General features: G+C 32.0%; 1 protein-coding gene across 1 annotated transcript; it reads right to left on the bottom strand.

The window, feature by feature from the left end:
* Window positions 1-74,125: 74,125 nt before the first annotated feature.
* On the bottom strand, window positions 74,126-109,500 carry LOC127702228 (GTP-binding protein RAD-like). Its single transcript, XM_052206337.1, has 4 exons — window positions 108,625-109,500; window positions 85,829-85,911; window positions 80,573-80,756; window positions 74,126-75,728 (listed from the first exon to the last, which is right to left on the bottom strand). The coding sequence occupies exons 1-4, from the start codon at window positions 109,208-109,210 to the stop codon at window positions 75,484-75,486; spliced, it is 1,098 nt and encodes a 365-aa protein (XP_052062297.1). The 5' UTR covers window positions 109,211-109,500; the 3' UTR covers window positions 74,126-75,483.
* Window positions 109,501-144,179: the final 34,679 nt, after the last annotated feature.

Genomic DNA, 144,179 nt, shown 5'->3' with positions numbered 1-144,179 from the left:
AAAGAGACAAAAACCATGACACCCCCTCCCCCCAAAAAACAACAAAAAACAACAAAAACAAAAAAACAAAAAAACAAAAAACAAAAAAACAAAAAGAAACAGTCTACAAAACATTAAATATAAAACTAAAGCAACACGAACATCCACATTCACTGACTTTGCTCTCGCTCTTCGGTGCTCATGAAGGGTTAGCAGATCCTGATCCATATGTGACGCTCATCGTGTTGCTCATGTTAATTACAACTTTGGTCGGTTATGTTACAATTAGTTATAAAACTGCCAAAATAACCTTTAACTTATTTTGATATCTAGAAATATCTGCTCCTCCAGCAAAATACAATAGCTATAGATTGTAACAACCCGAGACACTAATATAATCCCAAGAGCTTTGGTCAATGGATTAAATTATTTGAAGATTTATACGGTGCGTGATAATCAAAAATCCATATCCTTTCATGTGACATGACATAATAATGATTATGGGAATGATAAAGAATTTGCAACCGTTACTACGAAATCCCAGAAGGATCATGCGAGGTCCAATATTCGAAATTCGAGATTCAATATCTGAAGTTCGAAATTCGAAATTCGGAAATTCGAGATTCGATATTCGAAATTCTATATCCAGCGTCACCAATCAAAAGAATGCTTCTAACTTGTGAATTATTTTAGACCAATGAGATATGTTTTTACATAAATGATATTGAAATAAGCGTTACTAATATCAATGACATTATGTTATACAGATTAAAGATTTGATTAAGCCTTTTCAGCTGATATCGATATCTTCACGGATGGTTGATACAGTATAATTGCAACCTTTGTTTTTAAATGTAATGTTGAATTGTCCTCTTGGTGTTCCTTTTCTAGATGTTATAGTGAACATGTACATCGCTGGTTGAATACTTATTGACCATACATAGTGTATGGTTTACGTTATGAAAGCATAACTGGAGAAATGTTATAAAAGAGAGACGAACGATACCAAATGGATATTCAAACTCATAAGTAGAAAACTAACTGACAATGCCATGGCAACAAAAATATCAGAAAAACGAAGAAAGGACAAACAACAGTGCACAAAGACAACATAGAAAACTAAAGAATGAGCATCACAAACCCTATTATTCACCAAGGGTAATATCAGGGTCTCCGGGGAGGGGGTGGGGTAAGCAGATCCTGCTCCACATGTGGCACCCGTCGTGTTGCTCATGTAACATAAAACCCGTTGATAAGTATAATTTGGTAGGTCACATTCGAGGAAAAGGGTACGGAATTGTAGTTACGACAATTAGAACATATCCGTCGTGATCTGTGAAACAGATATCCCACCACGGTCAACTAAATCGTGATTGCGTCCGTATAAGCTATCATGTTAAATTCTTACCCAATAGTCCGTTGGTCAAAACTACAACTGGGTTTTATAAAAGACAAAACAGTTTTCGTTTTATACAAAAAAAAGTAATCCATAAGTACTGACATTTCTAACAGTATATAAATATCAGGAAATACATTTCGTAAAATGTACAAGTAGTTCTCACAGAAGTGCAGTTGTACGTTTTGAAATTGGTAATACTATTATTGTGATTACGAACTCTTTGTTAGAAATTTTTGTTCTTCAAATTCTGTCAACATAGAATTTCAAATTGCTTTTGTCACAAGTGTCAAAATGTAAAAGCTAATTAATAATACAATCCATTGGACATACGCTAATGAAAAGTTTATCAAATTGAAAGAGTTCAAACACTGGTAAATGCTACGATAATTGTATTGAAGATGACACTTCGAGGTTGACACATATGTTTGTTAGGTAAATCTTGTATCTTCTACTTTTGAAAGTTCTATCTGAGATGAGTCTGTTGTTTTACATAGAAATAACTTGGTGTTGTCTACAATTGACCTTGTTTATAAAAACACGGAACGCACAAAGGTGAATTAGAAGTATTGAAAATGTACATGGTTTATGTGATGTATTATTTTTTATACAATAGAAAACAAAGGATATGGGGTCTCCATCCCTGATTAAAAATCAGTTCATGCACAGCAAAAAGCTCACAAAAAGCTTTAATTGCTGTTCTTAATCTCAAAGTCACAGTGAGGTCTTTAACACGGAGCAAAACAAACTCTTATCTCCCTGCAATTTTAAGACGGCTCCTAGCACTGGTTTGAGCGGAATACGAATAAATTGTATAAATAGAGTATGTACTAAGGGTGCCCATGGTAAAAAAGTTTGTTCAAATGCCTACACTTGAGGGATAGGTTTACTGTGCAGGATAAATCATTTCACAGTCACGTCCGGTCGGATGGGGACGTTAATTGCGATGCTTCTGGTAGTGTTGAAGAACCTTTGCCTCAATTATTTAAGGGTCTGTCAGTGGTCTTATACAATGCAACGTTTCTACCTCTCTTGTTTAGTGGCAGTCCAAATTGTCCACTCTTCATATGCATAAAGTATTTGTCATTATGCGTTACGCATTGTTCACATGAAAGTGGAGATAAAAAAGTGAACTACTGAAAGTTTTTAATTTCTGCCCATAGCCAAAATATCCTTTTTTAAAGTGGTTGTCTCAACTTCAAACCGTTCCGCGATCGACTTTTTTTTTACCGAAACTACTACTGTAGTAGCAATCGAATGGATGGTTTATTTGTTCTCTTAGTGTATAGTTTTTATTTGATTTTTACATCAGTTAATATTGGATTTGAACCAGCTTTAAGTAATTACTCTCAGATAGGCTCTTTGAGGTAAGATATTGTTTTCGTGTGCTTTGTGTCGATCTAATGTGTAATGCCTTTTTCAACTGATTTTTATAGTCTATTCTTATGTTTTGCTAGCTATCACACCACTGTCTTAGGCTGGGGGGGGGGGGGGGGGGGGGGGGGGGGAGGGGGATGCCCGAAAACATTTTTTAACCCCACCTCATTCTGTATGTGCCGGTCCCAAATCAGAATCCTTTAATTTTGTAGCTGTCTTTTTTTGCTGTTTATCATATTTGTTTGTTTGTTTTTTTCTGTTTGTTTTTTTTTTTGCTTTTGTTTTTGTTTTGTTTTTGTTTTGTTTTTGTTTGTTTTTTTTTTTTTTTTTTTTACATAACATGCAAAAAGTAGGCCGTTGGTTTTCTCTTTCGAATTGTTGTACATTTTGTTTTGTGGGAGCATTCTCTATCTTCCTATGCTGTATGAGTTATATGCTCATTGTTGAAGGCCGTAAATGACCTAAATGTGCCAAAATGTACATCGCTTGATCTCTGGTTAGAGGTTATCTTATTGGCAATTATACCACATCTTCTTATTTCTATAGGACATATTTGCAAATGGAGTGAGGTAAACAACAATTGATCTATCTTTGCTAAACATCAGTGGCAAATATTCTATGCAAAAAGAACAATTAAAACAAAGGATCATTTAAAAAGGATCTGCGAATGCGGGATAATGAGGACAAAAGGTGAAATAATTTGGACTACTATTTGAAAAAGAGAGCAAGAAGGATACCCAAGATACAGATATTATGGGACATTCAAAAATTATAAGTCGAGAAAAATAATAAAACATCACCATGGCCAATAGGAACAATTACAAAAAGGATTAACAACAATCTTCAAAACACTAAACAAAAAACTAGGGACTAAGCAACACAAACCCCACAAAAATGGAGATGATCTCAGGTGCTCAGGAAACGTAAGCATATCCTGTTCCACTATTGACTCCCTTCGTGTTGCTCATGGCAAGTAACACTAGTAACTCGAATTTAGCTTGAACGGACAAAAACGCATTAACGGCATTTAAAAAAGATTAATGAAAATTGAATAAAGATTGACAAAAATAAAAAATTATTTTTAATGCATTTCAATCCATATCAAATCATTTTAATACCAGTCAAATAGTTTCCCTTGCGGTCATTCAAGTTAATTTGAGATGTGGTTAAACTGCGTCAAACTAATTAGCCACGCCCCCGTTAAACGGAATCAAACTGATGTTAAGTCCTTTTAAACTTTAAAGTGTCCGCCTTTTTGTAAGGTAAATCACTCAAGCAGAACAGCATCCTCGTGTATCTATCATTAATCCGCTCCGACCGTTATCGATTTAAGATATTTTACTGGTGGTTAGTTTTATATATGTTTTCCAATATTTATGTTATACGTAATGTTTTATATGTATATTGGAATGTATAATGTTATACAAGTGGTGAGACTTTAATAAAAATATTGAATCTGAATATATAAACATGCTTCACAATTAAGATAAACGAATGAACAATAGATATATAACTAAATTTATAAATATTGATGCACGATTTAAAAAGTACAAAGTGTTAATCTGTTAAAAAAAAAATAGCTCTTTATATCAAATTATTCGTTTTCAATATTACTTACTAATATGAAAACTCGTGGCATGTAAGTAAGGTATGGTCTTTTAAATATATCTGCGAAAAAATAAAAACCGGAAAGATAATAAGAAGGTCGTAATTGTGCTCATTACAAACCTAGAAGTGAAAGATGTTTTTTTAATCAATAGACAATAAGTTTTAATAGATGCATATTATATTTTCGGTAAGAAAAAAACATTAACATTCATACCGACATTTAAAATAGCTTGTAATTAAAAACATTTGTTTTGATAAATAATAAAATTGATCTAGATGAGCTTGACATTTATTGAATTCATTTAGTAAACAGTTTCGTCTTGCTAAAACTTGTAATTAAAGTTACAGCTCAATGAACTTTTAAACCTGTGTAACATTGTAATACTGGTCACTGGTTAAAATGTGTGTTATTTGTGTAAAAGCAGCAAACGACAAATGAAATTTGAAGTGGGTTTACGAAGGGATTATCGTTATGTCCGCATGTAAAATAATTCTTGCAAGAAATGAACATTTGACGAACTGGACTGGCTATTAAGCCCTCGCACGGTCGGCCCTGGCCCAAAAGGAATATTAAAAAAAAAAACCTTATTTTTATATTTGCGGCATTCAAAAACGTTTTTAAGACCAAAAGGTAACTTAAACATTGTAAAGCACGTCGGATAAAATGTTTCTGTCATATAATTGTGTAAGGTATATTTTAGCGGTAATGCATATTTCAGCGGTAATTACTAGATAAAAAAAAATAATTGGCTATTCTAACTTCCCAAGTTTAATCTAGGTGCTCTCGTAGGCCACGTTTAATATTCAAATAAATTTCATTGGTCGGGATTTCATAATGTGTTATATGAAATTATCTTGAAAATAATTGCGGGAAAGGGCTGTTAAAGTGCGAGAAGAAAACCCTATCTCTTTTTGCGGAAACGTGAACGAAGGAACGTGCTACAAATAAAGACCTGCGATTGTTTGTCAACAACTCAAATTTACAAAATAGTAAAATATAACTAATGATCAATGTCAAAATTATTGGAAGTTTTGTGATCATGACATCACCTATGTTATGTAGTATAAATACTCGAATTTGTCAATTATACCACATCTTCTTATTTGTATATTAATCATGTCAAAATACGAAAATGGAAATGTAGTGAAGTATTGTGTCCATGCATGACGATATCAAAGTCGCGTACATATACGAAGAGAAGATGTGATAAAGACGTAAAAGAGACAGCAACTCAACCACACAACATACCAGAATGTGTACAGTTAGCTCTTGTGTGCATCCTTTCCTTAGGATTTGACTTTAAAAGATATTACTACTTTTGCCTGAACATACCAGAATTGTACTATTTTCTCGGAAAAGTAAGGTATTTATTTCCGGAAGCGTAGACTTTAATTGTGGAAACGTATTCTTTTTCCCGGGAAAGTAATGCCAAATTTTATATGAGCAGTGTATTTGTTTCAATGTCAGTATATAAAGCATTAACTAGTGTTAAAGTCTATGGATGTATTAGTTACAGTTGCATACTAATTGAGAGATCGTCCTTTTTGATGTTCTTCGTGTGGAAATTATTCTTCCTTCAGCATGCATCTTTACTTTGTTCCTCTAATGAGATCCTCATTTACCCTTACATTATAATAGTTTGTGGACCCGTATGTATTTAGGGAATGGCACTCTCCGTGTATCGTACGTAAAAAAAACAACTTTCGTATATTTTACGTTTCAGAATCCTACATGTATGTTGAATTTTACTCAGAACTTAGAAATTTGATATCAGCGCGGGTTATGCTTAAAGTTAACCTTTTATTCTATATGTCAGATAACCTACTTGTTTTTATGTAGGATTGCTGTCTGATTGACGAATAGCCGTAATTTTATCTCTATATTTTTTTTTTTTTTTTTTTTAGGGATGCATCCAATTGCACCTTTTCATTTGAAATATATTTCCGTGACGTAACCTCAAAAAATTAGTCACTTCAATAAAAAAAAATGTAAGCGAAAATGAAACCTCTTCTCGCATGTTGCACTTTGTGTAATTGTTCTCTTCGACAAAATTAAATATAAAGAAGCCACACTTTGGTTCCTAAATGGATATTTTTTAAAACCCGGGGCCTAAAGCTAGGTAAAGCCTATCTCTTGATAAAGTTTCTTAAATTCGGCAAATTTTAGAGACCGACCGTGCGAGGGCTCAGTCTGTATAGCCATTCAAGGTCGTTAAAACTTTGATCATCCTTGTAGAGATTTTTTGAAAATACGATGGTTGATGTCTTTTTCGAAACTAAAACATGATCAAATATAATTGGTGGCCTTCTGTTTTCATGTTGTCTCTTTTACATATCCCCCATTTCCATTCTTAATTTTAGATAAAGTAAAAAATTATGATAAACAAATGTATTCTTGTTGTCAGATCAAAATACATTTAACAAGCCAGTGCGATATTATTCCATTCGTTTCTATTACGTAAAGTATATACCACGATATCTCAGTAGCATGGGTTCGAATCCCGGCGAGGGAAGAACAAAAAATTTGCGAAAGCAAATTTACAGATCTAACATTGTTGGGTTGATGTTTAGACGAGTTGTATATATATATATAAGTCCTGTGTCCAAGTGAGAAATAACTACATGTGGTTTGTATATCAGGGGAGAATTGACAACGGGTGGTATGTATACTAAAATGTTTATCGTCTTCCATTATACATGACGTTGTGGATGAAAATTATTGACAAAAGAATAAAGAAAACAGAAAATAACCAGACAAATACATAGAAAAGAAAATGATGAGGTTCTAGAATACATGGAATAAAGAATGATCGGCAAAAGGTATAACAAATAGAAAAAATTGCCTAAAATGATAGAATACAGAAATAATGAATCCCGATTCAGACCCTCACAATCTGACGATGACATTTAGCTTTAGGGCAATTATGGGCAAACGACCAACAACACAGTGTTTTTTTTTTATGAAAGTTCACATACAAGCTAATTTTCACAAAATCAACTTGAATATGTAATAAAAACTATATCTATATCTTCATGTGTTGAATTTTAAAGATAAACGGGTTTGAAGTTTTCGACATTTACTAAAAATTTCGGTTTCTTGAACATTTCTGTCTCCTTAAATTTTGTTTCAAAAGATAAACATATGCGGATTTCGGTAAAGAGATAAGGAATATCTTCGTTACAAAATTGGGCTCTACATTTGTGTAACAATCCTTATCAAAAATCCTTTTTGTTAAAGAAAGAAATTGATTTTAGAAGAAAAAAAACCCGGCATTTTTGTTGTTTATTTATCTAGTGTAGTTGAAAAAAGTCGGTTATTTCTTCATAAAAGTTGGAACGAATAATCTTCATCAGAGACATATAATAATTGTATGGGTGTATAACGTTTCCGCATTTTTAGCAAAAATCCAGTTCACGTTTCCACATTTTCGTGCATTATTTTTCCGAAATAAATAGATATCACTTTTCAGCATTTTTACCTGTATTTCACCTGTAAAAATGGTAATAATGATATATCGGTATAACACTTTATTATCAAATATGGTCATCTCCTCCCGACACAGATACCAAAAGAACCACAACTGGGCCGGAATCGTTTCTCCCAGTTCTATCCATGTCACACAATTATATTTATTTTTATGGACGTTTTGCAGAAGATCCAAACAACAAGTTACATCAAAATTCGGTCTTTATCAGCAATAGCATCAGTTCGTAAAAATGATCGCGAACGTGCTGAATTCGTATCCGAACAGTTTGTCAAGTATGGTAGAGAATAGAATACGCGGTTAGACTTTATAAAGTCAGTTGGCTACAAGTTTACCGCTTTAAACTGTGCTACATGTACTGTATAATAGTATACTGACGCTTAAAATATATATAAACTTTTAGTGCTGAACATATTCATTGACTTTTAATTGATATATGATCATGTGTGATTTTTATCATTTTAAGTTGATACATTTGTAGTTTCATTTTAGTCATAAAGACTTATCCTGCTCGAAGTCCTACTTCCACCCAGTTGGTGAGTAAAGGGGGTGGGGGGGTGGGGGGGGGGGATACATTAAAAATTTAAATGCGGAAACGTAAATAACCTTTAATAAAATCAATGTAAAAACAATGCGGAAAAGAGTACTATAAAAATGCGGAAACGTAAGAATTTTAATGCGGAAACGTAAGAATTTTAATGCGGAAACGTAGTGCCAAAATGCGGAAACGTAAAACGCCGAATTGTATTATATGTCTCTGTCTTCATACAGTATCATGCCAAACGCCATTTTTAAAAAAAGGGGGTCCATGTTCTCGTTTTTAAGCTAATGGTTAAATCTCGAAAAGATGCATTTTTTCCCGATATTTCAGTTTGACGTCGCGAAAATATCATTTTACGGTAGCAAATAATCAATTAATGTGTCGATAAAAAGAACGAATTCTACAATATATAAAATTCTATCAAAAATCTTTTCCTGGGTCAATATTATAAAGTTCATCCGAAAAAGTGATAAAACTGATAATAACATACTAATTCAATTTCATGCAATTAGGTTTTAATGCTAAAAGTTTTAGAAGAAAGAGTTAAATGTCTTCTTTAAAATATTTAGATTAATTCTGCGAAAACATCAGAGAGAGATAAAACAAAAATGCATGCAACCAATTGAATAAAATGGAGAATGGAAATAGAAAATGTGTCCGACAACAATCCGACCAGAGAGCAGAAAAGGTATATAAGGCACAAAATTTGCACCATAATTGAGTTACCTTGTTTTGTAACCCCCATTGACATAATGGTTACATTGGTTACAATGGTTACACTCATACAAACTATCATAAATCATATTTAGCGAGCGAGTAATACTTCGACCTGTTTTTAAATCAGATTGGTTTTGAATGTTTCTCTCGTATATTCAATATGTATATACATGTATATATTCTAAATTGAGACTATCTATTATTATTATAGTTCCATAACATTCTTTCAAGGCGTATAAACCAATGATCGACAAGTGCGTACATTTTGTGAAATCATGTATAATGTCAAGGATTTGTATACAAATCCTTGATAATGTGTATGTTTCAAATGTCCATATCTATTGACAACGAGTATATACCCTTGGAAAATATGTAAATAGATTTTTATTTTATCAGATCTTTTTGGGGAAATTAACAAGATTTTCATAAATATCATTATTAACACCAGAAACGTTATTTATAAACAAGCGTATAAGTAATGACTATAGTATATCACTATCGGACACGCAAGACAAAGATGTATATTACACCTGATATTTTCAAAATGGAAAGTTACAAGTTATCGGCCGTGTACACTGATCAATACCCTCAGAGGTCAAGTGATGCACCAACTTGCTTGATGTAATTGTGTAATAAGAGTTTTAAAGTCCGACAGGAAATCGCTTGAATACCTGGACGTGTCACCTCACAATACATCTGGGAACAATTTCTTCAGCCATGCTGGTGATCAGATGAGGGAAGATCCGAATTTATTTAAAGAAGTTTACAAAACCGTTTTACATAGAGAAATTATGAACAAACTAGACTTTCGAAAACATTTCTACACGGAACACTTCTTTATGACTTTGAACTTTGACTTGTTAACTGATTTCCATTAATATGACTTTTTTCAAAAACTTAATAAAAAATTAGTTTCAAAACGATTCCTTATTTAAAATTTAAAAAATATGTTTTTATTTTAATGTGGCACACGCTCTTCTTGTGTAATGTCTAATCACCTTGTTAATTCATCCAATAAACCTTTAAGAAATAATTTCAAACTAAAAAAAATAATTCTTGTGTTTTCGTAATTAGAAGAGATAAAGAGGTATTGATCTTAAAGTCATATGAAACCTCAAATTAAAAAATATGCATATGTTTTTTATAACAAAATGGATAGTTGTCATTATTAAACTTATGTACAAGTGTTATACAAGTGCTCAATATCCATGCTTCTTTGTTGATTGATTTGTTTGACAAACAACATCAGATAATATAATATCTTGTGGAAAAACGACGTTTATTTTTTATTCATAACACTATCCCATCATGGGCTTGGCCCAGTTAAAGGAACTTAGTGCACAAAGGCGGCCTAGGTGGTGTTTAGAAGCTCTCGTTAATTCAGTCTCCTGATATAAAGGCTCCAAGGCTGCACATTCGTAGGAATACCGCAAAGGACCTCCTTCGTACACTAAGAAGAAAAATGTGCACTAAGGACCTGATGGAATGATACAACTTTCACAAAGGACATGGCATATAGAAATAGACTTTGTAAAAATACATTATTTTAAATTTTATGATCATATCTTTTGTGAGGGGGGGAGGGGGGGGGGGGGTCAGAGGGGTCCTGATCCCGAAATCCAGGGCTTAAAAACATAAAATCCCGAAGTCCCGAATTTAAAAAAAGTTAAATCCCGACATCCCGAAATTCGAAAAACCTTGACCGTTTAGAATCCACTTTGTATACTGATTAAACATGTAAAATTGAAGATGAGAAACATATTATATTAGACTGTCCTTTATATGCAGATTTACGTGAAAGTTTATTTTATGAAGTTAAAAGAAGTAATGGTGATTTTAATATTTTATATGATGATAAGTTTATACATCTTTTTAAAAGTACTGTTTTTGGTGTGGTTGACAAGACCTGCTGTAATATTCTAAGTAGAAGAAATTGTTTTTTTTATATGCTTGATTGATAGTGATGTTTTTGCAGACCTGAAATATTTTATAAACATGATAAATGCAGTTATATGGTGCTTTTTGTATTTGTGTCTGTTATATTTTTTACTTCTATGTAATATCGTATTTTCTACTCTTATTTTTAGCTCATCTTGCGTCCGTCGTCGTTAGCTTTTACAAAAAATCTTCTCCTCTGAAATCACTGGGCCAAATTTTAGTTATAGAACGGTAATTTTGTTCAACAGAAATACTTTAAATGGGTACACATACTAGATTTACTATGGATAAGATTTTAAGAGTTTTATTTAGGAGCAAGAATATATGGTTTACATTATTTTTTAAATGCATCAGTGTTATATTAATAACATAATTGAATTTTATAATTATACAAAATACACATATGGTGGAGAATGACAATAAAAAAACAATGACATCCGTAATAAAGGTAACTTTCATAGAAGACAATTTAATATGATTATTCTCTTTTTGAAAATAATATTAACCTCTTGAAGTCTTTCTATATCACTTCTATAATCGGGTTTTGAAGAATATGTTTTACTCTCAAATGCCTTTCAAGGTATAATGATAGTATGTAAACTATAGAGTTGTAAATGTGGAAATGAAATCTCAGAAGCATTTTTTTTTCTCAATTTCTATCTCAAAACAGGTTTCTTAAAAAAAAAAAACAAGTTTACTAAAGCAATTCCCTTCAAAACAAAATAAAACAAAAGCAAAGTAAACATAAAATTCAGTTTTTAATTTTTCTTTCATCAGCTTGAAATTATAAGATCCTAAACCGTTAGGTTTATTCAACAACTATCATTAATTAATCAATTAGTAACGATCAAAAGACGATTGTTATTTGGATATGGCTGATTGAACTTAATGATTGGGAATTTGCAATAAGCCGTTGGTCACGTGCCGAGTGGCACGCGCTGATTAAAAAGTCATTTTACTTCAAAATTACAATATCTATTGATACCAAACTTTATATTTATGAGTTATATACTTATATCCATGTTCTTTGTGATCTTAAAACATCGTTTTTGTGTCCTTAGTGCACTAAGAAGTCCTTTGCGGTATTTCTACACACCGTTTCATTTTGAAGATACTATATAATATGTTTTCGCATTGTTTGCACATTGAACACAAACAAATCTAAAAAAAATAAGGAAATGTGGTATAATCTCTCGTCAAGAAACCAAATAACACAGAAATTAACAACTAAGCGTATTTTTGCCTTCTACTATACATCTGACGGTGACTTTTAGCTTTAGGGCAATTTAGTGACCAGAGAGAAGATATATAACCTTCTGTAGAAAAATCATTTGAAAGGTAAATATTATTAGGGTCATCCGGAAAGCTGATAAAAATTCATTAGATACACAATGTATTTCTTTTTAATTTATGCAATTCAATTTTGATACTACAAGTTTTTAAATCAGTAATATCTTACGATTCAAATTAGCGTTAGGCAAACTATAAGCAATGTGTCAGTATTTCAATTAGTTATAAGTCCTAATGAGTGACATTGGCCGATCTGAGCTGTGATACTTCTTATTTAGTTTGATTTTTAGATGATCTGTTATAATACTTAAAGTGTTTTTGACATTTGAAATAATAATAATTCGAACTTAACTATTCATTTTCTTACTAGCGTCAACAACTGGTAATTGCCAAATTTGTTGGTAATTCGTATACTAGTAAAATTAGAAGATACGGGGATGTCGTGTGACTCGTGTCTGTGGATTGGATATTAGGAAGTGATAATGAAATGATATCCTCCTGGGCCTATACCATGTTTAATACACGTGATTTGCGTTATCGTTATATCCGAGACAGTCCATGCAAAAAGGTACAAAAAGTCTCGTTGAACTTTACAGATTACGATATTAAAGTTCGATAAAATATTTTCAAATAAACAGCTGCGCCATGAGCGCATGATACGCCTGTCGTCTTGTGTGTGAATTGTTATTCAATAATCATAAATAGTTTCTGACATACGGCCTGACATGCGAAAACCCCCTTTTTTTACAAAAAAACTCAATATCTCTAAAATAAAATTTTGAATCAAAATCAAAAAGTATACAGATCTTTAGATAAATATAACTAAGAAGTGTGTAAAATTTTAAGCAATAATCATAAATCGTTTTTGAGATACGGCGCGACATGTGAAAACCCCCCTTTAAAAAAAAAAATCAATATCTCAAAAATAAACTTTTGAATCAAAACCAAAAAGTATACAGATCTTTAGATTAATATAACTAAGAAGTGTGTTAAATTTTAAGCAATAATCATAAATCGTTTTTGAGATACGGCGCGACATGTGAAAAACCCCTCCCCTTTTTTTACAAAATACTCAATAACTCAAAAATAAAATTTTGAATCATCACCAAAAAGTATACAGATCTTAATATTAATATAACTAAGAAGTGTGTAAAGTTTTAAGCAATAATCATAAACTGTTTTGAGATACGGCGCGACATGTGGAAAAACCCCTCCCCCTTTTTTAACAAAATACTCAATATCTCTAAAATAAAATTTTGAATCATCACCAAAAAGTATACAGATCTTAAGATTAACATAACTAAGAAGTGTGTAAAGTTTTATGCAATAATCATAAATTGTTTTTGAGATACGGCGCGACATGTGAAAAAAAACACACACACCTGTTTTAGTTACTAAGTCCCGTAACTCAAAAAGTTTTAATCTTATTTTCACCAAAAAGTATACAGATTGTTTGACCATCATAAGAAACAACTATGTTAAGTTTATAAAATTTGGATAAGTCGTTCTGATGTTACGGTGCGACATGTTTACGCCGGACAGACGGACGGACGGACGGACGGACGAACGGACACCGGACATTTGTAAACCATAATACGTCCCGTCAAAAATTGACGGGCGTATAAAAACTATTTCTATCAATGTCAACATTAATAAAATTGTGAATTTATGTAGTAATCGTAGATCAGCAGAATATAACGACTGAATTATTCGGGTTACACCACCTCCATATTCTGTTATCTATTTTTTTTTTGCCTCGCTTCTTTTAAACTTAGTTTCCCCATTTTCTCAAATCTGTAAACCCCATTCATTTACTTATAAATGCTGGTCCCATTTATAGCCTCATACATGTAAATGATAATTGAAACAACTTGAAACAAAAAACACACAAATATTAGTGTATGCATGGGCTTTTAGAGAAATATTAGTCCCTGAATCTGTTAAAATGTAGATCTTAATAAGAATATAATAGCAGTTTATCTATGATTTTACATTTATTCTTCATAAAATGTCAATTCATTCTTTTCTGGATTTAAGGGGGGGAGGGGGGGGGAGGGGGGGTGAAGAGAAGGATGGGCGGATTTTTTTTGTTTTTTTTTTTGACAAATTGTTTATTTCCTTTGAATATAAGGGACGAAAAAATACTTCATTTCGTTAAAAAAATCCTGTTTCATTGTATCAAAAATAAATAGATTAATTTGTTGCTGAATAATTTCACAAAAAAAGACAATTCGAAAAAAATATGAATATGTTTAACCTCGCCGCATTTTTGCGCCTGTCACAATTCAGGAGCCTCTGGCCTTTGTTAGTCTTGTATACTTTTAATTTTAGTTTTTTTTTTATATATTTCGGAGTTGAGTATGACGTCCATTATCCCCATATTCATTCCCAATTTCATTTACAAGAAAATTAAATGTGAGTACTATATTTTGGTATGAAGACATGTTCCATATATTAATACAGCATCAACATTCTTAAAACTAATGTTTAGGCACTTGCTGATTTTCTTTGATTTTGCCGAAAATCGGTGACCCGTAAGACACGTGTCAAAGAACATATCTGATAATACTATTATCTTGAAAAAATGAAAAAATAATTATTTTGCATGAGAAAATAACCCTTTAGATATGTTTGCCATAAAAATACATTGGGACTTATTATTGTTTTTTTTAATTCAACATCTATAGTTGAAAATCTTAGGTGTACATCGGTTAATTGAATGATAGAATATAGAAATTGTTTTAGTTTTTTTTTTGATAAAAAAAAATGTTCCCCCTTTCAAGATTGGTCATTACATAAGTGTGTGCTAAAGTTTGGAGACCGAGGACTAACAGACTACGAACAGCAAAAAGTGGATACAACATTTGATATGCATGAAAGAACGTTGGACACACAATACTGATTTCGCTAAAAAATTTCAACTAGCACATGATACCCTATGAATTTATTTACATACTTGAGCTCTTCTAAGGAATATAATTCCGGACAAAAACGAATTCAGTATATGTTAAATGGACAAACAAACAACAGCACTCATTGATGGATACACTTGCGGCTTAATTCATTTTTAAAGCACAATTTGAATGATTGATTAATGGTTGTTTAACGTCCAGTGGCAAACATTTCATACATGTTCAAGGCGAGAAGTCGTTTCAGAAATAGATTATGAATTATAAGGTATTCCAAAATGTTAAAATGTTATCATCGTTTAGCAAAGGGAAATTTTCTTAGCTATTAGAATTGGTACGTCAATATTTTTCTTACTAACTTATATCTTTTGCTTTAAAATTAACACATATAAGGTTCTGATCTTATTAAAACAATGTCACTTAAGTCTCGAGAATTATTCGTGTATTTGGGCTTTTGAACTCCGCTGCATTTGTTTGCATCTGCCCTAACCTGCTGTTTAGTGGTTGTTGTTTGATTATGTATTTCAAAAGTCGAATATATAGACCGTTAGTTTTTCCGTTTGAATGGTTCTACACTGGTCATTTTGGGGCACCGTATAGCTTGCTGTTCGGTGTTAGCCAAGACTTTGTGTTGAAGGCAGATGAGTGAAATTGTATAGTTTTACACGTATGAATTTAGTAATGACTAGCAGAGCACTATCAGACTCAAGACAAACAGTGTTCATGTATATTTGGTATCCGGTATACGAGTACGGGGCGCATTTAAAACTGTTTAAGCTAAACGAAATTTTAATTTTCCAGGCGAATTAGACCAAAAAAAAAAGATATGTTTTAATGTGAATTTTTAAAAGTTCGGGACGGAATTGGTTCAATTAAATTTGCTTAACGTACCGTGGCAAATATTATTGCATATTCTCGACGAAATAACATTTTTGATCAGACGATACCTTCATATAGATTAATGTTTGCGTACAATATCCATTGGCATTCATCAAACATGCTCATGTTGGTCCCTTTATTGGCTATTAAATAACTACCAGCTTTCTCGTTTTATTTCAAGCAAAATATTTTTTTTTTTATCACAGTCACTTTTTTTTTATCTAAAGAGCTGCTGCGTGTTTACAAATGAAAAAAAGAACTAATTATACTTTTCGCTGCATTTTAAAAATCTGGCATCATTAACTATAAAAAACTTAGTTTACACATGTATTTGTCATTATTTAATTTTAATGTGAATATTTGTAAAAGGTACATTTTTACTTTTCTGACTAAAATCGATAACGCTCGGAACGGTTAAACGATAGATACACGCGGATGCTGTACCGCTTGAGTGATTTACCTTACAAAAAGGCGGACACTTTAAAGTTTAAAAGGACTTAACATCAGTTTGATTCCGTTTAACGGGGGCGTGGCTAATTAGTTTGACGCAGTTTAACCACATCTCAAATTAGCTTGAATGACCGCAAGGGAATCTATTTGACTGGTATTAAAATGATTTGATATGGATTGAAATGCATTAAAAATAATTTTTAATTTTTGTCAATCTTTATTCAATTTTCATTAATCTTTTTTAAATGCCGTTAATGCATTTTTGTCCGTTCAAGCTAAATTCGAGTTACTAGTGTAAAAACTCGATGATAAGTCACATTCGGGATGTAATTATCCTGGAAAAGAGAACGGGACTGCGGCTACGATAATTGACACATATGAACATATGAATGATCATCTATGAAACATGGCACATAAATACAATAGGAGTCAACCAAATCATGACGACGTCCGTAAATTTTGAGAAGGGATGCCTTCACCTTTACAAATAGGAACCCTTCGTTCAATAGCTTCCTTGTATTGAGAATAGCAACCATTTATCAGACAAATCATGATAGGAAGCACAAGCTCCGGAATATCGTATCAACTAGTAGATATATGCTCAATATGTAGACGCTGCTTGAATGTTCCTACATAGGAATGAAAAGTTCACAATGAGAAATCGAAAATCATCTCGTATGTCATAAAGATTAGTTCACAACAGACCCTCATTACTAATATCGTGATGTTAGTTAATAAACATAGCAGACCAAATTGTATCTGTATTATCCTTTATTTAAATTCTAAATGGATAAATGCATTTAACGTACTAATCAACCGTTTTAGAGAGCGGACATCATCTATAAGCGGAACATGAAGTTCAAGGATATATGTATATACTGCTAGCTTCTTTACATTATTCATGAGAAGCTGAACAGATCAATCGAGTAGGTCATGCGTAAGAGGGAATGTTAGGATGAACGGTAAGTAGTTCGGACTGCTATTGAAAAAAGGGGACATTTAGGATAAGGGAATTTGTTTTAAAAGTCCCATTGCAAGAGTGTACTTTTCTATATATTTGCAAATGTAAATCCTCAGTAATTGACACCCTTAACGGAATTCACTGTCTGTCGGACGGGAGAAGTAATTTTAAAAGGTGACAATAATTATTCACCGTATATGTATATACTGTTTACATAGCGTGTTTGCATTACAGTTTCTACAACACGCTATCTTCCAAATAAAGTACACAATCTCTGTTACGTTTTACATAACTATGGTCCTGAAAGGCACATTACTCCTCAGATATTGACATTGATCCTTTAGTTTACTACTTCGACTGCATTTTCCCTATTACCATATTTATAGGAAAGCAAATATTGAATTGGTATTGTTGGTAATGGGCGGTTTAGATTACAGAGAATGCATTAAGTTAATGTCCTATATAAATTGTCTAATTTATCACTTTACCTGAATGATACGAAATCTTTCTAAGGAGTGTAAGGTGACGCAATTGTCAAGGATTGAGTTCTTTCGAAATAACGTTGTTTAAAAAAATAAAGGATAATTTCGTTGTGTCTAATGCATGCAGAACAATGATTCTAGATAATTTAAAAGTAAAAAAAAAATAATACTACATGTAGTAATCAATATATGAAATAATAAATGTGAATTTAGGAAAAGCTGGTTGTGGCTATCTGATTGGAAGTTTCTAAACACCCAGTGACAAATATTTCAGGTAAATGACAGTTCGACAAAAATGGCTTTACATGTATATCAACTTTCAAGTTTGATGGTGGTGGTTTGGGGAAGGAGGGAGAACGATACATTTAGTAACCCGGAAGGATACGTATGATGGTTTCAGAAAATCGAAGCAGTTCTAGTAGGGCCAGAACAGTCCACATACTTGCCCCGTCGAATAGCTGTTCCCAGGTTTCACATATATACGATGAATATAAAATTTGAAAATTGTCCATTTCCTTAATGTGTCTGGAAAACTAGGCATATGGCTGTATCAGTAAAAACTTATTTCAGACGGAATAGCACATCCTAAATTTTACGGTGATATTGTTAACCAAGACCGAAATTTATATACGATCCGGGTAAACTTATTAATTCTTTAAACAAACTTATGTTAAAAGGTTACCAATTAAACACTGTATTGAGATCTTTGAATATTGTTTAATTGGTATAAATATGGATTTTGTTATCAGTAAATAAAAATGATACTAAATAGTTTTGTTATACACATATGCACTTTAACGGTCTTTACACTAAATCCATTAGATGTTGGATGTGTACTGATATTTTAGTCTTAAACATATGATTTTTTTATTAGTTGTTATTAGCTTTGAACTAGCTGTCAGTAACTGCCAGTACTCTCAGATCTGTAATAAGTGTCCTTTTTGTTGTTAGGGAAGAGGGATGGATAAATAACCTGCCACGTCTGGTCTTTGTTTTTGTGTGATTGTTCTACTTTCGATCTGGTGAGTTAAACCTTTTTCAACTGATTTTTATAGTTTGTTCTTATGTTGTGCTATTTTTCCACTGTCCTAGGTTAGGGGAGGGTTGAGCGTTCACAAACATGTTAACCCCGCCACATTCTTCATGTGCCTGTCCCAAGTCAGGAGCCTGTAGTTCAGTGGTTGTTGTTGGTTCATGTAGGTCATATTTTTTTTCGTAATTTTTTTTGTTATAAATTTGGCTGTTAGTTTTTGTCAATTGAATTGTTTCATATTTTTCATGTCGGGGCCTTTTATAGCCGACTATACGGTATGGGTTTTTCTCATTGTTGAAGGCCGTACTGTTGCCTATAATTGCTTTCATCCACTTCATTTGAACTTTGGTGAATAGTTGTCTCATTGGCAATCATACCTCATCTCCTTATTTTTATACATACCTGGACAATTCCAAGTGATTCAAATTTTCAACCTCCATGTTGAAACATCAGTTATCTTTGAAATCCAGTATTAGTTCTAATCTTTAATGGAACAGTTGGCATGTGTTATTAAGCATTCAATGATTGGAAACTGCAGAGAAGCGCAAGTAATTTACGCCATAATGAAGATTTTTTTTTAAATATGGGCAAAAACAGTTATCAAGTTTGAGTCATCCAGAGATCAGGAAGTTTCCAACACAACGATATAAATCATAATATCACACCGTGTGTTTTATACTAACTAATCTTTTTTCTTAAACTACTGAAATGATTATATAGGAACATATGTGTTTCGAAAATTGTTTAATACCTAAATATAAACCACCCCTTTTAAAAAAAATTCAAAAAAAAAGCAGAAGATACCAAATTATATAAAAAATCAGAAGTCGAAGAAAAATGACAGCACTATGGTTTAAAGAAATACAACGACGGAAAGACAAACCAAAAAAAGAAAATACAGTCTGAGCAACACGAACCCTACTAAAACAAGGATTACATATAAAATATGTTAAACAATCCAATGGAAACTGGAGTGAAGCGTAGTACATTTAATCAATATGAGAAATAATAACTGGAGAAATTAGTTTTTATTTCATTTCGAGTTCAATAAATGTTCATTTGACAATAACTTTAGACTGATACGCGCTCGCTTTGTCTAGTACACAACAGCCTTTGTCCTGCAGTAGTCAACATCCTTAACCTTTGATATTAGGTGCATAGATTACTCTCTTGCAATCATACCAAATTACAAAATCTTAATGTTTAAATACCACAAACTTTTCTATGTCGTTTGGTGTAAGAACACACCATTCAATGAATATCGTAAGCTTAACCTTACTGACTTACTGCATAATACATTGAATCTGCGTGAATTTGTAAGAATAAAATATGCAAATTTGTAGAATAACTATCATGACAAATATACATTGTAAAACTTATTTCAGATATCTTTCCTTTTAACTTTTGATCTTTCGGTTCTCGTATATATATATATTCTATCATCAATAGTTTTCTTGAAAGGAAGAAAAATCGTCAAAGGAGACTGACATATTAAGTAGAAACTGGAAGAAAAAAATGACAGCGAATGTTCTTAAAATACAATGCCTTACAGAATCGTGCAGATTTTAATTGTTTTTCCTGCCAAGGTGTCGGATTCCTGAATAACTCTTGCTGTTAAGTAATCTATTTTTTAGAATGTCAAATGCAGAGAGAGTGCTAAACAAGACTTAATCTGAATTTTTCTCGAATGTTTTTGAATACGAAAGGATATACAAGAAAGACTTCTTGGTGGCATTTGGCTGTTTTCTGTTCCTTGGTCGGGTTGTTGTCTCTTTGACACATTCCCCGTTTCCATTCTCTATTTTATTGTTTTAGGATTCTCATTACTTTTAACTTTTTAGTAATAAAATGCACATAAGGAAGTCATCATGATTGTAATCTACAAATCTACAAATGTAGATATTGTCCCGATAACACAATTAATGTGTTAAATGCAAATTAAAACAAAAGTCGCACCTGCGTTTTTCAAATACTATGTAAATAGTGTTTTGTACTACTTTTATGAGAATTTATATCAAAGTTATAGAAAAGTTCATTAGCTTAATTTCAAAATATGGGCAGTGCTAAGCTAATAGGTGCTGCAGTATTATGTGATAACATACTGAATATGAACAAAATATTAATCGCTGGACGTTAACAACAATATTGTTAGTCTCGCAAATATGCATACATGTTCGACTGTTTAAACTCATTTATATTTGTGGATGTCAGACTACTTGTAATATAGCGTTGATAGTAAAATGAAATCAACGTTTAATAATTGATTAAATTGTTTCCGTGTGTGAAAATTCTAATCACAGTATTTCTTTTTTCAAATAACTGAATTAACAATTTGAAATATCGAATTAATCCGTGTCTTTTTGGCTTCCTGTTTTTTTGTGTTTTTTTTTCTTGGAATACAAATTGAATTAATAGTGATCAGTCAGTGTCTTGAAAAATTAAACAAATAGAATACTTAAAGCAATAAAGAATCAGCCTTGAAAAGCGTAATGAACACTAATTGGGGGGAAATTCACAGATAAAGCTGCAGGGTTAATATCTTTTGACAGCTTGAAAATGAATTAAGTCATACGTTTCAACGTTAAGACTCGGTGATTTTTTTAATTTGAACAAAACCGCTTTTGAATTGCAAATTGAAAATTTGTCATGATTAATTGAAATGTTGATGAATTCAATTAAGATTTTTTTTTCATCTGTTTTTAGTCTTGAAACATTAATGAAAAAAAATCTGTATATCCGGGAAACTCATATTGATTGTATAGCTAAAGTACATGTACCTGTTGCACATAAGAAGCTGTTATGAAGATGTTATTTATACAAAATAATTTTAAAACAAAGTCTGTTTAAACTATTCATCAATCTTACGGAAAGATGAGAACGCATCTTAATTCGTTGTGAAATCTGGATTATATGGTACACATCGAAATCATTTTGATATAATCCACATTGTAAAAAGAAATTGAAATTACATCAGACATGTGGTTTTGGTAGTTTGCTTTCTAAGTGATCAATGTAAAAACAGAGTTTAATCAAAATGTAGAAGTTGCAGAAAAATAACGATGTGAAAATAGTATACTTACATTTCAAATATATGCCTGGGAATTAATAAGTTATTGGCAGTGCACGTAAATGAATTTAGATGTTCAAGGATGTATGACCAAATTATTAGGTATTGATTCATTCACAAGGTCCTGATCTGGATTGACTGATTGATTGTTTATTGCTAAATATTTCATGCATTTTCAGGACGAGAACAATAAACACAATAGGTATGTCATGTCCGGGATGAAGGTCGGGGAAATTTAGACTGCCACTGGAAAATAAGGGTATACATGTGTATTAGATAGGGACAGAAATTCTTTAAAGTATAAACACGGGGAAATATCAGAACTAAAAAGTACACCCGCGACTGTATTTATTTACTTATATTTAGTATATGACAAATGTGATTTACAGAGAAAATCCTACCAACTGTTTTAAATCACGACCAGACAGCTGTTATAATTTATGTCATTTAGTGTATTACCCTAGAACTGATTCAGACAGCTCTACCCGGACACTGATTCCGACAGCTCTACCCTATAACATATTCCGAACAGCTGTACCCTAGAACTGATTCCGACATCTGTACCCTAGAACTGATTCCGACAGCTATACCATAGATCTGATTCCTACAGCGGCACCCTAGAGCTGATTCCCACAGCTCTACCCTAGAACTGATTCCGACAGATCTACCATAGAACTGATTCCGTCAACTCTACCCTATAAGAGATTCTGACGGTTCTACCCTTGGACTGATTCCGACAGCTCTACCCTAGAACTGATTCCAACAGCTCTACCATAGAACTGATTCCGACAACTCTACCCTATAAGAGTTTCTGACGGTTATTATCATATACATTTTTTTTAAGTATAAACACGGAGAAATAACAGAACTAAAAAGTACTCCCGCGACTGTATTTATTTACTTATTTAATTAGTATATGACAAATGTGATTTACAGAAAAAATCCAACCAACAGTTCTAAATCATGATCAGACAACTGCTATAATTTATGTCATTTAGAATGGTTTTACCCTAGAACTGATTCCGATAGCTGTAACCTAAAACTGATTCCGACATCTCTACCCCAACACTGATTCAGACAGCTCTACCCTATAACATATTCCGACAGCTGAATCCTAGAACTGATTCCGACATCTGTACCCTAGAACTGATTCCGACAGCTATACCATAGATCTGATTCCGACAGGGCACCCTAGAACTGATTCCCACAGCTCTATCCTAGAACTGATTCCGACAGCTCTACCCAAGAACTGATTCCGACAGCTTTACCACAGAACTGATTCCGACAACTCTACCCTATAAGAGATTCTGGCGGTTCTACCCTAGAACTGTTTCTGACAGCTCTACTATAGAACTGATTCCGGCAGCTCTACCATAGAACTGATTCCGACAGCTCTACCATAGAACTGATTCCGACAACTCTACCCTTTTAAGAGATTCTGACGGTTTTACTCTTGAACTGATTCCGACAGCTCTATCATATAACAGATTCTGACAGTTTTACCATAGAACAGTTTTGGACAGTTCTCCCGTAGCACTGATTCAATCAGTTCTACCTTAGGGCAATTTGGGACAATTCTACCCTAAAACTGAGTATTACAACCGTACTGCAGAACTAATTATAATGATAGTTCTATCGTAGTACTGATTGTGACAGTTTTACCTAATGGAGTTCTGGGGTAGAACTGTTTAGAACATTTCTATAACATATAATTCTCATAACTCTAAATAGAGGTTAGAACTGATTCTATCTGTAGCTATGTGTGTGATAATCATTATTCAAACTCACAGGTCGTAAAATAAACTGACAACGCCATGGCAAAAAAAGGAAAACAGACAAACAACAGTACATAAACACAACAAAAAAAAACTAGACTGAGCAACAGGAACCCAATTAAAACCTGGGAGTGATCTCAGGTGCTCCGGAAGGGTAAGTATCTCTTTAAAATTGTATTATGGTTTGACGTGTTAAATATTTTGACCCGCGCATCCCTGAAGAGACATTTATTGTTCAAATGTGCATCTGCTGCAGTAAGATTGGTAACGTTAATGTTATTAAATTAAATAAGGATTGAAGACCCTTATCGTACCTCTCACTCCATTTTGTCTTAAAGACTACATTTTAGTAATACCAATAACATTGTACTTTTGTCATCACTAATGAGTTATTGTCTTGTTAAAATAATCTGTTATTGAATGATCATTAAATCAGCGTATGTCGCATCTTGACTTACCAAAGAATGGTTTATGAGCATGATTTTATCAAATAAATAATAGCATTATACCATTAATATACATAACCTAAATGTAGAAGATGGTACAATTCTAACTGATATACATTTTTAAAATAAAAAATACAAACGTGTGATTACTGTTGATAGCAACAATACTGCATAAGAAGTTATGAAGTTTACTCTCCACAAAAAAAATATATCTAAAATGAGGAAAAACCAAAAATAAAGCATCCTTTTTTTTTTTTTGGCTATACCAAAAGCTTCCTAGTCGTGAAGTTGAAATCATCCCCTCTGCCGCCATCATGAGTTGGATGAAAGTTATTGAATATCTGTGTCACACTTGTGTAGTATCCATTCTCTCGTCCTTCATGATAAAAGAGTTGGGATACAGCTTTGTTTTATTGTAAACATCGTTTTATTTCTTTACAACGTTGATGCATACATAACTATAATAATATTTGCATAATTAGGAATTTATTCTAGTGTCACGCTTTTGGTGTAACATGTCTCATAACAAATGACAAGATAAAAGCATTTTTTTTTCATAAAATGTAAAATTAAAAATTGAAGGTCAATTTATACTATTTCACTATATAGAAAGTGGGTTAATCATTAATTTTACAAAAATCATGTACATGGATCTTACAAGTAAAACGAAGCGTACAAAATACAGTCAAAATATTTGTAAGGCTGTCAGTTTTGCCAGTTGGCAATCAGATACTTTTTGTACTACTAAATCAAATGTAGTATCATCTTTTATTCACCGGTTGGCAGTATTAGGTTGGCGACAACAACCATATCATATTTTCTGTCTGTGATTTGATAGTGATTAAGATTATAACACTATGTTGACTGCTGTACCCTTATTTTTGATATTTTTACCTATTATGTCTGTTTGTTTTGTTCACACATTGTTTTCAATATAATGGAATTTTATGCGACTGTCATACAAGTGAAGGTTTAGCTAGCTATAATAGCATGTTGAATCCACCATTTTCTGCATAAGGAAATGCCTGTACCAAGTCAGGAATATGACAGCTGTTTTCCATTCGTTTAATGTGTTTGAGCATTCCTGAGAGTTCAGTATTTTTGTTATTTTACTTTTTATCTTTTTAATCCGGTGCATTTAGTTGGGTATGTTGTTGCTTTTTTCACTTTCTTGAGTTAAATAGTGAAAATGTCAATATTTGCTCTCGTTTTACGCGGTACGTGTACTGATTTAAAATGACTTGCCAATTAAAATTCGCCTTTGGAATGCTAAAGTCAATTACATCTTACAGCGATTCTGCAAATTAACTCTTTTTCCATGTTATTCAAATAGAAATGTTAATCTGGTGCTCGTGATTTTGTCTTTTCAATTTCACAAAAATTTATTCTAATTATACTTTTTTATTCAGAGAAAATACCAGTACGAGAAAAATCAAACAATATGAAAAGTAGGTTTGTTCTACATCTTTTGTCAAACAAAGTAAAACGATTGGTGTAATATCGATGTTAGGAATTATTAGTTAAACATAATATCATCATGTGAATATTAGAAAGACGTCAAGTAACATTTGTAGTAAAGTAATGTACATGTATAAAGCATATACATTTTGTCTTAAAATTCAATATTCACCTATCGAGAATTTGCATAATTTTATACATATTTGATCAGGACAGAGTATTTATTTCCAACATAAAAGCGGCCGGATTATTTATTTTCCCTCAGACCAGGGCCAGAATATTTATGTTCTGCTCATTCACAAATTCACACAAAAACTACCCCTCCTTGCCCCCCTTCCCCATCAGAATAAATTTTTCGCTCCTTAAAGTAATTTTACTTTTGCGATACAGATCACCTTTTTATAGGATACACATATAACTTCAAACAAATTGAGCAGTCAAAATTAAATCTATAGATATATGTGATATGCAAATATAATAGCATGACAATCAAGGTTGGGTCAAGGGTACAAAGAAAAAGGGAAGTCATTTTCCAAAATGGTAAAATTTCTGGCGAGCATAGCGAGTAAAATTTTGTTTTTGGAAGTTTTCATAAACAAAATTATATTTTTTCATGTCAAAAGGAGTGAGAACGTACACCACCGACCCCACCACCACCAAAAAACAACCACTGACCATACTTTTGTACAAAAAATAACCCTTTTGCGTCTGACACACTTTTTGGATTATTTATAACTATTAGATAACTTTGTAAATGTGGCGAGCGAAGCGAGCCAAAAATATTTTAGTCATTTTGAAATATTTGGGGCCAGAAATTTACTTTCATGTGGAATAAGACAAGATTATTTTTTTTCACCTAAATGGGGCCAGAATATTTATTTCCAAAATCTGCCAGGCCCTTACTTTAGAATAAATGGATGTCCCTTACTGTATTTCCTTGTTTTACTGTATAATTTGGAACAAAAGGAATATTTTGCATGTTGAAACTATAAAATAACATCAAACCGTTTTTCATGACTGAGGAAATTTAGAATTGTAGTTTTTAGTGAAATGATTATTAAAACGTAATATTCAAGTAAAACAGTCTTGAAGTTGATTACATTAATTCAGTAAAATCAGATCAATTCGCGTTGTTTTCTAATTCATCAATGTGCCTCTGATATTGATGCTTTGAGTATAAAAATACAGGAACTTCAATTTTACGACAGCTAGATAACCCAAGCCGCGTAAGCTGTGCGTCATTTATAAATATGCAGCACTGTCCGGTTGGAATGATGAAGTTACATCCGATGCCTTCTGTTAAGAAGGTGCAACATTCTTATTGCGTTTGAGGGAAGCCGTAGTCTGATATTTGGAAAGCGAAGTATTTGCTCCTACTTATGAAGCTACTATTTTTGTTGTGGAAATCATTGTCCAATCATCATCCCATAGGCAGAACATTCCTATTAGATTTGTTTAGTTGTTATGCGGAATTCACGTGACATATATACAACTCTGACAGAATTTTACAACTTTATCCAAGGCATAAAGTAAGGAAAGAATATAAGACTTTCTGTTGTTGCATATCCAAACTGCCACAAGAACTCATGTAACGTTATACAGCTCACATATGTGACGAAAATATTGGGATATAACTATGTTTTATTGTTATTAGAAATTTGACCTTGACCATGTTGAAACCATTTTACCAACAATAACAGTAAAATGACGTTGGAAAATAGCGACGTATATATCAGTTTTTCCAGATGTGAATCAGATACTGCTAAAACATATTTAGTGTCGTCTTTTCCTTATCTGTCTTCAGTATTAAGACTGGCGACAACAAACTTATTGAATGTCTTATTTGTGATTTAAATTATGTATTTCACTGATTTACGATAATATGTCTTGCTTTTTTCCACTATCTTGGGTTTAAAAGTGAAAACGTCCATTTTTTTTTTCTCTTGTTGTTTGCTGTATGTTTACTAATTTAAAAGATATTGTCAATTAAAACGTGCCTTTGGAATACTCATATCAATCGCTTCTCAAAGCAGTTCTACAAATCAACTTTTTTTCTTTCTCCGGGAAAGGTAAACAGTTCTAGGAACATCAAATTGGTTAAAAACGAACACTTGGAAACCGTGTATTTTTAATATTAGGTCAGTGGGCGTGTTTTATTCTTAATATCTGATCAGTGGGCGTAGAAGTTCTTTAATATTATTAAGTTGTTATTGTTGATATTTGTTTTTGTACACATCAGTGCAAGTAGAAGAAATGAAAAGGGTACCAAAGAGACATTCAAACTCACAAGTCGAAAATCAACTGACAACGCCATGGCTAAAAAGAAAAAAAAATACTTTTAAATGATTTTTCATAAAAATATTTCAATATCAAATCAACAGAATGAGTGATGTGATTGAATTGAATAAATGAATGAATGATTGAAATAGTTTACCTCTATACTATTGAATACAATTTTTTGAAGAAACGAATCATCGCACTTGTCTTTGTAGATTGTCACAATTTAACTGCAAAAAGCATATTAAATGTTACAATTTTCAAACAAATCTATAAAATGACTATAAATTGTTGAAAACAAATTGAGGTTGCAAAAGACAATAGGACCGTTAACAGATTAAATATAAACAAGTCTCTTCTTATCTATGCATTATCACCATATTCCTAAGTTAATCCTTGATAGAAGACAAATCATCTTAAGAATAGACGAATCAACTTTTAACAATTTTAGATTATAGCAAAATAACATCAGTTGATATTGAGTAATACAGTACAATGAAAATCGACCGCATTTTTTTTTCAAAAAAAAATATACTGCCGAATAACATGAGGAAGAATCAACATGCACATGATATGGATTTTAATGATTTAACTGGTATTGCTAACATACTTTAAAGTATATGACTACCATTCTTGAAAATATTCCAATACTTGTATATAAAGATAACATCAAATACTCGGCCTTTTTTTTTATTGTTCTTAAATTTTTTTAAAGTATTATACATGTACAGTACATTTACCACTGAAAGATTAAACTTATGTTAATATTTAAGATAATATTGAATTTTTGTAGTGAAAATAACACGGTACAAATGAAACTACATTTAGATTCAACAGAAACACATTAAAACAGTATATATCTGTTTTTTCTTCACAAAATTAAGTTTGAATTTAAATAATTTTGTCGTTAAAATTGAACGACAAAATTATTTTATGTCTACCTGTGCTAATTTCAAACGCGCGATTTTACTCCAGTACTTAAAACCTTCCATCCTTTATGAGTGGATTTAACATAGATAAATAAAATCGTATAATATAAGCAAAATGAGGATGTTAAATTTGATGTTTGCCTATTTTGTGCTTCTTCATTACATTTGTTTGTTTTTATAGTAATTAAAATGATAACACAATGTTGACTGCTATACCCCTATTTTTGACATTTTTACCTATTGTGTCTGTTTGTTTTGTTCACGCATCGTTGTCAATATAATGGAATTTGATGCGACTGTCATACAACTGAGAGGTTTAGCTAGCTATAAAACCAGGTTCAATCCACCATTTTCTACATAAGAAAATGCCTGTACCAAGTCAGGAATATGACAGTTGTTATCCATTCGTTTGATGTGTTTGAACTTTTGATTTTGCCATTGGGGACTTTCCTTTTTTAATTTTCCTCGGAGTTCAGTATTTTTGTGATTGTACTTTGTAAGTGTGTATGAACGTACACTTGCATGGCTACAGAAAGAATCAATAAAAGTACATTTTGTACTTAAAATTACTTGCATTCATGAAAAAATTATTTCTGCTCCAAGAAAATAATGTTTAAAAATATTAATTGGTTGATAAAATTCAATTAACATTTCAATTCGACTAACAAAAACATCCTGGATATTTTAACGAACATACACATGGTGTTATATGTTTAATTTACTATTCCTTTTGTCAAGTAGTAGAATGTACTCTTAAACCTGTATTTCTCTATCACAAGATTTATTTATTTAAACATAGAAATTCTAAACCGACAAAATTGCGTGCTGTTCATTTTAGAACTGTATACAAAGTGGATTTTGAAACAAAGCATTTACATACAAATTTTTTAAACCTACACGTTTACACATAATTTGAAAACGTATCCTTCCCAAAATGTTTAGTTAGCAATGTTTTACCTTTCAACCAATGTCCGTCCCGTTTGTTCGTATATTTCGTCTTTCTTGTGTTTTAATCCAATATGTTTCAATACTCCAACCAAACGTTCGTCGATGTTGATATTAAGCACCGTTGAGGTGTCTATAAACTTGCAGTCGTATTGTACTGCAATAGGTTTTGTCTCTGAAAATATAACGAATACAGAAAAGATGCTGGATAAAGGTTGTTTGCATAACAAGACAACATATATATATATATATATGTATATATTTTGTTCTAGCTTTTGGTCTCCGACATTATATTTCTTAATGATAAATTACCCACTAAATAAACTGTTTACAATAGCAAATGTTGAAATGTAAAAGTGCATGATTATTCATTCCTTCATCAATTATGTATTGTATTTTTTTTAATTATAGTTCTGTAAAATGATTATTTCCATTTTGCCTCTCAATTGTAGATCAAATATCGATCCCGATTCGCAATATATACATGTTAATGAAATAAATGCTTTGATAGTAGTCCGATAAAATGATCTATTTAAATACAAAATATTCCGTAAATTGTTCTTCATAGCTTCAATGAACATTACATTGAACACCAAATCTGAGGACTTACCTTGTTTGTATTGGATACCTAAGCTTCACAAAATTCCGTACAAATAACGGTACATTATCAGTTCGTCTGCATGTTCTACGAAGGAATTGTCTATTAGATTGACAAAAATTCTATCCGCAGTGAAAGAGGGTCTTCAGAAATACTGTGAAACTGTTTACTTGTGAAGTGGTATTAACCATATGTGGATTCTTAAAAACTCTAAAGAACTTCTGGATAATCTTCAATCTCGATCTTTCTCTGAAATTAGTTCTATCGAAACTTTATATTTTTCAACCGTGTATACCACCATTCCCCATGTGAAATGGAAAAATCCTCTAAAAGAAATACTCCACAATGATTTTCAATATAAAAATGGTAGCATACGCTATAAATTTATTACTTTGGGATACCATACAGCATATTTAGTTAATAGTGAACAAAAATATAAAACATGCTACACAGAGGAACAAGTGATCAGTATTTTGGAGTTTCTTATTGACAACATATTTGATGAATTTGGAGGTAGACTTTTTCAACAAATTGTCGGCAATCCTATGAGAACGAACTGTGCGCCTCTTCTTGCCGACCTCTTCTTATTTTCATATGAGTCGGAGTTCCTTTAGACACTTGTCAAAAACAAGAAGATCAAAGAAACCAGATCATTTAATTTCACATTCAAATATACTGATGATGTTCTTTCCATTAGCAATCCAAACTTTTTTGATTGGGTTCCATTAATATATCCTCCAGAACTAGAAATTAAAGAAACAACAAACACGGCTTCCTCCGGGTCATTTTTAGACTTATACCTCGAAATTGACATAAGCAGTCATCTCAGTACCAGAATCTATGACAAACGAGAGATTTAATTTTGAATTATCAATTTCCCACTAGAAGCAATATACCAACTTCACCTGCATATGGCATAAACATTTCCCAACTCATTCGGTATTCAAGACATTTCAGCTGTTACTGCAACGGCATAATTTTATAAAACGTCACCAGTGTCTGAACAGAAAAGACATGATGGTTTTGAAGTATAGATTCTAGGTACTGACGTTGTTTATCATCTTAATTACGTGTTATAGTGTTCTTTTTTTTTTATCCTTGTAAAATTATTACCTTTACTGTTTATTCCATATTTAGTAATATCCCTTTGGCGTGGCTCAGTACCTATACATCCCGTCATTGTGTTATTGTGCTATGGTCAATTTTTGTATTCTTGTCTTTCATTTTTGCTTATGTGCTTTTTTATATACCATTTTTATTTTTCTTTGTTGATATATTTGTTTGTTTTTATAGTGATTAAGATTATAACACAATGTTAACAGCTGTACCTCTATTTTTCACATTTTTACCTATTATGTCTGTTTGTTTTGTTCACACATTGTTGACAATATAATGGAATTTTAAGCGACTGTCATACAAATGAGAGGTTTAGCTAGCTATATAACCAGGTTTAATCCTCTATTTTCTACACAAGGAAATGCCTGTACCAAGTCAGGAATATGATAGTTGTTTTCCATTCATTTGATGTGTTTGAGCTTTTGATTTTGCCATTTGATAAGGGACTTCCGTTTTGAATTTAGTTAGTTCTTAATGCTTGTAATGAAGATGTTTTTTTATTTAACGTCCTGTGTCATAATTTAACGTGCATATACATGTAAAGGACAATAAAATAAAAAAAAATATTATTTTATGGGACGTCGATTTATCCAAAAGATTAACCTCAGTCGCCTGAATATATAGAAAAAACTCATGCAAAAGTGTAATTTTATATATTTGTGTAAATTTATCGTAAATAAATGGAATAATCCAAATGCACTTACTTTGCTTTGAGGTTATCGTTAGAAGTAAATGTATGGTCCTTACACACTTTATTGCTTCATGCAAACAGCAAGATGTAAATGAAAGATTTATACGTACAACGCATTAAAACTTTCATTAATTCATTTTTCTATACCGACAGATAATAGTAACAGGGAAGAACCAAATGAATTTGGTTTGTTTTTTTTATTAACTCAACACCGTTTAATGCTCAATTAACCTTACACTTACCCTTACCCTTAATGCATTCGCAAATGATACATTTTGTAATGAACTGACGAGTGTGGATTGAAATTCTACATCTTTTCTTTCCAACAAAATTGATAATTTTTCACGTCAAAGTCGTCATGGTTAGAGATTTCAATGAATAATTCCCTCTCTGTTAATTCGTTTTTGATGGTTTTTTTGTTTGCCATAATGTGCAAGCACTTGAATAAGCGCTTAATTATTATTGTGCATCATAATTTTTCAACTAACTCAATTTTAATTATATCATTTCTTAAACCTGGTATTTGCGTAGGTTTTCTATGGCAAGTGGAGCGGTTCTCGTAATGTTTTTTCTATCTATATTTTATTCTGAGAATAATTTAATTGGCATAAAACTGGCTTGATTTAAAATTAAAAGTACTTTTCTTTAAAAAAAAGGAAATCTAACTTTACCTCTATTCCTTTACTAAAAGTCCTACTTAGCAAACGTAAAGTAAATGTAAACATTCTTTGATGTGGTATTGTGTATAATTATTGAATTGAGTTTACATTTGTAACCGTTATGTTTTAGTTAAGCGCTTTTTGTACTGCTTTTAATTTGATTTTATGTTCTTTTATGTACTAATTGTTAGACCACTAATTGAGATAAGAAAAGCCTTTCATGTATGTTCATGTGCAATTTCCAGGTCAAACCGGAAAAGGGGGGGTGAATCCTTATGCTTTTGTGTTGATGACAGATCGGATGGCTTTTGCTTTATTAACAACTTTTTAGACCTAGAGTGATTTAGAGCTTGGCACATTCTTACTTAATTTTAACGACACAATATCTTAATATAGGCAGACGAAAATGTATGTACGCACGAGAAACTGGTCACCTTTGCCTTTGGCGTCGCAACCTCCGACAAATGTTCATTAAATAAACTTTGATAAGTGTCTTGATATTGAAGTCTCAATATTAACTGTAATTTAGCACCCGTGTGCCGCGTAAAACACAAAACTGAGTACTCCTCAAATATAATTAAATAGTTAATGATATTGATGCATGTTCCATTAGTCATAGTAACAGGCATGTATAACAAAAAACAATATTCTACACACGATACTTATATATGTGTTCGTGTGTTGATCATGAAGTTGAAGTTGAAACCAAATACCATGGGAGTATGACTTTTATGATATACTATGACTAACTATTAAATGATTTTTAATATAAATATTCTCTGTTTTCAGCAAAGATTAATATGGGTATTTATGTGTTTTTCCTGCATTTAATCATATGTATACATTAATTCATAACCAGCAATATAAAAACAAAATGCAGGCACGCAATATATTGAAATTTATGTTGAAATAATCAATAGTTTATAGACTTTTATAGTTTCCGATTGTATTGTCCATTTCTAATGCATCCATGCTGATTTGCATATTTTCTTGTCAGTGTGTGAATTTATAGAGTATGAACAATAGAAAAGTAACTCTTCTCATCTTAAAGGTAACAAAAACAATAGAGCGTTTACATCGATAAAAATCAACAAATATTTCGATACCACAATCGTACATTTTGAAATATTGTCAGTTAAGGTACATGATTTTAAAGTTTATATTGAAATTTTGGCATTAAAACCTTGTGCTACTAGACTGTTTGTTTAAATATAATTTCAGAAGCATATTATTAAACAAAATCATATTCACACAAGAAATAAACACCTTTCTATACGCTTATTTCCAGAGTGTTCCACATAGTCCTTGGTATGGCAAAATTTTCATTAATCTTTTTATTTTAAAAACAACTGAGATTTCGAGTACGCCATTGTCGTAAAATCTTTTAACCGAATGAAAATATTAATTCAAAAATATAAAATATTTTATCCTCTTTAAAGAAATTAAGATCAGGTCGTCCTGGTTTTTTGCTACATGCGCAGTCTTCTCGTCGTATGCGCATTATACGTTTATATAGGACTAAGATTCGTTTCAAAATGTGATGATCTTTGCTGCATATCAATCGATTTTCATGATATATTGTCTCTGGAAAAGTTGCTTATATACGGAGATTTGCGTTTTTCAGAAACGCATACAGTAGAAAGTAAAATGGAGTTTTGCACGCTTTTATTCCCATACCAACATTTCAAATTAATTTCAAACAAAATCCATATAGCCTGCTGTCTTATCGATTTTTACATTAAATAGGAAATGAGAACATTATATGATAACTGGTTTTATATTAATTTTTTTCATAATTACTATTTACTAGAACGTTTTCTTATGAGCGTCCTCGCAAAGAACTAACATAACATTGAAGAGTTGAATTTCTCAGTGCTTGCAGCGGAAGATTTTTTTGCTACTAGATCTTGAATTACAGCGACCTACCTGGTCTCACTTTCAGCATCCATTTCTTGTATTGAAATGTTCATGGAGTCAATGTTACATCATAAGTGAGATTTGTTAGTGAAGTATACATTATATATTCAATGTATATATAATTTAATGTCATTACATTGATCATTTATTATTTGAAGGTCTCTTTTAATAACAACACTTTAAAAACCAATATGATTGCGTCAATAAGAACTGGTGATTAAAAACATCAGATTGCAATTCATTAAATCTTTTTTCCGTTCTAGTATAGGTTATCGTGACAAGTATACCTGTCGTCTAAAATGGGTTATAATTTCCCCAAGATGGCATGGCTAAAGGACAAAGTTGTACCGACACTTTAAGAATAATTTATAGTTAGTAATAAACCTTGCGTGTCAATTTCATTTAAACTATCACTGTTATAATTTCTTCAGAAGGCAAATATCATTTATTGACACTGAAGGCTAGTTATATTATACATTTGTGTACGTCATTCAATATTATCGTGCAATCGTGTCAAAATGGAGATATTTGCAATACGATGTCAATATATTAATCCCAACTTAAAATTGGTACCAAGACCTTGTTGATAAATATTCCGTATCAACTTCACAAATAATGCATGATGGTCTTGAAGTATAGATTCTGCGTACTGACGCTGTTTATAGTCTTAATAACGTGTTAAAGTGTTCTTTTATTTGTCTTTATTAATATTACTTTTACTGTTTGGTCTGTTTTTGATGATATACATTTGACGTGGCTCTGTACTTATGCATCCCGTCATTGTGTGGTTTGTATTATATTTCATTTCTACTTATGTGCTTTGTCCGTGTGACTTTATATGTTTCTTTAATACATATGACGTGTCTCTGTACTTTCAACATCCTGCCATTGTGTTATTGTTCTGTTATAATTTTTGCATACTTTAAACGACAAAATTATTTTATATCTCTACCTGTTTGACGTTTACATTCTGACGTCAAACACGCGATTCTACGCCAAAGTTAATGTTAGAATTCTCTACGATTCGGTTCCAGTGCTTAAAATCCCTCGATCCTTTATGTTTTGATTTGGCATAACGTCACAGTACCCAAATTGCACTGAGTACCCAAATTGCACCTATTCAACAAAAATCGCTGCGGAAATCTAACAAGTTTTCTTTGAGACTAAATAATTTGTATTTTTATGATTTGACACTATACACGTCTTTCAACAAAGTTAAATATATTTAGATATACTCAAAACGTTCACAGTATATATCAACAAATGAAGCATTCACTGGAAAAAGTAAATCTACGAAAACGTCGCCTTGCGACGTTCACAAAAAGTCCATCTTTTAAAAATGAACAATTTAAATATGTTACAAGCATCCATTTCTTAAAAAAATGAATAGTAAGCGTGGACTAATGTCAAATTGTCTAAATATTTGAAGAAATAAAACAAAATATCTGTTATTCGATTTTTAAGGATGTGAATTTAAGCATGGATGCAATTTGGGTACTCCTCATTACAGAATCATGGATCGTTTGGAGGTCGGTTCAAACCCATTTTACTAGGATTCAATATGGATTCAAAATTAAATTGGTGGAACCATATAGTGAATAATGACACATCTACAAAATAAACACAGAATGGAAACTTTTGTCTGTATCATAAATAAACGTAGGTAAAAAACTGTCAAAATAGGTGCAATTTGGGTACCGTCACGTTACATAAATAACATACAAAAATAAGTAAGCAATGAACGAGGTTTATAAATGTGATATATGTTTTTTGGTGCTTCTTTGTTAAATATTTGTTTGTTTTTGTTGTGATTAAGATTGTGACACGGTGTTGACTGCTGTACCCCTATTTTGACATTTTTACCTTTTATGTCCGTTTGTGTTATTCACGCATCGTTGTCAATATAATGGAATTTGATGCGACTGTCATACAAGTAAGAGGTTTAGCGCTATAAAACCAGGTTCAATCCACCATTGTCTACATAAGAAAATGCCTGTACCAAGTCAGGAATATGACAGTTGTTATCCATTCGTTTGATGTGTTTGTGCTTTTGATTTTGCCATTTGATTAGGGACTTTCTGTTTTGAATTTTCCTCGGAGTTCAGTATTTTTGTAATTTAACTTTTTGATAATTTAAAACATAATGATTTAATCGTAAATTACATGTGTATTGGTAATAATATGTACTGCAAAAGGTTTTATACAATATTAATGAAGTAACATTATAAGTAATACTATATGGTTTATTTTACACTACTGATCTCAATGAATAATTGGCAGTATACCAAGAACTTCAAACTAATTATCATAGATACTAAAATCTTCAAGTGAATTAATGCAGAATAACAGTTTGTTTTTACTTTAAGAGACATACTGTTTTTGTATGTATTTCAAATTTTAAATTAAAAAAAGTATTTCCTGAAAAGAAATCACGTGACAATATGGGTTGTCCAATAGAATATGCTTCAACATAGTTCGAATCCCATGAAGTATATAGGTCATTTATCATTCACCTTTATTTACCCGCTATTCATCGCTGTATGCTTAATATCCCATGATCACATTCCACTTACAACGTCATTCATTAGAGGAGCTTATGTAACATAAAGTAAATGTGTAATGGGGTTAAGTGGAAAGAACTTCGTAGAGAAAAGTCAAAACGTAATTTGATATATGGCCATACATATATTTTTAATCTATACAGTATCTTTTTTCAAAGCAAGGGCTTTTATGAGTGTACTACTAACAATTTATAACAATATTCACTTGCGAATTTTGACAGATATTCAATAATAGTCGACCAATCATTATGGCATTAGTTATAGTAAAGAGGCGGAAAATACCAAGCAGAGAATCACAACTCATACATGTATAAGTCAAAGAGAGACCGACAAAAGTATAGCAAAAATAAATATGACGAAATGACAAATACTTGTCTATAAAATACTACATAAACCATTATAGACTGTGCAACACGTTGTTCAAATTAATCGTTTGAATTTTCGAAGTTTTTTTTTCACCTGAAAAGAATAATATCTTTAGAAAAGGAATAAGTTAACACGAAACCAAACAGGAGAATTTAGAACTAGGAAAAAGATGAAGAAAAATGGACCAATATCTCTGATGGCAGGCGATGAAGAGTAAGAACATTTTTCGCCTGTAGTAGTACATTGTTTATATCATACAGAACAGAAAAGAAAAATGAATAGATTACTTTCTCATTTAATGTATTTTGTTATTAATTTGGTTAAATTCTGCTAGACCGATAGCACAGCATTATAGTATATTTCAATGCAATTGCGAGATTATAAAAAAAAAAGAAGATGTAGTATTATTGCCAATGAAACCAATAATGATGTAGAGGTTAACAACTATATGTTACCGTACAGACTTCAACAATGAGCAAAACACATCGTCAGCTTGTTATGTTTCGTGTAGCTAATGAAACAAGTACAATGTATATATAAACATATTATGTTTTCATTATACTAATTACTTGTGTAACCACTATAAAATTACCAGCAGATTTACAAACTTAATTAGTCTTCTTAGCAACGAAAATACATTGTAGTTAAGTCAATAGGAAAATGTCCATCAGTCATTCCGACTTCTAGAAATTATCATGGTTATTTATCTGTAGACGGTATAGTGTATTTTATTCTTTACTTGTCTGTTATACATGTGTTTTTGTGGGTTCTTTTTTTTTAGACTTCATTGATCGTGATTTGGAAAAAAGACTAATACATTTAAGTTAGCTGACCGACTCTGGTTTAAGATCAACAAACTCCATTGTGGAATATGTCTTGTTTAATAGAATATGCTAAGTAAGAACCCCATGGGTTATGGACGATTATGTAGGTCATCTATAATGCACCATTATAAAAACACTTGTCAACGCATTTCTACTTTGTATACCATAATATTCCACTGTCCACGTCATTCATTTGTACAGCTTATGAAGCATAGAATAAAAGTCTCACAGAGTTAATCAAGAAAAAACTTCGTGTAAGAAAGAAGTCAAAAGGGCATTTGACATATGGCCATGTATTTACCTGTCTACAGAACCTTTTTTCATAGCATGCGCTTTGAAAAGCGTACTATAGTGTACATGCATAACCATATACACTTGTGAATTTTGACACGGAGATTTTACAACGTTCGACCAATCATTAAGGCATTGGTTAGGATACAGATGCGAAAGATACAAAAGAGAATCAAACGCATACATATGTAAGTCGATGGTACCGACCAAACTTATGGCAAAAAAACGAAGCATGACGAAACGACAAACAATAATTTATAAAACACTACATAAAATATTTAAGACTGAGCAACACAAATCCCAGCCTAAAACCGAGGAACATCTCAGTCCATCCTATATAGTTTTAATTTTTTAACGAGTTTTACTTGAAAAGAATAAACTATTGATAAAGGCAAGTAGTATACCGCTGTTCAAAATTCATAAATCGATTGAGAAAAAAACAAATCCGGTTACAAACTAAAACTGAGGGAAACACATTAAATATAAGAGGAGAACTACGACACAACAGAAACACAACATTAAAATGTAACACACACAGAAACGAACTATAATATAACAATGGCCATTTTCCTGACTTAGCACAGGACATTTTAAGAAAAAAATGGTGGGTTGAACCTGGTTTTGTGGCTAGCCAAACCTCCCGCTTTTATGGCAATGTTAAATATAACATTAAAATGACAACATTACATGACAGAACTACAATACAAAAAAAAGGGAGAACATATAGGACAGAGGAACATACGAATAATAGCTAACAAAAGGTACCAGGTTTAAAATTTAATACGCAAGACGCGCGTTTCGTCAATACAAGACTAACCAGTGACGCTCAGATCAAAAAAGTTCGAAAGACAAAACAAATACAAAGTTGAAGAGCATTGAGGACCAAAAGTTCCAACAAGTTGTGCCAAATACGGCTAATGTTATATGCCTGGGATAAGAAAATCCTTAGTATTTAGAATAATTCATACTTTTGCAAACAGTAAATTTATAAAAAAAAAAATGACTATATAATAGATATACATGATAACACCGAAGTGGTGACTAACTACAGAATAAAAACGGATACATAAAACAACATAAACCAGCACATAAAAATTCACAGCCGAGTTAGCCAAAGAGATCAACGCAAAAAAAAAAGTCACATTTGAATTTCTGAAATTTCCCCAAAATAGGATAGAATTAGGATAGAATTCAAGATTTGGTGTAAAATACTCATATAACATTTATTAATAACAATGAAAATTACAATACTAATTAATATAAAATGTGGTAGTAATTAGATAATTAATAGTATTATCTGGCTATGTCGGTGTTTCTTCTGAATCAAACGGTAAACCAAATATATCGTATAAATTTAGTTGACCCAAACTAAAATCTAATTAATGAATTTGGTGATTAATTATCTTTACCATAACACACGAATACAACAGAAAAAATAAGATTTACAACTACAAACGGTAAGACATTTGACAAAATCCGATGAGAATAACAAATATAACATCAAAACTAAATACATGAATTTTGGATAGAAAAGTACCGTGACACGTCTTATAGCAATGCGAATTCACACTCAGCAAAACAGTCACAATCGGGAATAAGTCACGTTCGGTAATTAAAAGATCAGACGACGTAATGTCAAACCACAATCTAACACGTGGTAAAAATGTCCTTAGTTAGTTTGGACAAAGACACATCATATGGATCGACCAATTCGTGATGGTGTCCGTAAAATTTACGGAGTGTCATTTTTAATCTGTCCTCCTCATAACTTTGTTGGAGCAGATTCTGCGTTAGGAGCACACTCCTGTATATAAAGTCCGTATAGTGTGAACATGCACGAGCATAACGTATCAACTAAGATATGTAAACACCATACGAAGGGGCAGAGGGAATGTTACTGCTGAGAAAATGGGAATTAATGAACATACATGAGAAGAACATAAAATTAGGAAAAAGAATAAGAAACAAAAATATTTCTAGAGGCAGGTGATGAAGAGTAAGAACATTTCTTGACATGCGAAGTACTTTGTATAATTCATACAGAACAGAAGAGAAAAAAATCCTTTTTTTCTGATAAAACAACATGAAAGTATATTTGAATGTTATTGCGAGATTGATTTGGTGTGTTTCGTTTAGCCAATTCAACAAGTGCATTGTATCTACAGATATATTTTGTTTTCATTATACCAATAACATGTGTCATCACTATTAAATCACCAGCAAATTTACAAACTAAATTAGTCTCTTAAGCAACGAATATATATATATAGCCGTAATTAAGTCAATACGAAAATGTCCATTTGTTATCTGTACTTCTTCGTTATACAGAAATTGCCATTTTGCCGCAGACGGTACAGTGTTATTGAATTCCATATGTGTCTGAAGTACATTTATTTGTATTCTTGGGTTATGTTTATTAGACTCCATTGGTCGTGATGCGAAAAAAAAAAAACACTTACTCATTTAATTTAGTTTGCCGAGTTTGATTCAAAATCAACAAACTCCATAGTGGCGTAGTCTGCCTCTAGTAGGATAGAAACCATCTTTCTTGTTCGCCGTCCAGAAAAAATAAATTTATATAGAAACGATTGCTTCTTTTCTTTTTATTTAAAAATATGTAATTTAAAAGAAGGAAATCTGGTATGATTGCCAATAAGACAACCATCCAACAGAGTCCACATCAAGCGAGCTTAAGCAGCTGTAGCTCACCGTAATACCTACAATAATAAGTTAACAACATTTCTTGAAATCAGCTATAAAAGGCAGATATGACAAAATGTGAAACAGTTCAGACGAAAAATTACAAACAACAGCCTAATTTATATCAAACCAATAAACAAAAAAATAAATATGAGAGACAGCAATTAACAAAACAAAAACACTGAATAACAGACTCCTGTCTTGGGACAGGCACATATAGCATGTGTCGGGGATAAACATATTGTGAACGCTCAACCCTCTATCTAACCTGGGACTGATGTTTAACAACGAACATAAAAACAAGTTTTATTAACCAGTTGGAATAGCTAGACTCCTTAGATCGGTATGAAGCAGAAACACAACAAATATCAAGGCAACAGACACAAAGTGTCGCTCTGGAAGTACTCACAGTTACTGTAAAATAGTGCAAAGCCTATAACAACTGATAAATAAATCATGTTCTCACATTCAAAAGTATGCTTGTAACTTTACACTTCTTTTCCTGCAAGTATACATTCATTCTCAAATTTAGAAAATGCTACATGCGACAGTGTTTCAATTACCAGCAACCAATGTAGCAATGGTAATTTATTTTTGAAAAATGTAATAACAGTTGTAATAACAGCATTCGACGCTTGAAAAAAATGATTTATTTGTTTAAAATATTCAAGCCTGATTACTTTCATCTGTTTTGGATAAATCATCTTAATATGGTAATTGTTGAAATAGTACATTGCCATTTAGTGGCAAACTAAGCAGCAATTATTCGATATTATAATACCAAAAGAACAATTATTGAAAACAAACTAACAAATTATAACTGACAAGCCCTATGGGACAAGCGCAGTCATTTTATCCGGAATCAAAATCAATGTAATGCATCAAGACAAATAATTATACGCCTGACCACGGATTACACTATGTTCACGTATGTGTTTTGTCTAGAAATCCCGTGCAATGACTGATTGTCAATAAAAAACATTATAAATCAACTCAACGTAACAAATCGTTCATTACGCAACCTTATTTTCCAATATGATAAACCAGTTAACTACGATTGGCTGAGCAAATTATTTCTGCCGCTTACTTCTTCTTAATGATACAATGTATATAAATGTTATTATATAACATTTTATTATAGTCGAGGTTATCCAAAGTATAACTATATTTTATTGTCCATTTGGTTATACCACACAACGTTTTTGTATCATTATTTATAAGGTAAACTAATTTTTGATTAGTTATTCAAAGTCTGTTTAACTTTATAAAGTTATTATTTTTTGTCTGATAAATTGAGCCTGCTATAATTAACCGTGTGCATTTTTTAACACGGTCCAATTATTCAAGTCAACTCTGTTGTCTTTTATAGGGGTTTGATAGGGATCAGTGCATTTTTTTTTGGTAGTCATTTCATATGCATTATATTATTCCACTGATTAAGATTTTGAAAGACGAAGAGTGCGTATAAACTGCGATGCAGTCTCTTGTTCGTATCTCATGGCAGGAGCATAGTAAGTACATATACTAGTTGCCTTTAGTTATAGAAATTATATATCGATTTAAATGTTTTTTTCTCCAAACAGTGGACAATTTAGACACTTTCTCTTATTCAAGACCTCATGTTGAATCCTATATATCTTGTGGTTGTATTTCTGAGCGCACAAAGCATGTTACACCGGTTGGGCAAACAAGGGGAGCAAATACCCTATACTGGAATTCATTTTTAATGCTTGAAATCAGTCACAAGTATTTTTACAAACGTTATTACAAATGTATACATACAGCGTTCCTGATGAAGGTAAATCCAGAAAAGCGCTTCGGACGCATTAAATTTATAACGTTTGTTTTCATTTTTTAGGAGAGTCAAATATACCATAGTTTATTGTTTGTGGTTTAGTCCTTTTTCGTTTTTTTGCCATGGTATTGTCAGTTCGTTTTCGCCTTATCAGTTATGAATATTCTTTGATATCTTCCACCTATCTTTTACTAACAATATGCCAATGAATCCGTACTTTATACCAAAATGTCTGCCAATTATTTTTATGTTCAAACTGTTGTCTTTTTTAAGATTTATAATATATTGTTTAATAAACATATATACTGTTGACTCAGAACTTTATTTTAACACTCTAACACTTTAAAAATTATTATTGTTAATTTGTATTTTATACTTCCCAGAAGTCGTTTCATTTTAGTTCTTATAACTCACTTGATATCAACACAAATAAACATCTGTATAAAATGCTATGTTTGTATTAATCAGATTTAACTGCTAGCGATATTACAGCAAACGAATTATCTGGACAAGTCTTAATTTATACAGCTTAGAATTATCCAGCATAGTTTAACGTGTATACTCGTATATTGTGCATGTAATGATTAGATAGTATATTTTTGTATGTTAATCATTACAAGACATCTGTTTCATTTCGGGTTGCCTACATGTTTAAAGCACCTCACAAAAATATGTATATATTAATGATAGCTTCATGTACAGTATATTCAGAAGATTCTTTTTGAAATTTGACGTTGAAGAAGTTGATAGTATTTCCTTCGAAAAAGACCTTTCGACCATTACTATTTGACACTTAATCTTGGTTATAGACCAAATAAGACTCTTACAGACTGTTTTAAATATTGACTCTGCTAAACATAAAGCTTCAACAATTATACACAGCTGATCAAACATTATTAACATATATATCTCATATGATTTTTAATCAATATTGCAGATATGTAAAAAATATTTGATACCTGTTAAGTATAAGTGCACATAACACATGTTTCGGGAGTATCCTATATCCGATATTTCTCGAAACAATGAACTTTGAAATAAAAAAAAACAGAAAATATATCAGCATCATGACCTAATGGGCCTTACCATTTTAACGTCGATTTTGCAATCTAAGTTTTAGTACATATCTATAAAAAAAAAACTGTACCCTTTTTAATGCTGCCAATACCGACTACCGTCTGAATGGTACTCTCATGGACTGCCATTCCACCAGCGACACGTACGGACCATGTGGTAGTTATAAGCTTATGGTATAGATTCCAGTTTGCCAATAATTAATTCATTATAGATTCTCAAAGATTTGCCATCAGAACCGAAAAAATATGTATATAAAGATTTAAACATATGTGTGGATGACAAATCCTTGCATAATTGAATAACAACATGCTTAACATGGGATCGATTTATAATTTAACATACACTTTATTACGGCTGACCTCAATTTCTTTGAGAGAGAAGGGGGTTGTTTATTTGGCCTAGTTTTGTATCTCCTTTTTGCATAGTTGGAAATCTGAAAGAATATGATAATTCAGTCAGCAAAATTTACCAAAATCATAGTCCGTCAAGATCAAGTATTGAATTAGTGATTAAAAAACTGGTAGAAGGCAAGGCTTTACTGATTGTCACCTGAACAGAGGTAGACATTGTGCGACTAACCTGCTAATGCGATAAATAATTCGATAATAGCACACTCTTGACCATTATTTTCTGTGTTAATAAAACATATAAGTAGACATTCCTTCAACATGTTAATGCCTGATTGAGTAATGGACTCTGACCCCAATGTAATGGTATATGAGAACTCACATACAAAATATACACTTCGCAAAAGTGACGACAATGTTGGGATACAGGTTTGGTTTATTGTTAAAATCAATGTATTCCTTGACAGCGTTGAAACCATTAAATTACTACGTTATAAAAGTAAATATTTTGACCTCGAGCATCACTGAGGAGACATTGATTGTCGAAATGCGCATTTGATGCAGTAAGATTGGTATCGTCATCGATATTACATGATTAGGACTTTATTCTAGTGGCATGCTTTTGGTATAAAATGTAGATTGATTGATTAATTGATTGATTAATTTGAGTTCAATGCCACTTTCAGCACTATTGTGCAATTTCGTGGGGTCCGTTTTTACTGGAGGAAACCGGAGTTTCCGGAGAAAAACACCGACCTTCGGTAGGAAAACTTACAATCCAAGTCAATTAAGATCGGAGTCGAGCGCACCTGCCACGTGCTGGAATCGAACACACAACCTCAGTGTTGACAGGCTAGTGATACAGTAGTTCGATTACTTACACCAATCGGCCGACGAGGCCCCTAATATAAAATGTTGAAATCAAATGACACGATGAAAGTATTTTTCCATACAATATAACATAAAAAAATGAAGGTCAAGATACACTGTCTCGTAATATAGAAAGTGGATGAATCATCGATTTTTCAAAAATCAGTGAAATGGATATGACAATAAAAACAAAGCGTATTGAGAAATTCCATCTTTTTAAATGAAAACAAACTTTTTATATATTTTTTTAGACTTTGCAAAACACAGACATAAACACATTGTAAGGCCGTCAGTAAGTTGTCAATTGGATACTGCTAAAGCTGATGTAGTGTCATCTCTTCATCAGTAGTTAATTGTGTATGATCATCGACAACAACCGTATTATAATTTCTATTTGTGATTTTAATCTTATACTTTGATGGGTATTTTCTTGCTTTTTTCACTTTCATGAGTTTAATAGTAAAGAAATCAACATTTTTCACTCGTTCTATGTGGTACGTGTAGTGATTCATTATGACTTATCTAAAGTCAATTACATCTTACAGCAATTGTGCAAATTAACTCTTTTTCCATGTCAATCAAATAGAAATGTTATTTTGGTGCTAGGGATTTTGTCTCTTTAATTTCACAGAAATTTATTGTAATCATACCATGTGCGAGAGAAAATTAAACAATTTAACAAGAGGTTTGTTCTGCTTCTTTTGTCAGGGAACATAATGACTTGAGATATGGAATGGGATGAACAAAAAGTTTTGTAAGAGCAGATTGCTACAAAAGACTAATCATTGACGCTCGAATCATTAAAGGTTAAAAACAAAAACAAATAAAAGAACTAGTTTAACCTTTAGCAATATTACTGAATTATTTAAAAATAGGCGGATACCACATAATACATCACAGAAAAAATAAAGACTGAGCACCAAAAACCGGGGTGAACTCAGGTGCTCCGAAAAGAGTAATTAGTTCATACTCCACATATATCATTCGTCGTGTGGTTCATTCAAGTACACATTTGCTGATAAGCTTATTCGTTGAAAAAAAAAGAGGACGGGATGGTTGTCATGACGATTAGAACATATCTGTGGTCGTCTGTGACGCATATATTCCATAACGGTCAATAAACTCGTGATGGCGTCCCTTCAAGCATTCGAAAGGGTGAATTAAACTTAACCAATTGAAACTCTTGGTTCGATAGAAAGCCATCTCTTCGGAAGATATCCTTTGGTGTGATCAAGTACTATGAATGTGTGATAATTTCAACAAAATCAATACAAAAAAATCTTTATTATTAGACGTTGAACCGATATTTATAGGGTATTGGAGATCATTGTGACTAATCTACCGAGTCAATTGGTTAGGTGTTTTGTTACTTAGAAATAATAAAATAAAAATAAATTATTGATTCAAACATAAATTTTCATATAATCCATTGCATGCGATGGAATTAAGTCTCCTACACATTTTTACTTTCCCCCCAAAATTTTCCATGATTACAACTATCTTTTTGACATTCATTTAGTGATACGAATGGTGCAGTAATCATTTGAATGTGCATACTTTTGATGCAAATAATATAATCCTTTGATTATGTAAGAATTCTCGTAGTACTACTGTTTATTCTTTAAGTGATGATTGCTTTTCTAACTTGTGCATGTCTTTGTACTGTAAATTTGGTAATGATTTTAGTATTAACTATGGCGATTGATTACCAAATTTCAAACTTGCTGTATGCGAACATTGCCGCTATGAATCATAGGTTTAAAAGAATACTTAAACAAGATAGTAATTTCATGGCATATTTCGCAAAAGCTGTCGAAAAATACTATGTATTCCTTTGTTTAAGTAAGTTTACCTGGTGTGGTTTTTTTTTTTTTTTTTTTTTTTTTTTTTTCTTTGTCACGATAGCTTCGGTATTTCTCATTTCTTTTACACAAATGTATGTCCCATGACGATGTGCGTAGTGAAATATTTGTCACAAGCGATTCTGTTTACTGAAATCTATGTCACACGAGGATCTGTTTACTGAAATGTTTCTCACACGATGACCTTTTTTTTTGCTTCAGTATATGTCACATGAGGATCTGGTTACTGAAATGTATGTTACGCGATGACCTGGTTACTAAAATGTATGTTACACGAGGATCTGTTTATTGAAATGAATGTCTTAAACACCATGTGATACAGTTGTTGAAAGCAATCAATCATCGCACTTTTGTTTGCAGATTGTCTCAATTCTATTGCAAAATATGCATTTTAAACAACAATTCAATGTAACAATATTCAATAAAATCTATAACATTGGAGGTATATCAATTTTTGAAAACACATTGAGGTTGCAGAGGACAATAAGACAGTTAACAGATTAAAAAAAAGTATCTTTCTTATTTATGCATTTAACTCCATATTCCTTCGTTTATCCTAAACTTTATACAAATTATTGTAGATTACAAAAAATTAATCAGTTGATATTAACTATTAAAGTACAATGAATATTTTGAATACCGCAATTTTCCACTATTTGAATGAACATCTACCCGTGATTCCTGTATGATATAGAGTATGCAAGAATACGTAGCCCTAATCTAAAGTCCGATGCCTTTAGACGATAATGCACACCTTATCTTCTTAATATTTTGATTGTGCGAAAACTTTAACCACTTGAAATTACTTGAACTAAAGTTAACATTTCTATACACTGTAATCAATGTTGATATTAAGCACGTTTGAGTTTTTATTAACTTGCAGTCCTATTGTACTGCTTCATGTTTTGCCTCTGAAAATATAACGAATAATGAAATGATGACGGATAGAAGGTTGTTGGCATAATAAGACAACAAATGCATATGCATTTACAAATTATTAGAGCTTTTGGTCTCCGACATAATTTATCTTTCATAGTAATTTACCCATTTGATAAACTGTTTACAGTAGCCAATGTTGATTGTATAATTATTCATTCCTTCATCAATTATGCATTGTATTTGTTTAATTATAATTCTGTTATACGACTGCTTCTATTTTGACTCAATTATAGATCAAATGTCTATCCCGATTTGCAATATCTACATGATAATATCATAAATATTTTGCTAGTAACACGATAATATGAAGGATGATAACGCATTCAGTACTCCTTTAACATGTTTAATTGTTTTATCTGTATCGGCAATTTTAATTTGAACCAATTTAGAAAGTTTATTGCATGTTTAAGTATGAAATCTTTATTTTCGGAAATTTTCACTCATCGTTATGTACATGTAGATATGGGAATACATGTATCTGTTGATGTTGACGTTAATTAGATCCAGTCGGTGACCAGCTTTAAGTTCCGATAATCGGCATAAAAATGAACCAGTATACCATCATAAATCGCTTAACAAGTGATTCGACATATTTAAGTGCATACTCTTGATTTCTAATCGTTAGCATTTGTCGAAGTACTTGAAGTGTTTGACGACTTTATTTTGCGTCAAGTGTACTGTATATTTAGCAAAACAAAATGAGTATCTTAGTTGTGATAATGGCCATATCGCGGCCAAGAAGAAGGTGATAAATAATAAAATTAGAATATTTCTGTCAATTAAGTTGAATAATATAACATAAGAAAACCGAGAAGCTTTTACAACTTTTAGCAGAAAAAATGACCTTGTCAGTTAAAAGATACAAGGGTTTAAGCTGCCATAAAACAATCATAAAAAAGATGTATAGGATTTCCGTTCTCAGGAAACGAGTTTTGTCTGGTAACGGAAATAATATGAATCAATCATATAGTCATAGTATGACAATTACTGTGACAATACTTGAAGTGCTATGATGCAATTGTTTAACAAATAAACTCGACTGTGAACTTTTTTAAAGTTATCTAGAGAAACCACCGTAAAGAATGCCACGTGCGGGTGTAGGCTATCTTGACACGGAGTGGCTGTTTCGGAGTGAAAAAAAAAGCAATTAAGGAAAGTAAAACAATAAAATTTTCTATTCAAAGAAAACAGTGACATATGAAATCAGTTCCATATGTACGGAAATATGTCGCCAAAAATAATTTTTATCTCGATTCTTGCATTTGAAATTTCAAAATTTGTAGCACGGAAAACTGAGTTGGGGTGTGTTTTAGAAAACATAGCTCTTGGACGTTAGCTTCTCCTTGCTGTGAATAGATTATGGGTCGGTACCTTCTGTGAAATACATCATTGGGTGCTAACAGCGCGCAGTCCTAAGAAAAAATAAAAAATATTTCTTTTACTTTCCTTGATCGTTCTTCGTCGCTTCAAAACAACCACCATGAATCAAATTTAGCCAACACCCTGCATTGAGTTCATTTATGTCATGTAATTTCATTTCATTAGGTACGTGTTGGTTGTGATAAAGACATTACCTTATGTGTAAATAAATAGCTGCGCCATGAGCGCATGATACACTTGTCAACATTTATGCTTTAAATAAATTTAGATGATCAACTAGAAATACTGTGAGCACTGCTCAAATAGACCCCCCCCCCCCCCCCCAAAAAAAAAAAAAAACAAAACAAAAACAACATGCACACAGTGGTACCCACTGACACAAAACATGAATGATAACAGTTTTCAACGAGTAATGTCATATCACAAATTAATAAAGTAAACAGAAAGGAGCTTACTTAATAGATATAAACAAGTCAGGCTGTCATCACCTAATGACGTAAACATGTATCTACGAAAACGCGTCTCAATACTTGTGCTAGTTCATGTATTTTTTTTTTTACTTCTAACATTAAAAATTCTTAATCAGATTCGGAAAAGAAAATTTTCTGTCAAATTTGTGTTTTATTTCTTTCAATCTTGTTACACAGTAATATCATGCGACGTAACCTGGGATGATAACATGAGCGGTACCAATTTGTCTGCACTAGATGCGCATTTCGACAGTAAATGTCTCTTCGGTGATGCTCGAGGCCAAAATATTTGAAAAGATAAAGCTTATTAACTGTATTTTTCTCAATCGATTTATGAATTTCGAACACCGGTATACTACTGTTGCCTTTATTTATTAAGAAGATGAAGAGCTATAATCCAAAAAGGACAAAATAGTATAGATAACAGTGTAATTGTTTTTTCATGAAGTTGATTCACAATAACTGGCTTTCGTTCCAACAAAATGACTCGCTGATAAAAAGTTCACTACTGAACTTTGTAACCTTGGTGCAAAAGAGGATTTCCAGACGAAGTCGTTAGTGCTTATTATAATTATTATAACCCTATGTAAATTAACCAGTTTTAAAGTTTATTCTCTCTAATGGATTAATAGCTTGCAATTCAATCTTTTTGGTGCAATTGATTAACAATGCAATGCATTAATGTGATAAACTTCATTCGCTGTTTGTTTCTGTTTGATGTGTGAATTGTAAATGTCTTTCCAGTTACGATATTAACTAATACATTTCAACTACAATCACACAGGCATACAATATTCAAATACAAATTAACGGTGCTTTCAAATGCTTATTATTATACGAAGTCAACTATCCAATGCTTTGTATGACATACTTTTAAAAGTGATCAAGGTAATGCAGACCGTGATGTAATTAGCACAACTGTCTGAGAGAGAGAGTGCTCAAAAGCAAAACCAATAAAGCCATTACGGGGTGAATTAAGGCGAAGGTTACACGTTTAATTTCTGTTTCCTAAACTTAATTACTTCAATCTGTAACTCTGGCGGTACATGAATATAGGTCTTATTTGTCATAATTTTCTAATTAGCATTTAACATTCGCAGAAATGAGTTAAAAACATTCCGATTAACAGTTTTTTTAATTGCATATTTTAAACTTTCAGGTCCCGAGCAGATTTAAAATAAAAACTTAAATGCTTAGTAAATAAACTCATCATTAATGCCAGGATTAAAATTGTGTAGGCAAGACGTGCGTTACGTCTACATTAGGCTCATCAGTGACGCTCGAATCAAAAAAGATAAAAAGGTCAAATGTCTTTGAGGATTGCGGTTTCAATACTAGTTTTACAATCAGTGTTAAAAAGATGCAAACTGTACACAAAGAAGGTACGGATGAAGCAAATAATTACCTTCTGCCGGTATATGTCTCGTTCTATCAAGATCACTTTTATTGCCAACTAAAATCATTGCTAGTTTCATATGTTTCTACTTTCGAAGATGATACAAAATATCCACAGCCCTATCAATCGTCTTTCTTTCATCAATTGAATAAACAACTACGAAATACTCGAATATTCCTTCCTCTTCATCAGTCTAACAGATAACAATATTTTGATTTGATCAAATGTTGACTTAAAATAAAATCATGATTGACTAATGTTTGATTAGCATCCAGTGGCAAATGTTTAGATAATAGTCAAGACGCGAACAAATGAACAATAAGTATAGGCACTACACAAGTGGTCAATCGGGATGAAGGGCGGATTATATTTTCATTAGATCAGATATTTACTTTAGATAAAAGCATATGATTGATTAATGTTTGATTAACGTCCAGTAGCAAATATTCAAATAATGGTTAAGACGCGAACAAATGAATAATAGATATAGGCAATCCAAAGGTGGTCGACCGGGATGAAAGGTGGAAAATTAAAATTCAAAGAGGTGTCGCAATGGTTTTCTTACTGCAGAATGAGTGACATTTTTCCAAACAGACGTGACTGCATGTGTATACATATGTCCAACAAAAGTTCCCATGCGAACCTAGGTGTTCAATCAAATCGAAGTTGCCTCACATATGAGAAATGAGGAATTAATTTTGCCATAAATACATGTATGAACATAGAAGATTAAACTTGTCAACAATATCTAGTGAAAAATTATTCATGAAAACTATCAGCGATAAAGACCTTCATAAACTTACATCACAAAGAGATAAAGAGGTTTACGGAATGACAAAAATGATATCACAAAGATAGCCCTTCGTTGGACACCAGAAGTGAAAAGAAAGAAAAGAAGGTCAAGAGAAACATCGCGACGTTCAACGGGCGAGCTGAGAAACAATGGAATGACATTTGGAGATTAAAAAAAAAGGCACAAGATTGGCAACGATCTCTTGTACAACCATGCACGAATATGACTGTGTTAGTAAGCAAGACGTTTATCTACCGTCCTTTGTCATAATTAACATACATGTATAGGACAATGAACAAACTTATTTATGGCACGTCGATATATCCAAAAGATAAACCTCAGTCGACTGAATATGCAAAAAACTTTACGCTTTAAAGATTTCAAAAGTGTATTTTTTTCGCGCTCTTTTGTATATATTTGGCTTCAAGTTGATCGTAAGTAATTGAATGATCCAAAATGCACCTACTTTGCTTCAAGCTTACCGAAGGAGTAAATGTATGATCCTAACACATTTATATTGCTTCACGCTCACAGCAATATGTAAATGAAAGATGTATACGTACAAAGCATTAGAACTTTCATTTATTCATTTTCTATACCGAAAGGTGAAAGTTACAGAGAAGAACCAAATGCATTTGGTTTGTTTAGAAGATCAAACTCAACATAGGCTAATGCTTAATTAACCCACCCTAACCCTTAGTACGCGCATTTGTTAATACCTTTATACCTTTATCTTCGGGTCCTTAAAATAAGCCATAGGCTTCTACTGACCCCTCATCATGGATTTTCGTAATGCAATTTCTCCTCTCATAATAAACGCATAATAATATATTTATATATATTATACTTATAAAAATAGAACTTATTTAGGTGTGCGCAGCTTAACAATTAACATGAACATATAAATTTATATGGGTTCCAATTCTCGCCATTTAACGCTGACTTAAATTTATTCAAAGTCTTTGCCGTCACTGTTAAATCTGACAGGGTATTCCACTGATCCACTACTCTAATTGAAAAAGTATTTAGTCTATGTGTCGTCTTACACTGTTTCTCAAAGAGTTTTAATGAGTGACCTCTAGTATTATTAGATGGTGCTAAAGTAAATAAGCTCATCCCGTTTATATCATCTATACCATGCAACGCTTTATATACTTGTATCAAATCATTTCTATCCCTACGATATTCCAAGGTTGGCAATCCCAATGAGCGTAATCTATCTTCATAACTTAAATGATTTATATTCTTTACGAGTTTAGTGGCCCTTCTTTGGACAGATTCCAATTTACGAATATCTTTTTTAAGGTGCGGAGACCAAACACATGTAGCATATTCCAACAGTGGACGAACAATTGACTTATAAAGAGTAAGAAACATATCCTCATCCATGTAGTCAAAGGAATGATGAATAAGAGATAAAACTCTCTGTGCTTTATTAACAATAGTACTAATATGTTTTTCAAACTTTAAATTTGACTCGAAAGTTACTCCAAGATCCTTTTCTTCATTCACCTTAGATAACGCAATAAAACTTTCTGTATCATCCAACATGGTATAACGATATTGTTGATCATTGTCAGGATTAATATGTAATACTTTACATTTAGCAGCATTAAATTTCAATTTCCACGTATTTGACCATTCACACAAACTGTCCAAATTTTCCTGTAACTTACAGCGCTCATTATCTGACGAGACTTTAGAATATACTTTACAATCATCGGCAAAAATTTTCACTATGCCCTCTATTACATCAGGAAGGTCATTTATAAATTCTAAAAAAAGAACTGGTCCTAGAACACTCCCCTGAGGTACACCACTTACAACATCTGAACATGCTGAAGTTGTATTATTTATACGAACACATTGCTTACGCCTGGATAGAAAACTTTTTATTTAATCCAAAATGCATCCCTTTATTCCAAGTTTTTCAAGTTTCAAAAAAAAGCGCTGATGAGGCACGGTATCAAATGCCTTGGAAAAATCAAGGTAAATTGAGTCCAGTGGAAAACCATTATCAATTAATTCTGACCACTCATTCAAAACCTCCAGGACTTGAGTAACACAAGATCTACCTGGTCGGAAGCCATATTGACTACTTGTAAAAAGATTGTTCATGAGAATATACTTCATAATATTGTCTCTAATAATGGATTCACAGATCTTACATACTACGGATGTTAAACTAACAGGTCTGTAATTACCAGGGCTCAGCTTCTTCCCTTTCTTAAATATTGGTGACACTATGGCGTTTTTCCAATCATCTGGAACTTTACCCTATTTGATAGACTTATCAAAAATTTTAAACAAGGGATAACAAATTGCATGTCTTACTTTATATAAAACTTTCGGATGTAGACCATCAGGTCCTGCAGATTTATCTGTCTTTAATTTATTAAGTTTCTTTAGCACATCTTCCTGACAAATATTAATATCATCCAAAAAATTGTTTGACTCTGAATTAGTATCATAATCTTTCAAGTCATCTGTATGAGTAAACACACTAGTAAAAAACTGATTTAAAACTTCAAGTTTATCAGCAGTACTGGATGCTAAAGTACCATCCGGTTTCTCAAGAGTGCCTATTCCTGATCTGGTCTTGAGTTTACTGTTAACATAATTCCAAAACGACTTAACATTAATCTTTGATTCTAAGGCCACTTTTTGCTCAAAACTTAGTTTAGCATTTCTAACAGCATTTGTACATTCGTTACGATCCTTCACATATTTTGCATATGACAAGTTACTTCTTGAATATTTATATTTTTCCATGATTTACGTTTCTTGACAATTGCAGATTTAGTAGCTCTATCCATCCACAACGGTGGGCTTATAAATTTACGGTCAGTCTTTTTCTTAGGAATAAATCTATCAATATTTTCTGACATAACAAAAGAGAAACTTTTCCACATTTCATCAACGTTTTTATTACTTAGCAAAACATCCCAGTCAATGTTGTTTAGACTCTCATTAAAAAGCTCATAATTTCCTCTAAAATATGAAAAACGATCGCCAGAAGTTTTCTCATTATTCAAATAACAACAAAAATCAAAATTTATCATGCAATGGTCAATCTTCCCCACTGGTGAATCAGTTTGTATTGAGTCTTTGGCTATCATATTTTCTTCATTTGTAAAAACTAGGTCAAGTAAATTAGCATTTTGACCAGTACGAAAACGTGTTGGTGTACATATATGTTGAAAGAGAAAATTGTTCTGCATACACTCATAAAATTTAAAAGGATCTGTGTTAATACCACTTGATACTTCATTATAAACCCACTTGATCTCAGGAAAATTAAAGTCTCCCATAATTAAATAATGGATATACTTTAAATTATAAGCTTGACATATTAAATCGTTCAATTTCTTATTATTTGATGGTACAGACGACGGACTCCTATAAATACATCCTTATAAAAGTTTATCAGTTCATTCCAACTTAACTTCACACCACACTGATTCATTAAAACCAGATTCAGATAAAATGTCAACTTTAAAAGCTGTCAAAGACTTATGAATATAAATAACTACACCTCTATCACCCATCTTGTCAGGTATAAATTTTTCATAATCAGGTAGATTTAGCATGGATGCTAAAGATTTATCCATAGAGTTTTTAGGATATATTTCACACAAACCTATAATATGTGGCTTCTCAATTGATAAGTATGACTCAAACTCTGAACGCTTATTTGACAGGGTGTCTACATTAGAAAACAAAACTCTCAAAGATTTCCTTTTATCCTCCGAAGTAAATTTTTTATCGTCACTAATTGACTGGTGATCAGAAACATCTTGCAAAATATTCAACTCATTTCTATTATCATTAACTGTAACTGAAACATAACTATTAACTGGAACAAAATTATCAACATTAACTGTTAACGTATTTACATTTGAAGTATATGAACGATTGTTATCTTTACTTATAAGGGGCCCATGGAGGAATCCCAGATTTCGGCAATTCAACTATCTTCTCTCGACGAATGCCCCAACTCCTATGGGGAAAATCATTTTTCATCTGACCCAATTCAATGCGTAAAGCATTATTGCTTTCTCTCTGTTTTTTTTGTGAGGTCTCTGCCTATACCTATTTTCTTGTGTGCACCTATCTTGGTGTCTTTCAACTTATAAGCGTTGCGGAAGAGGTTATTCCGAGATGTATTATTCTTCAAAATTAACCTAGTAAGTCTGAATTTCCCAGAGCCTTTCTTTGGCTTTGCACACAACCGTGTAATCTTATCAATAGCAATGTTATCAATCCCTAATAAATCACTACAAAGCCCCTGAATAAATTCAGTATCTTTAATTCTCGAATCCCCCTCCTCACTTTCAGGTATACCAAATATAATTATATTGGCTTCTCTTTTCTCTTCTTCTGACTTATTTGTTTCGATACTATCATAGGTAAATTTTCATTTAGCTCGGATATATTTTTATCCACATAATTGATTCTTTCATTACAATGGTTGAGACTCTTAGCGAGACCAACAACTTCTGTGTCTATCTTATCTTGCCTTGTGTGCATTAAAGTTAACATTTTACAAATTTTTTGGGATGCCCCTTTACAACCCTTGCATACCCACTGAATGCTGTCGTCGGATTTTTGTAAAAAATCATAATCTGCTACTGGAATTCTTTCACACTTAATGTGAAACCATTTGTCACATATTGAACACGACAGAGCTCTGTCATTTGACACAACATCCTTGCTACAGTTGTTACAAAAGTCTTTTGTTACTTTGGGCGCCATGTTTGATGGCAATGATGCTGAGCTACCACGTGGTGATTAGTAATAAGGCCACAACTTAATCAAAAGTCTATATCATCACTTAAAAATTGTTTTAAAACGTGTTTGTGTATGTAAGGTCACTCATGGCTGTGTATGCTTTTAGATTATGCGGATAACTGGGAGAATTCAACAGAAATAAAAGTCTCTTACTCGGAGCTTCACAAAAAAGCAGCCATCTTCTTGCGCATGCGCACACCTTTTGTAATTGTGTAATGAGTTGATAAGTGTGGATTTAAATTCCAGATCTTTTCTTTCCAAAGAAATTGATGATTTTCACGTCAAAGTCGTCATGTTATGAGATTTTAATGAATATTTCCCACTCTGTAAATTTGTTTTTGATTGTTATTCTGTTTGACATAATGTACAAGCACTCATATAAGCTCCTAATTATTACTGTGCATTATAATTGTTTAACAAACGTAATTTTAATTATATCCTTTTTTCAACCTGACATTATGGCAAGTGGACCGGTACTTGTAATGTGTTTTCTATTTATATTTTATACTGAAAATAATTTAATTCACAAAAACTGACTTGGATTTTATATCAAAAGTACTTTTCTTTTAAAAAAAATGAAATCTGAATTCACCTCTATCCAATTACTAAAAGTTGTACTAGGCAAACAGAAAGTACATGCAACATTCTTTGATGTGGTATTGCGTAAAAGTATTACGTTTATTTAATTTTTTTAACCGTTAATATTGAGTTTAGTGTTTTTTGTACTACTTTTTATTTTATGTTCTTTTATGAGCCTATTGTAAGACCACACATTTAGATCTTAAGAAAGATATTTAATGCTTCCTGTTAAATTCACAACTTTTTACACTTAGTGCGATTTAAGGCTTAGCATTTCTTACTTTATTTTACGACAAATTATTTATATAGCAGAAGGAGATGTATGCACGCACGATAAACTGGTCACCTCTGCTTAGGCGTCACAACTTTAGACAAATGTTCTTTAAATAATAAAAAGTTATTAATATTGAAGTGTCAATATTAACTTTAGTTTAGCACCCGTGTACCTGGTATAAACAAAACTAAACACTTTTCCTATATAATTAGATGATTAATGATATTGCTACATGTATCATAGTTCGTAGTAATATGCATATGTGAAACAATATTTTACAAACGATACTAAAAGAGGGACGAAAGATACCAGAGGGGCAGTCAAACTCATAGATCGAAACCAACTGACAACGTCATGGCCAAAAATAAAAAGACAAACAGACAAATAATAGTACAGATGACACAACATAGAAAACTAAAGACTAAGCATCACGAACCCCACCAAAAACTGGGGGTGATCTCAGGTGCTCCGGAAGGGTAAGCAGATCCTGCTCCACATGTGGCACCCGTCGAGTTGCTTATGTTATTACAAATCCGGTAAATAGTCTAATTCGGTAAGTCACATTCGTGAAAAGGGAAGGGTATTGTAGTTACGACATAAGGAACATATCCGATATCATCTGTGAAACGGTTATTCCATAACGGTCAACCAACTCGTGATGGCGTCCGTAAAATTTACGAAGGGATGACTTCAACTTCACCATTTGGAACTCTTGGTTTAATAGCTTCCTTGTGAGCAGCAATCCTCTATCAAGGAAATCATGATAGGAAACACAAGCGCGGGAATATCGTATCAATTGGGAGATATATACTCCGTATGCAGGCGCTGCTGGAATGTTGCTACATAGAAATGGAAAGTTTACTAACATATGGTTTCGTATTATCATCATGACGTTCAAACCAAATATCAAATTTCCATGAAAGAATGACTTTTATGAATTACCATGACTAACTATTAAATGATTTTTAATATTCAATAAAGAAAATCCTATCTGTTTTCAACAAAGATTAATACGCAGATAAATGGGTTTTTATTGGTTTTTCGATATTTTATTATATGAATACCATTATTCATAATCGTCAACACAAAAGCCAAATGCAAGCAGGCAATATATTGAAAAATTATGTTACATTTTTCCATTTCAAATGCATAATTTTTTCTCGGTTTGTGAACTGATTGAGCGGGAGCAACAGAAAATTAACTCTTCTTTTGATAATAAAAGGTAACAAAATTAGTAGTTTTTTTACAAACCTATGAAAATTTATTCCAAAACCACAATCGTATATTTTAAAAATGTTATCTGTTAAACTATGTTATTTTAAGTATACAAGCAAATGCATACTGTATTGTGTTCATTTCATTGAGATAACTGTATGAGAAGTTTGTCTTTGCAGCATATTATGTTTTAAAAGAAATGGAAAAAGTCATAATCATTCAAGACCTCTTTCCGTACGCCTATTTTCAGACTGTTCCGCAAATTTCTTAGCATGGTAAAAATGTAGGTAATCTTCTTATTTTCCACAAATTAGTTTTAGAGCACGCCATTGATCTTTTGATTGCAAATGTAATGATTGTTTGAAGATAACAATTAAAAAGGTATGTCTATGTTAGGTTTAAAAACTAAAGGTACATGTTATTCCAAGAATAAACTACTTTACTATTTTTTTTTAAGAAAGTAAGAACAGACACTCTTGATTTTCGCTGCATTCGCGGTCTTCTCGAAATATTCGCTTTAACTTTTGTTTTATCAGATTAAGGTCTGTTTGAATTTTCTAAGTGACCGATTGATCTTTGCTGCATAACAATCGATTTTTTTTTATTTTCCCCGAATCTCTCTAGACATGTTTCTTATATATACGGAAACTGAGCGAGTGAAAGTAACACACATAGTAAGTAAAAAATAAATGGAGGTTTGTATTCGATGAATTTATTCCCATAGCAACATTTCAAATCAATTTGACACAAAACTCCAATTAACCTACTGTTCTCATAGATTGCTACATTTAGACGGAAATGAGAGCAGTATATGGTAATTTAAGTTTACCTATTGAGCGATCTCGCGGAGAACGCATCAAACATTAAACAGTTCAATTTTCAGTGCTTGCAGGGGAGGTTATTCTTTGCCAATAGATTCCATTACTGTGATCCACCTGATCTCATAACTAGCATCCATTTCACTTATTGGCATGTCAATGGTACATCATTTTTGAGATTTTTGATTTGACGCATACAATTTTAATTCCATTACATTCATTATACCTCATTTATAAATCTCTTTTATAACGGCACTTTAAAAACCAAGATTGCGTCAATAAGAATAGATGATGTGATAAAAAAACATGATTTCAATTCATTAAATCAAGCTTTCTTTCCAGTATTTGAACCGTGACAAGTATACTGCCATCTGCGGTAGGTTATAATTTTCCCAAGATGACATGGTTAACGGACAAAGGCAAAACAAAATTATATCGACATTTAAAATTTGAAGTTGCATTATAGTAATGAACTTTGCGTGTCAATTTCATTTTAGCTACATTGTAACACTGGTAGAGTTTTGAGAAGGCAAAAATTATTTATTGACAATTCAAACTTATGGTATATAATTTGTGTACGTCATTCATTGTTATCGAGCCACCGTGTCAAAATGAAGTTATTTGCAATACGATGTCAATATAATATTTTACACTGAAATATATGTACACTGGTGAATATCAAATATTATAGAAAAACTATTTATTGAAAAAAGTCAGATATTTATCGTAGAATTATTCTATGTATGCAAATATTTTAATATGTCAACTAACGGCCTGCGTTTTGAAGGGTTATATTTATACACAGAACAATTGTAATGAAGTAATAAAGTGTATAGCTATTTTGTATTTACCGTTATAGCTTTACCTTATGCGTGCGCAAATACAGCTTGACATTTTTGAACAATTAATGCATAATAATTCTTACTTTATGAGACATTATATTTAGCTCGTATTTCTTATTTCATAATGGAGGAAGTATTTTCTTAAAATAAATCATGTGGGAATATTTTTTGTTCCAAGGAATATGCTTCAACACAGTAAGAACAACATGGTTTGTGGACGATTATATAGGTCAACGCTGTATATGCCAGTATCACATTCTACTTTCCAAGTCTTTCGTTGGTGGAGCTTATGAAATATACAGTAAATGTCTCAGGGGTTAAGCAGGAAACAAATTCGCGAAGAAAGAGGTAACAAATGCATTTGACATATACTTGTGGTCTAAACAGGTTTTTTTGTTTTTTGTTTTAGAGCAAGGGCTTTTACGAGTGTACTACCAACAAGGTATAACCATATTCACTTACGAATTTTGACACAGATATTTCATAACGATCAACAAAATTCGTTCGTAATTAAAAGGAAAAGTACATTTTATTTGAAAGCACTATCGATTAGTCTGTTTTATTTCGTGTATCCAATAGCACTAGTACATTGTATTTTGTTCTCATTATACTATTAGTAATTACCATAATAAAATTACCAGCAGATTTACAAACTAAATTGGATTTTTTAGCAACGAAAATACATTGCCGTAATTAAGTCAATAGGAAAATGTCCATCAGTCATTCCGACTTCTAGAAATTGTCATGGTCATTTGGCTGCAAATGGGATAGTGTAATTTAATTATATACTTGTCTGAAGAACATGTCTTTGTATTCATGGGTTGTTTTATTAGACTTCAGTGATCTTGATTCGAAAACAAAAAATAATTCATTTAATTTGGCGTTCCGAGACTGTTTCAAGATCAACATACTCCATTGTGGAATATGTCTTGTCCAATAGAATATGCTACAACATAGTTAGAGCCCCATGGTTTATAGACGATTATGTAGGTCATCTATAATGCACCGTTATTAATGCATTGTATACCATGTATACCATAATATCCAACTATCCAAGTCATTCATTCGTAGATCTTACATAAAACATGACGTTAATGTTTCACGGGGTTAACGCAAGAAAGAACTTAGTGTAAAAAAGAGGTTAAAAAGTCATTTGTCATATGGCCATACGCATAAGTGTGATCTATACTAAACCTCTTTTTCAAAACATGGGCTTTGATAAGTGTACTACAGCGTACATGCATAACCATATTAACTCGTGAATCTTAACAATCATATAGATTTTGCAACGATCTACCAATCATAATGGCATTCGTTATGATAAAGAGGCGGAAGATACCAAAAGAGAATGAAACGCATACATGTGTAAGTCGATGAGACAGACAAAATAATGGAAAAAAATGATGGAAAGACAAACACTAGTTTATAAAACACTACATATAAAATTAAAGACTGATCAACACAAACCACACCAAAAAAACAGATATGCTCTCAGTTGCTGAATTGATAATTTTGATTTTTTTTTTAAATCGAAGAAACTATAATCTATAGAATAGGAATGATAAACATGAAAAAAGGAGAACCACGAACTAGAAAAAAGAGTAAGAAACAAGGACAAATATTTCCAGGCAGGTTATAAAGAACGATAACATTTCTCACCATTCATAGTGCATTGCATATATCATACAGTACAGAAAAGGACAATGATTAGATGACTTTCTCATTTAATGTAATTTGTTATTAATTTGGTTAGATTCCGTTATTCCGATAACACAACATAATAGCATATTTGAATGCAATTGCAAGATTAGTTTGTTATGGTTTGTGTAGCCAATGAAATAAGTATATTGTATAATCAGATAAGTTTTGTTTTCATTATACTAACTACATGTGTAACCATCATAAAATCGCCTGCAGATTTACGAACTTATTAAGGCATCTTAGCAACGAAATTACATTGCCGTTAATTAAGTCAATCAAAGAATGTCCATTAGTCACCTGGACTTCTTCTTAATAAAGAAATTGTCATTGTCATTTTGTGGCAGATGGTATAGTGTTGTTCATTTTAATATTTGCCGGAATAACATATTTTTGTATTCTTGGCTTGTTTTATTAGACTTTATTGATCATGATTTGAAAAAAAAAATCATCATATTTAACCTATCGACTCTGATTCAAGTTTGACAAACTTTGAAGTGGATTCTTCTGCGTCTAGTAGGTCAGAAACTTTTGTTTCTTGTTCGCTGTCTGGAAAAAGTTATCAATTTAGATAGAAACGATTGCTTCTTTTCTTTCTACCTATAAAATTATGTAATATAAAATAAGGATATATGGTATGATTGCAAATGAGACAATCATCCAATAGAATCTACATGAAGAGAATTCAACCAACTTTAGGTCATCAAAATTCCTTCAATAATGAGCAAACCCCATTCCATTAAATCAGTTTTTAATAGACCTGCTATTACAAATGAAAAAATTAAAACGAACAACGAACAACGGCCTTATTCATGACAAAACAATCGATAAAAAAATTGATAAAAACAACCAACGACAACCAATGAAATTAGGCTCTTGACTTGGGACAGCAATATATAACATGTAGCGGGATTAAACATGTTGTAAGCACTCAGCCCTCCCTCTAATCTAGGACAGTGTAGGATGGTGTTACAGAAAAACATAAGAACAATCTGTAAAAACCAGTTGGAAATGGCTAGACTCATCAGATGGGCACGAAACAGAAAAGCAACAAACATCAAGACAACAGACACAAATTGTAGGTCGATCTGATAGTACTCGCACTTACTGAAAGCAAGTTCAAAGCTAATGCCAACTGATAAATAAGTCATGTTCTCCGATACTGAAGTATGTTTGTAACAGTACATTTTTTTCCTTGTGAAAGACGATAACAACACTATAAATTTCATGCGGCCGAAGCGCTTTTCTGGATCTATTTTCATTAGGAACGCTCAAAGCCGAGGATTTATAAGAACCGAATTAGTTGAAGAGCTTTATGAACAAAAAGTATATACATATTCTTAAAAGTTAGAAAATGCTTCATGCTTCAGTGTTTATTACCAGTAACCAATCGAACAAACACAATTCATTTTTGGAAAAATGTAATAACAGTTATATGTCAGCATTCGAATAATTGGTTTATTTATAATATTCAAGCCTAATTACTTCCGTTTGTTTAGGGTAAATATTAATCACCTTGATATGGTTATTGGCGAAATAGTACATTGACATTTAGTGGCAAACTAAACAGCGATTTTTCTACATTATAATACAAAAAGAACATTATTGAAAACTTACTGATAAATTATAACTGACAAGGCCTAAGGGACAAGCGCAGTCATTTTCCAGGGATTACAATCAATGTAATGCATCAAAACAAATAATAATACGCTTGATCACGGATTACATTATGTTCATGTATGTTTTTGTCGAGAATTCCAGAACAATAAGTTAATGTCAATAAAAAACATTTAAACGAACATAAAGCAATACATCATGCATTAAGAAACCTTATTTTCCAATATGATAAACCAGTTAAGTACGATTAACTGAGCAAATTATTTCTGACGCGCACTTCTTACAGATACAATGCATATGCATTTTATAATATGAGGCTGAATTCATACAGGACCGTCTTAGGGAGAAATAAACGAAGTTGTATCCTTTAACTGTACTTTCCGCTATATAGATGATGTTATCTCACTAAAGAATTCAAAATTTGGTGACTATGTTGAACGCATCTATCCCATCGAACTTGATATAAAGGATAGAACAGATACAGTTAAGTCTGCCTCATATCTTGACTAACATCTAGAAATTGACAATGAGGGTCGGTTGAAAACAAAACTTTACGACAAAAGTGATGATATCAGCTTCCCAATTGTGAACTTTCCATGTCTATGTAGCAACATTCCAGCAGTGCCTGCATACGGAGTATATAACTACCAGTTGATACGATATTCCAGAGCTTGTATTTCCTATCATCATTCCTTGATAGAGTTGCTTCTCACAAGGAAGCTATTAAAGCAAGAGTTCCAAGTGGTGAAGTTGAAATCATCCATTCGTAAATTTTACGGACGCCATCACGAGTTGGTTGGCCGTTATGGAATATCCGTTTCACAGATGATAGCGGATATTTTCCAAATGTCTTAACTACAATCCCGTCTCCTTTCCCCCGAATGTGACTTACCGATTTAGACTTATTACCGGGTTTGTACTAACATGAGCAACACGACGGGAGCCACATGTGGAGCAGGATCTGCTTACCATTCCGGAACACCTGAGATCACCCCGAGTTTTTGTTGGGGTTCGTGTTGCTCAGTCTTTAGTTTTCTATGTTGTGTTTTGTGTACTTTTGCTTGTTTGTTGGTCTTTTTCTTTTTTAGCCATGGCGTTGTCAGTTTATTTTCGACTTATGAGTTTGAACAATGTTGAATGCCCATTTGGTATCTTTCGCCTCTCTTTTATGGTCAGAAATATGGCAGTTGTTATCAAATAGTTCGTTTCTAAGTATGTTGGCGTTTGTTTTTGTTGCACTTCAGTGTTTCTGTTGTTCCGTTATTTTCCTCTTATATTTGATGTGTTTCCCTCGGTTTTAGTTTGTAACCCGCATTTGTTTTCTCTCAATCGATTTATGACTTTTGAACAGCGGCATACTACTGTTGCTTTTATTTAGAATATCAAGGTTATCAAACGTACAAAGGGTATTACCTATAAATATAAAATATCAATGAGACAACTATCCACCAAACTTAAAAATGAAGTTGATGAATAGTCGATGAAAGTATATTTTATAGTTTTGTTTTCTTAAATACTTTTTTTATCATTATTTATAGTACTTACTAGTTTGGAAATAATTCTTCAATTCTGTTTGACTTACTGTGACTTTACTGTTAGTGTTGCTCTCCACCTATTGCAACTTATTCAAAATTCTGACCAAATTGCAATTTGTTTTATAAAACCAAACTGTTCAACTGGTCAGAAATTTGAACATACTGCTGTAGAAAACCACAGTCAAGTCGTGGAAGTGCAAGGTGATAAAATAAAGCATACTTACAATCCTATAAGACTTTAATTCCACTTCAATGTTATTATGAAAAATCAGCCTAACAGTTTGTATAGAAATTTTATTGTTATTGTCATGCTAAAGGTGATAGGTAGTAATTTTGAATTGCTATAAAAATGTCCAAACTAAGCTTTCATACAATTTTTCTTTTGAAAAGTCTTCTTTATTCATAAGAATCAGACATCAATTGAATTAAAACATTTATTATTCAGTAAAATACGTGTGAGATTACAATACGTTGTTAGGAAGTTTCCATGGGAGATAATCAATTTTTCTTTCGAAAAGTCTTCTATATTCAAAAGAATAAAGATTAAGGTTATCTCCCATGGAAACTTATTAACAACGTAATAATTCTTATGAATATAGAAGACTTATCAAAAAAAAAATTGTATGAAAGCTTAGTTTGGACATTTTTATAGCAATTCAAAATTTCAAACCTTTGCCGTTTTCACAGTCAAAAATATTTTCAAAAATAAACCCGTCAAATACTTTTATACTAAACTTTGAATAATGTTCATTCAGTTCATAAATTATCCCCCAAAAAATCAATTGTTTAAAATTTAAATATCGACTTAAATAAAACCACGGCCCTAATTAGGTACATTTAGCAATATGAATATTTCACAACTCTAATTGATTTGAAACAGATTCCACGATATCTTGTTAAATTGTTTCCACAGCAAAAAAAAAATAAAAATAAAGCAATACACACATTGTACTGAAGTTTAATATTTCACGTCCTGTTTTCTGTTACATCGAACATATAATGTCAAATCAATAATATGCTATTTAACAGAAAAATGTTTGCCATAAAGCTTTCTAACATTCTACCTTAATTTTTACATTATGTAAATTGAAATCGATGACTTTCACGGGGGATAGAACCAGCTCTTTGGTTCCTGCTATATAAGGGACAATGTGTTTCTTAATCTCAAATTTATTCTTATGGGAAAACAAGCATAACATAAGATATAGATTAGTAGGGCAATGATTTAAGATGTATGTACTTATAATTTTTCTATCCAACAGAGACCAAATGACGTCCATGGACGTAAGCAGTTATAATAGGTCACTGTACGTCCTTCAACAATTCTGCAAAACCAATACCATATAGTAGGCTATACAAGGCCACAAAGTGCACTCATGTGTTGTTGATGACCATATGGTGTTCTTTCTAACATTAACGGTGTCAATTGAACTGCACCAGATGCGCATTTCGACAAAACATGAAAACAACATTTATTTAAATTCCATACGTCCCAAACACTTTTCTGGATTTACCCACATCAGGAACGCTCAAAGCCGAATATTTGAATCCCAGGGATGTATTAGAACCGAAACATTGAAGAGCTGTATGAACGAATAGGACCTAAAAAAATTAGCCATATCCATCTTAGTCAACTTTGCCTGAAGGAGTTGAAACCATGGTTTCTTAATGATTTATAAATTTATAAACGGATAATTTGAATAAGAAAGGTTGGTTATAAATAATGTCAATACTGGAATATTGACTACTGAGCTGATGATACTCTCTGGTACTTATAGGCATCAGCGGCAGCACTAATTTTTCATTAGAAATCAGTCCAAAATATCTGAAAATATAAAACGTGATACAAACTTTAAAGAGCTGATAAAACCGTAAAGAACCACAGGTATAGCCAAACTGAAATATCGTTATGCTGCTGAGCTATTGGCTCTAAACAATATTTCCTACACATTTTGTTATTTCGTTATGCTGCTGAGCTATTGATGTTAACCCTCCTGTATCTCCTCGTATACAAAGAATGGCATTCATGTATTCAATATATTCATTTCTGTGATCCAGGTGTACTAGAATATCAAATGACTTTTTTTTTTACTTCATAAAAATAATATGAAACATTATGATATATGTTGAAATTATTTTATATGATATATTTGATGCGTTGGTTCAATGAACGCAGACCGCCTTGGTGGTCTCATGGTAGCGTACTCGCCTCGAGTGCGGAAGGTTGTAGCTTCGAACCCCGACTGGTTCAAACCAAAGACTTTATTAAAATTTGATATTTGCAGCTTCTCTTCTGAGCACGCGGCATTGGGAGAAGTAGCAAAGATTGTCGGGTCAGAGTCAAAATTAAGTGTCTCGACAAGGTGATATGTCTAACTACAGACGGTTATGATGTGAACTAGCACGTTCAAAATCTCTGTCTAGTACAAAGTAGGGCAAATATTCATATTTTATTAACATGTTCTCGCCCTGATTATGCATATAGTTTGCTGCTTGACGTTAACCAGACCTCATCATCATCAACATACGTAATTTCAAAATCAGAGATAAATCCTAATGGCTTTTCCAGAAACCTTCAGACTCGTGCATATTGTTGACCCAGATCGTCATTTTAATACTAAATAAAAATATCCTAACTGGAAAATATATATCGGTTAAATTGAAATTTATCAACATATGAACAAAAATCTATATAAAATGTTGAGTTTGTATAAGCATATTTATCTGCTATCACGATTCCAGCTGAAATATCAGCAAACAAATCAGCTGTGCACGTCTTGATTTATACAGCATAAAATTTATCCAGCATATTTTAACATCTATACTCATACATTGTGCGTGTAATTATCTAATGTACATTTTTCTATGTTAATCACTACAAAACATCTGTTTCATTTAGGGTTAAATGTTTAAGCACCTCACACAAATGTTTATGTAAAAGTATCATCTACAGTATACTCAGAGGTTTGTGTTTGAAATTTGCCGTTGATGAAGTTGATAGTCTGTCGTTCGACAATGACCTTTCTACCGTTACCATATGACATTTATAATTGGTTTTAGACGAAAAAAGAATCATAAGGACTGTTAAAATATTGACTCTGCTTAACAAATGGCTTCAATAATTATACGCAGCTGATCTTTAATCAATACTGAAAATATGTGGAAAATATTTGATACCTGTTTAAATGCCCCTAACACGTGTTCGAGAGAATCCTATATCCGGTATGAAATTGGAAATAAAAATGAAACATAAAATGTATCAGCGTCAAGACCAAAATGATCTAAGTTTGAGTACATTTCAATAATTTATTATAAAATGTACCATTGATAGTACTGCCAATACCGGCTACCAGCTGGATGGTTTTCTCATGAACTGGCTTTCTCGAAGATTCAAATCAACACCGAATTCAGTACGTGTATACAGATTAAAACGTTTGGCTGGATGGCAAATCTCTGCATAATTGAATTAGAACATGTTAAGCATGGGGTCGATTTATGATTTAACATACAGTTTATTACTGCTGACCTTTATGTGTCTTCAATTTCTTTGAGAGGGAAGGGGGTTGTTTATTTGGCCTAGTCTTGTATCTCCTTTTTTCACAGTTGAAAACTGGAAAGAATATGATAATTCAGTCAGCATAATTCCCTAAAATCATAGTTCGGCAAGATCAAGTATTTATTTAGTGATAAAAAACCGGGTAGAAGGCAAGGCTTTATTAACTGTCATCTGAACAGAGGTAGAAATTGTGCGACTAACCTGTCGTTGCGATAAATAATTCGGTAATAGCACACTCTTTATGATAATTTTCTGTGTTGATAAAACATTTAAGTACACATTTCTTCAACATGTTAATGCCTGATTGAGAAATGGACTCTGACCTCAATGTAATATGGTATATGAGAACTCACATAAAAGTGTACAATTCGCAAACATGACGAAAATGTTGGGATACAGGTTTGGGTAATTGTTGAAAACATTGTATTCCTTGACAGCGTTTGTTACTATTTGATGCAGTTAAATTTGTATTGTTATCGTTATTACATAATTTGGACTTTATTCTAGTGGCATGCTTTTGGTATAGAGTATAGATTGATTCATTAATGCATTGGAGTTTAACGCCACCTTCAGCACTATTGTGTTATTTTATGGTGGTCAGTTTTTATTGGTAGAGGAAGATGGAGTGCCCGGAAAAAACAGCCGACTTCTATTGGATAACTGAAAATCCACGTCAATAAGGATTGAAGTCGAGCGTAGCTACCATATTATATTTTCTAACTTTGATTTTTATCTTATAGATTTAATAGGTATTTTCTTGCTTTTTTCGCTTTCCTAAGTTTCATAGTAAAGAAATCAACATTTTTCTTTCGGTCAATATGGTACGTGTACTGATTTAATATGACTTGTCAATTAAAATTTTCCTTTGGAATGCTTAAGTCAATTACATCTTACAGCGATTTTGCAAATTAACTCTTTTTCCATGTCATTCAAATAGAAACGTTAATTTAGGTCTCGGGATTTTGCCTTTTTAATTTTACAGTAAATTATTCTAATCATACTTTTCATTCAGAGCAAATACCATGTATAAGAGTAAATCAAACAATTTTACAAGAAATTGAAGGCCAGGTTACACTGTCTCGTAAAATAGAAAGTGTTTGAATCATCGATTTTTCATTAATCGGAGACATGGATCTGACCTGAAAAAGGGTGTTTTGTAAGGGTAGGAAATCTGCAACCAAATAAGGTCGGCGGCAGAGGCAAGATGAGTTATTGTAAAAATAAGTTCGTTCGGAGAACAATACGAATGGTGTAATATCGATGTAAGGAGTTATAAGCAGAATATCATCATGTAAATATTAAACAAACGTCAAATAACATTTTTAGTCAAAAAATGTACATGGATAAAGCATATGATTTTTTTTCTTCTCATTCAGTATTCACTTATAGATAATTTAAATTTGATCTCAGATTTTATACATATTTTAAGTGCAGAATAACTCAAATACCGTTGTTGTTAAATATTTGTTCTTTGTTCTGGGTTTAGACATCACAGCTCTTAATCATCGTAAGTAATTATTGAAGGAACAATGAAGATCTTTGGCCGTTTATATTTTGGGTTCTTGTGTTGATCATAAAAACTTAGTTTCCTCGTTTTACTGTATAATTTGGATCAAAAATGAATATTTTTGTTGATGTTAACTCCATGCATAACCTTAAATCTTTTTATCATAACTGTGTATGTGTAGAATTGTAGAATTGTACTATTTAATATTAATGATAATACTGATTACTATTGTAAAGCTCTATATTCAAGTAAAATAGTCCTGAAGTTGGTTGAACTATTCAGGTAAAGCCAATTCAAATTGCGTTGCTTTTTATATTCATTTATTTGCTTAGGCACATTTGCTTGGAAACGAAGACTTGAGCATAAAAGTAAATTATCTTCACCCTTGCTACAGTTACATCAATGTCGAGAAGACTGTTTGGGATGTATAAATATGCAGAACTGTCCTGTCGGAATGGTAAAGTTGAATCCGACGCCTAATGTAAAGTGGGTGCCATACTCTCGTCGCATTTACGACACCTTGTACAATGTTGTACCAATTTTTTGGGGGAATCCATTGTCTGACATGATACAAGGCGAACTGTTTTCCTTATCTATGAAGCAATCGTTTTGTAGTTGAAATAATTTTCCAATCGTCATCTCGTTTGTTCCAATTGACAGAACCGAACCTACCAAACATATTTGTTGTAATTTTTTTTCTGTTGAATATACGTGACATATTTGCCGTTCTGGCAGAATTCTACAAAACGTACCGAAAGAATAAAATAAGATAATAATATAAGACTGTAAGGTCTTGCATATCACACTGCCACAAGAACTCATGGACAAAAATATTGGGACACACCTATGTATTATTGTAATTAGCATTTTGGTCTTGAGTGTTGGAATATAATCACCAACTAGAACATTAAGATAGCGTTGCAAAAAAAAAAAAAACAGATGTAGAATCTGCAAGGCTGTCAGTATTCTCGGATTATTTAGACACTGCTATCGGTCTTCAGTATTAAGAACGGCAACAACAAACATCACGTATGTTCTATTTGTGATTTTAATTAATATATTTCACTGATTTACGATCATTTGTCTTGCTTTTTTCCACTATCTTGGGTTTAATAGTGAAAATGTCAATTTTTTTTTTCTTACGTTGTTTACGGTATGAAACCGATTTAAAGAATAATTGTCAATTAAAATCTACCTTTGGATTGTTCATGTCAATTACATCTAGCAGCGGTTCTACAACTTGACTTCTTATTTGTCTTTCAAAGGAAAAGGTTGAATAAGTGCTTGTATTTTTTTTTCTTACTGATAAGCTCATCAAAGATACTAGGCCTTTAAATGTGTATGCCGGACGAGATTTCGTCTACAAAGAATCATCAGTGACGCTCGAATCATTAAAGGCAAAAACAAACCAATAAAATACGATGTTGAAAAACATAACTATTATTACTGAAATATAATTGAGTTATTAGGAAATAGGCGGAAAATACCACAAAATACAGCACAGAAAACTAAAGGTTGATCAGTATGAACCCCACCAAAAACAGGGGTGAACTCAGATTCTCCGAAATTAGTTAACAGTTCATACTCCACATAAAGCATTCGTCGTGAGGCTCATGCAAGTACAAATTTGTTGATAAGATCATTCGGTGATATCACAATTTGTAAATAGAGTGTACAGAATAGTTGTCACGACAATTAGAACATATTCGTTGTCATCTGTTACACAGATATTCCATAAACGGCCAATCAAAATCGTGATGACGCCCCTAAAACTTTCAAAGGGGTGAATTCAACTTTACCAATTGGAACCCTTGGTTATATAGAACACTTTGTCTTTAAGTTTTTGTCATTCATATTAAATGTCAAAAGTCATATACGAGGCGTATCAAAGCTTTAAACGCTTAGGCTATCCATTGTAGATGTCGTTGATTGCTTGATTTTTGGTATTGAAATATATTTTCAGCACATTATATCGCTATATCGTGGTCAATTTTATTTTGTTTGGTGGAAGCCGTAATGCCTATTACATGTCGTCTAGCCGTGTATCGATATACAAAATATACTAAGTTGTTTGTTAAACTGACGTGTTTACCATACCTTCCTTATACTTCAGCTATTTAATAGTTATCACCATGCTATCACAGAACCGTAATAAAATTCATCTCTTCGGAAGATTACATGTATCATATGGTGTTGTCAAGTACTATGAATGTATGATAATTTCAATATAATCAATAATAAAGAAACGTTATTACTATACGATGGATCGATAAGTATAGAGTATTGGAGATCATGATGTCTGATCTATCGTGTTCATTTATTAAGTGTTTTGTGGCTAAGAAATAATGAAATCAGTTATTGACTTCAAACATAAATTCTCATATATGTCCGTTGAGATAGAGTTATATTATTATTAGGTCGCCCACACATATTTACTTTCTTTTTAGATTTACCATAATAACAGCTATCTTTTTGATATACAGTTGGATATACGAAAGGTGCAGTAATCTAACTACTTGAATATGCATACTTTTTGAGCACTTGCTAGAAAACTTTGGTTGTATAAGAATTCTAGTGGCACTATTTGTTTCTTCTTCAGTGGTGATTGCTGTTCTCATTTGTGCAACAAGTCTTTGTACCGTAAATTTGGTTATTTTTCACGCTCTGTTTGTGGCTAATGATAACCAACTATCTAAAAAGATCGATGAAAAAAAGCGGTCATTAATGGTATTCCAGTATTGCCGCGATGAATCAACTGTTATTATATCAATAGTAATCTAGTCGCACATTTCGCAAAAGCTGTTGGATAAATAATATTTATTCACTTGTTTAAGAAGGTTGTCTTGGTCTGGTATTTTCCTGGGTTCGGGTTTTATTTTTGTCCCGATAGAATTTCTATTTTGCATTAAAATAAGATCTTTGTTTGCTCCTGTTTACTGAATTGAATGTAACATGAAGATCTGCTTACTGAAATGTATGTCACATGATGATCTGCTTACTGGATTGTTTGGCACACAAAGATCTGCTTACTGGGATGCGATGAGAAACCAGGACGAACTAAAATCTGGTTTATCTTTTGTCTATCAGAGCAAAATCATACTATGTTGGTTTTTTTTATTGTACAATAAATTTCTCTTAAATTAAAATATGTACACAGGCACTGTTAAGCACATTATCTGTCATCACAAAAATACTTTCAAATGATCTTTCAAAAAAAAAAACGTCAATATTAAATCTACAAAAATAAGTGATGTGAATGAATGAATGATTAAATGAATGAATAGTTGAAATAGTTTACCTCTATACGATATACATGTACAATTGTTTGAAGCAATGAATCGTCGCACTTGATTGGCAGATTGTCACAATTTTATTGCAAAATATCATGGCATTTTAAACAACAATGAAATGATACATATTCAATGAAACCTAAAACATTGGATGTATATAAATTGATGAAAACCTATTGAGGTTGCAGAAGACAATAAGACAGTAAACAGAACAAACATCAAAAAGTTTATTTTTTATTGATATATTTAACTCCATGTTCCTTAGTTAATCTTTATTAGAAAACAAAGCATCTGACATGAAGACTTATCATCTTTTAACAGTTTTAGATGAAAGAAAAATATTATAAGTTGATATTAATTTTTAAAGTACAGTGAATACTTTGGATACTAAAATTTCCATATTTTAATTGGATATCGACTCGTGGTTCTTGTATGATACGGTGTAACCAAGAATACTATGACGACGGCGGAGCCTTCATTTTTATGTCCGATGTCTTGAGAAGATAATAAACACATTGCCTTCATCTTATGATTGTGCGAACTTTTTAAACAAATTACTTTAACTAAGGTTAACATTTGTATGCATGGTAATCAAATTTAAAGTCACATTTAACAACGCGAATCGGAACAATTCCGCATCCCGAGAAGTGTTTTTGATTGATATTTTGGTCAAAAGTCGATATGAAGGGATGTGAACCGGAACTTAAATCCAATTTAAGTTAAATGATGTTTTCTTATTTTCTTCATCTTGTTGTATTTGGGTGTCCCTTGGTATCTTCTCCCCTATTCGAAAAAAAAATTTACTGCCAAATAACATGGGGTGGAATCTATGTGTACATGATACGGATTTTATAAATCGAATTGGTATTAGCATACTTTTCAGCTACATTACTTACTTTTTAGAAAATCCTGCAAAATTTACCAATGATTGTATCTCAACAAAAAAACTCCATGATATTTTAACGAACACACATAGTGTTTTATGTTTCATTAACTATTAATTTTGTCAAGTACTAAAATGTACTCTTAAACCTGTTTTTCTCTATCACGAGATTTATCTATTTTACAAATTGAACAGCAAATTTTAAACAAAAAATACGAGCTGTTTAATTTTGAACTATATACATGTACAAAGTGACTTTCAAAATAAAGCATTTACATAAAAACTTATAAAACGTACAGGTTTTCACATGATTTTGAAAACGTGTCCTTCCCAAAAAGTTTAGTGAGCAATGTTTTACTTTTTATCATACAACCAATGTCAGTCCCGTGTGTTCGTTCCTTTTCATCTTTCTTGTGTTTTAATCTAATCTGTTTCAATATTCCAACCAAAAGTTCGTCGATGTTAATATTAAGCACTGTTGAGGTTTCTATAAACTTGCAGTCGTATTGCACTGCAACAGGTTTTGCCTCTGAAAATATAATATAACGAATACTGAAAAGATGATAGATAAAGGTAGTTTACATAATAAGACAACGAATGTAAATGCATTTATTTTATTCTACTTTTGGTCTCCGACATAATTTATCTTTTATAATAAATTTCCCATTTAATAAACGGTTTACAGTAGCAAATGTTGAATGCACAATTATTCATTCCTTCATCAATTATGCAACATATTTTTTAATTAAAGTTCTGTTATACGATTATTTCTATTTTGCCTCTCAATTGTAGATCAAATATCGATCATGACTCGCAATATAAACATGATGATATTTGGGGACTTATGTGTTAACACCTTAACACAGGATTACTTGTATCATAAATGCTTTGACAGTAACTCGATAACCTGATCTTTTCTAATACCAAATATTTCACCTATTGTTTTAGTTGTTAACACATGGTTACGGCCATTTTAATTTGAACAAATCTAGAAGGATCATTTATTAAAGTATGAAAATGTGTATTTTTGGAAAATTTACACGCATCTTTTTTTCAGAAATGGGCAACATTGCGTATACACGTATCTGTTGATTTTGAAGTTAATATCAAGTCAGCGACCAGCTTAAGGTAACGATATTCATCACAAAAATGAACAACAAGTATACCATTATAGACCTGATATTAACCGAATAGATTTAGGTAAATACACTTGATTTCTAATAGTTATCATTCAGTCAAAGTATTAAGTATTTGACGACAACGTTATTTTGAATCATGTGTACTGGTTGAAAATTATAAAACCAACAAATTTCTGTCGATAGGGTGGAATATTGTAATATAAAAACTAAAGGCTCTAAAGAGCCTGTGTCGCTCACCTTGGTCTATATGCATATCATACAAAGGACACTCTCCAACATTGTAGACGAGAATAGACTTTATGACAAAAATCTCTATTTTATTGATCTTGTTTTTGGTCAAAACACAATAAAGGGTAAAAAAATCCTAATTTAAGGGCAACCACTCCTATGAAGAGTGACAGTCTACTAAATATATCGGCAAAATTTGACTTTTTAATAGATCTTGCCTTGATGATCATTTTTGAGATTTAAAGTGTCTATTTATCTATTATAAGGCATAAAGGGAAATAAATGTTTCTCTCTAAATATCATATTTTCATGATAATAGGCAAAAATAAAAAAAATGGTAAAATTTGTCATTTATGGGAAATAACTCCTATAAGAATTTGTCTAACAGTTTTGATGTATATGGACAATTGGTAGAGCTCATTATTCTGAACATTTTTGCTCCTTTCAGTTTTTCTCTATTTATAACGGTTCAAAAAATAATAGAGAAAACTTACATTCTAACCCTATTTTTTATTTTTAGCCATGTCGGCCATGTTGGTTGGTAGGCGGGATCATCGGACACATTTTTTTTCAACTAGATACCCTAATGATAATTGTGGCCAGGTTTGGTTAAATTTGTCTCAGTAGTTTCAGAGTAGAAGATTTTTGTAAAAGATTACAAAAAATTTCAAAAAATTGTTAAAAATTGACTATAAAGGGCAATAATTCCTTAAGGGGTCAATTGACCATTTTCGTAATGTTGACTTATTTGTAGATCTTACTATGCTAAACATTATTGCTGTTTACAGTTTATCTCTATCTATAATAATATTCAAAATAATAACCAAAAACTGCAAAATTTCCTTAAAATTACCAATTAAGGGCAGCAACCCAACTACGGGTTGTCTGATTCGTCTGAAAATTTTAGGGCAAATAGTTTTTATCCCAAAGAACATTTTTATCATGTCAGATTTGCTCTAAATGCTTTAGTTTTGAGAGATATAAGCCAAAATCTGTATTTAACCCCTATGTTCTATTTTAAGCCATGTCGGCCATGTTGGTTAATAAGCGGGATTATCGGACACATGTTTTAAACTAGATACCCTTATGATGATTGTGGCCAGGTTTGGTTTAATTTGTCTCAGTAGTGTCAGAGGAGAAGATTTTTGTAAAAGATTGCAAAAATTTACAAAAAATTGACTATAAGGGGGCAATAACTCCTTAAGGGGTCAATTGACCATTTTGGTCATGCAGTCATATTTGTAGATATGTCTTTGCGGAACATTATTGCTGTTTACAGTTTATCTCTATCTATAATAATATTGAAGATAATAACCAACTAGAGGCTCCAAGGAGCCTGTGTCGCTTACCGGAAATTTTTGTTTACAGTTGATGCATGAAATAATGCAACCATTATACGTTTGCTTGAGTTTCAGAGCTATAAGCCAAAAACTGCATACCCTAATAATGATTGTGGCTAAGTTTGGTTTAGTTTGGCCCAGTACTTTCAGAGGAGAGGATTTTTGTAAGATTACAAAAATTTACGAAAACTTGTTAAAAATTACTATAAAGGGCAATAACTCCTTAAGGGGTCAATTGACAATTTTGGTCATGTTTGACTTATTTGTAGATCTTACTTTGCTGAACATTATTGCTGTTTAAAGTTTATCCCTATCTATAATAATATTCAAGATAATAACCAAAAACTGCAAAATTTCCTTAAAATGGCCAATTCAGGGGCAGCAACCCAACAACGGGGTTTCTAATTCCTCTAAAAATTTCAGGACAGATACCCATGATCAGATTTGCTCTTAATGCTTTAGTTTCAAAGATATAAGCCAAAAACTGCATTTTACCCCTATGTTCTATTTTTAGCCATGTCGGCCATGTTGGTTGGCAAGCGGAGTCATGGGACACATTTTTTTAACTGGATACCCCAATGATGATTGTGGCCAAATTTGGTTATATTCGGCCCAGTAGTTTCAGAGGAGAAGATTTTTGTAAGATTACAAAAATTTACGAAAACTTGTTAAAAATTACTATAAAGGGCAATAACTCCTTAAGGGTTAATTGATAATTTTGGTCATGTTGAATTTTTTTGTAGATCATACTTTGCTGAACATTATTGCTGTTTAAAGTTTATCCCTATCTATAAAAATATTCAAGATAATAACCAAAAACTGCAAAATTTCCTTAAAATTACCAATTCAGGGGCAGCAACCCGAAAAACAGGTTGTTTGATCTGTCTGTAAATTTTAGGGCAGATAGATCTGTTCCTGATGAACATTATTTTACCCTATGTCAAATTTGCTCTAAATGCTTTAGTTTCAGAGATAAATGCCAAAAACTGCAGTTTACCCCTATGTTCTATTTTTAGCCATGTCGGCCATGTTGGTTGGCAGGCGGGGTCATCGAACACATTTTTTTAACTAGATACCTCAATGATGATTGTAGCCAAGTTTGGTTATATTAGGCCCGGTAGTTTCAGAGGAGTAGATTTTTGTTAAAGTTAACGAGGGACGACGACGACGGACGACGTACGACGGAGGCCAAGTGATGAGAAAAGCTCACTTGGCCCTTTGGGCAAGGTGAGCTAAAAACTTCAAAATTTTCTTAAAATTACCAATTCAGGGGCAGCAACCCAACGACGGGTTGTCTGGTTCGTCTGAAAAATTCAGAGCAGATAGATCTTGACCCGATGAACATTTTTACCCGATGTCAGATTTGCTCTAAATGCTTTGGTTTCAGATATGTAAGCCAAAATCTACATTTTAGCCTTATGTTCTATTTCTAGCCATGGCGGCCATCTTGGTTGGCGAGCCGGGTTATCGGGCATATTTTTTGAAATAGATACCCCAATGATGATTGTGGCCAAGTTTGGTTAACTTTGGCCGAGTAGTTTCAGAGGAGAATATTTTTGTAAAAGCTAACGACGGACGACGGACGCGAAGTGATGAGAAAAGCTCACTGGCCCTTTGGGCCAGGTGAGCTAAAAATAAGAAGCTGTTACAACTTAAAGCATATAAAATTATCTTGTTAGTTCAAGGATACAAAAATCAGTTTTCTATAAAACGCGTAAATGACGTCCAGAATCAGCTTTAAGTAAATGCGTTTTGTCTGGTTACGGAAATGATATGAGATAACACAGCAATATCAGGCGACATTACCTGGGATAACAGTGTTATATTGTAGTTTTATGGGATAGATTCACTGAAACCATAACGTGCTTTCATGCCAATAAAATGTCTCCAGACGAAGTCGGAGGTGTTAATCAGAATTGTTTATAACCCTTTGTAACTTAAACAGTTTTAAAGTCTATTCTCTTTAAAGGTTTAATAGCTTGTAATTCAATTTGTTCGGTGCAACTGATTAACAATGCACTGATGTGAGTATCTTCAGTCGCTGTTTGTTTATGTTTGATCTCGGCGTGAATTGTCTGTCAGAGCATAGTTACGTTATGAACTTAAAAATTTCCAACTACGTTCATGCATTCATACAATATTCTAATACAAATTAAAGGTGCTTTCAGACGTCTATTATGACACGAAGTCAACTACCCAATGCTTTTTATGACATACTTTTGAAAGTTATCGGGTAAATGGAGACTGTAATGTAATTAGCACAACTTGCTGACAGAGAGTGTTCAAAAACAATGCCATTAAAATCCTTACAGAAACGGTGATTTAAGGCGATGACTACACACTTAATTTCTGTTCCCAAAATTAATTAGTTTAATCGGTAATTCTGCTCATACATGAATACAGGTCTTATATGGCATAGTTTTGCGATTAAAATTTTACACTCGAAGAATTTAGTTATAACCAAAGGCTTTCGATTAATAGCTGTTTTTTTTTTTTAATTGCACATTAAAACATTCAAGTTCCCCGATTTCGAAATTTTAAAACTAAACTCAACTGCTTAGTAACTTCCCGAATATTACAGTTTTGACTATCATTTTGAAAGTTTTTAAGATGCATTTTGTACAATGTACACAGAATACATGTAGGTGTTAAACAAGCATAATTACCTTCTGCCTGTATATGTCTCGTTCTTACAAGGTCACTTTTATTGCCAACTAAAATCATTGCTGATTTCATATGTTTCTCCTTTCGAAGATGATACAAAATATCCACAGCTCTATCAAACGTCTTCCTATCATCAATCGAATAAACAACTACGTAACAATCGAATCCTCCTTCTTCATGATCAGTCTGAAATATAACAATATTTTGATTAGATCAAATGTTGACTTTAAATAATATATATTTTTAGCTTATGATTTATCGTAAGTTATGGAAAGATCCGAATGCACTTACTTTGCTTCATTGACAAGCTTATCGTAAGAAGTAAGTGTATGATCCTAAAACTTTTTTATTGCTTCATGTAAACAGCAAGAAAGATTTATACGTATTTTATCATTAGAACATTTATTCATTTTCTCTATACTGAAAGATGAAAGTAACACAGAAGAACCAAGTAAATTTTCTTTGTTTTGAAGATCAAACTTAACATAAGCTAATGCGCAATTAACCTTACCCTTACCCTGAACAATCACATTCGTAAATTATACATTTTGTAATAAATTGCTTAGTTGTGGGTTGAAATTCTACATCTTTTCTTTCAAAAGAAATTGAGGATTTTTCACGTCATGTTATGAGATTTTAATGAATAATTCCTAGTCTGTTAATTCGTTTTTGATGGTTATTTTGTTTGACATAATGTGCAAGCACTCAAATGAGCGCTTAATTAATGCTGTGCATAATAATTTTTCAACTAACTTAATTTTAATTATATCTTTTTTTTTCAATCTGGCATTAGCGTAGGTTTTCTAAGGCAAGTGGAGCGGTGCTTGTAATGTATTTTCTATCTTTATTTCGTTAAAGTACTTTTCTTTAAAAAAAACAAACTAAATCTAACTTCACCTCTATTCCTTTTCTAAAAGTCCAACTAGGTAAACATAAAGTAAATGGAAACATTCTTTGAAATGATATAGTATTTTATTGTAAAGCTTAATTTACTCATGATTAATTTATCTTTTTTTAAACCGTTATTATAGAGTTAAGTGCTTGTTTGTACTTCTATTTATTTAATGATCTTTTAAGTACTAGTACCTATTTACATATTGTTGGGCCATTAAATGAGATTTTAAGAAAAACCTTTAACGCCGCAACATGTTAAAGTTCAATTTCCAGGTCAAAACCTAGTCTTTGGGGATTTTTTGCTGTTGTATCTTTATGTTTCGTTAAATTTACAAATTCGTAGTCCAAGAGCGATTTAGAGCTTGGCATATTTTTCTTTTATTTTACGACATATTAACTAGATAGGCAGAAGAGATGTAAAAACAATTGGGCATCATTGCCTAATTTACATGATTAAGGCGTCGCAACCTTAGACAAATGTTCATTAAATAAACTTTGATATGTTTCTAAATACGGAAGTCTCAATATTTACTGTATTTTAGCACCCGTGTACCTCGTATAAACAAAACTGAACACTCTTCCAATATAATTGGACAAATTCGTGATATTGCTAAGTGTATCATTATCCGTAGTTTTATGCATATGTAAAACAATAGTTTACACACGATACTAACATGTTGTTTCGTATTACCATCATGAAGTTCAAACCAAATATCACATTTCCATGAAAGTATTACTGTTATAATATACCCTGACTAACTTCTAAATGATTTTTAATTTTTGATAATATGAATGATCTCTCTGTTTTCGACAAAGATTAATACACACATAAATTGGTATCTATTAGGTTTTTTTTTCCATTTTATATCATCAACACGTATAAAGCAAAATGAAAGCATGCAATATATTAAAAAATAATGTTAAAATTATCGAGAGTTTATAAAATTTGGCTATCTCTGGTTCTGTGTCTATTTCTTATGCATCAGTTAATGCTGATGAATGCATTTTTTCCTGTCAGTGTGTGAACTGGTGGTGCGGGGAACAAAAGAAGAGCATAACGCTCCTTATTATAAAGCTTACAAAGTCAATAGTTTGTTTACATCGGTTACCAAACTTATTAAAAAATCTTTCGAAAACCACTATCGTACATTTCAAAATATCTTTTCTTAAACTATGTTGTTTTTAAAATACATGCACATTGCATATTGTCTTGTTTTCATTTTTTATTGAGATAATTTCATTAGGAGCTTGTTTTACTGAAAATAAAAGAAAACATGCTAAGCTTTGCAGTGTATTGATAAAACAAAATGTAGGAAAAAATCAAATACACACAAGAAATAAACATCTTTCCATACACCTATTTTCAGAATGTTCCACTCATTCCTAGGTTAAAATTTTTATCATTTTTGTTTTCTTCAACAATTAAATTTTTCGAGTACACCACTGCGCAGATGTTCCGATTTAAAATGTTGTATTTGTATTAATATTACGATTTAAATGTTGTGTTTGGTTATATTTGAAAATATCATTCCAAGAATAAACGATTATCATTTTACAATATTTTTTTTAAGTAAAAAAGAATTTTAGGTCGTCTTCTCTTTTTACTACATGCGCGGTCTTCTCTTCATATTCGCATTTAATGTTAACATAAGATTAAGGACCGTTTAAATTTACTTCGTGACTAAGATTCAAAAGTGTTGATCTTTGGTGCATATTAATTGATTTGGTTGATATTTTTCATGAATCTATCTTGACTAGTTGCTTATATATCCGGCGGAGGATATTTTAGCGCAAACAATCGGACGTTGTAGCGCTAAAGGATAATTCTTTTCAGCGCGATATTTGTATCCCATAAAATTGCGATACAAACTGTTCTTGTCATTTGTCGTGTCTAGATTGAATTGCAGTTTCATGAATACTTCATATTTTAATATATGCTGTTGTTTGTAATTTAATGATGGTTTTCAAAAACACAATCACATATTTTACTTTTATTTCCTCTGCGTTTCAACAACATCAATGAACATGTTTTATCAAATTGTAAATGCAAACATCTTAAAATCTCAACCCATAACGTTAATGTTACATTATAATTGAGATTTTTTAGTTGAAGCTTACAATGTTAATTACATTGCATTGAGTATACCTCGTTTAAAGGTATCTTTTTTAACGGCACTTTAAAACCGATATGATTGCGTCAAAAAGAACTGGTGATTAAAACCATCCGGTTGTAATTCATTAAGTAAATCTTTTCTTTCCAGTATAAGTAATCGTGATAAGTATACCTGCCATCTGTTAAGGGTTATAATTGTCCCAAGATGACATTGCAAAATAATGAAAACAACACGTTATAAATGTCATGCGTCCGAGGCGCTTTTCTGGATAGACCTCAACTAGGAACGCTCAAAGCTGAATATTTGAAAGCTAAGGATGTATAAGAATCGAAACAGTTCAAGAGCTATAAACCAAAAGGGCCTAAATCAAATAGTCAAATCCATCTAAGGCTACCTTTGCCTGAAGGAGTTGAAACCTTAGTTTCTTTATAATTTCAAAATTTATAAACGGACAATTTTAGAAATGTTTGTTATAAATCATGTCAGTACCGAAGTACTGACTATTGGACTGATGATACCATCGGGGATTGATAGTCCACTAGCAGAGGTATTGACCCAGTACTGTAAAATAATGAAATTAGCACGTTATAAATTTCATGCGTCAAAACAAAGTTATAGTTGGTAATGAACCCTTCGTGTCAATTTGGTTTTAGCTTACACATGTATGATTTTGAAAAAGCAAATACTATTTATTGACAATTAAAACTAATTGCATATTCATGTGTACGACAATCAATTTAATAGAACCACCGTGTCAAAAAAAGATATTTGCAATACGATGTCAATATAATAATTTTCTACTGAAGATAAAAGAATTAAATAATTTAATGGTTAATATTAAATGTAAAAGTCAGTTGTGTTGTATTTCTGTTATGTATGTTTTCACAGTTTTGGCTGCATCATCCCAATTATTGTCACCTAAACCAATTATGTCTGTTTTGGGTTGCTCACAAAAGTTTGTCAATATAACGGAGCTATTACCAACGGTCATACAAGTGGGAGGTTTAACTAGTTATAAACCCCACAATTTTCTTCTGAAAATGCGTGTACTAAGAAAGAAATATGACAATATATCTTGCCCGATAGAATATGATACATCATAGTTAGCAACCTATGGATTATGTAGGTCATCAATCTGTCATTCACCGATTTTTTATCCGCTTGTCAAGGCTTTTATATTTATACACCATGATCACTTTCCACTTTCCACGTCATTCATTAGAAGAGCTTATAAAACATTAAGTAAATGTCTCACAGGGTTAAGCAGGAAGGAACTTCGTGAAAGAAAGAGGTGAAAAAGTCGTTTGAGATATTGCATTTTATGGAAGCGGGATCAATATACCTGTATTTATACATCAGAACGTACTGCACTGGTTACTGGAATTTGAAATACACCAAACCAGGCACTTCATATCTTAGAAACAGGCTATATATGCCCTCAATTTTAGAATTCATTCATACATTTTTGTATTATTCAAAATTATCAGTAAATTATGTGTTCTACAAGGATCAGCAGTCCTTCTTCTTTCATCTGTTCCTTAATTACTAAAATATATGCTACATAGTTTAAGATATACACTTATGCGTAGGAACTATTTTATTTTAAATATGTTCTACTTTCCAGTATGTTCTTTTTTGACCGGGCCCGATTAGGTGGTTTAACATCTTACAAAGTCTATCCAAATCATTTTTGCAAAGAATTCCAATCAAGCCCTTGCTAGGGGCCGTCTAAATGAGAGGGTTTTTTTTTGCATTGTGTTGAAGGTCTCACTGTGACTTTGAGATGAAGAACAGCAATAAAAGCGCTGTTTCTTTGCTTTTTGTGGGGTTTTTTTATCAACAAAATCATTCTTGCGTTCGTTATAAAGATGAGTATTCCAATGCACTTATGATTATTTTGTTTTATGTCGTGACTATATTGTAAATTCATATATATATTTTGTTTTCTTTATGCTAATTACGTGTGTAACTACTATAAAATTACCAGCAGATTTACGAACTAAATTAATTTAGTCTTCTTAGCAAAGAAAATACATAAGCGTAATCATGTCAATAGGAAAAATGTCTATCAGTCATCTCTACGTTAGTCTCCTTAATTAAGAAATGATCATGGTCATTTGGCAGTAGATGGTATATTGTTATTTAATTCAATATGTGTCTGAAGAACATATTTTTGTATTCTTGGATTGTGTTTGTTAGATTCCATTGGTCGTGATTTGATAAAACACTAATTCATTTAATTTAACTTACCGAGTCTGATTCAAGATCAACAAACTCCATAGTGGATTCTTCTGCGTCTAGTAGGACAGAAACCATTTTTTCTTGTTCGCTGTCTGGAAAAAAATGGTCAATTTAAATAGATACGATTGCTTTTTTTTCTTTTCACTTAAAAAAATATGTAATATGAAATAAAGAGATGTGTTTTTCTACTCTCTATACTATACTTCCACACAATCTTATCAAGAAAATTTTTTCATATTTAATTAAATGGTCTTTTGAAAAATCTCATTACAAATTTATTTGCTGTAACACGTTTAAAGCCTTTTTCTGTAACGAAAAAGGAAAGTATGCTAGATACACTTACTGGAAATGTGAAGATATGATTGAAGCTTTAAATTTTCTCCTGGATAACATATATGTACGTTTCGGCGATAAAGTATATCGACAAGTAGTAGGTATTCCTATGGGCACTAACTGCGCCCCTTTAATAGCAGATTTATTCCTGTATTGCTATGAATCTCAGTTTATGACCAAACTCAGCAAAGACACGTCATTGTTACATTTGGTTGATACATTCAACAATACCTTCCGTTATCTAAATGATATTTTTTCGTTAAATAATCCAGGGTTCTCTAAATGTACTACCGAAATTTACCCAATAGAACTTACTTTAACTAAATCTAACATAAACAGCAGTAGTTGTCCTTTTCTAGATTTGGACATTTCAATTTCTAAAGGAAACTCCATACGAAAATTTTCTACAAAAGAGACGACTTTTCATTCCCTATTGTTAATTTTCCTTTTTTAGACGGCGATGTTCCTTTGGCTCCATCATACGGTGTTTATATATCCCAACTCGTTCGTTATGCCCGTGTGTGTAGTGATGTCATAGATTTTAACGAACGTAATCAATGCATCACTGGTAAATTATTAAGTCCGGGATTTCGCTACCATAAATTACGTAAAACTTTTACTAAATTCTTTCATAGATACAAAGATTTGATTAGTAAATTTGGCTGTACCTGTAGAAAACTTATTAAAAACGGTATTTCACATCCTAAATTTTACGGTAATATGGTACTTAAAGCGCGGAAATCACTATGTGATCCGTGTAAACTCGTCGAACCTTTAAACAAACTTATTAGTAAAGGTTATCTTACCAATGTTGTAATAAGATCTTTGAATACAGTTTACATTGGCACTAATATCGATTTTGTCATCAGCAAATTAAAACATAACTAAATTTGTATTCTTTTCAAACGGGATGTATAAAGACACACCCACGTTCATTTTGATCTATAAAGAGGTTAAACTCCTAACTATCCTACTGCCTGTCGATACATTTTTTTTTGGCATTGCACAAGTCATGCATGTCTTCTTTGACTGTCCATGACGTTAAAAAACTAAATCCCTGGGATGTGTTTTAGTTGATTTTAGTCTCTGATGCATGATTTTTTATTATTAATTGTTTTTGGCTTTTAACTAGCTGTCAGTAACTGCGAGTACTCTCAAATCGTACTTTCTTGTTTATTTGATCTGTTGATACTAATCGTAATCCTTTTTTGTTATTTAATGTTATTCAGGGTTATATCTGGTCTATATACCAGCTTTGATAAGTGTTTGGTATTACTATAAATTTTCACTTCGTACTATGAACATCAAAATTATTTATTTTGTAAAATTATTTCCTTTCTCTATTTGAACTGTACACGTATACATGTACCTAACAACAAAATTATTTTCATTTACCTGTGTTTAAAGTAATTGCAAATGGCTGATATTTTTGTTCGAGCATATTGTTTTTTTCTAAAATTGGTTAACATGTCATAGCGGTATAACATGTTTTTTTTTATTATTCTTCCCTTAGTCTATTTATTTTGTATTTACATTGTATCAAAGGTCAAATTTATTTGTTCAGTGTATGTTCACTGGTGTAAATATGTCCTTTGATTGAGTTAAGCCATTTCAGTCAATATTTTATAGTGTGTCTTTCTATGTTGTGATGTTACACTATTGTTTCAGAAAAAGGGTGAAGGTTTGGTACCATTAAAACGTTTAAACCCGCTGCATTAATTGTTTGCACCTGTCTTAAGTCAGGAATCTGATGTTCAGTAGTTGTCGTTTGTTGATGTGGTTCATCAGTATTTCTCGTTTCTCGTTTTTTATATAGATTAGACCGTTGGTTTTCCCGTTTGAATGGTTTTACACTAGTAATTTTTGGGGCCCTTTATAGCTTGCTGTTCGGTGTGAGCCAAGGCTCCGTGTTGAAGACCGTACTTTGACCTATAATGGTTTACTTTTATAAATTTTGACTTGGATGGAGATTTGTCTCATTGGCAAACATACCACATCTTCTTATATCTATGTGGTCTGATTGCCAATGCGACAACTATTCACATAAGTCCAAATGTACCGAACTTAAGTAACTTTAGGTCAACGCAATGCTTTCGACAATTTGCAAAACTCATTCCTTGAAATCATCTGTAAAATTTCCCGACATGACGACAATATGTGAAACAATTTAAACGAAAAAAGCCTAATGTATGACAAAACAATAAACGAAAAATAAATATGACAGACAGCAACCAACGGCGTCCAGTGAAAAAGGCTCCTGATTTTGGACAGGCATATATAGAATGTGGCGGAGTTGGACATGTTGTGAGTGCTCAACCCTCCCTCTAACCTGGGACAGTAGTGTAACAGTACAAACTGTAAAAACCAGTTGTAAATGACGAGACTCTTCAGATGATAGAATACAGAACAACAACAAGCAGCAAGACAACAGACACAAAGTGTCGATTTGAGAGTACTCGCATGTATTGAAAGCTAGATCAAAGCCAAACTAATAAATAAATCATGTTCTCCCATACTAAAGTATTTTTTTTAAAGTACACTACTTTCTTGGAAAAATGAAAACAACACTATACATGTCATGTGTCCGAAGCTCTTTTTGGGATTTACCTTCATTATGAACGCTAAAAGCTGAATACTTGAAAGCCAAGGATGTATAAGAACCGAAATAGTTAAAGAGCTATATGACCAAAAAGTATATACACGTTCTCAAAAGTGGGAAAATGCTATATGCCACAGTGTTATAATTACCAATAACCAATTGCAAAAACACAATTTATTTTTTTCAAACAGTTAAAATTACAGCATTCGATATTTGTTTACATAATTTATTCAATTTAAGTATTCAAGCCTGATTTCTTCCATTTGTTTTCGAAAAATATAAATCACCTTGATATGTTTATCGTCCCAATAGTACATTGGCATTAAGTGGCAGACTAAACAGCAATTTCTCAATATTATAATACAAAAGAAACAATTATTGAAAACAGACGGTTACATTATAACTGACAAGCCATATGGGACAAGAGTAGTCATTTATCCGGAATCAAAATCAATGTAATGCATCAAGACAAATAATAATAATACGCATGATCACGGATTACAATATGTTCGTGTATGTTTTTGTAGAGAATTCCCTTGCAATGAGTTATTGTGGATGAAAAAACATTCTAAACGAATTTAACGTAATAAATTATGCATTAAGAAACCAATATGATAAACCAGTAAAATACGATTTACTGAGCAAATTATTTCTGTTGTTTACTTCTTTTAAAAAGATACAATGTAAATGAATGTTATTATATAATATTTTAGTATAGTCATGGTTATCCAACGTATAACCATATGTTATTGGGTTTCTTTATTATACCACACAGCTTTTTGTATTATTATTTATAAAGTAAACTAGTTTTTCTAGAACGTATGTTTGACTTAATAAACTTATTGATTTTAGTCTGATAATTTGAGCTTGCTATCATTAACCGTATGCATTTTGTATAGGGTTTTATTTTTCAAATCTCCCTATTGTCCTATAGGATATGGTAGCGGTCAATGCATTTTTTTTGGTAGACATTGCATATGCATTTTATTATTTTCAAAAAGTAACAGAGTGAGTGCTATGCACAAGTTTAAACCGGGCTGAAGGCTCTTGTTCGTATCTCATGTCAGGAGCATATTAAGTAAATCTAGTTGCCTTTAGATATAATATCTGAATCGCTTTTTTTCTAGACAGAAGACGATTCTGTCACTTTTCTATTGTTAGAAATCAAATGTTGAATTTAAGATGTCTTGTGGTTTTATTTCTGAGCGCATAAACCGTGTGCCTTTGGTTGGTCAAGCAAGAGGACGAAATAACATATACTTGAATTATTGCCTTATGTTTTTAATCAAACGTATGTTTTTCAGACGTTGTCATATGCAGGAGAGTCAATTATATCATAGCTTACTATAATTGTTGTTTGTCGTTTGGTGGCTTTTTCGTTTTTAGCCAAGGCATTGTCAGTTCGTTTTTGACTTACGAGTTGAATATCCTTACATCTTCCGCCTCTCTTTTACGGAATTGTCTTGGCTCTAGGTATTTTATCCCATAATATCTGTCTACTAAGTATGTTTTTTATTATTATTATTATTTTCAAACTTTTGGCTTTTTCAAGGTCAAATTTTTTTTTTTTAAATAAACCCGTCTGATACTCTTATACTAAAGTTGGAATAAGTCAACATCTAAAAAAAGCATAATTTCACATGTACAAAAAAGTAATTGTTGACAAATATAAGCATTCACTTAAATAAATATAAGGCTCTAACTTTGTATAGCAAAAATATTGTTTGTTTCTATAGGGAAAATAAAGCACGGATGCTTTTACAACTAATTGATTTGAAATAGATTGCACGATAAAAAAAATAAACCAGGACACACACTGCAATGAAGTTTAATATTTCACGTCCTGTTTTCTTTGATATTGAAAATGTAATTTCAAATCAATATTATGCCATTAAACAGAAAAAAATGTTTGCCATAAAGCTTTCTAACATTCTATCTTAATTTTTACATTAAGTTAAATGAATACGATGACTTTTACGGGGGATATAACTAGTTCTGTATGGCATACATATAAAGAGTAAAGAAATATGGTCTGATAACCACTCAGACAACTATTCATCAGAGACCAAATGACGGCCATGGATGAAAGCAGCATTGATAGGTCAGCGTCCGTCCAATAACAATGAATGAGCAAAAATTATACCGTTTATAAAGTAAGCTATAAAAGGCCATGCGCTCCTTTGTTGTTGATAACCGTATGGTGCTATTTCTAATATTAACGGTACTAATTTAACTGCGCCTAATGCGCTTTCCGACAATTAATGTTTCATTAGCAGTAAGGCCAAACTAAATGAAAATCTCAAAGTAATACAACCGTTAAAGAGCTGATCAAGCCAACAACAAGAAAACCAAAAGAATAGCCAAGCTTAAATGTCTTTTGTGTCGTTGTGCTGTTGAGCTATTGGCAGTTGTTACAAGGGTTCTTATAGTGCAAAGAGCGTTGCACTCTTTTTACACGAGGCATCGGATTTAACGTCCCCATTCTGACCGGATGTGGCTGCGAACTTGTACATCCCGCATAGACAAACGGACGCCCAACTTTTGCGAGGGTTTTGCCGCCGGTTAGAGGAAGACCAATGGTGAGCATATTTCTATTCCCCAGCCACCCTTGGGGGCTACAAATAGATGTGATATGATCGCCAATGAGACAACTCTCCACTGGAGAACAACTGATGTAGTATAATACAGCGAATAGACTGAGCAATATAAATTACAATTTAACGAAAATAAAACATTTTCCAGTTAAGTTAAAAGTTAAAATGATGGTCTGGGTCAGTATGAGTCTAAAGTTTTTCGAAAAGCCATTTGGATTTATCTCTGACTTTGAAAGTACGTATGTTGATGATGAGGATATCTGTTTAACGTCCAGCGGCAAATTATATGCATATTCAGGACCAGCACATGGTAAAGCCTTACTTTGTACTAGACACGCTGAACCGGATTTTTAACGTGCTAGTTTACAGATAACCGTCCAAAGACAGACATGTCACCTTATTCCGGACACATAATCACATAATTCAGACTCTGACCCGACCAGCTTTGCTCTTCTTAATGCCGCGTGCTCCGAACGAGGGGGGTTTTTAAAGACCTTGAGTCATTAAAAAAGCAGAAAATATCAAATTGTAAATTAAGTCTTTGGTTTAAGTCGGTCGGGGTTCGAACCCACGACCTGCCAAACTTGAGGCGTATTCTGTGGTTATCGTTTGTTGCTGTATATTTTATTTAGTTTTCCTTTATTGTTTTGTACTTAAATCATAGTTTTCTCGTTTTGAGGCCTTTTATAACTTTCTATGCGGTATGGGTTTTGCTCATTGTTGAATGCCGTACGATAACCTATAGTTGTTAACTTCTACGTCATTTGGACTCTGGTGGAGAATTGTCTCATTGACAATAACCGTCCAAAAAACAAACATGTCACCTTATTCCAGACACATAATTCAGACTCTGACCCGACCAGCTTTGCCCTTTTTTCTTAATGCCGCATGCTCAGGACGAGGGGGGGTTTTAACGACCTTGACTCATTAAAAAAGCAGAAAATATCACATTGTAAATTAAGTCTTTGGTTTAAGCCGGTCGGGGTTCGAATCCACAACCTGCCACACTCGAGGCGTATTCTGTGCTTATCGTTTGTTGCTTTGTATTTTATTTAGTTTTCCTTTATTGTTTTGTACTTAAATCAGGCCGTTATAGTTTTCTCGTTTTGATGCCTTTTATAACTTTTTATTCTGTATGGGTTTTGCTCATTGTTGAAGGCCGTACGATAACCTATAGTTGTTAACTTCTAATTCATTTTAACTCTGGTGGAGAATTGTCACATTGACAATCATACCACATATATATCATATGATAGTTTTATGAATTATTAATAAATGTGAGCGTTCACATGTTTAAAGAAAAATTTGTTTTAAAATCCTGCTGATATAAATTGTTGTCATCGTCTCTATGCGGAGACATTACTATTTCAATTACCAGTAAAAGGAATCAGCTTAAAATGCACAAATGACATTTTATTTTCCAATATTTACCTATGGATGCTTGTAAGCAACATCTATAATGAAGTTTAAGATCACCAAATATTCAACAATTCACCTAACGTTGACATTTAAGTCATTATAGCATTATAGTTAATAGAACCAAAATACACGGAAGACTAGTATGCAAAACATATATATACAAATGATACCAATTTGAAACAGACACATTTTTATCAAACTACATATTTTAAAATTAAATTTGATACTGTTTACTGCAACAAATCCATATATCTTAAGAGTTTATAATATCATTCAAGTAAATTATTGATCATGAGGAATTTTACGAGACGTTTAGAAGAAAATTGCATAATCTATTATGTGTCTGTTTAAAGAAATCTGAAGTTGACAGATAGACAAATCAATTATGTCCGTAATCCTACTGCTAGTGGAATTATTTTGTTATTTATTTTAATATTGACAAGTGAACATAACGGTATAGAATATCAGAAATGTGAGGACTGATACAATTGCGAATTGTAATTTATGATAGTATATAAATCAATACAAAACTACAAATTAATGATGTTTGTAATCTCATGCAGACTGGTTCATAGCTTTGGTTTTCGCAGTCTTATATATCTATACCAAATTAGTCGTCTGATCTGTATATATACCTACTGTGTCCGATTCCTGATTGCGACATTTTTACTGAGAATGTATTCTCATGGCGGTGATGAACGCGTAGCGTGAGACGCTTGCACTGTTGGCGCATCCGGTCTCTTACATTTTTTGGGGAATTTTAGATTCCCTCAGGTTTTGTTTTTTACCTTGTATCTTCTTAGTGTAAATATTAGCAAACTGATGTTGCATGTAATTTATACCTACATGGTTATATATACATAAATGTTTAAAAGAGAGACGAAATATATCAAAGGAACATTCAAACTCATAAGTCGAAAATAAACTGACAGCGCCATGGCTAAAAAAAGAAAAAGAAACAGTTTTATGTTTATAGACGATTCAACACAAAAAAATCGATAACCATGATGATTACGATTTTCAAATGTTGAAATTCCTTTTTTAGTACATACGTCTTCTGCTTATTCTGTTTTCATTTTATAGTGCACTTACTTCCAAAGAGCTTGTGTTTAAATATTACCTCTGTAATGTTAACAGAGCGAAAATGCTGTCTCAGAAACTGCCCAAGCTGTGTTTCATGTACACTAGGAGAATCCTGGTAGTAATCTCTTAAGAAATGTTAAAATGGAAATTAGTTATGGCTGATCAGAACTTGTTTGAGCGATTATACGTGTATCTATGACTGCAGGCATATTTCCATACCAGGTTCCAATCCCTCACTGTATTTGAAACATTATCAGGTATAAGTTAAGATGTTATCATTTCCAAACTCTCTGAAAATCTAACTGGAACCGACCTGAGAACTGTTCTAATACTTTCTCTGGAAGTTTCTCCTGTCACCTTTCGTAAAGATGTTTCTCTAGCCAAAAGCAATTTTGAACAGTTCTACCTTAGAAAAGTTTCTAACAGGTTTTACACTAGTAATGTTTTGGGGCCCTTTATAGCTTTCTGTTCGGTGTGAGCCAATGCTCCGTGTTGAAGGCCGTACCTTGACCTACAATGGTTTACTTTTATAAATTGTAACTTGGATGGAGAGTTGTCTCATTGGTACTCATACCACATTTTCCTATATCTAATTAGACAGTTCTACATTAGAACACTTTCTGACAGATCTCTTCTAAAACAGGTTTAGACAGTTCTACCTTAAAACAGTTTCTGACAGATCTATCCTAGAACAGCTTTAGACAGTTCTACCTTAGAACAGTTTCTGACAGATCTATCCTAGAACAGCTTTAGACAGTTCTACCTTAGAACAGTTTCTAGCAGATTTTTCCTAGAACAGCTTTAGACAGTTCTACCTTAGAACAGTTTCTGACAGATCTATCCTAGAACAGCTTTAGACAATTGTACCTTAGAACAGTTTTTGAGAGATCTATCCTAAAACATCTTTAGACAGTTTTACTTTAGAACAGACACCGACAAATATTATAAATCAATAAAATTGAGAATGGAAATGAAAATCAAGAACAGTTTGGACAGCTGCATTCTAAAACAGTTTATTTTACAAATGCAAGAAGATCTATAAATCCATTTGAGTGCGATTAAAATACATATTGTATACCCGTACGCGTTGAACTCAGTCTCGAGTGATTTTTATAATAACAAGTTTCAGCAGTGTTTGTTTCTAAATGAAAAAAAAAAGTCATGGTGCCCCTTTTTGTAGTAAAATACTTTTACATTTTTTTATTGATATTATACATATATTATACGTGTATGTATCAACTAGTCAAATATCATCTGTAAATAATTACTAAAACATTATATTTCAAACATGCGGAAAGCAATTTCCCTTTTCTATCCACTGAGAGTTGTTATACATTTTATCAACATTGAAATCTCTCACATTTTCAAATGTTTATTTAAAACTCTGCATAATTCAAGCCATTAACGAATATAGGACAAGAACATTAATTTAGTTTTTCTCATCCTGCGGTTATTGTATATATATTTCAGTTCGATCAATATAAAATGCCAATTTCATTTTAAACAAAAAAAAACAACATTATAAGTAGATGTCAAGTAAGTATAGGCTTCAGTAAGTGAATTGTTTCACATTTTGTCATGCCGGGGCCTTTTATAGCTGACTATACGTTAAAGGTTTTGCTCATTGTTGAAGACCTATAATTACTGAAAGCAACTTCATTTGGGCTCTATTGGATAGTTGTCTCATTGGCAATCATGCCGCATCTCCTTGTTTAATATTCATAATGTATATGTATATGAGTATAATTTAACCTAAGCAGCAAATTGTAGTGTGTTATGAGAAGCTTTTTCCTTGAATGAAGACGTTTTTCGCGAAACATATCACAGATATTCTAAAATTCAAAGTAAATCAATAAAATGATGCCTTTCTATCAACTTCTCGAAGCACAAACATACATAGCTTTGAAAGACCGGCGAATTACAAAATAAGCCTATGGAGTCAGAACAATGGATTTGTCTTATTTAAAGTAGACTTAGTGTTTGTTATTCTTAGCGCGAGTGTTTATATGTAGTCTTTACCGCTTGCATTGTTCTTATAACATGTTTATATATGATTGCGCCTGTTCTTATATGTGTCCAGGAAGAACGCAATGTTTATTACCAGTTTGACTTCAATTTGTTTCGATGGATGTTTTTAACGTAATAAGCAATATCATGCTATGGAAATCGTTCATATTCTTTTTATATAATTGCATTACTTCCAATTTCTAATGAAGTTAAGATATACAGTTTTCATAAGATTTATGCAATGGTTAATGAAGGGTTTATTTTTTATAACTAAACACGCATTCTACAAATGTCAAGACGTTAACTATTATACGTATAATGATGTTAAAAGTAATTTGAGAATTATTTTTGTTTTTTCCTTTTACAGTACTATTACTTTTTTTTAATTAAATTAATGCACATGACTTCTATAATGTGTACAAAGTCAGTCCCAAGTAAAGCATTTTAATCTCGGCGGCTGCTGTTTTCGTTTGTATTCTTCTTTATAAAGTGAGGTTCCATTCAGTGTTGATGACAGATCTTTTTGTAGTGTCTTTAAACATTATCACAACTTGTAAAGACTGCGGTCAGATTGAGACATACACCTGTTTGTTATTGACATATGTTCACACTTTTTGTGTTGTCTGGTTGCTGTTCTTTTTGTATATATATCCTAAATTGAGGTAAATTATATGGCCTTCCAAATACCGTTTCGATCCCGACATCACTGACGAGACATTAATTGTCGAAATCCGGATATGGTGTACAAATTTTTGCTCCTCATGTTTGTGGTATACCGTCTTTTCCGCAAGTTTATTGTTTTCTGTTTGGTATTAAATTAATATTAAGATCCATTTTGTTACACCTGGTGATCAATTTATTTGGCAATCGCCAATGGCAGTCAGCAGGGTTTTAGAACATCCGTTAGTCAAATGCTTTTTGTTAAAATATACTTTTTCACTTTTTGGTCTTTTGGAAAATGTTGTTTGTGCTGTATTTAGACCCCTCTACCAAAAATTTGTTTTACATGCACACGTATAACAATTGAGGTTCTTATCCAACGCAATCATACTAGGTTTGAACGTTGTTTTCAATTTAGACTTGTTTATATATATATATATCTTTTTATTCATATTAGAGATTAATATAAAATGCAGTTGTTTTATGAAGTAAAAGATAGAATTTTCATTTTTGATTTGAATTGGAAATGGGATCAGAATAGCATAATCGGATTTAATATTCAACTACAGGCCGTAAGAAATCAAATCAAGGTGAAACAAACCGGAAGTACTTCCGTGGAATAGACAGGATAATCACCTTTTTATCACATACGTATATGTGTTATAACAATACAAAAATAAATGTTCAAACTTTGATTTAGTATTTGAATAAAAGAAGATGTGGGGAATACAACAATAAGACAGCAACCAGGCAACACAAATAATCAAAGACTATTAAAGGTCAAAATGTAAATCTAAATCTAAAATAATCGACTGGTGTCTTTATTATTATAATGTTTTTTTTATCATATTTTGAAATTTTTTTCAGTATTTGTGGTCCTAATTTCATTACATTTTCTAGGTCAATTTCTAGTTTATATAGTCAAGTTAAAATTAGATACATTGTCTGCATTAAGTAAACCAGTAACAACGCATTTACTACATGGTGCCTATAGGAAAATCGATCACTGACATAACAGTTTAAAAATCATGGACAGGCATTGAACAGAAAAAACTTAAACATTTTCTCATGAAGTTACGAATACATTAAAAAGAAAAAGAAATCCTGTGGTTACGATCTAGGTGTCCCTTTACAATAAGGGTTTATAATAAGGAGATATAGTTACTAATGAAATCACTAATAGTGATATATGATATTGTCGAACCGGTAATATAATATAATTAAGCATTATAATTTTGTTACGTGATCCTCAATGAATCAAGTAGGGTTTGGATTAAAGGGTTGATTGTGCTTTTTTTCTAAAACAATTACTGTTTTGAATGTTTTACTTGCTTTTGAATAGGTGGAATATTCTTTTCAATAAGGCTGACAAAACAAAATAGCAGAGTTAAAAAAAATATATGGAACAATGCGTTTGTTTTTGTTTTTGTTTTTATTTTTTGTTTTGTTTTTGTTTTGTTTTTGTTTTGTTTTTGTTTTGTTTTGTTTTGTTTTATTTTTGTTTTGTTTTTGTTTTGTTTTTGTTTTGTTTTTGTTTTGTTTTGTTTTGTTTTGTTTTGTTTTGTTTTTTTAGGGAGTTAGAAGTGTGGGATTTGGTCTCACTCCCAATACGTCACGTAAACAATTTGGTATGCTAGGTAGTAATTGATTATATTAGCCTACTTAACAAGCACACAATGTTTACACAGTATGAATACCTCAACATGTTTCTGTTATCAGCTTTGTCTAAATCAAACAATTAGAAACTAATAATTGCAAGTTATGACTCATAAATTGATATTGCGTTTAATTAAATGTAAATTATTGATATGTTTAAATAATTTACGTATATTTTAAATACATTCGAAAAAAATTTTAAAACACCGCCTATATCAATTCCGATTGAAAGTGAACATATTGCATTGTTAATTTGGTTTTCGAATTGTTCTATTATTTAATTTTTTACATAATAGGAATGATTTGAATACTTTACTACATAAATTACATGCCGTTGATAAAATCATTTAATGAATATTATAAAGTCAATGTTGCATCACCGTAATTGCAAGAACATTCAATAATATAATGTGCAATTTAGACTTCATTACTTGCATGTATTGGCTAAATGAGAATTTTTTAGATTTTAATTACTAGAAAAAATGATTTTCTGTAGTTCCAAAACCCCAGAGATTGACTTGGTTATAGATATATGGTCACCCCTGGGATTCTACCCAACAATAAAATACATATCGATGAGGGCTTTCGTTCTCTAGACGGAACGTGCGTCTAGCGTACACTATTTTCAGGGGCGGATCCAGCCAAGGGGGGGGGGGGGGGGGGAGGTCCAACCATATGTCCCCATTCAAAATCATTGATCGTCAAAAAAAAGGGTGGTTCCAACCCCCGGATCCGCCACTGATTTTAATCTTGGTATATATGATGAGTTTAGGTTGACTTTGCAAGGTGTAAAAAAACGCATTTACGTCCGGGCGGAATGGGGACATTGAATGTTCAGCCAGTTGCCTTATGCCACGCTCTTAGCAGATAAACGAACTTTGCAATAACTATAGAAGATGTCAGTAGATGGCCTGTTTTAAGGCGACGAAATGCTGTTTCTTTACAACATAATATAAATTTTCAAAAGAAGGAAATAGACACAAATCAAAAGTCAAATAGATAATACTGTGGTAAAAAAAAAACGACGAAAAGTCGGAAACTTAAAAGGAAACTAAAGATTGAGTAACACGAACCCAACTAAAAAGCGGAGTGAAATCACGTTCTCTAGAAGGGGTTACATTTGTAAGTGGCAGTTGAAAATTTAATCTCCCTCTTTATCTCAGTCGACCTATTTTGAAGAACCTATTGGAATCATTGTTATTATTTCACGTCCAGAATATGCATGAAATACATGTGTTTGACACTGAACGATTTGCAAACAAAAATCAATAAATCAATATGTTGTTCATAATTGATTTTAGATAGATGTTTTTATCAGTTGTCCCTGCAAACAATAATACACTCATGTGCCTCGATAGAACATCTGCCAGTCAATTACGGCAAACGATACTTTTGGTCACAAATGTACATCGTAGTAATGTTTCTGAGATCTTTTAATCGGTTGATAGTTATATTAAATCGGTTGATGAACTTTCAGCATGTACCAGGGTAAATCCAGTGCACATTAGTTGTACGATCGCCCTTAGAAGAAATGTTATGATTGCATATTAACGTTCAAATGTTTTGTTGTTTTATTGTTTCATATTTAATAACTTGAAACAGTTTCAATAATAGAAATACCATTATTTCCAGAGATTTCTTTTAAAAAATAGCTCTGGTCCGAACATTTGAATAATTTGAAGAAATAAAAATACATACGATATCGGGCAACTTTTGAATTATTCTTATCAGTAATATGATATAAAAGGCATAATATATATTATAATATGGCATTCATAAATTAACTGTGTTCATCATCACCTGGAATATATTTTACGTCTAAGTAAATTTTAAGTGAAAAAGCCAGATTCAAAAGACCACTCTTAAACTTAAAAGCTTTGTCAACGACATTCATTCACTAAAATATTCAGATGCATATAACATAGACAAAGTTTTAGCTAATGATGGCTTTGAATAATTTATGGCACATTAAATCTTACTAGTCATATTTAGCCATTCCTTACCACCCCAACCCCTATAATTAAAAATCATTCGATATATATATAAAAAACAATTGTCAATGAAATGTATTTCCTTAAAATAAACAAATTCCCATTCAGCATTGATTGTGTCGATTCGTGATTATAGTATAACTGATGAATAAATATACTGTGGATTCATTATTATTCGTTCGATACCAATTTTCGTGGATTTCGTGGATATAGATGAACAACGAATTTAAATGTACAACGAAGTCTACCTTTTCTATAGGTTAAAGGCATACTTTGCGAAAACCGCAGAATCAAATATCCACGAAAATCCCATGTTTCCTCAATCCACGAAAACGTGTTCCCTGAAATTAAATGAATCCACAAATCACAATCATTAAGAAAAAAAACAACGACAAAGTCACTCGCTCTTCGGCTGTATAGTATTTTTGGATGGTTTTGAATTATTTCTTCGTGTCTGACTGTGAATAATTTGAATCACAGAACTGATACAATTGGTATTGTCACTCTGGCATAGATATGCGTTAGAACTTAATTGAATATATACAAGGTCAGGGGTAGTGCGAATAAATTTGTCAGCTGGCTTCTGTCTTTCCTGTTTTTGATTGTGTTATCTGAATAGGAGTAATTTCACACTTGAATATGTTGAAGTTATTTGTTTTGAAAACGATATTGTTATTTCATCTTTTCGTTTATCCCAGCAAATATATTGAGACGCATAATATTTTTCCAGGTGATATCTGTAACGTTTGCTTGTTTGATATTTTCTTTGGCTATTAACATTATATACATTATATATATAGAAACTGGGTTAAATTGTGATTGAAACAAACAAGACTTGAAAGTTTACTAAGATGTAATCTAGCTTTAGTTTAGGTTGTAATTATTATAACTATATAGACATGATAGATATATATAAACGTATAGTATTTAGTCTATAATAAGCCAAACATTTATCATTGGCAAAATTTGTAAGTTTACTTGTAAGACTTGCTTTATTTCAACCACTATTAATTTACCTATTTCCTGTTTTATACAACTTTGTTGTTCTATGTGTGCGTGCTTTAGCACAAGCCTCATTCAGGGACATATCTTGGAATGTTTGATGCACGAAAACGTTACGTGCAAAAACAAAACAAATTACAAAAATGAATTGAACAAACGTAATTTAATTGTACTATTTGATCTGAATAACAGGAAAAGTACATGTTAGGTACACGTTAATGAGATAGCAAATCAACTTCACAATAAAACTGTTATCTTTCGTTTTATTGTGAAGTTGGGTTGCTGTCTACATGTAGTGAGTTGGTCAAAGGTGAATTTGACTACGAAGCCATATAACTTTTTTACGATGTTCTTTCAATCTACAATTAAAATCAAAAGGATAAATAAGCACTATAAAACTAGGTTGTTTGTGTACCAGATGTATGCCAGAAACGTCGCTACTTCTTTTTTTTCTTTTGTGGGAGTAATGTTTTCAAATCGGTGTTTGTGATGATTTCAAATCGTTGGTCTTCTCTCTAAAAGGTATTCATAACGTTGTTACTTCGGAGTGATTTATGGGGAGGATTCTCGACTATACTTAAATACTGTGTGGTTTTGCCCGCCGCCTTTTGGCTGTTTACACCACACCTTGTGTTAAAATGGACTTATTAGCTCAGCTTTAGTTCACCTTTAGAGTTATAATGATCAAATGGATTATTTACCTTTCGTTTACCTATGGAATTATGATGACCAAACGGATTATTCACTTATCTATTTATCGTTTATTGTAGAAATGAATCAGTAATGGTTGTTAATGACGTGCTTAAATTTGTCTCACCAATTTTGTCTTGCTGACAATGAATGGTAATAAAAGACCACTTACCACTCCTATTGTCCACTTAAAACGTGTAACATTATCATTATTTATGCCAACATTGTTTGACAAAAACAGGTAAACAATCTTTAGCATGCCCAGACATAATTGATTTTAAATTGAAGTATTATAGCCACTATTGTACAAATATGAAAAATGCAATAAAATTGTTTACCTTATTCGCAGAAGAAAAAACACTCCATCAGTACCAATGTGAAACAGGTGTTTACAACGTTCGTGTATGAAAATACACCGACAACAATTGAAAACAAAACAAAAAAACAATACCATCATTATATGTCATATCAAAAATATGTTATACTTATTTGAAAGCTATTGAAATTAGTAGAAATACTTCCATGGAAAAACCAAGACTACATACAATATCACAATAAATGTTTTAAATAGGGTTTGTTTTATATATTAGTTTGAAGGAGTTTTTGTTTTACTGTCTCATTGAAGAATACCTTAACTAGCCTTTTATTCATGCTCTATAAAGTTCTTGTGAAATTACAATATTGCAAATCATTCTTGTAAAGTACTTATTTTTGTAATAAAAAAAGTGTCAACATCAACTTTCATTATTTTAAAATGCACACATTGTGAATATAAAAATAAGAAGATGTGGTTTGATTGTCAATGAGATAACTCTCCGCCAGAGACCAAATGACGTAGAAATTTTACAACTATATGTCACACTATGGCCCTCAACAACGAGCAAAACCCATACCGCACAATAACCTATAAAACCAATCAGAAAGTTGATGAACTTTGAAAACCAAAAAGTAAAACAAGTTGTATCAAGTCTGGCAGAAGAGTTGTAGTGTTTCGAAAGTTTGTATTTTTTTCATATTATAAACAATGATAAATTTTGAACCTGCTCATAAAGACGAAGTCAGAAAGGAGAGAAATTAAGTTAATGAGTGTCTGCCAATTTTATTGCGACTAGTCTAGAATCTTAACAAAAAATTCATCGGTTACAAACAATAAAATAAAAACATTTACTAATACACTAAAAAACTCCTTTATGTAAAATACAAAAATGTAACTACATGTATTATAAGATGAAATATTGTGTTAGGGATATTAAAAGAGACTGTTTCAACACCTTTCTGTATCCATAACATGACTAATGTTCCTGTTTGTTAGATTTAGAAATTTGAACAAGAGAAGACGATTTCCGACAATAACATTTGGGTAGTTTTGTTTCCTAAAAATATATTGCTTTCATTGGTTTTTTTTTAAATTTGCATATCACGAACAAGGATTCGTGAGAGTCATTCGTAACGGACTTGAAATACAAAATTTATGGCAAGTTTCGTGTTTTCAAGAGGCTTTCGATGAAAACTATTTGCCATAAATGTCGACATGTGACACTGTAAACTGTATAACGACGGACGGATGGAGAACCTATCCAAATGACGACAACAGCTCACATGGCCCTTTGGCCAACGCGAGAATAAAATGAGTTTTTAATTAATTTACATTACAAATTGATGACTCTCATTTTGAGCACTTCATGGTAATCATTATTTTTTATTAACAATTAATAGGTTGTCATATGCAGCGCGTAATAGATTTTTTGTTCAATATTTGTTGACTATTCTAACGATACAAATATTTATATTAAATCGACGAATTGCTGAGTAAATACTATATTAAAACATTACCAGCAACAATGGAGCTCTGGCGACACTTCTGATTCTTCAAAACTGTATGCTCAAGAAGGTGAAGGGGAGGGCAATTGCTTTTATAGAGTAATATATATATATGTCATGACACGAAAACGATTGAAATTTTACGAAAGAAGTTAATTACAATATGTTTATCAAAACTGGTTCCCACAGTTAAAACTTTTTGTGTGATGTGCCAAAATATACAATTAACGAACGTTTGAAGATCTCACCAAAAGGCAGATTAGAATCTTATTTTTAATTGCTACACCTACGATCCTTTAAACAGATAATAATCTGTCATTCGCTTGCAATGCACAAAATGATCTGCTATCTCCAAATTATATTTGCAAGTATATCCTAAATCAAGTTATAATTGCTTGCAGCAAGTTTGAACATCAATTTATGTAAGTTGGTTTAAAAGATTTGTATAAGTAACTAACTTGGAAAACGATAGATTTATAATCTAGTATTTTTAAAAAAATATGCATTATTATTCATAAATTTTTAATTTGACACTTTATATATTTTATCTTCGATCTAATGTACGCTAACGATTTTCATGGCAATCGGGATATTAAAAAATAAAAATCACAAAAATACTGAACTCCGAGGAAAATTCAAAAAGGAAAGTCCCTAATCAAATGGCAAAATCAAAAGCTCAAACACATCAAAGGAATAGATAACAACTGTCATATTCCTGACTTGGTACAGGCATTTTCTTATGTAGAAAATGGTGGATTGAACCTGGTTTTATAGCTAGCTAAACCTCTCACTTGTTTGACAGTCGCATTAAGTTGTACTTTACAAATTATTCATTCGGTTTAAGGTTTAAGTATCGCTCAGCCTCAACATGAACAATAATTCACGAAATGTGAGTTTTTCTAACATTGCAAAACCATATTCAGATTGTTAAAACCCCGCTGTTTGTTTGCAGGCGGTCTAAATATGTTTCTTCTGGGCGATCTCTATCGTTCGTTCGTTCGTTTGTTCGTTCGTTTGTTCGTCCGTCCGTCCATTTCTAGTATCGGCTTCTTCTTAACCCCTAATCAGAGTTTAATGAATTTTCTCAGATTCTTCAACTTTTAGCACAGATCTTTTTTTTTTCTATCCAAATTATTTTTAGGTTTAACTTAGCAAATCATAGACTTTATCGACGCTTAATATGGTGGGGGCGGATGTATCATTTTGTGAGCTTTGCTCGGAATACCTCTAGTTTAATCTATGACGGCAATTGACCTATACATACATTGTATCATTATAGTTGATGTGATATTAAACCACTCCAACCTTGTTCACACTTCCCACTCAGTAACACATAGATATGTTCAGTACACATGATCTTGTCTTATTCCCAAACATAAACAAAACCTTTTTTATAAAGCCTACTATGTGTGTTAACAGTTTGAGATAAGGAACGTTTAGATGCTCGTCACGTGAATTATAACGATAACATATGTTTCAAATATTTATTGTAAAAATAGGTTTTTATTTCAAACCCGGTTATGATGCATTTTGTGAAAACTCATAATCTTGTTTTCCAAATCCGGGCTGTGATTGCACATTGTGATTACAAAATGGCACTTTATTATGGTATTCAGAACCCAATTTTGAACAGGCTTTGTACAATTCGTACTGGTTTTGAATTATAAGGGATCAAAAGGGACCGCAAATTACTCTTTTCCAGTGTTTTTTTTCTAAAAAGTAAAGTGGAATGATCAAGTTGCTGTTTCAAACATATAACTCTCCCCCATATAACCAGTCATTACTGTTTAAAACACAATTCTATTTCTCCACTCACTTTCGATTATACTGTTTAAACCCTTGAGCGGTCTTATTGTACATTGTTCTAAAACTTTTATACATACTGTATAGACACTTGTGGTTCTTGAGGTCTTTTGGTAAGAAAAATTGTTTGATTACTGTCTTGCTATCTTTTTGTGCTCGTATGGACTGGGATGAAAATATTTATTAAATAAAGATGCTTGCAAAGTTTGCATTACATATAAACATTCGCATCCTGTTTTCTTTTGTGATCTTTTACCTTGACCTTTAAAACCTTGATATAATAAATATCATATCAAAATATTCCATTAAGACAATAAATCAGTAGAAGAAACATGATAATGCGTGATGTAGATGCTTTTAACGAATGATTGAATTGTTTATTCGTCTTTCAAGATAAAAAGAGATGGAAACAAACATTTAAATAATCGATCATATAGACTAAGTCAGTTCTTAAAGACATCTGGTTATTATTTAATTTTCGGTCAGGTTTTAGAAATTTTTAGGTGGAAATTGTTCATTACGTGCTGATGAGTATGTTGCATGAACTATATGAGTACATTTGAACAAAACATCATGGTACCTTATGTAGAACATCTTTGCATGGTATGTACAACTATCGTGATCACCACAACCACACACACTTAGTAGCATTCAATACTGATTTTCATAGAAATAAAATCTAATCCAAATAACCAAGGGTCATTGGAATAAAATCATTATAATCTTCCAAACTTGCTTTCGAATAACTTTTTTTTGAATATCACAGATAAGGAAATTTCATCAGTGCAAAATTGTTAAAACAACAAGGATAATTTAAAAAGATATGTAGAAATAAAACCAAACCGTTCTTAAATGAACCTTTATAACTATTTTAATTCACTTTCCATAATGTGAGAATCTAAAGTCGACTTGAGTAATACCAGATTCATTTTAAAATTATTGAACTGCGTGTAACATGTAATAAGAACATCACTGTCTTTACAATTATATATTTACGCAATTATAATCATTACTTAAGGCAGACTGGCTATGTAAAATTTCAGCAACTATATTAAATAAGTTGAAGATAATGATAATGGAAAGCTTCAATTTTGAATGCAGTAAATTTAATGAGTTCATAATTTACTTTAAAATATTCTTTTGTATATCTCGTTTGTAGAAATATTTTAAAATATTGATTGTGCATAACATTTGTAGAGATATCTTGAAAATATGGTTTTGTACATCGTAATTGTAGAGATATCTAATCAACGAATATTAGATAAAAAAAAGATTCCGTTTTAATATATAAAGCATGCAATGATTTTTACGAATATCCTTCAGGATCAGACTGCATCTAATCTTAATAATTCTTAGATGCCCACAACCTATATACGAATGTGTTCAAGTCTATAATACGAATCAAAGACAATTTGAAAAATAAAAAAAAAAATACTTAAAGTAAAATTTATAAACCTTTTAAATTTTTTTTTTAAAATACCTTGCAAAGAAGTGCGATACCTCAGAACGACAAAAGCAATCACACAATACCAAATGACGCGTGTATACATGTCAACTATGATGTATTAAAGAGTTTCTCTTTAATTAGTTTGAGCACGTTTAAGGGGCGTTGTATTCACATGTAATTTTGTTACGTCTGAAGCTCTTATCTTGACCAACCTTTACCAGAAACGCCTAGGGCCAACGGAAAAGTGTAGATAAAGAGAATAACCTCACGAAAAGAGCCCAAATAGAACATAACCGTTTGAAGCCATGTTTACCTGAGGTACATGTAAGAAGAATCTTAATTTTTATAACGAAGATAAAATTTAGAAAATGCGTTTTTCACAAAAAATATGGATATTATCTTGCTTCAAACGTCTATAATTTAAACCATTGCTGTGTACTTCTCGACTTTCTTCGAAATCCATCATTAAGTCTACCAGCGAGTAAACACCTCAGAAGCCAAATGCATAAATGGTTTCGTAGCATTCAAACATAAATTGTCTTTTAAAACAATACATGCAATATGAATTATTAAACCGTTTATTTAAATTAAAGATAATATTCTTCAATCCATCGATTTTTTGTTTAATTCTTCAAGGTTTTCTCTAATCGTTTAATAGAAGTTTGCTAGCTTTTCTGATAAAGTTCTACTTACAATGTATTTACAATTTCTAATCAGTTGCTTTACTTTACGTTATGGAATAACCGTTTCACAGATGATATCGGATATGTTCCTTATGTCGTAACTACAATACCCTTCCCTTGTCACGAATGTGTCCTACCGAATTAGACTATTTACCGGATTTGTAATAACATAAGCAACACGACGGGTGCCACATGTAGAGCAGGATCTGCTTTCCCTTCCGGAGCACATGAGATCACCCCCAGTTTTTGGTGGGGTTCGTGTTGCTCAGTCTTTAGTTTTCTATGTTGTGTCATCTGTCCTATTATTTGTCTGTTTGTCTTTTTATTTTTGGCCATAGCGTTGTCAGTTTGATTTCGATCTACGAGTTTGACTGTCCCTCTGGTATCTTTCGTCCCTCTTTTACACATGCACAATTCAGCATAGAAAAAAAACAAGCATATGCACGTTAATTACAAATTTCGAAGTTTTCTTCTACATGTAATTAACTGTTACAGTTTCTCAAGTCAGAAAGGTGAACGTACATTATTTTCAATTTGTTATCGATGAAACTGAAATCGATTCATATACAGAAGACAGTGCTATTGTAGTAATTCTTATTACATTAAGATGCAAATGTTTATCTTTACTTGAATATAATGAATGATAATAGGTACCAACTTTTATTTACTAAATAAGAAACCATTGATTCGATCATTTGAATAATTGAATGATATAATGAAGTTTTATATACATATATTAACATATATTTGATCAACTTAATACATGTATAAATAAATCAAGGGCACAGAACCAACTGTCTTAAAAGTGAACACTATCGATATTCAGATGATAGAAAACGAAAGATATATACCGAAAGTGCCCTTAAAAAGGTAATATTTTATGAACACACATTTAAAATTTGAAATTTCAACTCAGATATTGACCTACACATTCATAAGTTAAAAAACATATATAAAAGGCCATTACGGCAACTCATGCAAACGAAATAATACAGATTCAGTGAAAGTTTATCTTACCTACGCTTGTATCGAAAAGATACTCCGATGTCAGGAATTGTTGAGCAATTGTCGATTTTCCAACTCCTATTGCACCGAGAATCACAATTCTATAAGGCTTGATTTTATGAATAGAAACATCACTGTTAGCTAAACTATTTTGAGAACATGAGCTAGATTCGATAGACAAGACATTTCCGTCTCCCTCGGATGAAACAATACTGTTGGTACTGCGTGACTTGATGGAATCTCCTCTGTTTACGATGCCTTTCGATGTCATCTCAAAAGTTCTTAGTCTATACAAGTCATGATCCTGGTCTTCGTAATTTGTTCTCAAGTTCTTTATTAAAGGCCTCCTGTAGTTATTTTTCGTTGGTAAACTGCTTGTTCTTGGACGAATTTCATCCATTTCGAAATTTTCGAAAGTTTTATTTTTCGGCTTTTTCATAGAGGTTGAACGAGCCCTCTGTCTGGGGCCTATGTCGAGATTATTATTCGAAACTTTGCACACATGTTCACCAATAAGAGGGCTTGGTACATGTTTCATTTTATCAAAGTACATTAGTTTTCCTTCTTCAACTTCTTGTAAATTATAATGCATTTTCATTCGTTAAAAAACAACGGTCGCTTTTGTTTTCTTTTACATCCATCTCCTAATCCAAAAGGCATTTGAAATAATTAAAAACGGCGGCATGTAAATCCTTTTCATGGCACATGGTATTAAAATGTACAGTACCAACTGCCTGATTTGTTACAAAACACAGTAAATTTATTTGGTCTCTGATAATTCTGTTAAATGATATCTGATGTTTTATTGGTTGACAAGCATTAAGCTCCTACTGTGCTACTGAATGCTGATTTCACGCTACCAACTAATCAATTGGTCACATTGTAAATGTTTCCGATATTTCTTTATGATAGGAAGGAAGATCGAGTATTGATTGACAGTTGTTATACGGTAGTTGCTTTAATGTGATCTTTTACCTAATAATAGTCTGACATCTGCTGCAACAATAGTAATTGTAAACCGAACAATTAATTTTGTACGCATAGAAATGTTATATTTAAACGGTTCGTGGGTGTCAAATTATTGAAATAATAGTTGACAACACATTTATGTATTACATGTAGTAAACAGTTATATATAAAGTTTTGTGAATGGTCAAGTGCTATTCGTATTTGTTTTCCTGTTTTTGTTTTGTTTTGTTTTAATGGATTTTCGATATATTTTTAAAAGATGTGCACTATCAAAAATATATAAAACACGCACATTAAAGGAAACGTGACGTTTCAGTGTGAGCAAATTCATACGAAATCAAACAAATTATCTTTAAAAAAAAGTACGTTACAGTGGATTTCAAATATATTTATACACTGAAAAAGGAAAAGTACTACCATTTTTGAATAAAACTATCAGTTGCTTTAATTGGTTTCTAAGCTTTTATCATAAAAATTTTGCCTTGAAAAAAAAATACAGTAATTGCATATTTCGTCAACCGCCTTTCCTCTGTATATTTCCGATATTTTTTTTAAAACTCATCATTCAACATTTCAATTTTTTATAATTAATAATTATCAAACCGCTGCTACATGAATGATAATTCACTGAACTATTTGGGTGACATTAATAGTATACGCAAGTATAGATTATCACGTCCGTAACAAAGGCTGTTAGGGAATGAATCCCTCTTTTTCTAAATATTTCTCTTTTATATTTTTATTTTTACGTAATAAATATTTTTTAATATTTTAACCTATTTTCGCTTGTTTAATGTGTTCTTGCTCTTATTCAAAACATATTACAAAAACAGTAGTCTGTATGTGATGCCCCTTTATTCATAGGCACCATATATAAATGAATCACATTCACTATGATAACTGAACATATAGGTTAAAATTGTTAAAACATAAACAAACAAAAATTTAAAAAAAGGGGTCCATATCCCAAGCGCCTGTGATCCGTAATGAAATAATGTATGTACTCCGTATCTAAATGAAAGATGCACGAGATTTGTCTTTGAACTCTACAAAGTATATAAAACGTGGGGCCTCGGTGGCCGAGTGGTCTAAGTAGTTACTACTGTAATCACTAGCCAGTCAACACTGAGATTGTGAGTTCGAACCCCGCTCGTGCGAGTGTTCTCGACTCCAATCTTAATTGACTAGGATTGTCAGTTTTCCTATCGAAGGTCGGTGGTTTTCTCCGGGCACTCCGGCTTCCTCCACCAATAAAAACTGGCCGCCACGAAATAGCCCAAAAGCGGTGCTTAAAAGTGGCGTTAAAACATCAAAAATCAAAATCAAATCAAAGTATAAAACCGTGACACTTCGAATTAAACTCACTCAAAAGTATATAATGATTGTTACTGATTAACTTTTATAAGTTTTCACTATTTACAAATATTTTGTTCAATATGTGTATTCAATATATTTGTTCAATTATTATATAAAACGTTGTTACATTTTTTGTGTTTTTGTTTTTGTTTCATAAAGTTTGAATGTACAATTATTAGATACATATTATTTATTATCTTTTATAAAGATACATCTTATGATTATTTACTACTGGTGAAATTCGATACATTCTTAAACATTTAAAAATATTAAAATCCTATTTTTCTTTACGCTAACTCTTAGGACAGTGGTTAGGACATCCTAGCTAAGCTAGTCCTAAGCATGCTGAGACATGTCGTAAGTAGGTCCTAACATTATCCTTATTTATTCCTAAGATAGGTCTTAGGACAGATCCTAGGACAGCTTCGATAAACAGGACCCTGGTTTTCGAAAGTATCCTAAGATATGTCATAAGATATATCGACCGCCTCGGTGTTCTAGTGGTAGCGTGTTCGCCTCGAGTGCGGGTGGTCGTGAGTTCGAACACCGACCGGGTCAAACCAAAGACTTAAAATTGATATTTGATGCTTCTCCGTTAAGCACGCGAAAATAAGGAGTGAGAGCAAAGACTGGTCGGCTCGGAGTCAGAAAAATGTGTCCGGGTAAGGTGACATGTCCTCATGCGGACTGTTACCTTGTGAACTAGCATGTTAAAAATCCGGCTCAGCGTGTCGGTCTAGTACAAAACAGGGTAAATATTCATATTACGTTAACATGTTTTCGTCCTGAATATGCATATATCTAAAATTTGCCACTGGACGTTAAGCGGCCATCCATCTTTATCATCATAAGATATATCTTAGGACAAATTTTATGCCATCTTATGACTATCATATGATATGTCGTAGAATGTAAACCAAAGCTGTTCAAAGATAGTCATACCTATGATACTCTTATGAATGTCATAAGTGAACATATTTTCTTAAATTTTAAACTGATTAAAAATGCTAAAAAAAAACACTTTAAAAATAATAATTATTATAATATTCTTATTATTTACGAATATTTTAGTTTTTTTCATTATAATGAACATGAAATAATATATGAAAAGGTATTACAATCTGAGTTCATAATTGTTTAAATTTACTATGTTTATATATAATAAAACTCTAGAACTTCGCGTTCATGTATTATTATTCATGAAGTGTTATTTGATTGTAATACTTTTAAGATTTGGTACATCCTGTAACCACTTAACGAAATTCCCGTGCAATTACGTTAAGAAACTGCTTTATAAGGAAAGACCTAATATATCTCTATTTATTATACATAATTCCGAGTAAAAAAAAGGGGTCCAATTTTTACGTCGCAGGAGGTTCTTATTTGAATTGACGAAGTGGAGTAGAATAAATCTTTGCGGCCATTTACCAGACTGAGCAACACACCACAAACAGTGCCGAAAAAAGAGAGCTATGGGAGGCCGTATGTGCAAAGATAAATGCAGTAAATGACACTGATCACCTTAGAACATTGGAAAAGATGTCGTTAATCATATATTAAGACCATCATATTAGGTGTCTCAAGTTTAGGATAAAAGTTATGGCACATCGTAACTTGGGACACTTTCGAAAACATATCTTATGACTAAGATCATCGTAAGACATATCTTAGTCATAAGATACTTTCGAATATCAGGCCCATGTTGTATTGGATTTCAATCAAGATGAACTTTCATTCAAGAAAACGGGAGAGAAATCAAATTGATATAAGAAAAAAATAAAGGTACATAGTAACTTTAATTCTGAACACAAATTATTGTAGTTAAAGTTTCACTTGATACAATTTCAATTTTAGGAAGAATATTTTATCAGAATCTTAATATAAAAAATTCAATTGTTTTTTTGTTATTTTTTTTTTTTTTTGCATTTTTCAGTAAGATTGTCGGAAAGTTTTATGATAATATGTATCAGATATCTTTCCCCGAAATAGTTTAATTATTTGTTGGTATTTTGTTGATATTACGCCGCAGCTGTGTTTTTCAAAGCACAGATGTTACATGATCAATGAAGTCCGCTCAGTGTCCGGAACGTGCAGTGACCTTCGTGTTGAAGGTATCGCTTGATTATGAGACAAGGGACAGCAATTAAACAGCAATTAAATTGATGTTCTTTGCTTTTGGTATTGTCTTGTGACTTTAGTGATCGTGCGACTCAATATCCTTTTTCCATCAAGACGTCGGAGATCTTCAGACATTTTTATCTTTGTAAAATAAGATTTCATCAGATATGAAATATGATTTAATTAGAGATTACAATACAGAGAGTCTATGTTTTAGATACAACTTGATAGCGTTAGCCCGAATGGTTGTATCTAATTTTACACCAAGATATTATTGTCAATAGTTTTCAATAATTTAGGAGGGGGATCTTTCAGCGATTTGACCATATGTTGAAAAGCATGATAAATGCAGGGTATCCAATTTCATTTAACGACTTATCTTGTTGTAAATTACCTAATATATATTATTGTATGTTATTCCTAAAACACGTGTCGTACCTTCGGAAATTGGTATCATTCTATTATGCCGGTGGAGATTTTAAATAGCTGGCTCTACTCTAAACCTTTGGACACTTAACAAGTCATATTCGAAGAAACAACAGACTAAATGTTTCTAACACAATACAAACAAGAAATGATTGTAACAGGATGCTGATACGAAGTCTCCTAACGAAGCTCCCATAATTCGTAAATCCCAGGGTCGCCTGACATTGGGCAAAGTCCAGTGAAAATTGGTTTGGTCCAGTAAAGTTATATGCATTAGTGATGCCTGGGGACTAACCCTGTATATCATTCAAATCATCTTGGCATGACAAACCAGAATATATATGGTTTAGGGGTGGGGATCTCGACCATTTGCAAGATACTAGAACATTGGGGTGGGGGGAACCCCTGGGTACTGACCCTATACGTCATTCAAATGTTCGAGACATGACGAACAGGAATATATATGGTTTAGGGGTGGGGATCTCGACCATTTACAAGATATTAGAACTTTCTCAAATGGCAGGGGGGTCGGGATTACCCCTGGGGACTAACCCTGTATATCATTCAAACCATCTTAGCATGAAAAACCAGAATATATATGGTTTAGGGGTGGGGATCTTGACCACTTACAAGATATTAGAACTTTCTTAAATGGCAGGAGGTGGGGGTGACCCCTGGGGACTAATCCTGTATTTCATTTGATGTGCTTTATCATGACAAACCAGAATATATATGGTTTAGGGGTGGGGATCTCGACCATTTACAAGATATTAGAACTTTCTCAAATGGCAAGGGGTCGGGATGACCCGTGGCGACTAACCCTGTATATCATTCAAACCATCTTAGCATGACAAATCAGAATATATATGGTTTAGGGGTGGGGATCATGACCACTTACAAGATATTAGAACTTTCTTAAATGGCAGGGGGGTGGGGTGACCCCTGAGTACTAACCCTGTATTTCATATAATGTGCTTTATCATTTAGAACATTTTCAATTAAAAAGATTGTGTCTATCACAAACGGTTTTCAATTTTTAATCATTTGAAAATTGAAAAAATAAAATCCCATAGGGATCTATAGTAAAACCCTCCTTTCTTTTTGCCCCTCAAAGTACTCCTTTATAAACCCCATTGCACAAACAAAACCCTGATTGCACCACTAGACATGTTAGTCTAACATTTTGTGAAACCCTAAGTTAATCTGACAAGCGGTTTTTGAGAACAGGTGCGGACAAGTTCAAATTTAAAAGCGGCGGAAGAGGAAGAGGAAGAATAGTAATAATAATAAGAAGAACTGAGCAAAAACAATAAGTCTTCCCAAACTTCGTTTGGGAGACTTAATAATCAAATATTATATATAAACAACTCGCAAACTGCAACTAAAGTAAAAGCTTATTTTACACTTAATTCCACTTTCATGTTAAACCGTCAAGACAGAAATTACACATAGAGTATTCCTTTCAAAATATAAATGTATTTTGAGATCACTAGAACACAATATAAAACAAAGTTCAAGAGAAAATTATAAAACTATTCAAACCATCTGCGTAGGTTTTATGATCTCTAACATTTGCCAAACACAACACAGTTATAGACAGATACAGAAACAACTTCTGATAAAGATTACTAGTATATTAATTCCCTTTAACAGACGGCAAAGAGTTGACCTCCGAATTTTTTCACAAAATATCTTAAGATTAAAATTGATCGTAAGTTATACTGAAATGTGAATGACTTACGAGTATTAAAGTATTAAAGATTTTTTTGTGAAAAGAGGCGCTGGTGTTTTACTATCTTATGTTAGCTGGACGTACGTTTGAATGTCTGGGATGTATAATAAATACGCAAGCACGTGCGGTCTGAATATAGAGATGTAAATACCTTGTGTATGGAGAGTGTCACGCTCTTTGCACGTTAAAAAAGCAGTGCAACAACTTATAGTGATTCTTAGTGGCCTATTGCCAAGATGAATTGACCGTCCGGATTATAACTAAAACGAAACTTATTACGTTGATGTCAAGCACCAAAACGTAGTAGGATTCAAAAATGTGTAGTTTTCCCTGGAAATCCTGAAAACCACGTAACCAGAAAAAACCAGCTAACGAGGTTTTTATAATAAAGGTTAGATATTAATGTATCGAACTTGTTTAACACCAGGAGAAACAACCGACAGACCAAATGAATCAAAAGCAGCAAAAGTCGACTAAGTGTTATTTTTCCTATATCCAATTAACGTGCATCAGCTGGTAGAAATATGATACAAATAGATAATAACAATAATGCTCTATAGACGATACATATGAGCATATAAAAACAAATATTCCTAAGATGTCTGGATCGTTTTCGTTGTATTTATTTCACTTCGCGTCACTCTTAGAAAGTCTTTGCATCTTCAACACAGATATCACAGCTTAACATATGTATTTTCAAGTTCTGACAAGATTATGTTTCTGTAGATTTACCGATTTTTCACATTAGAATATACCAACGTTGCAATTATAACTAATTGGTCTAGTATGGACATAGAACAACAAGACCATAAGACAGAAGATGAAACGACAAACAACACTTCACAAAACACAACATAGAATACTTGACAACACAAACCCCACTGAAAAAAAAACAGGAAAGAAGGACGGATTGTGGCTATGCTATGATATCACGAAACATAACAAAACAGTGACTTTTAATTTAGTAGATTTTTTGAGAAAAGAAATTTAGTCTTCGTCTATCTGTTTAAGATACGAAGTGAAATGCATTTAAACTTGTCTTCCGACATACATATTTGTTGTTGTCCTTCAATACAACCACCACAAGGTTTGCCTGGGGTATAGAAATGTGGACACCAGGACTTTTTCCGTTTGGCAGAAAAGTCAATCCTAAAGAGGGGACTTCCGTTTGACTGGGCGGGATACATAAATACGTAGTTCGGTTAGAATGAAAACATTGAAATGGTAATATCGCGTAGAGAGAGTGACACACTATCTGTACGTTAAATGATTTCAACAACTCTTGGATCAACTCTTTGGAGGGTCCGTAGTTTGCTTGTTGCAAGGCAAAGTGTCTATCATCTTAATAAATATATCCTCTTTTCCATAACCTGCTATTTTTTTTTTTATTGTTAATTTGTTTTTAACCTAAATATAGATGAAATACTTGCCGCTGGACGTTGATCAAATAATTAAACAATGTATCCACTAATGCAAAATGTTCTTTTACATGTATAACTTTCATAGTAAATACTTTTGTATTTATCAAAATGATCTTTTACGTTAATGTGTAGTGCAAAATAATATATCAATTTGTAAAATATCATTTGATATCAACGTATCAATTTGATTATGTGAGTGAAAGAAGACACCCAGGGAAGGCAGATATAGCTCTGATAAAACCAACGACCTGAATTATCATTAAACAATAAATAAAATAATAAATACGGAAGTCAACTATAAATTGCAACTACAGCAACCGTTAAATTACTGGCTCCTGAATTGGGATATATATTGGATGCATTTTCTAAATTGCTTCTTTCCTGATATAATCAATCACCAGCACTAAATGAGACGTTCACTTTGCTTGTACTTTTATTTTCTAATGAAAAAGGATAACATTCTTAGCCATGCACAACCTTATTATACATGTACAATCCATAGTTCCAAGTTCAGCTAAGCGACCTAATATATATATCGAAGCTTGGATTTATAGATTATTCATATAATGAAGTTGAATACTTCATCAGATATACACGTAACATTATTCATATAAAAAAAGCATTTTGTATGAATGTATCCTAAAAAAATATCCTAAGGGTTGTATTGTGGTGTAGAAATATGATCACTTCGAGTTCTTCCATTCGACAATAAAACTCACACTAAAGCAGCGCGTCCGACTTTGGAGAATGCCACACTCTGCATGCTAAAAAAAACCTGGTAATATTTTCGGCACTATCTAATTATACCCTCTTTGTCCAAAGACAGTATTTATTCTCTTTTTGTATTCCGACCAACCTATTTTAAAGAACGTATACCTATCGAACTTATTATTCGTTTATCTCCCACTGAATATGAACGAAATATGCACTGGACGTTCAGCAAACAATAACTAACCAATATATTGCAGGAATATGTATACCAAGAAGACATGTTTTTGTTTACATACTTTCCTTTTGATTTCTTTATATTTTATGCAGGATATATAAAGTAGGCGGATTAAATTATGTGTTTTTAAATAACTTTGGGAGATAAATTTTTAGGGATAGTATGGTGATTTAGTTTCATTAGGTCAATATTTAGTATCTAAAGCTTCTTGAGATAGAGCAGGATCGATTTTTTAAATTTTAATTCATTGTCTTTAAGAAATGCGCAACGAAAATATCTGTGTTCCCTGGCCAATTAACTACACTTTTTATTAAAATTATTCGACTGCACTACCTACTCCCGTATTTATGATCACAATTCAAAGCTTTGACTTTCGGCCGCTTTTACTTATTTTGTTATAAGTTAGGCCGTTAGTTTTCTCAATTGAATTGTTTCATATTTTTCATGTCGGGGCCTTTTATAGCAGACTATACGGTATGTAATTTTCTCATTTTTGAAGGACGTACGGTTGCCTACAATTGCTTACATTCACTTTATTTGAACTTTGGTGGATAGTTGTCTCATTGGCAATCATACTTCATCTCCTTATTTGTATATGGTATAGTATGAAGTCAGTGACATGGCGTATGTACTATACACATGATACATGTAACTCGTCTTTAACGCAGGTGAAAATATCAAAAATAAATAATGACAATTATTTTAGTACGTTTTCTTTGAACATTTTTGTGGTCATACTTATCTTTTATGCATAAAATATTAGATTCCGACATTTTCACAGGGGTTGGTAATTGAATCTTAAAATGTTGACGACAATAACAGCAGGGACGGATAAGCAACTGTTACATCTGTGTTTTCTTTAAATTCATTATTGTTTAGATTTGTTTTCCAGTAAATCTGATAATTGAAATAGAAAAATCAAAGTAGAAGCCATGAAGACTTGAGTTTCAGAGTTATTTTTGAAAAAATAAATGCTTATTATCTAGAAGGAATATATTGTATTGGTTTGACAGCTATTGAATTACAGAAAGTTGCGCATATTAGGAATTTATATTCTAGGTACATGCAGTTATATATATTATAATTTATTGAAAGAAAGAGCTGTCATATGGATTAAAGTACTACAGAAAGCACCAACCTAAATGACATTATTATGGCACAGGGGAAAATATACATAACCTCTAATGATATCATAATTATTCTTAATACAAAATAACGTAGTCATAATCTACCACATTCGTTATGTGCCCATCCCAAAATAGTGATATGACATGTTGCAATGACAAAATTGATGGTATTGTGTGCTATCTAGTCTCTACTGCATGTTGGTAAATGGCTTCTCGTCGTAGATGCAGACATGGTCATCGATTATACCGATATACACCAATTACCTTTCAAGAAGATTCTATTAATGACCTTCTGCCATTTATATAGAAACCAGGCAGTACATCACTTACGCACGAAGCTATACCCACTACCCTTTTCGAAACATCATTGCTTTGTACCACGTGTGTCTCGACAATCCTGTTAAAAATCCCCATTCAATATGAATAAGATGTGGGATGAGTGCCAATGAGACAACTATCCATCCAAGTCACAATGTGTAAAAAGTAAACAACTATAGGTTAAAGTACGGCCTTCAACACGGAGCATTGGCTCACACCGAACAGCAAGCTATAAAAGACTCCAAAAAGACTAGTGTAAAACAATTCAAACAGGAAAACCAACGGTCTTATCTATATGAAAAACGAGAAACACTTATGAACCACACTAACAAACGACAACCACTGAACAACAGGCTCCTGACTTAGGACAGGTGCATTAAAATGCAGCGGGTTTAAACGTTTTAACAGGCGCCAACCTTCACCCTAACCTGAAACAGTGGTAAAACATTACAACATAAAACCTATTTAAACAGCTATCATTATAAAAAATAAAGGAGATGTGGTAGGATTTCAAGTGAGATAACTACCAAAGAGAGTGCAACTGACTTGGATTAAAGCAATTATAGATCAGCGTACGGCCTTCAACAAGGAGTAAAACCCACAACGTATAGTCAGCTATAAATGACCCGACGGATGCCACAGGTGGAACAGGATCTGCTTACCCATCCGGAGTTGTCGAATTTTATGGTATCTTTTGTATTTTCTGTCTGTTTATAAATCCTGTTAACCAGGATTGGTCGTTGACTGCTGTCTGCCTCAATTATTTAGTTTTCTTTTATAATTGTAGTTTAAATAAGGCCGTTTGAATGGTTTATTTTTTAAGTTTTTCTCATATCGATGCATTTAATACCTTACTATATACTGTATTATAATTGTTCCCCATCGTTGTCCTCTGGTCTTAGATGGATAGTTGTCTCATTGGCACTCATATTACATCTTATTCTGCCTTTGTAATTCATAATAGAGCGCATGGGATGAAATTAAAACAATGCTAGCCTTGAATTAATTTAAACAAGAAATTACAAAGAATGCATGCAAAATGTAAAAAAGCAAGAATGGCGATTTGAATGTTAAATAAACTATATAATGCTTTGAGATAACATAATTTCCTTTGAAGTTAAATAATGGGGATCGATCAAAGTCATACAATATAAACACATCAGTTCATTTCAGCAACAAATAGATTTGAAATCTTTTACATTACGTGTAAAAATTCACAATTTAACTTGTACTTGTACTTTGTGAAAGTTTGACATCATGTTGAACCTCTGAAAAGTGTTTATTAAAGACATTAATTTGGCTTCAAATCTGTAATGTAATACCTGCAAGATGAATTATCTACTAAGAAAGAGATAGAGATAATGCAACCTATCAATAAAATGAATTTTAAGAGGATTCCAGCTTCAAATTCTTTTCAAGTTTACGTAATATATATATAATAAGTAACAATAATGGTAAAATATGTTAGCTAATGCAATTAAAATAGTGAGATCGAGAAATTCCAATGCATTGAGTGAAAATTTCGCTTTTCGAGGTATGTTCAGATTAAAGTAGATTTCTCAATTCGAAAACATGAGTGCACCAATGATGAAAGTGAGCTTGTAATGTATGCCCGGACATTTCGACATAGTAGGGTGCCCAGTCAACGAATTTGATCGATTTGGGTTAACGTAAAAGCACACGGCTGTATTTTATATCATTGGAAAGAAGAGAACAAGCCTCATCGAAATATTGATGTCGACGTTGTCTACAGTGGTCAAGATTTTCTTAAATTTGGTTCAAAGGTCAAAGCTTAAATTTCAAGAAAAACGTAGAGTCACGTTTAGACAGCTGGCCGCCCCTACATATATGCGTTTATAGCAAAATACATTCGAATAATTCAAAGGATTATAGCTATAGTTTCTATATTTAGGACTAATTTGATATTTCTGTTGCCAAATAGGGTTCGAGATTGACATCTGTACTTATAAGGTGCACATTTAAAATTTTCATTCAGCTGTTAAATAACAGTGACTTTGACCTATTAAAATTTCCAAATTCGGAATTTTTACCTAAGATTCGATACAAGTGATCTCTAGAGACGTTTTTAGATACTAGTATTAACATTTATAAGTTGCCCACCCAAACATTATTTTTCCGTCTTTTGATAGAAGGTGTTCAAAGTGATTTTCTGGGTAAAACTCCAATTTGTTTTGGTAAGTGTGGAAGCACATCAAATTGTACTTAGTTCCTAAACTGTTGTAATATTAACGCAGAATGGATTGAATTAGCAGGTTTTATTATATCTTTGCTTTATAGAATTAAGAAAAACTACAAACGGTGAAAAAGAGGGAGGGTTTCTGTTAAAGTTATCAAAAACAAAATGACAGTTAGAAACAGGTCAATCACTCCATCTTACACACTTATATGACTTATTGAGCATAACTTGGCCTACAATTGACATGAAGTTAAAGATTATCTACAAAAAGAGGGTTACGTACAGCATAAATGTAGTTTACAAACACTTGTATCTCTGATTTCGTTATCCTCATATGAACTTATATAAGCGAGCATGCGAGTTAATATTATCAGAATTTTAATCAGATTAAAATAACATAGAAAAATTGCCGAAGTTAGTAGTAACTATTACGTTTCATTGTCTACTGTTAAGTTGAAAGTGCACCGACCCGTTTAATGTTAGAGAGCTAATTTCAGTTGTTCTTTTTTAAATCGCTTTCCACGCGAGTCGCCATAAAATCTGATGATGGCGGCGGCAACATCGTAAACTATTTGTATAGCTTTATATTTCAGGCGGTAGAGGAATTGGATGATTCATAATTTTGTATATAGCTCCATTGTGTTACGAAGTTCCCGTCTGTCATATAATCATTGTCCTTGACCTCATGTTCATGGTTTAAATGATACAAAATGAATAACTTGACTTGGTATGTATGAACTGAAAATAAATGACTTTGTACAAGACAGGATGAAAATGAATACTCTGCAACATGAAATGCAGGATAGTTGAGGATATAAATGTGTACAAAAGTGAAATCAAAGTTTCGCGCAGCTAAGCCGTGGAAAAAAATTAGCATGCGTAGCAACAGATGAACGAAAAATGGTCAATCCGGAAAAAATTTCCTGCCGCCAGCCTCCTTCTCCCCCGAATGTAAAATGGTCGTACCCTAACAGCGAGTACTATTAGATCGGTACTTTATGTCTTTTGTCTTCATGTTAGTTGTTTTTGTGCTTCATGCCGATTTGATGAGTCAAGCCATTTCAAACTGTATTTTTCAGATTGTTCTTATGTTGCGTTGTTTAAGAAATAATTCATGGCAGCCGTAGATTTTTTTTCATTTAACCATGGATGGGGCATTTATATTCGTATTTAACCCCTCGCTAACGCTCGAGGTAAAATAATCGAATTTAAATGCCCCACCCCTGGTTAAATGAAAACAAATCTACGGCTGCCATGAATTATTTCGATTCTAATAGGACAATTACGATAATTTTGTCAACCGTGAAAGCCCAATACACATGATACTGTTTAGCTGTTACGTATTACCCCCCTGTATTTAAAAACAGAATTTTCATTATTTTATGCGTGAATATTGTATTGAGTGTGCACATTCATCTGAAATAGAAAGGGAATAGTTATTTAGGCTTCATCAACACAACAATGTTTGAAAGAACACTCATTTAATACTTATAAAAAAATAAACGCTTGTGACCTAATTCAAACATAAAATCAATTGTGTAGTCAGGAATTCGGGTCCGATCGCCCTAGTAGCTGTTCGCCCTAATACCTGTTTGCCAAGGGTCAATTCGCTCTGATTTTTATTTAATTCAATTGTTAAAATTTGTTAATCTGTAATATGCACGATTTGTTTTGCTAAACAAATGTTCCTAATACAATGTTTACAAAAATGCATTATCTGTATTTTATAACTTCTGCCAATCTAGGCACACCTCCAGAGTCGTGTCTATTTGTAAATGTTTTAATTTTCAACAAGTAAAGTGAACAAAATTTTAAAAGCATGGGTGTAAAACGCACACTCTTAAAGTAGAACATCATCATTTTTATTGAAACTAAATATGTATTGCTGTTTACAATTATATGTTATTGCTTCGCATTGCAAGCTTTCATGTTACTCTTAATCAACATACCTTGACCTTGGGCCGTCTTGACCTTGTTGTAGGGTATGAATGATTCGTTCATTGTTGAAGACCCTACATCAACTGTCAAGATGAAGAACAGGAATAAAAGCCCTGTTCATTGATAATGTTCTATGTTTTCTATGTATTGTGTGCGATTTTGTCCCATGTACATTTACTCCATATCCTTTCATTTTCTATATATATCTAAATAAATTATATACAGAACTAGCAATCAAAATTGCAAGTCAATAACCAGCTGAAAGAACTAGAAAAACACACTCCACAAAAAGACATTGACAACTAAACACTGAACAGCCAGTTTAAAATTTCAGAAAAATTCATCTTATTAATATATATACAAAAATTGATATTCCAAGTCTAAGATATCCATTTTATATCAATCAATATCTAAAAATACCACATTTTCTATACTAAATAAACAACCACATGCACACATATTACCTTAAATTAGGATAGAGCGAAGCAGTCCACAGCTTTTTAGAAAGCTCAAACTTGTTTACAAATTAATTTCATTTTTTTTTTTGTAATCGAATAGAAAGTATGTCGTTTAAAGGGAGCGTAACGCGGAACAGCCAATTTTACCGGCACCAGCAATATAGTGAGTGTGTTGCCGGTGATGGAAAAATAGAAAATATGTTATTTTGCTGGCATTAGGTACATAATGAAAGCGGAAGACAAGTTAAAAACTATTTTGTTTACACTATGCAATTCAAATAACTGACTGTTATTTCAAAAGCAAATTTAATTTAAACATTTTTGATTTTTGAAGCTGTGATTGACTTTGTTATGTTGTATAATGTTAAAAAACTTTATCAAATTTATGATTTTTAACTTTTATTTTTTTTTATAACATACAGTTAAAAAATCTGAGATGTTATTCTTATGCATATATATATGTAGAATTAGACTGTGTCACTGACTGATTTTAGAAATAATTTCAACTACATGACTTGTTTAGATATGATTTCATTGCAACAAATGGATGCTCAATATTTATATATTTTTTTTTCTTGTTAAATTCTTAAAAGTTATTTATAATTTGACTGATAAATGTTTTTAGACGATTATATGTGTCTCAAATATTGTTTAATAGCCGTTTTCTTATTTAACTACTGGTATTTTTATCAGTAATTATTTGATTCTTTTATGTTGACAGTGCACATTTTCATAGTACTTTCCAAAAGTAAATATTAAATTTCACTCTTTACAATGAACCTACAAAATAACAAGTTCACTATAGTGCTGGTGCCGGTAAAATAGCCATATCTATAGAAACAGGCTATTTTACCGGCTTGAATAAGGTTATTCTAATCAGAGCCGACAAAATAGCTACTGCCAAAACATTTTCCTCCGAAGAAAATAACAATCTACAAAGTTAGCTGGCTATTCAAATCAAATAAATCAACCACACAACAAGCAAAAAGGATAAATGTTTTATGTGACCGCTGTCCTTGTTAATGACGTATTTATTGTAAGCAACAAAATGATCAATGGCACGAGATAATCCGTGTTTAATCAATGCCAAAATGCTGACCAAATTTGTGTTTTTAATTGCTAATTTCTTCAAAACGATTTTTATATCACACATGAAATTTGGCACACTCATGCACTGTGTTTTATTGCTTTAATCAGAGTAAAAAATATCGTGATGATACACGTAGTGATTTTGATTTCGAGGAAAATGTGTTAAATTTCGGATAAAATTTTAGTCTTACTAAAATGCTGAAATACTTATACTAAAATCACTTATTATATATATAATAAATACTTTCTGCTTTCGTTGTATGATATACCCGGTAGTTAATATATAAACTATATTATAAGTATTATTTCAACCACCAACAAAGAGCGCAATAACTTTATTTTTCATGTAAAAGATTCCCGTACAATACGGTATCTGGGGGTAACTTGTAAAAACACGAAATTTAGAAAATCGTGACCACGGGAACTTACGACGACAATGATCATGATTGTAAAATATAAAGATTTTCCTATAATTTGCCAAAACAATATTCGTATGTTATCCGTTAACTTAAACTCGTTAACTAGAGGACTTTTTGGACATTGGGCACCCTACTAATATGCCATCTTTCATTAGAATTGTATAACTGTTGGTCCGCACTATCACGTGTCCGAAATATATTAAACACAAATATCGTGTTTAGGATGAAAAGTCACACGCTTGAAATTTTAGTTCGTGCTATAAGAATCTGATACATCCATGGGGTTGATATGTATAGCCGTGCACAAAGATATGAATCGTGCATTCTTGAATTGTATAAAGACTTCTGAAATTTTTAATTATCTAAATTTTGATTCATATACCTCTCATTGTTGAAGGCCGTACGGTAGCCTTTAATTGCTTACATCCACTTCATTTGAACTTTGGTGGATAGTTGTCTCATTGGCAAACATACCACATCTCCTTATTTTTATGTACGTACTGTTAAATTCTATTTTGTCTCCATCAATCTGAATACACAAGTAAACGTTATTGGTTTTCGCAATTGTGTTAATGTATTTTTCAATGCACTCGAAACCTTAATCTTTAACTGCTTTACAGCCGTAATTTTGCCAAATATTTGATTTAAAATCTCAAGTCTATCATGTTTATAAAAAACAAAAACAGTATATATAAACTTGTGGTGACCTTTCTCTTTCATTCTGTTAAACAGTAATATCTTACCTCTTTTAATCGAATATCATATTCTCGTTATGTTGTTTTCTTATCTTTAAGAAAAGAGCAAATATTTAGACTAAGGCTGTTTAATCAATAGACTATTTTGACGAACATATTAACTCTAAAGACGGTGGTAAATCGCAAAGATATCGCTTACGCGATTTCTTTTCTATATGAAATGCCTTTAGACAGTTATGTCAATTCTAGTTTTTGGTTTGAACATGTCTTGTTGAAAATAATTCTGTATAGAAGTAGTTAGAAATGTACAATTTTGAAAAAATGTATTAAGATATTTAAAATTGAAAACTATTTTAAGTGTAATTACTTTTTATGTGGGTAATTTAGTCTTATAAACACCACACCTCAATTTATTTTAATATACTATAATTCCAATTTAGTAATATGAAAAATCATATTTAACATGTGTAATTTGACAGAATTTTTCTTCTAACTCATCGCCTCATCGGTGTAAAATAATGATAGAGAATAGGTGATATAAGGTAATGCGGAAGGGTTACCTATCGTTCCCCAATTTGGTCCAGTAACTGATAGCATTTTAAAAATTAATTGAAAAGTGAAATAACAAAAATACCGAACTCCAAGGAAAATTCAAAACGGAAAGTCCCCTATCAAATGGCAAAATCAAAAGCCCAAACACATCAAACGAATGGAAAACAATGTCATATTCCTGACTTAGTACAGGCATTTCCCTTGTGTAGAAAATGGTGGATTAAACCTGCTTTTTTAGCTAGCTAAACCTCTCACTTGTATGACAGTCGCATAAAATTCCATTATATTGACAACAATGTGTGAACAAAGCAAACAGACATAATAGGTAAAAATGTCAAAAATTGGGGTACAGCAGTCAACATTGTGTTATAATCTTAATCACTATAAAAACAAACAAATATGTCAACAAAGAAAAACAAAAGGGCATATAGACAAAGCACATAAGCAAAAATGAAAGACAAGAATACAACAAATGACCATAGCACAATAAAACAATGGCGGGATGTATAAGTACCGAGCCACGCCAACAGGATATTACAAAAAATGGACTAAACAGTAAGGGTTAATGATTTCCAAAGACAAATTAAAGAACACTATAAAACGTTATTAAGATGATAAACAACATCAGTACCTAGAAACTATACTTCAAGACCAGCATGTATTATTTGTGAAGTTGATACGGAATATTTATCAACAAGGTCTTGGTATCTTCCGATGAACTGTTTTAGAAAAAGGACGAGACGAGACGTTCATTGACATTACCCTGTTTCATCAACATTCTGCTCAGACACTGGTGACGTTTTATAAAGTCTGAGTAGCAGCTGCAAGCTCTTGAATATCGAATGAGTTGGGAAATGTATATCCCACATGCAGGTGAAGTTGGTATATGACTACTAAGGTGGGGGAAATTGATAATTTGAAAATTAAAATCTTCTCGTATTCACTATAGAGTAATGAGGAAAGAATTGCTTTATTGATATAATACAGGTGATTATTATTAAAACGAAAGAAAAATATCCGTGGCCATATCATTTCTCAATTATTATAAACTTATTACTATAAAGGGACATTTAAAATTTATTACTAATAATATTTTCTTCATTTTCATTATGTTTAAATATCCTCTTGCTTTTTTCTTGATAGTGCATTACAGACGTTTTAGCACTTATCCCTGTAGTCTTTTGAAAATTTGAAAAAGCATACATCTTAAATAACCTTATCATGCTTATGGCTAACTTGTTTAGAATTCTAGCTATTTTCTCTACATTTTTTAAGCAGTTTTACATTTGTAACACCATAAAAAGTTGAGTGACAAGTCTTTTCTAGCGAAAATGTGGGTGTTAGGAATAAATTATTGGATCCCTAAAATATGAAATTAGATCCATAGATATAATATATTTATTTTATTTTGGTGTACATGTATCGTAAAATCACTACCGAACTTTGAGATGAAGAACAGCAATAAAAGGTTTTGCCAAGTTAGTGTACAAACTTGGTGTCATCATTGATTTATTATTTTATTCTTGGGGTTCTGTGCATGCTTAACGTTATGTGTAATATAATTGATGCAAATTAAGAACGAGATAAAATATACAAATATACAGTATATACGTATGATATGTAATTTTACCGATTATGTCCTATTTTCGATTATCACATATTGACTGAGTTTGAATTCGCATGATGGCGGGTGATGCATGCATAGTAGTAGATGCTTTACCTGTCGACGCATCTGATTTGTGATACTTGTGAATGCTGATACATTATAGTCCATGCATGATTGTTTTTTTTTTTTTCTTTTTGTCATTTTGTAATTTGGATATACGTTTTTAAGTTAGTAAGTTATAAATCAAATTTAATAATTTGAGACAAATCGGTGAAAATGAAGATGAAAGCTCATGTTCTTTAAAGAGGAAAAATAAACAAAAGAACAAAACATATGAAAACTCACAATAACACAGACACATAAAACAAGAAAAACTACCAACAAATGACATTTTGTAACATAACAACAATCTTCAGACAAAACAAGATAATACAGTACAGTGATAAGTAGAAAAATAATGTTATGCTATATGAAATGTTTTGAAACAAATTCATCTTATAATAGCAAGTTTTTTTCGAAAATGACGAAATAAGAGAACCGAGGTCGTCCTGTTTTGAAAACAATTGCTTTAAAGATCAAAATAACTAGAAATATCACAATAAATAGAAAAAGTAATAAAGGAAACCACCTGCTCAACCTTCTCTTAATTCACAGAACTAATTTTGTTTATAAAAAGAAAAGAAAAAGAAAAAAACAACTAATTCATACGTATGAAGTTCGGTTATTTTGAGAAATTAAAGAATGTAGACATTAAAATTTCTTAAAGCAATTAAACATTATGATATGCCAGTTGCGAACAAAACCGAAAGCACACAAAACAACCGAATTCCAAATTGAAGTTGAATTTGATATTTTTTTCAATTATATATATATTTAGGAGAAATATTAGCAGTAGCATATTCAGGTAGCTATTATCTTAGTTAAGTGGAAATCTTTAATACAGTGGTAAATTATTAAGTCATTATGGATTTCGTTACCAAAAATTATTTAAAACTTTTTCTAAATTATCTTATAGATGGTACAAAGATTTTATTTTGAAGTTTCAATTGGCAGTACATATAGAAAACTTATAAAAACTGGAAATCACATCCTAATGTTAACCGTGGTATTGTTTATAAAGCCCGTAAGTTTAGAAACGATCCATGAACACCCATTGGTCCTTTGAATAAATTTATTCTTAAAGGGTTTTAATATTAAATTTGATATTGTTTTTGATAAAATTAATTTTAGCATAAGTGTTATGTATTGTTTAATATTTATAAAAACTTATAATCCTGTCGATATTATGAACTTATATTTTGGCATCGCATAAGGTTGTGCTATTCTCGGACTGTTTATGTTTAAACTAAATCATTTTAATATGTACTGATTGATACTTTTGTCTGGGAGACATGATTTGCGTATTAGTTGTTATTGGCTTTTGAAATTTGAAATTCGGTAACCGCAAGAACTCGTCGTTTTGTGTCTTTTCGTTTAATGTTAGTTGTTTTGTGCTTCGTACCGATCTATGAGTCAAATCATCTTCCACTGATTTATAGTTTGTCCATATGTTGGACTGTAACACTACTGTTCCAGGTTAGGGGATGCTTGAGCACAAACATGTTAAACAACGCCACATTTAATACTTACATGTCCCAAATTTTGAGCTTGACAGTCAGTAGTGGTCGTTGGTTGCTGTCTGTCATATTTGTTTTTCGTTTAGTATTTTGTCAAAAATCAGGCCATCAGTTTTTGCGTTTGAATTGTTTCACATTTTGTCATGTCAGTGCCTTTTATAGCTGACTATACGGTATGGGTTTTGTTCATTTTTGAAAGCCGCGTGGTAAGCAAGAAATGCTTAAATCCAATTCATTGGGGTTCTCATTGGTAGTTTAACGAAATCTATTTTGTTCTATTACATTATAACGTGATTTTTCCTGACTATGAGCAACATGAGTTCCAAAAAAGGGACAGGAACTGCAGTCCCTTTCCGGAACACTCGAGTTTACCCAGGATTTTAACGGGATTCATGATGCTCAATCTTTACTGTTTGTCATCCGGTATTTTTTTGTCATTTTGTTGTTTGTTTTCCTTCCTAAGGTTACTGTCCCTTGGTATATTCTTTCTTTTTTGTTAAAGTGAAACACTAACACATTCAAAAACTAAATGTTACAACGGCCATTTGAGGATACCATCATTAAAGTGGGGAAAATGTTTTGGTATTTTTGTATAAATATGGTTCTGATTGACAGTAATTCTAATTTATGATCCTCATGGATTTGTGAAAAAAAATAAAACGTTTCAAAGCAAAGAATTAATAAATGTGGTTTTAAACTTTACCCTTGCTGCAAATTATGTAATGTAAATGAAAAAAAAACAAATGCTTTACTATAAATCCGGGGAGTCTTGGAATGAACTGTTAATATTCAGAATACAATAGTTTATTGCCCAATAAAGACGAAATGAATATGTTAACTATGAAGCACTAAACAGTTTATGCACATATTTTCTAATCGTTGTCAAACGTAAGTTGATGGAATTTCTCCTTGATTGCACATTTAGAGTCAATAGCTAGCGCTAGATATTTTGAACAATAAAAACATAACTGAAAACAAATTTGATATCAAACCGTGACTTTGATTACTTATTATTCCTGTATGCAAGGAAAAAAATCTGTATACAAATACACTTGCCATTGAAGGAAAGATTTTCAAAAATTAAGACATTGACAAAAAAGTAAGATAACATAAATACCGAACTCAAAAGAAAATTCAAAACGGAAATTCCCTTATTAAATGGCAAAATCAAAAGCTCAAACAAACAAATCAAACGAATGGAAAACGACTGGTATATTCCTGACTTGGTACAAAATTATAGAAAATGGTGGATTAAACCTGGTTTTATAACTAGCCAAGACATGGATGTATCTAAAAAAGAATGCCATTGAATAAACTTCAAATATGATATCAGAGCGTGACTTCCATGATCGTTTACGAGGGGAAAACATCTATCAATACAATTGAAGGAATAAATCTTATTTCAAACGGTAAGATTTCAAAGTGGCTACAGCGTTTGAAACTAGCTTTAAAAGAAAGTGTGTTCATAAAAGCATCAGAAAATGTTCTTAAGTAAATTTTGTAAAATACAGACAACGAAAAATGTATTATACAATAACGTAAAAGAGAGGAATCCCACGAATACAACAATATAAGATTGGTGAATAAGAAAAAATAAGAAAGAATTTAGAACATTATCGGATGGACATATGAGCACCACATATCCTGGAAGTAAAAGAACTGAAATCAATGCGTAAATTAAATTTCAGCGTCTTGTTTTGATAAATGTATTAATAAAACCTTATAACAGTGTAAAGCTTTTAACGAATTCAAAGACAAAAAAAAAACCCAGAAGAAATGATCGTAATAATTGTTTCAAAATATTCTTAATTATCATTCTCTTAAAACAGCTGTAACTATCTGATTGCATTTCAGAATTTATGATAAAATTATAGTAAGCAAGCATCAAATGTTGACGTAATTATTGAGTATTGAGTAGGTTGGTAACAATGAGAAAATAAAGAATGCAGTACGGAACATTTCTGAAAGCAATAGAATATTTAAATATGACAGTTGTGAGCCTAACTAACAGCATACGAATATTCCGGTAATGTGAAAACATTTAAACGGCTATACTTCTAAACAATGAAAGAGTATTCTAGGTTTGTTAGAAAGTAAAATATTTTTTTTTATAATTTTCAATTTTCATTATTTTTTTAATTGAAAAAAATTATAACTATACTTTGCACTTAAAGAAAGTAACAAAATTCTATCAAGGATAATAACGATAGCCGTTGAACTTTTATCTATCATGGAACAGGTATTTTATAAAAGGTTTAGGTGATTAATTGAAAAATGACATTGCTATTTAGAATATCAACATTTCAACCAATGTCCGAATATCTGTATGTAAAAAGGAGAAAGAAGGTCGACAAATTCAATATAGAATTATAATTTTGTTCATCTACATTTGGTTATGGCGGTAATTAAAATAAAATAATTTAACATTTAAAGGGCGTATCTATAATTTAATTCCAAATGATCAATTGTACGCAGAGGTAAATAAAACTGTTATGACAATTATAAATTTAAGAGCGGATAACACTGTATTTTAAAGATTAGACAATATAAGCTTTTAAAGCACGAATCAGCGACTGCCATATTCATGATTTTAGTCCAGTTCTTAAAGAGATTAAAGTGTCTGTAATTGATGTCGATCAGCAGCGCATCAACCATCTCTTCAAAGGGATTCTTGCATGTCAGGTAAACAGAATCATCGAGTAAACAAATGTGAAAAAAGACAGAGTGTTTATATAACATAATTGGTTGATTTCTTTTCGCTTAACGACAAATTGCAAATATTCATGCATATTCAGGTAAACAAATTATCATATCTAACTCAGTAGGTTCTGCAAAGTGAGTGGACTAATATGGAGGAAGAGACATTTAGACTGTAAGTTAACCATGCATGTTGGATAACGGCAGATAATTTTCCTTTAATATCTAATTAATGGATTGCGAATAGAAATCAGTATAAATGTGGCACTCTCCTTTCACAAGAACACACTTTAGGCGTATGCCCCCTGAGAATAGGTCTTTCCGCCGGATGATATCAGTCGAAGTTTTACCATATTTCTATAATTTATACAACCCATAGGATTCTGAGAAATACAATGTAGATTTGTCTCTTTTCAAGGTTGCTAATATTTTAAGTAATTTTGCAATCCTTAAATGGTCAAGCTTAATATGTTGTTGTCACTTTGACACATAGACATATCTGGCATACCGTATAATTGAATCTAATGTTGGTTTCTATGAACGTAAATAAAATTTATCATCGTCAACATCTGGCTTCTGTCTTTTCTATTTTTGTCATATCTTTAGAAAACAAGAGCTCAAGGCTTTGAAGTACATGTAAACATGTTTTCAATTAAAGTTGTTAATGAAATAATAATCAGAATAATAAGGATTTCATTTAAAATATGTTTCTTTTTGCCAAAAAAAAAAAAAAAAAAAAAATTCAGGAAACTCATTTTCTGAACTAAATGTAAATGAACCTGTTTTTCTTATACTAAAAAGTCATTTGTTGAACCTATTGCCTATCATTTTTGTGGTGCTTTTCATTCTCTTTGACCAGTTCGTTTGCCTTAGGAATTAAATTGAGGTTCAGTTTTAAAGAAAATAAATGTTATGATTTGATGAGTAGTTATTATAATGTACATGATGTAAGAGAGAAGATACCATGGGACATCATAAGTTCTAAAAAAAGCTGACACAACCAGTTTAAAATATAAAACCCACAAAAAGACAAACAAAAATGACAAAACATTACACAGAACGTTTACGTTTGAGCAGTTCGAACCCTACCACAAACCTTGGTTGAAGTCTGCTGCTCAGGAATGGATCGCAGTTCCTGATCAACACGTTACATTCGTCGTATTGCTCATGAAAGTACAATGCCCCAATCGAGGAAAACAGTAAGGAGTTATGGTTATAAGTGCAAAATATCCGTGGTCACTAGTGACATATACTCCATAACGGTAAACACAAATATGATTGCGTCCGGGCATTTTGAATGAATGAGTTCAATTTTTTTACCGTTTTGAACGCTCGATTCAATAGCTTCCGTTTAAACCACAAACCTGTATTAGAAAATTATTAAAGGAAACGCAAGCTCTGCAATATGGCATCAACTTGGAGATAAATAGTCCATATGCAGGCGTTGCACGAATGTTGCTACACGGAAATAGATAGTTCACAAAGAAAAATTGAAATCATCCCTTTTGACGTTAATTTAGTTCTAAACCGACCCGCATTGTTAATTTGAGATGTAAGGCAAGATATGAAGCCGATGTATCTGTATAAATGATAACCTTCATTTCAAGTTCATCAAGATAGATGCAGTCAACATAGTCACTAATCTGTGAATTGTTCAGTAAAATGACAAAATCTTTAATGCAGAAACTGCAGTGAAAGGATAATGATAGTTATTAAATTTCAACTTTTTAATTTTTGAAGGTGTATTTCAAAACGAAAAACCAGAGAATCCCCAAAAATATCTTCACCAGAAAGTAGAACCGAGTGTTGTCAAATCCTTGTAAGCGCATCGTGAACACATTACCTGTATTTCTATTTGATTGAGTTTCAGTAAACTGTTATGCTTGCATCAAGGGATGTTTTGTTATTGGGCAATTTCTAAAAGAAATATGTGTAAAGGTTAATAAATAATTTAACAAAACTAAATAGAAAGTATTAAAGAAGAAACATGCAGTGTTTACGTCAAATAGACAGGAACCGAATTTAAACATCCAAACGTCATTAGCATTGTTATATATCGGTACGATTGAACACATTTTTTGTCGAGTGGTTTTCTTTTCAAGAAATTGTAATGTTGTTATTTTCATTTTATCATCAATATTGTCGATAATTTGATGGTCAATGAACTGTCATCTGACATTTCCTGCTGCTAACTCTCTGCTTATTTCCGATAAATAATGTGTTGCTCAAGCGGTTAAGTACATTACTACTATTTAAAAAGCTTAAAGTGCACTTTCATTTTATCAAGAAATGATTGATAGTTACGATGTCTTTGTGTCTCAATGCACTAAAAACGTGTCGTGTTTGCACTATTTAAGATTCAACGCGTCTATTGTCGTTCATCTGATCATATATTGTACCAGTTATTATAATATTCATTGACGTAGCTTCGACTTGGATATAACTTGTAAAATCGTATCTTTGATAAATCATTTGGTATTAAAAATGAAATATTATATCCTAGTATATATGGCGATATTGTTTATGAAGCTCGTCAACTAAAAGATACGATCCATATAAATGATTCTTTGACTAGATTTATAGGTTAATCATTGTTCAGTTTCTCATTCTATTATATTTCGAAAGAAGTGTCGGATTGCTTACAAGTCGAACACACAATTGTTACCGAGAGGATGTTTAAAGCAGTAGATGGACTTAAAACAGATTTTCCGACAGTATCCAAAAGGTATAAAATTAGGGCCAAGTTTATTTGTCTAATGGGTACAATATCTTGAAAGGCGCATAGTTGCGTTTATCTGTGTGGGATGTATAAATACGCAGTCACTTTCGATAGAATTGGGGGCGAATAATACAACGTCTTGTATCGGGGAAATGTGTGGCACTCTCGTTATGTTAAGGAACCCATATGCCAACTCTATTAGAGGTCGGTATGTATACAGTTGCATTACACATTCCTTTTCCAATCCAATATGTCTTCATTTCCATATGGTGATCAATATTACATTCTATTATACAGTGACGTTAAAACAATACACAACTATTACAATTTAAAGTACGTCAAAAGATGGTTGTGCGATGATGACCAATTGCTCATATTTTTGGAGACATAAAAGATACTCATAATAAAAAAACATCATACTGTTAATGACTAAAAACCTTTAGAAAACCTGAACGATCACGTTTTACAGGGAGTCCTTTTGCAAACGTTAAATAAATGTGTTGTATATTGAATAACAACATAGGAGTTTTCGGTCTCATATGCGTTCTTCTATAACAAAAACCAATATATGAGAAATTACAAATTATACAGAACCCATTCCTTTTTTACGTATATTCCATCGAAGTTACTATGTACAATTAATATCGGGAAATATGTATGCAAAATCTACAAGAATGATCGAAACTTTTATGAATCAAAGTGAAAGTTACCATTCAAACGAAAAGGAATTTTCCTTATGATCAAATTGAATTAATAGTATTCAATCTTTTTGTAAGGTAGTAAACAAATATTCCTGCAAGCAATCAATTGTCATCTTTGAAAGCTGTAACGAACACTAATTGGAAACAGTTAGCATACATCGTGTCAGGCTAATGGGCTTGACACATTGAAAATGTATTAACTGTTCTGTTTTTAAACCACTCTTTTCTTAAAATAAGACTCCAGTTATAAGTAGTACTTAACTTCCACTATGAATGACTTCAGCGATCTTTTTTCTCAATATTAGTCTTTTATTATGTAACAGGTAATTAAAAATGACATTCCAGTATATTTCTCAGGCTTTTTAAAAATTTCAAAATTTGACACCATGACGAAGTTAAACATGGTACAAATGTATCATGTCATTTTTAACCTGATTTTCGAAGGAAAAATCGGTTATTGATTTGGGGATGTACCTCGGACGGGCGGGCGGCTGCCAAATAGTGTCCGTTCATTAACATGCAAACGCTTTGACGAATTGTTTTAGAAATTCTACAACCGAACAGCGCAATTTCATGCGAAGGGGAAAGTCGTTGTGATCAAACAAAAAGGTAAACAAACTGGGAGGGGAGATGAGTATTGGCCGATTCTAAAAGAGAAAATAATAATACAACAAATCATTTAACAACTGTTATGACAAAGTGAGATTAAAATATTGCAACTCATGCAAACTATAAAACAAAACAGATATCGGTCTATCTTCTCACTTATTTTTGCGTGCTCCATGCATATGATTCTATGTTAACTGTTAATCAAGATTACGAAAACTTCGATACTAACACCTAAAATAAATCAGCAGCAACAGTTTTCGATCATTATTCACCCAAAGAAATATGTTTGTACGTTATAGATTCGTAATAAATGAAAACATACGTGCATGCATTTGGTCAATAATTCATAACATTATAATCACCAGAAACTTCTTTTATATGCAAATAGAGATGGCTATGTTAAACATTCGAAATTTGATTCCACCATTTTTTTTTAATATGAGCATATATTTGGACAGACAATTTGAAATTATTTTTTGGCGAGGATTTAACAAATAAACGTTGCATTAGAACATTATACAAATATTTAAATCCGCTGATCTTCATCAGTTAATGTGGAAATAAGGATTTGGCATGATACGTTTTCTCTTAGATTGATTTTCAGTAAACTGTTGAATAAATATGCTTGCATCAAGGGATGTTTTGTTATTGGGCCAGTCCAAAAATAAAATATTTGTAAAGGTTAATAAATAATCTAATGAAACTGATAAGAAAGTATGAATGAAAGAAGATGATTATCGTCAAATAGACAACAACTAAAAGCAAGCATCTAAACGTCAATAGAATTTTTATATATCGGTACGATTGAAACTATTTTTGTCGAGTAATATTTTTTTTCTTAACCAAGAAATTGCCATGTCGTTATTTTAATTATATTATTAATATTATCGATGATTTGATGGTCAAGGAACTGTCATCTGACATTTCCTGCTGCTAATTATTTGCTTATTTCTGATAAATAATGTGTTTCTCAAACGGTTAAGTACATCACTACAATTTGAAAAGCTTAAAGTGCATTTTCGTTTTGTCAAGAAATTATTGATCGTTAAGGTGTCTTTGTGTCCTTTATGTCTCAATGCATTAGACGCATGACGTGTTTGCACTATTATAAATTGATCGTGTCAAATGTCGTTCATCTGACAATATATTGTACCAGTTATTTTAAAGTTCATTGTCGTAGCTTCGAACTAGATACATGTATAAATTTAAAGTCGTATGGTTGATAAAGCATGTATTATTACAAATGGGATATCAAATCATATGTTGTTTATAAAGACCGTCGATGAAAAGAGATATGATGCAAGATACGATCCATGTAAACTTATCGGTTCTTAATTGTTTAGTGTCTCATTCCATTAAATTTTGAAAGAAGTGAATATCCAAAATTAGTCATATAGACACGTCATTGTTACATTTGGTTGATACATTCAATAATACCTACCGTTATTTTGATGATATTTTTTCGTTAAATAATCCAGAGTTCTCTAAATATACTACCGAAATTTACCAAAAGGAACTTACATTAAATAAATCTAACATAAACAGCAGTAGTTGTCCTTTTCTAAATTTAGACATTTCAATTTTTAAAGGAAAACTCCATACTAAAATTTACGACAAAAGAGACGATTTTTCATTCCCTATTGTTAATTTTCCCTTTTTAGACGGCGACTTTCCTTTGGCTCCATCATACGGTGTTTATATATCCCAACTCGTTCGTTATGCCCGTGTGTGTAGTGATGTCATAGATGTAAACGAACGTATACAATGCATCATTGGTAATTATTAAGTCAGGGATTTCGTTACCATAAATTGCTTAAAACTTTTACTAAATTCTTTCATAGATACAAAGATTTGATTAGTAAATTTGGCTGTACCTGTAGAAAACTTATTAAAAACGGTATTTCACATCCTAAATTGTACGGTTATATTGTACTAAAAGTGCGGAAATCACTATGTGATCCGTGTAAACTCATCGAACCTTTAAACATACTTATTAGTAAAGGTTATTTTACCAATGTTGTAATTAGATCTTTGAATATAGTTTACATTGGCACAAATATCGATTTTGTCATCAGCAAATTAAAACATAACTAAATTTGTATTATTTTTAAATGGTTTTTTAGGATGTATAAATACACATCCACGTTCATTTTCTATATAGAGATTACTCTATCTATATATTACATTATACATATTTATTAACAGGTTAACTCCTAACTATCCTACTGCCTGTCGATACTTTTATTTTGGCATTGCACAAGTCATGTCTTCTTTGACTATCCATGGCGCTAAAACACTAAATCCCTGGGATGTGTTTTAGTTGATTTTAGTCTCTGATGCATGATTTTTTTATTATTGTTTTTGGCTTTTAACTAGCTTTCAGTAACTGCGTGTACTCTCAAATCGTACTTTCGTGTTAATTTGACCTGGTGATACAATTTTTAATGTATTTTTGTTATTTAATGTTTACTTATTCAGTGTTATATCTAGTCTCACTATTTTTAATATATACCAACTTTGATAAGTGTTTAGTATGACGATAAATTTTCACTTTTGTTCTCGTACTAGGAACAACAAAATTATTTGTTTTGTAAAAATTATTTCCGTACTCCATGTATACTTTACGACAAAATTATTTTTATTTACCTGTGTACGTTATTTTATTTGGCGGTATTTTGTCCAAGGTTATGGTTGTCTTTTTGATATTGTTTAACATCTAACCCCCTTGTTTTATTAATTTTGTATTTACACAGTGTCATAGATCAAATTTATTTGTTCAGTGTATGTTCACTTGTTTTTGTTAATATGTCTTTTGATTGAGTTAAGCCATTTCAATTGATATTTTATAGTGTGTCATTCTATGTTGTGATGTTACACTATAGTTTCAGGTAGGGTGAAGGTTGGCGCCTATCAAAACGTTTAAACCCGCTACATTTGTTTGCACCTGTTCTAAGTCAGGAATCTGATGTTCAGTGGTTGTCGTTTGTTGATGTGGTTCATAAGTGTTTCTCGTTTCTCGTTTTTTATATAGATTAGACCGTTGGTTTTCCTGTTTGAATGGTTTTACACTATTCATTTTTGTGGCCCTTTATAGCTGGCTGTTAGGTATGAGCCAAGTCTCTATGTTGAAGGCCGTACTCTAACCTATAACGGTTTACTTTTACATATTGTGACTTGGATGGAGAGTTGTCTCATTGGCACTAATACCACATCTTCTTATATCTTTATATGTATACGGTTTAAACAATTATTTCGTTATTTTATTAGCTAAGAACGATTACCTTTTTGAGCGTATAATGCTAACAATTTGTGGTATATGGTTAACGTTTTACATGTTTTTGATCCAGAAACTCCTTATCCTGGGTGCTTAAAGACTGAACCAAAATTTGTTACAAAGAAGGTGTTAAAGGAAGTAGTTGGACTTTAAAATATTTTTCATTGGTATCGAGAGCATATAAATAGGGCAAAGTTTCTTCGTCTAATGTTAAGGAATCCTTATGACAACTATTTTAAGGGTCCGTAGGTTGACATAATTTCGGAGACAGAAAAGATATTTATAATAAACACCACCCTACTGTTAATGACTAAAAACCTAAAATAAACTGAACGATCACGTTTTACAGTGAGTCCTTTTGCAAAGGTTGACACCAAAACTGTTATCTATCAACCAGATATCAGTATGGAGTATTTGTACATATAAGCGTTCTTCTAAAAAATGAAAACCTTATACTAGTATATGGGATATTGTGTTTTTATTGACTTGTCTAGTATATATATTGCATTGAAGTTACTATGTAGAATTAATATCAGAATAAATACTGTAAATTCAGAAATTATTGCGAAGTTTTTATTATTGCGAATATTGCGACTGAGTGAGTATCGCAAAAAAAAGAACTCGCATTCAGATATCTGATACATACCATTCAAAACAAAAAAGGATTTTCCTTATAATTATATTAAAATTAATAGCAATCAATCTTTATGTAAGGCAGTAAACAAATATTCCTACAAGCAATCATCTGTCATTTGCTAAAGCTGTAACGAACACTATTGAAAACAGTTAGCATGCATCGTGTCAGGCTAATGGGCTTAACATATTTAAAATGGATTAACTATTCTGTTTTTTAACCACTTTTTTCAAGAAAGCACTCAAATTTTAACTAATACTTAACTTCCACTAGAATGACTCCATCAATCTTTTCTTCTTAATGTTGGTCTTTTATTATGTAACAGCTAATTAAAAACCATAAAAATATATCTCTTAGGCTTTTTCAAATTTTCAAAGTTTGACAATAAGACGAAGTTAAAATTGGTATCATGTCATTTTTATTAATATTATGTATTATTCCCCAGATGATCACGTCGAGATGATTTATTGTACAACTACATAATTTTCGTACAGGCTGTAATCTCATCAAAAGTTGAGAAATATCTTTCTCCTTTTTACGCTATATTCTAATGGCATTATATTGTATTATGAACATGGTATATTTGCTTAGAGTCATGTGATCATTCAAATTTAACAAAAAAGATAAGTTTATTTTATATACTGAAATGACTAAATTTTAATACTTTAGAAAACGTGTACATAAACTTTCTTTTAAGAAATAAAACCGATAATTAATAGCCCAATGTTTTCGATGTTAAATTCTGCAATTTCAATCATTCATAGATATTTTGTCTAAAGTTTAAATAGAGTGACATCCATTGCATGTCAAAACTTTACCTTATCCTGACTTGTGCTAAAAGATCCAACAAACTTTTAATAGCATAATAGAGCTCACTGGTTCCCGGAAGTTTGGTGGTACACAAACAAGTACTTCTTCAAATATGCCCTCCTATATAATTTCATGTATATTTACTGTTCAAAGAAAACTGTTAACTTGGTGATCCCAAGTCCTTTACATTTCATTTTATACCAACATTACCAAGCATTTAACTATACACAAGAACTTTTTTGTTTAAAATATGCACTTCTTTCTTATAAGTTCTTTTTGACCGGTCTCGAATTGTTGGTTCTAGGCGTTTTGAAAAAAATCTGTATTTAATCTTCATACTCAGAAATTTAGTCTATTGAATTATTTTCTTCCCGTACTCGGCGACAGTTTTAATCATGTAACCAAACCTCTCGTGAGAAATTCTAAAACCGCACAACGCAAGTTCATGCGAAGGGAAAAGCCGTTGGGATAAACAAAAAAGGGTAAACAAACTTGGAAGAGAGATAAGTATTGGCCTATTCTAAAAGACAAAAAAACAATAATACAACAAATCATTTAATAATTGTTATGGCAAAGTTTGATTGAAATATTGCAACTCATGCAAACTATAAAAAACAAACAGATATCGCTCTATCTTCACAATTATTTTTTACGTGCTCCATGCATATAATTCTGTGTTGATTGTTTATCAAGATTACAAAAACTTCGGTACCAACACCTAAAATAAATCAGCAGCCAAAGTTTTCGATCAACAATCACCGAATGAAATATGTTTGTACGTTATAGATTCGTAATAAATGAAAACATAAGTGCATGCATTTGGTCAATAATTTCATAAACATTATAATCACAAGGCACTCGTATGCCAGTAGAGATGGCTATGTTAAAAATTCGAGATTTGATTCCATTAATATTTCGCTACAAGACAATCCCTTTTGGTACTTTTCGAGATAAAATATGTTTCAACTTAACTACAAGACGTTATCACAAACACCCGCATAGAATAAAGCGCACAAATGAGATTATCAAACGTCTCCATGAAGGGTAAAAAGGCATATCAAACTCCGAAACAGTGGTAACGTCGTCTTAGCTACGTTACGTTGAGTAAAGCAACGTCGCCGCTGTTTCAGAGTTTGAAGGCATACCTGTACGTTTTCGCAAATAACCAAGTTGTTGTTACTACATATACCTTTTTAGATGAACTTATTATTTTTTTATATATTTAAATAAAAACGTCGTGCTTATATGTTAAGATTTTTTTTATTAAAGTTATTCGAATAATATGAGATAGGCGTTACTTGTGAAAGGGTACGAAGTCCGTATAGTTTTGTTTTTGAATTCAAGCATATTTTTTACTTCAGAATCTGTTGGAAAAGAAACGGACATACGGAAACGTTTCCGGTGTTGGACCTGTTGTTAGGGATTTTAGTTGTGACATCATTTTCAATGTAAACAAAATAACGCTATCATCAAGTATCATTTTTCATTTCAAGAATTATTAATATAAAATTGTTCTAATTTATATCTTTAAAACGACGAAAATACCAAGTCGGCATGTTATTCTTATCAGATACTGAAATCTGACTGATTGATCAGATGAGTTTCTCAAGAGAAAACATTTTGTTTGCTATAATATCGTATGTTGTATAAGCTCCAGACTCATTTTAAAGTGTAAGAAATTTATCTTAATTGTTTAATTGGCAGTATTCTTCCGGTAATCAAAATCAACAAGTTTGCGGGTAACAATATGATGCTCGTTCCTATATTTTACTCAAAGAAAGAAAGAGATTGCGGTTAATAAAAAAGTTAGAAAAACATTAACGATACAAACACATAGTTGAAGACCATTTCAAGCCAAAATTTACAGAAAGGCCATATATGCCTGTGGGTATGAAAACCACAGTGTTTCGAATAATTTAAACTTTTATAATTTTATAAACGAAAAATTGATGGAAAAATGAACATATCAATGATATTTTGTGTCGACATAAAGTGCTGATTACTGGCTTGGTGATACCCTCAGAGAGGAAACGTCCACCAGTATTGGCATCGACCCAGTGCCTGTAAAACACTTCTGGGGATATTACAAATATGAATTTCAAATAATTTTATTTGGCAGGTCTACTTTGGTAGAAGACAGTAATTTAACATCACACAGTGTTCATTTAATATGACTTTGTCTTGTTTTGAATGCTTAAAGTTAACTTTTATTTTCTGTTAAAGACAATTTGCAATCCTTTTCAAAAGGCATAAGTAATTGCTTAATCGGAAAATATTTTTTTTAACTTCCTGTGTATTTGCTGCAACACGTTAATATTTAACTATTGATTTAAACCCGTCTGCCCAATGTTTATAAATACAAGTAGTATAACACGTCTAATGTGAAAAAACTAAAGTGCTTGGGAATAAAAGTACGAGTGTTGTTTTCGGATAAAAAAATACTTATAATATTCTGCCTTGTGCAATATTTGTAGGTTTCCCAATTCAGTTATACCAATATATTTCCTTTCACGTCATTTACAAAATGTATTGAATTAAGAAGATAAACAACGTATCGGGTTTATATTGTATTTTACAATGATTCATTCATTGAACTGTTCCACATACATTTTACGATAGAAATGATTTCTATCATACGAGCATTGTAAGTATAGCTATTATGTATTTCGAAAAACTGCTGTCTGAAATAACACTTCTACTTGCCCAATAGTAACTCTCATGGGTCTTCTTTCATAGCTTAACTTAAAACAGATGTATTAATGATTCTAGATCTACCAATTTTAAAATAATTGACAAATTAATTTTTATTTTCTAGCACTGGGTATATACCGGTGCTGGTGGACTGCTAGAACCAAAGGGAATCATTGGCTTAGTAGTCAGTTCTTAGTATGGTATGATTTATATATATTTTTTTTAATTCTCCATTTATGAACCTAAAAATCATTAAGAAAGTAAGGTCTCAACTCCTCAAGCAAAATTCACTTTACATTTTAACAATGCCAGACTTTAAACAATTTTTGACTAGTCTCTCCTAGACGTAAACATAGTTTTATGAAAACTTAACACTGTTACGTTATTTTTACAAAAATAAGACTGTAATGTGTTTATCTCTTAATTCTTCACTTTGAGCGGAACAAGAT

This window comes from Mytilus californianus, unplaced genomic scaffold (genome assembly GCF_021869535.1).
Source record: "Mytilus californianus isolate M0D057914Y unplaced genomic scaffold, xbMytCali1.0.p SCAF_5, whole genome shotgun sequence".
Classification (NCBI taxonomy): Eukaryota; Metazoa; Mollusca; class Bivalvia; order Mytilida; family Mytilidae; genus Mytilus; species Mytilus californianus.
Note: the sequence above shows the minus strand (reverse complement) of the source record. Positions and strands in the feature narration are given on the sequence as shown.

Bases quoted from the DNA above. Each gene is read 5' to 3' on its own strand.
- LOC127702228 (XM_052206337.1), bottom strand. From the start codon at position 109,210: ATGAAAATGCATTATAATTTACAAGAAGTTGAAGAAGGAAAACTAATG. The intron at 85,912-108,624 runs GTAAGATAAACT...ATTTTTTTCCAG, and splicing joins TCTTTTCGATACAAGCGTAG to ACAGCGAACAAGAAAAAATG. The intron at 80,757-85,828 runs GTAAGTTAAATT...GTTATATTTCAG, and splicing joins TTGATCTTGAATCAGACTCG to ACTGATCATGAAGAAGGAGG.